General features: G+C 50.8%; 1 protein-coding gene across 2 annotated transcripts; it reads left to right on the top strand.

Moving 5' to 3' along the window:
- Window positions 1-480: 480 nt before the first annotated feature.
- On the top strand, window positions 481-102,315 carry LOC140403320 (adhesion G protein-coupled receptor E5-like). Of its 2 annotated transcripts, XM_072491169.1 has the most exons (16): window positions 481-588; window positions 7,204-7,284; window positions 14,035-14,151; window positions 19,557-19,615; window positions 36,952-37,068; window positions 46,219-46,393; window positions 47,232-47,336; window positions 54,379-54,563; window positions 57,348-57,512; window positions 58,474-58,665; window positions 61,222-61,442; window positions 71,097-71,163; window positions 75,492-75,583; window positions 80,957-81,125; window positions 100,176-100,280; window positions 100,879-102,315. In XM_072491169.1, the coding sequence occupies exons 1-16, from the start codon at window positions 558-560 to the stop codon at window positions 100,909-100,911; spliced, it is 1,914 nt and encodes a 637-aa protein (XP_072347270.1). In that variant the 5' UTR covers window positions 481-557; the 3' UTR covers window positions 100,912-102,315. The 2 variants fall into 2 exon arrangements, with proteins under 2 accessions (XP_072347270.1, XP_072347271.1); XM_072491170.1 differs by lacking the exon at window positions 58,474-58,665.
- Window positions 102,316-110,502: the final 8,187 nt, after the last annotated feature.

Here is a 110,502-nt window from a genome sequence, read left to right as displayed (position 1 = left end):
TCTCCCCGTGTCTGCATGGGTTTCCTCCGGGTGCTCCGGTTTCCTCCCACAGTCCCGAAAGATGTGCAGGTTAGGTGGATTGGCCATGATAAATTGCCCTTGGTGTCCAAAAAAAGGTTTGGTGGGGTTACTGGGTTACGGGGATAGGGTGGAGGTGTGGGCTTAAGTGGTGTGCTCTTTCCAAGGGCCGGTGCAGACTCGATGGGCCGAATGGCCTCCTTCTGCACTATAGATTCTATGATTCGCTGAAAAGGGGGAATGAAACAATCCGAAAATATCTGAATTGTGAATTCCTGTTTTTGCTACAATTTCATAGAACAACCAAGCATGTTACTCAATGGGTATCAGTTGCGATATTCTCCAGTCCTGACACGTATCAAATAGTAAAGAACATTCTGTGGTGAGGGTGCTGGTTACACATTCAGCTGTGTTTCCTTCCTGTGCTGCGATAACATCTGTTTACCAACCAGCTCGAGGGGACAAGATCGGTGACTGCAGCCGAGACAAAGTTGGTGCGCAAACCTTATTGAGCTCTGACTGATCCTGAGACCATCGAGATGAAGACGGCTCATCTCCCGCCCTTGCTGAGTAAGTCCCCACCGGTCAGAAGTGTTCTAAGCAAGTTGAAGCGCCTCTCCGCTGTTAGCTGGAGCCGGGGAGGGAGCAGGTGGGTTATCTGTACCATTTGGAACGCTACTGGGAGGAAGCAGCTGCCGGTGACGCAAAGCCACTTGGGGTTGAAAGAAAAGAGGGAGAAATCAGCAGGAGGGCTATGTTAAAGTAAACGTAAATTGGGGGGGAAAAAAATGGTGGCCGGGTCTGGGAGATCAGAACAATGGGGCATAGGAACCTGAGGGGCAGAGGGACAAAGAGAGCATTTAATTTAGCAAAACAACTCTCGGTAATTCAAAAGGGGGGCACATTCAGACCGAAGAGGAAACTTGAAACCAAGAATTTTGTCGAAGAGCTTGATCTTGGGCCTTGAGAGAGAGTCGCGGAGAGCTGGAGACATTTACGGAGGCAACTTCTGATTTGATTTGATTTGGTTTAATATTGTCACATGTATTAGTATACAGAGAAGAGTATTGTTTCTTGCATGCTGTACAAACAATGCATACCATACATAGGGAAGGAAGGAGAGACTGCAGAATATAATGTCACAGTTATAGCAAGGTGTAGAGAAAAGATCAACTTAATACGAGGTAGGTCCATTCAAAAGTCTGATGGCAGCAGGGAAGGAGCTGTTCTTGAGTCGGCAGGTACGTGACCTCAAACTTTGGGATCTTTTTCCTGACGGAAGAAGGTGGAAGAGAGTATGTCCGGGGTGCGTGGGGCCCTTAATTATGCTGCTTGCTTTCCGAGGCAGCGGGAATTATAGACAGAGTCAATGGATGGGAGGCTGGTTTGCGTGATGGACTGGGCTACATTCACGACCTTTTGTAGTTTCCTGCGGTCTTGGCAATCTTTGGCAATGGCTGGGGTAGATGAATGGGGCCGGAAGCGGAGTTGGTGGAGCTGACAGGGGTAAGAGGCTGGATTCACCGGTTCACTCAGCTGCGTGTTTCTCGGGCAGTTCACAGTTTAATCTATGGCCGCAGACACACAGGCATATCTAACAGTGCTAATAACCAGGAAAGAGATCAGGGAAAGAGCCATGGAAAGATATGGGTAGATAAGTACTCACGCTGCCTGGGTGCGCATCTGCAACTTGCTGAATGTAAACTTTGAACCAGACAATGCTCAAATGTACACAATTGCCTTTGCCTCCGTGATCTGAAGTGTATAAATGGTACTTCATTTCTTAGTCGGGTAGAGTCAGCTCTAGAGATCCTTCTCTGAGGTTGTGCTGTCCCAAAGCGTTGGCTAATAAGTAACAGTCCTGTGCCTGATTTTGCCCGATTATTTTGTCTGGCGGAAAATACTGCAACAGAAGCCATCGCAGGCAGTTCTCCAACTTTATTTTTATTCATTTACGGGATGTGGGCGTCGCTGGCTAGGCCGAGCATTTATTGCCCATCCCTAGTTGCCCTTCAGAAGGTGATGGTGATTAGCCTTCTTAAACCGCAGCAGTCCTTGAGGTGTAGGTACACCCACTGTGCTATTCGGGAGGGAGTTCCAGGATTTTGACCCAGCGACAGTGAAGGAGACGGCCGATATATTTCCAAGTCAGGATGGTGAGTGACTTGGAGGGGAACCTCCAGGTGGTGGGGTTCCCAGGTATCTGCTGCTCTTGTCATAGATCATAGATCATAGAATCATAGATCATAGATCATAGATCATAGAATTTACAGTGCAGAAGGAGGCCATTCGGCCCATCGAGTCTGCACCGGCTCTTGGAAAGAGCACCCTACCCAAGGTCCACATCTCCACCCTATCTCCATAACCCAGTAACCCCACCCAACACTAAGGGCAATTTTGGACACTAAGGGCAATTTATCATGGCCAATCCACCTAACCTGCACATCTTTGGACTGTGGGAGGAAACCGGAGCACCCGGAGGAAACCCACGCAGACACGGGGAGGATGTGCATACTCCGCACAGACAGTGACCCAAGCCGGAATCGAACCTGGGACCCTGGAGCTGTGAAGCAATTGTGCTATCCACAATGCTACCGTGCTGCCCATCTTGTCCTTCTAGATGGCAGTGGTCGTGGGTTTGGAAGGTGCTGTTTAAGGAACCTTGGTGAGTTACTGCACTGCATCTTGTAAATGGTACACACGGCTGTCACTGTTCGTCGGTGGTGGAGGGTTTGAATGTTTGTGGAAGGGGGAGCAATCAAGCGGGGCTGCTTTGCCCTGGATGGTGTTGAGCTTCTTGAGTGTTGTTGGAGCTGCGCTCATCCAGGCAAGTGGAGAGTATTCCATTGCACTCCTGACTTGTACCTTGTAGATGGTGGACAGACATTTGGCGGTCAGGAGGTGAGTTATTCACCACAGGATTCCAAGCCTTTGACCTGCCCTGGTAGCCACAGTATTAATATGGACAGTCCAGTTCAGTTTCTGACCAATGGTAACACCCCGCATGTTGATTGTGGGGGATTCAGCGATGGTAATGCCATTGAATGTCAAGGGGCGATAGTTAGATCCTCTCTTGTAGGAGATGGTCATTGCGTGGCACTTGTGTGGTGCGAATGTAACTTGCCACTTGTCAGCCCAAGCCTGAATATTGTCCAGGTCTTGCTACATTTAGACATGGACCTCTTCAGTATCTGAGGAGTCACGAATGATGCTGAACCTTGTGCAGTCATCCGCAAACATCCCCACTTCTGACCTTATGGTGGAAGGGAGGTCATTGATGAAGCAGCTGAAGATGGTTGGGGCCTAGCACACTACCCTGAGGAACTCCTGCAGTGATGTCCTGGAGCTGAGATGATTGACCTCCAACCACCACAACCATCTTCCTTTGTGCCGGGTATGACTCCAACCAGCGGAGAGTTTCCCCCCTGATTCCCATTGACTCCAGTTCAGCTAGGGTTCTTTGATGCCATACTCGGTCAAATCCTGCCTTGATATCACTCTCACCTCACCTCTGGCATTCAGTTCTTTTGTCTATGTTTGAATCAAGGCTGGAATGAGGTCAGGAGCTGAGTGACCTTGGAGGAACCCAAACTGAGCGTCCGTGAGCAGGTTAGTGCTGAGTTAGTGCCGCTTGATAGCTCTGTTGACGGCCCCTTCCATCACTTTGCTGATGGAGAGTAGACTGATAGGGCGGAAATTGGCCGGGTTGGATTTGTCCTGTTTCTTGTGTACAGGACACCTCTGGGCAATTTTCCACATTGCCGGGTAGATGCCAGTGTGGTAGCTGTACTGGAACAGCTCGGCTAGGGGTACGACAAGGTCTGGAGCACAGGTCTTCAGTACTATTGCCGGAATATTGTCAGGGCCCATCGCCTCTGGAATATCCAGTGCCTTCAGCCATTTCTTGATATCACGTTGGCTGACGACTGACATCTGTGATGCTGGAAACCTGCAGAGGAATAGGCAAGAATGGAGCCGTGCGAGCACAGTGCCACTCAGCTGGAGCACAGGGGGGAGGCACTGGAGGAGGACAGTATGATTGACACTGCAGATTGATCAGGAAGGGTGAGGTGGGACAATTTGAAATGGTTACAAGGACATAGCATGTAACTTGTGACTTTGGTTCAGACCATTTCCATGCTGTGGCCTGATTAAAGAAACTCAAACATTGGCTCGGGTTTTCCGGCACTGCATTGTCATGAAGGGCTGGTTTAGCTCAGTGGGCTAAACAGCTGGCTTATAATGCCAGCAGCGCGGGTTCAATTCCCATACCGGCCTCCCCGAACAGGCGGCGGAATGTGGCGACTAGGGGCTTTTCACAGTAACTTCATTGAAGCCTACTCGTGACAATAAGCGATTATTATTCTTAGAGTGGGACGGGAAAATTTGGACAGAGAGCGGTCAAAGGTCAAATCCGTCACTAGAGTTGTGGGTCAGCTGAATGTGGACTTATTAGGTGGCGGCATTTTCAAGGGCTTTGAAAATGAAAATCGCTTATTGTCACAAGCAGGCTTCAAATGAAGTTACTGTGAAAACCCCCTAGTCACCACATTACGGCGCCTGTTCGGGGAGGCTGGTACGGGAATTGAACCGTGCTGCTGGCCTGCCTTGTTCTGCTTTAAAAGCTAGCTCTTTAGCCCTGTATGGGGGCGGGGGGGGGGGGGGGGGGGGGGGTTAGAGAGAAGACTACATCTGAGCTGTTGTTCACTTTTAGTCACCACATCGCAGGGAAGATGTAGAGTTGTCGGAGAGAGTGAGGAGCTGGATCACAGCGCAGTGAGGAGCATTGAGTTACTGGGGAATATTGACTACTGTGGGATCTTACTCTGGTGGGAAGAACGATGAGAGACTGTTGGTGGCTAAGATCTCTACGGAAGGGAATATGGATCTAAGAATATTCCTCTGTCGGGTACATGATCCAAAGCTTAGGGATCGCATTCAACAACAGATCACCAAGATGGGTGGAGGAACAGAAAGCGATATCTAGTCTTAACAACGGAATGGATAAAATCCTGTTATTGAATGGGATTCCTGCCGGTAGCTCCAGCATCAGAGTAAGGAAGTTGGCGGGAGAGTTGGAAGAACAAGCTATATGAACTAAAAGTCTCCTGACAAAAAAGCTACGACATTCACGACACCCAATGTATCAGCCCACCTCGACCCATTTGTTTTCATCCCATTTCATTTTAACTGTCAACAATTTTATTGAGGCATTTTTGGCATAGTAAACAGCAACTGTACAAAACAGTGTGCAAAGAGCAATAAACTTAGTGCAAAAACCGGCTCCCATCCCACAAGGACCTACCTAATTAATCCCCTAAACTCCATTACCCTAACCCCTCTCCCGCCGCTGCTGACGATACATTTTCCGCGAAGAGGTCACTAAGTGGTTGCCACCTCGGGGCGAAGCCTAACAGTGACCCTCTCAGAGCGAACTTAATTTTCTCCAGACCGAGAAAGCTCGCCATGTCCGATAGCCAGGCCTCCGACTTCGGGGTCTTTGAGTCCCTCCACGCCAGCAGTAATCGTCGCCGATTTTAACTGTCTTTTACCATTTCTTTCTTTCTTGTCTTTCTTTATATATATTTACTCCCCCCGCCATCTTATCCACCTTTCTTTATCCTTTCTCCCCTCTGCTTCCCCCTTCCCCTCCCCCCCACGTCTACACCTGTCACAGTTTACCCTCTGATGTTAGTTTCTCTGCAGTTTGGCCTTTCACACCTTTTGTCCTCTCTGGGGACTGCCATTAGAACTCTTTCCCCTAGGTTTCTGTGGCCATTCGCGCCCCATTTCCCTGGGTTTCTGTGGCTATGACTCATCTTTCATTCTCACTCCACAGTATAAATAGTTCCCACTTTCTCTGTCTTTTAGCTTTGACAAAGGGTCGCCTGGACTCGAAACGTTAGCTCTGTTCTCTCCCTCCAGATGCTGCCAGACCTGCTGAGATTTTCCAGCATTTTCTCTTTGGTTTCAGATTCCAGCATCAGCAGTTATTTGCTTTTACTCAATGTATCACTCTTGGTCTGACGTTATATTAACACTCTCCTCACGAGCAACAAATTGCTCTGCACAGCCAGCTCCAGAGGTTGTATCGATGGCTTCAGTCGGACAGAAAGATAAGCAGCGTAGAACCTACGAGGCTTAATAAATTTGAGCTTCTGCCCGGGAACGGTTGACTTTAGGGTTTGTTAATGGAATGTGTTTAGATCCTGAAGAGAGTTCAGCAAAGTGAAGCAGGCAAACCCCTGACTCGGGTGATGCCATCTTGAAATGAGGAAGGTCAAATTGCGAACAGAATCTTTTTGGCGAGATGGGAGAGGAACTTCAGTGTTGGGTCTTCGAACGGATGGGTTCAAGACAAATGAAATGCGTTTCTGTTGAGAAAGGGGGTTGAGGGATATGGTGGGAGATGGCAGCGTGGAAGGACAATGTCTTTAGGATGGGTTTGGCGATGAGTTGCCTTTTGATAACCAGCTGGTCCTCTTTGTGGCCGGGCAGGCTGTGGTTACCATTAGCAACCAAAAGCCAGGGAGACCAGAGAGGAACAGGCTCCATCGTCGCTCCAGGCCGCATAGGTTGTCTGGTACCTCGTCAGCCCCCTTGGGTGTGGACTGGCTGGCTGACTGGGTCAGCATTTATTGTCAATCCCCCCGAGGGCATTTTCGAGCCACACGTAGGCCAGACCAGGTAAAGACCACCGATTTCCTTCCCGGAAGGGCATCAGTGAACCAGATGGGTTTTTACGACTTTAGACTTTTAATTCCATATTTTTATTTTTTAAATTGAATTCACGCCTGCCGTGGTGGGATTTGAACCCGGGTCCCTGGAGCATTACCCTGGGTCTCTGGATTACTAGTCCAACAGCAATACCACTACGCCACCCTGGCAGGTTGTTGCCCATGGGTCAGCCAGACTTAATCACTTCAGGGAGAGTGACGAAAAAAAACGCAAGGTAAAAGAAAATACGTGAATGAATCTCTTGCGGTTCAACAAGATAATTTCTGTGAGGGAGCAGCTTTAGCCCCTTGTTCACTGCCCCCACCCCCCTTCCCACCCAGTCATTAGATTAGTTTTCGCACTGTGTCCAACGAAGATGACAACAGATTTTCTTTCAAATGTGCAAAACGAATGATTAAACTGAACGTGACTAATGTTAAATTCTGTTTCTCCTCCGCCCACTGCCAGTCCTCAGCATTTGTATACATTGGAGCCACCTTCAACCTCCTGAAGGGAAAGGTGTGAATGGAAAGCCGAAGAACAAGACCAGTAAGTAACAAACAATAAACCATTGATTAAAAAGCGTGGTCTTCTTGTTATAATGTCGTGTTTCCATGTTAGAGGGCAGCACGGTGGCATAGTGGCTAGCACTGCAGCCTCACGGCGCCGAGGTCCCAGGTTCAATCCCGGCTCTGGGTCACTGTCCGTGTGGAGTTTGCACATTCTCCCCGTGTTTGCGTGGGTTTCGCCCCCACAACCCAAAGATGTGCAAGGTCGGTGGATTGAACACGCTAAATTGCCCCTTAATTGGAGAAAAAATGAATTGGGTACTCTAAATTTATAAACCAAAAAAAAGTGTTTCCATGTTAGACACAGTGAAAGAAAGTTCTCTTTCTGAACAGTTGTGTGTGAGGCCTTTCCTTGAGGCCTATATTTTCCAGTTTGTTACAAGACAGCGAAAACAGCACGAGAGGAGAGAGAGCCGGGACAGCGAAAACAGCGCGGGAGGGGAGAGCCGGGAGATTTAAAAAGCGCGGGAGGAGAGAGCCGGGACAGCGAAAACAGCGCGAGAGGAGAGAGCCGGGAGATTTAAAAAGCGCGGGAGGAGAGAGCCGGGACAGCGAAAACAGCGCGAGAGGGGAGAGAGCCAGGACAGCGAAAACAGCGCGGGAGGAGAGAGCCGGGAGATTTAAAAAGTGCGGGAGGAGAGAGCCGGGACAGCGAAAACAGCGTGGGAGGAGAGAGCCGGGAGATTTAAAAAGCGCGGGAGGAGAGAGCCGGGACAGCGAAAACAGCGCGAGAGGAGAGAGAGCCGGGACAGCGAAAACAGCGCGGGAGGAGAGAGCCGGGAGATTTAAAAAGTGCGGGAGGAGAGAGCCGGGACAGCGAAAACAGTGCGAGAGGAGAGAGCCGGGAGATTTAAAAAGCGCGGGAGGAGAGAGCCGGGACAGCGAAAACAGTGCGAGAGGAGAGAGCCGGGAGATTTAAAAAGCGCGGGACGAGACAGCCGGGACAGTGCTGGGAGAGGTGAGTGCACAAAAGGTGTGGCAGGAGTGCCTTTAGACACGGAGTGCTGATTAGAACAGAGTACATCTGAGCTTAGGTGAGTGACTGAGTTCGGGTGAGTGGCGAGAGAGGGCTGGGTTTTTGTTGGTGTTCGGGTTTATCCTTGACGTTCTATAAAAAAAAAATGTTGAAATTATTATTTAAATTAATTAACTAATTTAATATGGCTGGACAGGTGATGTGCTGTTGCTGTATGATGATGGAACTGGTGGATCCCATTGAGACCGTCAGTGACCACATCTGCAGCAAGTGTTGGCTGCTCGAGGAACTTCGGCTCAGAATTGATGAGCTGGAGACCGAGCTGCACACACTGCGGCACATCAGGGAGGGGGAACATTACCTGGACGCTTTGTTTCAGGAGGCAGTCACACCCGGTAGAATAGGTACTGTTAATTCGGACAGTGGTCAGGGACAGAGTGGTGTGACTGCAAGGGGGGCAGGTAGGGGGATCCTGAGTTTAGGAGTTGAGGAGCCTCTGCCCTTGACCTTGTCCAACAGGTATGAGGTACTTGCTCCCTGTGTGGATGAGGAAGAGGGCTGTAGGGAGGATGCGTTGACTGACCACTGCACCGTGGTACAGAAAGCCATTCAAGAGGGGGGAGCAAAAAGACAAGAGGTAGTTGTAGGGGATTCTATAATTAGGGGGATTGATGGCATCCTTTGTAAGCCAGATCGAGAGTCCCGCATGGTATGTTGCCTGCCCGGTGCCAGGGTGAGGGATATCTCTGATCGGCTTGAAAGGATTTTGGAGAGGGAGGGGGAGGATCCAGTTGTTGTGGTCCACGTTGGGACTAACAACATAGGTAAGACTAGGAAAGAGGACCTGTTTGGGGATTATCAAACACTAGGGACTAAATTAAAGAACAGGTCCTCCAGGGTTATAATCTCTGGATTACTACCCGAGCCACGTGCCAATTGGCATAGGGTTGAGAAAATTAGGGAAGTTAACACGTGGCTAAAGGAGTGGTGCGGGAAAGAGGGATTTCATTTCATGGGGCAGTGGCATCAGTACTGGGACAGGAGGGACCTGTACCGTTGGGACGGTCTTCACCTGAACCATTCTGGGACCAGTGTTCTAGCGAATAGGATAAATAGGTTGGTCACAAGGACTTTAAACTAGCAATTTGGCATGGCCAATCTACCTAACCCACATATCTTTGGACTGTGGGAGGAAACCGGAGCACCCGGAGGAAACCCACGCACACACGGGGAGAACGTGCAGACTCCACACAGGCAGTGACCCAAGCTGGGATTCGAACCTGGGACCCTGGAACTGTGAAGCAACATTGCGAACCACTGTGCTGCCGTACCCTCCGTGGGGTGCTCTGCCCAAATGGTCCTTTGGTCAGTTTCCTGATGTTTCATCCTTAGTGGTCTTCTTGGCAATTTTGCATCAGAGGTGGTTTGCCCCATTGCCTCCTACTCTGGGGGATGGGGCTGGGGGAGGGCGAATGGGTGAGGGGTAATTTGGGGAAGGGTGGGTTTACAGAGACAGGAGGCAGAACGGGAACTGAGCTTGAGGTGTTGCTGTCATTTCGAACCACACACGAACCAGCCCCGGTTTTATAGCCTACAGTGCGTTGAAAACATGATGTTTGCACACTTTTCCTGGTAACAGGACCCTTACTTATTGCCAAGGAGCCAGAGGGCAGAATTTTCCCATTTTTCAGCAGGAAAGCCGGCGTGGGAACTACTGGCTCCAATGGCGCTTTTTCCCTCCTGGTTTCTCAGCTGAGAGTCAAAAAAGCAACAAGAGTCGGTGCAGACTCGATGGGCCGAATGGCCTCCTTCTGCACTGTGAATCCTCTGATTCTACGAAGCGGAGATAAATCACGTTTGGGGCCTCTTGCGATTATTTGCACTCCTGTCGCCATCCACACCCGCTGTGAATAGGCCATGGAATCCTCATAAAATGAGGCCATGCGACTCATCATGGCCTTCCTAGGTCTTTTGGAGAACCATCCAAACCCTCCCACTCGCCCCAGCAGGTTTACGTCCAACTCCTTTTGTTGTCATTGAATCCGGTGCCACCTCCACCTGAGGTAACGCCTCCTCGGCCGCAACATCTCACCCTGTAAAAACGTTGCTCCTCTTTCCCAGTCGCCTGAGACCGGCGTCCACTGGTTCTTGCCCTTTCTGATCCCGAAAGAGTTCCCCGTTACCCAGTCCATCGGAACGTTTTGTAATTTCGCAAACCGTCGTGCAGTCTTCCCTTTCATAATTTAACCCGAGCGTTGTTGCTTCCGACATGATGAAAATCAGGCAGGTTCTGCATTCCGTCGATGCTGGGCTCTTCCAGGCTGTTGCCAGAGCAACAGATATTAAAGTTGCCCCACTGATTTCATCCAAATTTGGTGCGCTTGTTTGAAGGTTGCTCGTGGCTGTTTCTCAACTATTTCCTGCGTGTTGTGCAAGCACGTTGCGCAAGCTCCTCGCTTCGTCTCAGTGCGCTTCAAAGGCCTTGTTTTACCTCAGGTTTGGTAAAGAATTTCAGCCCTTGTATCATCCGATGTCGACATTCCCGTGGACGGCACGGTGATGCAGTGGTTAGCGCAGCTGCCTCACGGCGCCGAGGACCCGGGTTCGATCCCGGCCCCGGGTGACTGTCCATGTGGAGTTTGCACATTCTCCCCGTGTCTGTGTGGGTCACATCCTCACCACTTGAAAAGATATGCACGGTCGGTGGATTGGCCAGGTTAAATTGCTCCTTATTTGGGGAAAACAAAATCATTGGGTACTCTAAAAAAACATATCGACATTCCCACTGTGCAGTGGCTCCAGACAATGGCCGGGGTTCTCCGCTGGGGAGTCTATGTGCTCTCGCTATTGGAGAATCATGCGGCTGGGATTGGAGCTGAGGTACAAGTCTCACTCCATTATCACAGCATGGTAGCACAGTGGTTAGCACAGTTGCTTCACAGCTCCAGGGTCCCAGGTATGATTCCCGGCTTGGGTCACTGTGTGCGCGGAGTCTGCACGTTCTCCCCCGTGTCTGCGTGGGTTTCCTCCGGGTGCTCCGGTTTCCTCCCACAGTCCAAAGATGTGCGAGTTAGGTGGATTGGCCATGATAAATTGCCCTCAGTGTCTAAAAAAAAGGGTAGGTGGGGTTACTGGGTTAACGGGATGGGGTGTAAGTGTGGGCTTAAGTGGGGTACTCTTTCCAAGAGCTGGCGAAGACTCGATGGGCCGAATGGCCTCCTTCTGCACTGTAAATTCTATGATTTTATGCTCACACAAGCGTACGCATGGTGGAGAACTCACTGGATTCTACCGGAATCCTGGAATTGGGCCGCAATTGTGAGCAGGCAACCAAATCACAAAGTCCGCCAGGAGGACCCCCCTCCCACTTGCAATGCAAACCCTGCCCCTAACCCACTGCACCACAAGAACCCCCCAGAAGCACGGTAGCATAGTGGGTAGCACAATTGCTTCACAGCTCTAGCGGCCCAGGTTCGATTCTGGCTTGGGTCACTGTCTGTGCGAAGTCTGCACATCCTCCCCGTGTGTGCGTGGGTTTCCTCCAGGTGCTCCGGTTTCCTCCCGCAGTCCAAAGATGTGCAGGTTAGGTGGATTGGCCATGATAAATTGCCCTTCGTGTCCAAAATTGCCCTTAGTGTTGGGTGGGGTTACTGGGTTATGGGGATAGGGTGGAGGTGTTAACCTTGGGTAGGGTGCTCTTTCCAAGAGCCGGTGCAGACTCGACGGGCCGAATGGCCTCCTTCTGCACTGTAAACTCTATGATTAACCCCCTGCCCCCTCTGTCGGGGTGAGGGGCCCCCTGACTGGTGTGCCTCTTCCAGCCCTGGGCAACCTGAAGATTACCCTTGATGTAGCGATCTCAGGCAGCACTCCGCTCCTAGCATCCTCCTAGTCTGAGTCTTTTAAACTCTGATGTGGTTTCCTCACCCAGCTGAAGAGCAGTCCAGTAAAGAATCAATGCAGGAACATGTTGCCTTTCCCAACATCTCCTCCCTCAGACAAAATCCTTCAAAACAGCAGCTGGTACAAGTGTCAGAGGCTTCCTCCATCGCCCACTAACACGTGAAAAGGCTTCAAATCCCCTGATCCCCTTTGAAATGCAAAACTCCAAAGAGCAATACCTTTCATTCGCCTGTGACTTCCAGTTTAATGGTTGGTCGACTGTTTATTCATCTTTCCCTTCACGCTTGAATGCATCTCAAGTACCCTGCTTTGATTCTAACCACAATGTATATAAACACCCTTGCCATGATTGACAGCTCCTCACCACATCAAAAGAGCTGAGCGCTTTCTGCTGTCGACAAAGAGGAAATGAAGCCAGGTCCATCTGGTCCGCCCTCTACCAGCCTGATAATCTCATGATAAAATAATAATTCTGAACATTCAAATGGGTTGGACTAAGACAGGGCCTGCTCCTTTGAGGACTGTCCACTGCCAAATCAAACCACATTGGCCAAGGGAATCAAAATATTTCATCCGATTTAAACATACAAGCAAGGAGCTGGAAAAGCCCACTCACCCCCTCGAAACTGACCCGTCATTCAATAAGATCAAGGTTGATCTGATTGGAACCTCAACCCCACAATCCTATCTAACCCCCGATAACCTTTCACCCTCCCCTCGTTAATCAAGAATCTATCTCTCTCTGCCTTAAAAATATTCAAAGGCTCTGCTTCCACTGCCTCTTGAGTAAGAAAGTCCCAGAGACTGAGAGGAAACATTTCTCCTCATCCCTATCTTAAATGGGTGATCCCTTATTTTCTCCGACAAGAGGAAACATCCTGTCCACATCCACCCTGTCAATGCCCCGCAGGATCTTATATGTTTCCATCAATTTACCTCTTACTCTTCTCAACTCCCATGGACACAACCCTAGGCTCGGTAAACCGGGGGCCGGTTTAGCTCCTTTGGCTGGACAGCTGGTTCGTGATGCAGAGCGAGCCCAGCTGCGTGGGCTCGATTCCCGTCCCGGCTGAGGGTCTTCGTGAGTTTTCAATCCTGCCCCTCGCCTGAGGTGTGGTGACCCTCGCCACCAGTCACCTCCCACCGTCAAAGGGGAAAGCAGCTTACGATCACCTGGGACTCTGGCGACTTCGCCTTTCCTCTTTGACCAACACGCCCATTCCTGGTATTAGTCTAGAGGACCTTACCTGAGTTGTTTCTAACGTATTTACATCGTCCTTAAATAAAGAGATGAATACTGTGCACAGTATTCCAGATGTGGTCTCACAATGCCCTGAGAACTGGTGTATAACCTTCCTACTTTTATATTCAATTCCCCTCGCAATAAACAATAACCGTCCATAATTTTGCCAATTACTTGCTTCTCTTGCCTACTAACCTTCTGATATTCATGCACTCGAGCACCCAGGTCCGTCTGTACCTCAGAGCGCTTCAACCTCTCGCCATTTTGATAACGAGCTTCCTTTTTTTATTCTTCCTGGCAAAGTGGTCAAGGTCACATTTGTCCGCACGACATTTCACTTGCCCGCTCACCGTCACCTCCTCATGTGTTCTTTGCAACTCGCAGCTAGAGGTTGATGTCTTATCGACCTCCATTCGCTAGTTTGCAACGGGACCCAGGCACGAGACGGGAGAATCCTTCCCGGTGGTGGGGAATCGTAAGCCCAACGCCATCGGTTCCTGTGGAAAGGATGTTTCCTCTTGTGGGAGAATCTATGCGTTGCCTAGTTTGCATGTGTTAGGTTTATTGAATTAGCAATCATTTGTGTTCTCTGTTTTCTGCAATTGCAGATTTTTGTAAATTGGAAAAAGGCGCTTGTGGTGAAAATGGCATATGTTATCCAAAGGCCAACGACTTCGTCTGCATCTGCATTGATGGAAAGGAGAGCGGCAGTAAACCATGCATAAGTAATGGTTATTTTATTCTGGTTTATTAACACAGCATTAAATGGATTTACTTTTCAGATCAGAAGGTGAAAGGTGTTAATATTTAAGGGGGGAAATGCCAACAGCTAGATATTTGCACCTGGAGCAAGTGCACAGAGGAGGGAGGACAGCACGGTAGCATGGTGGATAGCACAATTGCTTCACAGCTCCAGGGTCCCAGGTTCGATTCCGGCTTGGGTCACTGTCTGTGCGGGATCTGCACATCCTCCCCGTGTGTGCGTGGGTTTCCTCCGGGTGCTCCGGTTTCCTCCCACAGTCCAAAGATGTGCCGGTTAGGTGGATTGGCCATTATAAATTGCCCTTAGTGTCCAAAATTGCCCTTAATGTTGGGTGGGGTTACTGGGTTATGGGGATAGGGTGGAGGTGTTGACCTTGGGTAGGGTGCGCTCTCCAAGAGCCGGTGCAGACTTGATGGGCCGAATGGCCTCCTTCTGCACTGTAAATTCTATGATATTAGACACCTTTCAAAATGGCTGTCCCCAAGTCTGATTTTACATCAGGTGCTGGATGGGGTGGAGGAAGAGGTAGGCTAGAATAGGAGCTGGGGGCACCTGACTAGAAAGATTGAGGAGTGTTCCGGCACCCTTCATATTTGCTGTCAGCAGCCTCCATGAATGTGCAGTCAATCCTAATCCCACAGGGCCCGGGGACCCAACATAAGTGAATTACCCAATAATACATATAAAGTTTCCGAGGTGTTTGGCTGTTGACTGCTCCAGCGACTTACAGGCATTCAGGTTTGTAAGTGGAGCACAAAAAACTGTTGAGTTGTAACATCAAGGAGATAAGACATGCAATGATTATCGTGGAATATTGGCCCGCTAATCTATTACTTCCCCCCTTCCCTTTTTCCCGCTCCACCCACTGCCCAAAGGCACACAAGATAGACACGCACAGCAGGAAGGAGAAGGGTAAAAAAAATGATGGGGATTGAAATGGAAGAAAGACAGATAAGTGTCTTTGTTGCTGCTATCGAGATCGTTGTAGCCAGCTATCGTCCCAGGACAGAGAGTGCTGAAACCATCAGTTGGTTTGGAACTTCTGGCTGGAACCTTCCTGCAGTACTCTCAGGCTGTGGGATCCCCTCTCGGGAGTCACTTTAACTTGTGTTGACCTGGGTCTTCACACGGAAGATGCGTGTCAGCTCTGTTCAATTTCTTATTTGTTGTCAGCATCAGCCGACTGACCAACAGTCTGCGTCAGATAAACAGAATATCAGAGCAGCAGCTTCCACGAGGCCTCAGAGTGATCTGGTAACCTCTGGAGACTGATAGAATCTACCTTTTAGTAAAGAACAAGTTAAAGGAATAAATGACCCAAGATTTAAAATGGCTTCTTGAAATGGATTGCTAAAATCAAACAAGGCAGTAAAAATGCTGTTTCCCATGAGGAACACCAAGATAAGGAGGCTAGACAGACCCCAAGTCAAAGTTTTTGGGCAACACTTACAGAAACTGTTGTCATGACAACGGATAGGATTCATAAGAGAGACGCATTTCATCACCTCATGTTAAAATTTTATGGACAGATGTTGATCGAATTGAATTAACTCTGTAATAACTTTAACCCAATCACAGCCAGAAAAGGGGGTACCATTAGTGACAGCAATAATGTTTAAGAAATACGTGCCAGTTTGAACAACTCATTCCAGAATCACCTATCTTAAATCTCTGAAGCTACTTTACTGTGCTATCGCTTTGAACAGTGTCATGTGAGAGTACCGTTAAGAAATGGGTGTTTAAGAAATGTACCTTGAAGAAATGGGTGGTTATCAGTGATGTCAGAGAGTACGTGGAGCTGGGCTATCTGTCAGCTTTTTACTTTCATTTTAGGCTGTTTGCTGCAGGGTGTGTTTTAGTTTCGTTTTCAGAGCTGGATAGCTGCAGTCACAGCCAGAAGGTGTATTAGAGTCTCTCTCTGTAATCTAAAGACTGTAAATAGATCCTTTGGTGATTTAAAACTAATAACTGCTTTCAGTAGTGACTAAACTGATGTGCTTCTGTTAAAAGTTCTTTTTAAAATCTTATGGATGTTAAAAGGACAGCTTAAGGATTACTTAAGGATTACTCTTTAAGTGGTGTATTTGAATTGATGGTTGCTAAGCTGTTCATTGTATGTTTTAAAAAGGTTAACTTGAGTCCATAGAATAAACATTGTTTTGCTTCAAAAAATACTTTTCCATTTCTGCTGTACCACACCTGTAGAGTGGGCCGTGTGCTCCCCATACCACAATCTATTAAAAGTTGTGGGTCAGGGGAACTCCATGATACACTTTGGGGTTCTCTAAACCCTGGCCCATAACAACAGCCATTTTGTTTCTATTTTCAACTTTTCTGTGTCGTGTATTCAATTAGAAAAAATATCAAGAGCTATAATTTGTATTGAATTCAACTCAGTACTCTGTATGTGCTTGGACAAAACAAACTTTTAAAAACTTTGTATCCGCAAGAAAACTGACCTTTGATAAGAGACATCAGCAAAGCTAAATGAATAAAGACAATTTACTTCATGTATGAAGCTTAGTTTCATAATCTGACGAGTAGTGTACGAGTGCGGCGACACATCAGATACACTAACCACAGTTCAGATCTAATAGAGACTAACCCAGAAAGTTCCTTCACAGCTCTGTCTTCAGGTTTTGAATGGCCATTAGCTGGATAGAAAGTAAACACTGGCTTCTCCGTTTACCTGGAGTGAGCCCATCTAAGATAGCTGAGAGATTGTAACAGATTGGATTGGATTTGTTTATTGTCACGTGTACCGAGGTACAGTGAAAAGTATTTTTCTGCGAGCAGCTCAACAGATCATTAAGTACATGAAAAGAAAAGGGAATAAAAGAAAATACATAATAGGGCAACACAACATATACAATATAACTACATAAGCACTGGCATCGGATGAAGCATACAGGGTGTAGTGTTAATGAAGTCAGTCCATAAGAGGGTCATTTAGGAGTCTGGTGACAGTGGGGAAGAAGCTGTTTTTGAGTCTGTTCGTGCGTGTTCTCAGACTTCTGTATCTCCTGCCCGATGGAAGAAGTTGGAAGAGTGAGTAAGCCGAGTGGGAGGGATCTTTGATTATGCTGCCTGCTTTCCCCAGGCAGCGGGAGGTGTAGATGGAGTCAATGGATGGGAGGCAGGTTCGTGTGATGGACTGGGCGGTGTTCACGACTCTCTGAAGTTTCTTGCGGTCCTGGGCCGAGCAGTTGCCATACCAGGCTGTGATGCAGCCTGATAGGATGCTTTCTATGGTGCATCTGTAAAAGTTGGTAAGAGTCAATGTGGACATGCCAAATTTCCTTTGTTTCCTGAGGAAGTATAGGTGCTGTTGTGCTTTCTTGGTGGTAGCTCTGTCCAAAACGAAAACTGAAAGCAAAGTGTCCCAAGGCAAGGGCATTTCGGAGCGCGCAGCACCAATCAGCACTGAAGATCTGTTGAGTCCCGGGAATTTAAAGTAACTGGTTGGCTGCCAGCCAAGTCCACCAAAATGTGTCATCACCGGACCAAACCAAGGTGCACAACTCACCTGAGGTCAAATCGAATAGCACAGCTTGCCGGCGGTGTCCTGTTTTTTTCAAATTAAAGGTCCAAGCCAACTGAAAGGCGGAAGTCCGAGCAACTGTCTGGGCACAAATGTTGTAAAAGCAAAGAAATAACAGAAGATAAAGGGTACACAGGGGAAACCAGGTTTAAACAGGAGGATCCTTACAGGAGGCCTGTCTCGGGGTTACGTCCTGTGTTCAAAAAATAAATATAAGGATTGAAATATAAAACACCTCTCAAGCCTTTGCCCGTCATTCCCCCCTTAGCCACCCTCCTCCACACTCCCCATGCTCCATAAATACAACCATGCCACTTACTCCCTGTACCTATCCCTCATGGTTCCTCAGAACCCCCATGCCAACTCACGCCCCTCTACCTACCCCATGGCCCTTTTGGTATTCCCTTTGCCAGCCTAATTCCAACCCATGCCACCCACTAACCACCTATGTTCTTACCATGCCAATTCGCCGAGTATCCCCCACGGGCAGGCAACAGGGCCCATGCCGAAAGAAATGAAATAAAGTTCCAAGTACCTGTTCCAGACTTCAGTATATTGAAAAAGAAACTATCATCCATAAAACAACATTAATATTCCTTCAATCAATAAAGCCTTACAACAACAAACACTTTTCAAGTACATAATCCCTGATAACAACAGGCATTGAAATTCATAGCCTAACTTCAAAGAGTCAATGGGCAATTGTAGCTGTCAATAAAACTGTGAAATGTCAGGCACCCCCCTCCATGATAATGGATGGTTGTGAAATCAGTGATGCAACACTAATTTAATAATGGAACCCAGGGGCTAATGTCATTAGACAGAGTGAAATAGCAAGTAATCATTTTTTTTGGCACTCCGGATACCTTTTTTCCAAAGATTTAACAGCCTTTTAGTGAAAGATTTTTTTAAATGTTAAATGCCTTGATACTGCCTTTGACTGGTGCCTTTGAAAGTTGTGATATTTGGTTTTGTCAGGTCTCAACAGATCTGGCAGCATCTGTGGAGAGAGAAACAGTCAATTATTTCAGTCCCATATGACTAGGCTACCGATATGCACCACCAAGGTGCACACAAAGGAAGTAGTCGCTCGGATGAGATAACTGGTGTCAATTGGTCAGTGTCTTTGGTTATTATCACATGACAAGATCGTACAGATGGAAAGAAGCCATTCAGTCCATCAGGCCTGTGCTGGCTCTTTGAAGGAACTAGCCAATCAGTCTCATTCCTTTTCCCTTTCACCATAGCCTGGAGGTTTCCGTCTTCCGACGGCAACGTGTCCAATCCCCTTCTGAAATGTGCTGTCTGGCCGACTTCCACCACCCCACCTGGCTGTGTAGCGAAAGAGACCCACCTCACCCCTCACCAGTCCTCTTGTCAACTCCCACCACGTCCCCTGGTTGTCAACCCAACCCGACGAAGCAGCGGATGGTGAGGGGGGATGTCAGAGGCAGGTTCTTTACCCAGAGAGTAGTGGGGGCATGGAATGCACTGCCTGTGGAAGTAGTTGAGTCGGAAACATTCGGGACCTTCAAGCGGCTATTGGATAGGTACATGGATTATGGTAGAATGATGGGGTGTAGATTAATTTGTTCTTAATCTAGGACAAAAGTTCGGCACAACATTGTGGGCCGAAGGGCCTGTTCTGTGCTGTATTTTTTCTATGTTCTATATAGTGACAGCTTTTGTGTCTCGGAAAATGGATTGGCATTTCCCGTGAAGGGGATTCGCTTTGGGGAGTGAAAATCTCAATTGTGTTCATTGCTTGTCAAAATCTACGGAATGAAGCTCAGCTGATTTACTGTTGGATTCTGTTTTCTTTTCAGAAGTAGACTGCCGTTCATTCGAGAAGGATATTGACTCTGGAAGGTGCAAGTCACATCCGGTATGTCACTGATTTGTCAATGTTCGACTCTGTGTCTAGATATATCTTGCGGTTTTATCCCGCCCTTTTGCTGAAGGTGCTGGTTCAACCCAGATTCAGTATCATGGCCAACACTTGACTAAGTATTTATCCCTCATGCCAATGGCAGATTCTGGTTATTTGACTGCACCTCCGACAGTGCAGCACTCTCTCAGAACTGCACAGGACATGCCAGTTGGGATGTAGTCAAGCCTCTGAATTGGGACTTGAACACACTACCTTTTGGCACATCGTATGTGTCCTTTACTGCTGCTTACAGGCTCTTGCCAACGTCATGCCGTTTCCTTCGTCCCGAGACTCCAAGAATACTCGGACTCACTTACCTCTTGCTACATCCAAATGCAGAACATTGGAGTCAGCGAACATTGGCAGTACAATCTGAACCTGTCTCTCTGCTTCTACATCCCATGATAAAAATAATAACAATGTTTACTAGTGTCACAAGGAGGCTTACATTGTCACTGCAATGAAGTTACTGTGAAAAGCCCCTAGTCGCCACACTCTGGCGCCTGTTCGGGTACACAGAGGGAGAATTCAGAATGTCCAATTCACCTAACAAGCACGTCTTTCGGGACTTGTGGGAGGTAACCGGAGCACCCGGAGGAAACCCACGCAAACACGGGAGAACGTGCAGACTCCGCACAGACAGTGGCCCAAGCCGGGAATCGAACCTGGGACCCTGGCGCTGCGAAGCAACAGTGCTAACCACTGTGCTACCATGCTGGATCTCTAAATTTGCCTATTCCAATGTACTCCTGGCTGGTCCCCCGCACTTTTTCCTCTGTAAACAATCAAAAACCCCTTGTCGTGTTGGGTGTTCCGATGCACAAATGATCCAACACGGCTGTAGATGGTACAACTCTGTTTTATTGTCTTAAACAACGTCAACTACTAACTGCTGGCTTGGCTGCGTGCTTCACCAGCTAACCTGTGGACCCAGCCCTAGCACTATCTTAGTGAGGCACTCAGCACATGGTCTATGTCTGAGTGGCACGCTGTGAGCTCTGTGCTCTGAGCTATCTCCTGGTAGAATGAGCAGGAACTGTGGTGTTCCCTGTTTTATAGTGTGTGTGCTCTCACTGGTGATTGGCTGCGATGTTATGTGCGTGCTGCTTGGTCCAACTACCTGCCCATCAGTGTGTGTGTGATTGCACCATGATATGCTGATGTGGATATCATGACACCCCTCGTTCCCATGTCTTGACTCACAACAAGTTCCGCTTCTCTATCACCCCCATGTGTTCACTGACCTCCACTGGCCAATGTCCTGACTATAAAATTCTCATCCTTCTTGTCAAATCCCTCCAGGTTCTCTGCCGTCCCTGACTCTGCGATCGACTCCAGCCCCACAGGCCTCTGAGTTACCTGCGGCCCTCCAATTCTGGCGTTGCGCACACCTGCAGATATAATCGCAAGCTGCGGAATTCCCTCCCAAGACCTCTCCCAACACTCTCCCCTCCAATAAGCCACTTCGTAAAATCTACTGCCTCGGCCTTCTGGCCGAATGTCCCGTCACATGGCTCGGTGTCATACTCTTGTGAAAGTCTCCATAGCCCCCAAGGAATATAGGCTGTTAGCCCCTTTTGAGGGGGGAGAGCTGACTGGTGGTGATTTAACCCGAGGATCGCCCCGCCTCAGGCGAGGGGCGAGGTTGGGAAGGCGGGGCCTTCATGAATGACCTCAGCCGGTGCAGGAATTGAACCCGCGCTGCTGGCCTCGCTCCGCATCGTGAACCAGTCGTCCAGCCAAACCGCTCCCCCACACCAGCGCACGGGTTTCCCAGTGACATGGCGTGCGGTCAATTGAAAATCCCGTTGACAACAGCTGGACCGGTAGATCCCGTTGGCAGGGCGCCTCCACCACCGAAAAACATGCGGTGGGATGATCGGTAAATCCCTCCCGAAATCTCAGTACTCTCAGCGGTGACCCCTGGGAGCACAGTGTGAGGCCATACAGCTTATTCTTTTGTGCGGCAGCTCATAAGGACGGATCCCCTTTGCCGTTCGGCCCCTTGCCTTAAACCTCCAGCTGCTTAGGCCCGAGGCTCCGTCATTCTGTCAGTGACCCTCTCATCTCTGTACCCACCCCACTCTCCCACCGCCTTCTAAACTTCCCCCTTTCCAGGCTTTAGGTGTCCTGATACCTCCTCCTGCAGTTCGATGTCCAATTGGGTTTGTTGATGTTCCTGAGATAAGTTCTTTGTGTTGTTGTGTCAAACCAATCTCCCACCCCCGACAACCGTCGGTGTGAAAATAAAGGGCCTACGAAGGAGAACAGAGAACTTGCATTCAAACAGTGCCCTTCACATCCTCGGGGAGGCCTTGTGGTGCAGTCGGCTAGTCCCACCCCAGGACGGGATGGTCAACGAATGTTCGTTCATAACCATGGAATCCCTACAGTGCCGGTGAAGGCCATTCGGCCCATCAAGTACAGACCGAAAGAGGAGGCTCACTACCCGTCCTTTCCCTGTAACCCCACCTAACGTCCACATCCCTGGACACTAAGGAGCAATTGATCATGACCACAGACAGTGGTCAGCACGGCTGTCTCACAGCGCCAGGGACCCGGGTTTGATTCCCGCCTCGGGCGACCGTGTGGCGTTTGCACGTCCTCGCCGTGTCTGCGTGGGTTTCCTCCGGGTGCTCCGGTTTCCTCCCACAGTCCAAAGATGCGCAGGTTAGGTGGATTTGCCATGCTAAATTGCCCCTTGGTGTCCAAAAAGGTTAGGTGAGGTGACAGGGATAGGGCGGGCGGAGGAGGTGCCGGGGGGGTGGGGGTGGGGGCCCTAGGTAGGGTGCTCCTTCGGAGGGTCGTTGCAGATTCGATGGGCCGAATGGCCTTCTTCTGCACCGCAGGGATTCTATGATTCTAAGTGCTGGCTAAGGGATAACTATCGGCTCAGGCACCAAGGATAAATCATCTTTGAAATAGTGCCGTGAGATCGAGGGGACCTTGCTTTTATATCTCATTGGACAGACAGCACCACCAACAGTGCAGCACACGCTCAGCACTGCACTAGTTATATCGATGTGGACCACGCGGTCAGGTCTCCAGAATGGGACAAGAACCAGAGGCAAGACCTCCCGTCACATGAGGCCTGGGTCATGAGTGGGGAATCAACCATCAACGAGTTAACAAATAGCACAGTGCAGGATCAGAAGAACTTGCAAAGAAAACCCCCAGCTTGTCCAGAACGTAAGAACGGAAGCCAAGTTGACACGGCAACCACAGTTAAGGCGGGGCGGGGTGGGGGGGGGGAACAGATGCGCAGGGAACCCACATAAAGAGGATTGGCAGTCTTGGTGAGCAAAACGAAAACACTGAACCTCTCAGAAATATGTCGCGTTGGATTTCTTCCACCATCTGTTTCAGTTTTAAGCAGATGAATGTACAAGCCAGAAGTCGCTGAAGACTTGCTGCACAGTCAGCGTCACTTGAGAGCTCTCAATTGGTGAAGGAATGTGTGTCAGAGTCTGAGATGGTCCTGGATTTAGTCAATGGGTCAGGCTTGTGCACGATATGCAGTGTTGGGAGGGCCACTGTATACTAACCTGCCTGCCCTGGATTTGGAGATGTGCCAACAGGGCATCTTTCCATATCCTAATCTAGTTGCCCTTCACGGAAGTGCAGGTTGAATTGAATTGAGCTTGGTCTCAAAATACCATCAGGGACAGTGCAACCGGTCCCAAGTTCCAGGAATACATTAGAAACCATTCTGCTGCTTCCAGCAGACAAGAGGCACCCCAGGATGTCACCGAGTCTGCTTGGGCAGCTTCCAAACCCACAACGGCTGCCATCTGGAAGGACAAGAGCAGCAGATACCTGGGAACACCACCACCTGGAAGTACCCCTCCAAGCCACTCACCGTCCTGACTTGGAAATTAAGGTAGAGGGTCCCTTTAAGGAATGGGAGGGAGTGGGGGCGATCGTTCGCGGGTCACCTGACCTGCCCGGGGCCAATCACGGTGGCAGCGTGCGAACCCTGGCCAATGGGAAGAAAGGGGCATGGTTAGTGTGGACCCAGGATTCACGGAGTAAAGACCTGTATTATATATCTCTGTGCCTGCCCATGGTTTAACCTCATTATGATTCCAATAAATCATTTGGTGACTCAAGTAGCCTCCGCGACGATACCTCGTGGCGTGATACCTTGGCGACGCGAGCAAATCGGACAACGCTTCAGAAAATTCGAGGGGGATAGGGTTGCATCAAAAATCTTCAACGATGTCTCTGCAGCAACACGGAGTGTGAAATAATGCCACTGATGGTTGTTTTGACCAGGGGGCTGAAGACTGGGGCCAATACATTGAGAGAATCTGGTACTTTTTTACTGTTAATTACATTACTGGGGAAGACAGGCAGAAGGTCATCTTGCTGAACGTACGTGGATCCCATACTCATTCGAAATTTAACGTCCCCAGAGGCCCCAGATACCATGTCATTTGGTCAGTTAATGATGTTAGTGAAAGAGCCTCACGACCCCAGACTGTCCATCATTCTGCAACGGTGCAAATTAAATTTAGCCATCAGGGACTCAGGGGAGGTCATTTCTGCACTTGTAGTCAGACTTCGTCAAATTTCTGAATGCTGCAAATTCGCCTCTTCCTTAAGTGTCGTGCTCCGTGATCGGCTGGTTTGCGGAATTAACAACCTCAATGTCCAAAGGAAATTATTAACCGAGACAAAAGTATCCCTGGACAAAGCGATAGAGCTAAGCTCAAGCCAACAAACCTGCCAAATAGGACACCTCTGAGCTACAGTGCGTGCGGGAAGGCGAGGCAGTTCAGCTCGGGAGGGGAACGGCTGCTATCCGGGGACCCCGAGCGGCGGGCGCAAAGGAGGCCGGACCAAGATGCCAGGAGCAAGGGAGAAAAACGGGCTGGCAGCCCAAGAAATTGTGTTGAGTGTTGCAGATGTGGCGGAGGCCACCCTCTGGGGACGTGCCATTTCAAAGATTTTGTTTGCCTCAATTGTAACTGGAAGGGTCACGTTCAAGCACGTTGCCGGGCCAGACTGGACGCACCCAGTTTTTTTCTTAAAAAGCACACGCACCTTGACTCCAGTGCATAAAGTAGAGAAGATTTTCTGAGGAAGAATGCGGGATTTATAAGTTGAACATGGTTAAAGTGAGCAAGGTGGCTCCCATTGAGATGGTCCTAATGGTAATGGGCGACCATTGAGTGTAGAGGTCAACACAGGAGCTTTGGCCACAGTAGTGGGTGAACAAACCTAAAAGTATCTAAAAACCTCTTAGGTTAAGCAGCATGGCTGCTAAGTTAACAACATATATGGGGAAACCCACGAGGTACCACAACTGCACCGGTTTCATATCAAATCCAATCTGTTCAATTACCCATGATTGTTGTGGAAGGTCAGGCGCCAAGTCTCATGAGATGGGACTCGCTGTGTCAGATAAAGCTCAACTGGCTAGAAACCTTTTAAAATATTAGATGACGCTTTTCAATTGATCCTATGCAAGATGCTTTTCAAAATGAACTGGACCGGACATAAGGGACCAACGTGAACACTGAATTGACACTAAAATTCTTCAGAGCCCGTCCCGTCCCATACACTACATCAGAAAATCCATGGCGAGTTGACAAGGTTGGAGGAACTCGGGATCATTAAACCGGCGCAGTTCTCCGACTGGGCAGCCCCTGTTGTTCCTGTTCTGAAACCTGACCACAGGATCTGCGGGATTGCAAACTCACCATAAACCAAGCGGCCCAACTCGACAAGTATCCGAACCCTAAGATAGAAGATCATTAAGCAGAGCTGCCAGGGGACCTCACATATACAAAGCTCAACTTGAGGCATGCTTACCTACAACTTGAACGAGACAAAGACTCCAGGAAATATGCAATGATGAACACACGTAAGGGATTTTCCAGTATGCAAGAGTGCCTTTCGGCATTTGGGCTGCATTCGCAAGCTTCCAACGGACGATGGAGGACTTGCTACGAGGAATTCCAAACGCTGTGGTGTACTTAGTCAACATCTTGGTGATGGGGACTTCACAGGCCAGCCTGGAGGAAGTCTTTAAGTGGTTTAGCAATGCAAGCATAAGACTGAAAAGGGAAAAATGCATCTTTCAGGTGAGTGTAGTTACTTATTTGTTAAGCTGAAGCCAAATGCCTACACCCCTTAGAAGATCAGGTGAACGCAATCAGAGAGGATCCTGCACAGAAATGCGTCACGGAATTAAAATTGTTTCTGGGAATGGTCGTAACTACGGCCAATTAACCCTGAACAAAGCAACAGCATCAGCACCATCTCCTGAAAGAAAAATCAGTGCTGACATTGGAAAAAGCAGTAAAACCCGGCCTTCGAACAGGCCAAGCCGGCTTTACAATCGGCCAACTTACTGGTTCACTTTGACCTGACAAACAGATCATCTTAACATGCGATGTTTCACTCTACGGGATAGAATCATAGAATCCCTACAGTGCAGAAGGAGACCATTTCGCCCATCGAGCCTGCACCGACCCTCCGAAAGAACATAGGCCCTCTCCTCATAACTCCATCTAACCTTTGGGCACTAAGGGGCAATTTATCACGGCCAATCCACCTAACCTTCACATCTTTGGACTGCGGGAGGAAACCGGAGCACCCGGAGGAAACCCACGCACACACGGGGAGAAGGTGCAGACTCCGCACAGACAGTGACCCAAGCCGGGAATCGAACCCTGGACCCTGGAGCTGTGAAGCAGCGGCGCTAACCACTGTGCCGCCACCGTGATCGGAGCCGTCCTATCACACAAGATGGATGACGTCACCGACCGAACCATCGCCTTTGCTTGCCGATGCACAACGAAGATAGTCGCACATTGAAAAAGAGGGCCTGTCAGTCATGTGCAGGGTGCAAAAACGTCATCAATATGTTTATGGTTGCCGTTTTACCATCATAACTAACCACAAACCGTTATCGGGTTCACTCGGCGAGGATAAGCCCATTCCGCCCATTACTCCGGCCAGGAGGGGGCTCTGCTTTGGGATGCCTATGGTTATGTCTTCCAACATCGGCCCGGGATTCAGAACCCCAATGCCAATGCTCTGAGTTGAATCCCGCTCCCTCAGAGTGCGGCTCCGCCCTCGGTGCCACAGCTTTTAACCTCCTGGACACCTTGCCCGTGTCATCGAATCACATTAAGAATTGGACTCCGAGGGAGACGGTGCTGGCTGAAGTGAAGCGGGTGGTTTTGGACGGGCGGTAAATCAGAGCAGCCCAGGCCCTGCCCACTGAGCAGAGACATACTCAGTTGCGGAGGCGGCGGGGGGTATTCCTTTGAGGGTCCCGGTTGGTGCTGCCACCTCCAGCAAGAAAGCCGCTACTGCAAGAACTGCTCAATGCGCACCCACGGCACAACCAAAACGAAGGTGTTGGCTAGTGGCTCCATCTGGTGGCCGGGTAGCGACATCGACATCACAAATTTGGTCCACCTTTGTGACTGCTGCCAGTCACAACAGACCCTGACACCGGCGGCACAACTGCATCCCTGTGTCATTGGACAGGATTGCACGTACATTTTACCGATCCCATCCCACGGAAAATGATCCTGGCACTTGTGGACGCCCACTCCAAGTGGTTAGAATGCCAAGGAATGTCGACAACGAATTTGGCAGCCACAGTTGAAACTTTGAGACAGATTTTCATGAAAAAGCAGCCAGAAGACCATAAGACATAGAGAATTAGGCCACTCGGCCCATCGAGTCTGCTCCGCCATTCAATCATGGCTGATATTTTCTCATCCCCATTCTCCTGCCTTCTCCCCATAACCCCTTATTCCCTTATTAATCAAGAACCTATCTATCTCTGACAGAGCGGAGGTTTGCCAGACTGGGCATCGCGACTCAAGCGAGCCAATTTCCTCCTTTATTCCAACATGGGCTTTATTTACGGGCAGCACGGTAGCCTTATGGTTAGCACAATTGCTTCACAGCTCCAGGGTCCCAGGTTCGATTCCGGCTTGGGTCACTGTCTGTGCGGAGTCTGCACATCCTCCCCGTGTGTGCGTGGGTTTCCTCCGGGTGCTCCGGTTTTCTCCCACAGTCCAAAGATGTGCAGGTTAGGTGGATTGGCCACGCTACATTGCTCTTCGTGTCCAAAATTGCCCTTAGTGTTGGGTGGGGTTGCTGGGTTATGGGGATGGGGTGGAGGTGTGGACCTTGGGTAGGGTGCTCTTTCCAAGAACCGGTGCAGACTCGATGGGCCGAATGGCCTCCTTCTGCACTGTAAATTTTATGATAACACCCCGCCCCCACATTGTTACCGGGGTAACACCATTGGAACTGTCGTCGTCTCCGATCGAGGCTGGACTTGGCGTTCCTCAATTTGACGAGGAGAGCGGAGGCGAGGCAGGCTCTGCAAAATGAAACACCCTGACACGACCAGAGGTGACCGATCTTTCAGAGCGGACTATCTCGTGTTCGGACCTGGACCAACATGGTTACCTTGGAGAATCATAGCAAAGGTCTGGGTCTGTGCCTTATTTGGTGGACCAACAAGGGAGGGAGGTGCAAAAGCGTGTGGACCACTTAAGAAGGAGAGAGGCTGCAGCTCGACAAGGAGGCAAGTGGATCGAGTGGTTACGACTAATGTTTTTTCATCAGGGCCGGAACTGAGGGAAACTTGCTGTTTCAGAAGAGGCCCCACTTGCTACTTCAGTGGGGAATGGAGCGGGTCCCTACACCAACATGCCTTCTGAGACCTTTGAACAACCATCTGCTACTAACAGCATCACTACCTGGATGGTGGAGAAACCTTTCAGGGAACTGAGGAGATCCACCTCATCCTCACCGACCTGCCTGCCGCAGATGCGTCTGTCCATGACAGTATCCGTTCCACCTGACCTCGGACGTTGCCTGACAGACTGACCTGTACCTTACCATACCCTCTTCTGAGGTTCTGCCCTCATTGTAAATAGTTACCCGTTATTATCTTATGATATGCAGAATATTGAGAGAGTTGAGGAGGGAGGTGGTAGCGTGGCCCCTTTAAGGATCAATCATTCATGGACCATGTGACCCGCCCGGAGCCAATAACGTGGGAGCGTCCGAACCCTGGCCCATGGGAAGAAAGTGTAGGTCTTCGGGAACAGGGGCCCGTTGAGTGTGGACCTGGGAGTCAAGGAATAAAGCTTATATTATATACCTCTATCCCTCTACATGGTACAAACTCATTCTTGTTCCAAGCGACCCAGGTTCAAATCCCGCCACTGCAGATGATGAAATTTGAATTCAATAAAAATCTGGAATTAAAAGTCTAATGATGACCATGAAGCCATTGTCAATTGTTGTAAAAAAACATCTGGTTCACTAATGCCCTTGAGGGAAGGAAATCTGCCCACCTTACCTGATCTGGCCTACATGTGACTCTAGAGCCGCAGCAATATGGTTGATTGGCGGCACAGCGGTTAGCACTGTTGCTTCACAGCTCCAGGGTCCCAGGTTCGATTCCCGTCTTGGGTCACTGTCTGTGTGGAGTCTGCACTGGATTGGCCGTGCTAAATTGCCCTTAGTGTCCATAAACGTTAGCTGGGGTTACTGGGTTACGGGGATAGATTGGAAGTGTGGGCTTAAGCGGGGTGCTCTTTCCAAGGGCCGGTGCAGACCCGGTGGGCCGAATGGCCTCCTTCTGCCCTGTAAATTCTATGATTCTATGATACTTAACTGCCCCCCCCCCCCAGGGAAATTAGGGATGGGCAATAAATGCTGGCACTGCCTGCGACGCCCATGTCCCATGAACGAATAAAAAAAAATCACTTTGCGATTCCTCCTTGTCGATATATCGTGCGATGACAGAAATATATCACCATTCCTTCACTGTCACTGGGTGAAAGTCCTGGAACTCCCTCCCTAACAGCACTATGGGTGTACCTACATCACATGGACTGCCACGGCTCAAAATGGCAGCTCGCCACCACGTTCAAAAGGGCAATTAGGGACGGACAATAAATGTTGGCCTAACCAGCGACGCCCACATCCTGTCAATTAATTTTTTAAAAAATCCATCTAACTTCCTCTCAGAGGGCTTGTGGGGCGGTGGGTCAGTTTCCCTGCCTCTGAGTCAGGGGCTCCAGGTTCAAGACCCACCACAGGATTTGACGGCCGAGGAAGGTGCGTTCGTAGCACGGCCAGACAGATTGATCAACCGTCCAAACACGCCAATGGCTGGCGGTAAGGGTGGGAGAGTCTCCTGGTCATCCACATTTAATGTGGAGTGACGTTGCCCCAAACTATAAGTCCCTGGTGACAGACGAGCGACTTGTTCCAGGAATTATTAGCTGTGCAAGCAGACAAAAGTCTAGTGACCGCGAGACGCGGGAAGAGAATTGACACCGGAACTTCCTTCTCCATTTTCTATCATGTTACACGCCCCTGACCATCTGCTTAGCTTAGGCCCATGATTCCCCTCCCCGAGTCTATGACTATCCCAACCCTGCATTGAGGGCTGAAGTTTGCTGAAGTCTTTTTGTCTTCAATAACGTTTTCACCGCATCCCCATTTTTGCTGTGTCTGCGATGCGCATTGAAGATCAGAAGAAGGAGAACCATTCGGCCCCTCGAGCCTGCGCGTCCATTCAGCGCCTGATCTTCAACTCCATTCCTCACTTTCACACTCGATTGCCAGAACCTTCAATTCCCTTTGAGGCCCAACCACTGGTCGACCCCGGCCTTGGCTATTCCCAGCGGCAGTCCCATGGCGTTGGGAACTCCAAAGCTTCTCAAGCCTCTGGAGTGAAGAACTCAATGGGGGACTCCAAGGTCCATCACTGAGAGTGGCTTGATACAACCACCTCAGACTGAGCTAGCCGGGTCCGAAAGTAAGAAGTCTTACAACACCAGGTTGAAGTCCAACAGGTTTGTTTCAAATCACTAGCTTTCGGAGCACTGCTCCTTCCTCAGGAGAATGGAGGGGTAGGTTCCAGAACATATATACAGACAAAGTCAAAGATGCATGACAATGCTTTGAATGCGAGCATTTAAAAGTAATTAAGTCTTTACAGATCCAGAGAGAGGGGCAATCCCAGGATAAAGAGGTGTGAATTGTCTCAAGCCAGGACAGTTGGTAGGATTTCGCAGGCCAGATGGTGGGGGGTGAATGTAATGCGACATGAATCCCAGGTCCCGGTTGAGGCCGCACTCATGTGCGCGGAACTTGGCTATAAGTTTCTGTTCGGCTGAAGTTTTCCCCGACTGGAAGGGAACATTCAGGTCACTGAAAGGGCAGCACAGGTGGAGAAGGTAGTCAAGAAGTCATACGGCATGCTTGCCTTCGTTGGCCGTGGCATTGAGTATAAGAATTGGCAAGTCATGTTGCAGCTGTGTAGAACCTTAGTTAGGCCACACTTGGAGTATAGTGTTCAATTCTGGTCGCCACACTACCAGAAGGATGTGGAGGCTTTAGAGAGGGTGCAGAAGAGATTTACCAGAATGTTGCCTGGTATGGAGGGCATGAGCTATGAGGATAGGTTGAATAAACTCGATTTGTTCTCACTGGAACGGCGGAGGTTGAGGGGCGATCTGATCGAGGTCTACAAAATTGTGAGGGGCATTGACAGAGTGGATAGTCAGAGGCTTTTTCCCAGGGTAGAGGGGTCAATTACTAGGGGGCATAGGTTTAATGTGCGAGGGGCAAGGTTTAGAGGAGATGTACGAGGCAAGTTTTTTACACAGAGGGTAGTGGGTGCCTGGAACTCGCTGCCGGAGGAGGTGGTGGAAGCAGGGACAATAGTGACATTTAAGGGGCATCTTGACAAATACATGAATAGGATGGAAATAGAGGGATACGGACCCAGGAAGTGTAGAAGATTTTAGTTTAGACGGGCAGCATGGTCGGCACAGGCTTGGAGGGCCGAAGGGCCTGTTCCTGTGCTGTAATTTTCTTTAGTCTTTGTTCTTTGTTCTATTCCTTGGTGCGTATCGCCAGGCAGGAATGTTCCCTTCCAGTCAGGGAACACTTCAGCAGTCAAGGGCATTCAGCCTCTGATCTCCGGGTAAGCGTTCTCCAAGGCGGCCTTCAGGACACGCGACGACGCAGAATCGCAGAACAGAAATTTATAGCCAAGTTGCGCACACATCAGTACGGCCCTGATAATGTCCCGGCAACAGTACTGAGGACATGTGCTCCGGAACTGATCGCACTCCTAGCCAAGCTGTTCCAGTACAGCAACATCACTGGCATCTACCCAGCAATTGCCCAGGTGTGTCCTGTACACAAGAAACAGGTCAAATCCAACCCAGCCAATTAGCGTCTACTCTCCATCATCAGTAAAGTGATGGAAGGAGTCATCAACAATGCTATCAAGCGGCACTTACTCAGCAATAACCTGCTTATGGATAGGGTTTGGGTTCCGCCAGGGTCACTCAGCTCCTGACCTCATTATAACCTTGGTTCAAACATAGACAAAAGAGCTGAATGTCAGAGGTGAGGTGAGAGTGACTGCCCTTGACTTCAAGGCAGCATTTGATCGAGTATGGCATCTAGGAGCCCTAGCTAAACTGGAGTCAATGGGAATCAGGGGGGAAACTCTCCGCTGGTTGGAGTCATACCTGGCACAAAGGAAGATGGTTGTGGGGGTTGGAGGGCAATCATCTCAGCTCCAGGACATCACTGCAGGATTTCCTCAGGGTCGTGTCCTGGGCCCCAACCATCTTCAGCTGCTTCATCAATGACCTCCCGTCCACCATAAGGTCAGAAGTGGGGATGTTTGCGGATGACTGCACAATGTTCAGCACCATTCGCGACTCCTCAGATACTGAAGCAGTCCCTGTCCAAATGCAGCAAGACCTGGACACTATCCAGGCTTGGGCTGACAAGTGGTAAGTTACATTTACGCCACACAAGTGCCAGGCAACAACCGTCTCCTCCAAGAGAGGATCTAACCACCGCACCTTGACATTCAATGGCATTACCATCGCTGAATCCTGGGGGTTGCTATTGGTCAGAAACTGAACTGGATTGGCCACATTAATACTGTGGCTACCAGGACAGGTCAAAGGCTAGGAATCCTACGGCAAGTAACTCACTTCCTGACTCCTCCCTCAAGCCTGCCCACCATCTACAAAGTATATGCCAGGAGTGTAATGGAATACTCTCCACTTGCCTGGATGAGTGCAGCTCGAACAACATTCTCAAGAAGCTTGACACCATCCAGGACAAAGCAGCCCCGCTTGATTGCTCCCCCTTCCACAAACACCCCCCCTCCACCGCCAACTAACAGCAGCAGCCATGCATACCATCTACAAGATGCACTGCAGTAACTCACCAAGGCTCCTTAGAGAGCACCTACCAAACCCACGACCGCTGCCATCTAGACGGACAAGAGCAGCAGATACCTGGGAACCCCACCACCTGGAGGCTCCCCTCCGAGTCACTCACCACCCCGACTTGAAAATATATTGGCCGCACCTTCACTGTCGACGGGGCAACAGCCTGGAACTCCCTCCCTAACAGCACAGTGGGTGTACCTACACCTCAAGGACTGCAGCGGGTTCATGAAGGCAACCACCTTCTGGAGGGCAACTAGGGATGGGCAAGAAAGGCTGACCTAACCAGCGACGCCCACATCCCGTAAATACATTTTAAAAAATAATTTCCTCTCATCAGGCACCATCTTAGTCACCAGTTTAGTCTCCCCTTGCTCCCCCGGCCACAGTGAGGTGTTAGTGGAATTAATTGAGGAGCCATTTCAAAGAGCTTGCACAGGCACCATGGCCTGCATGGCCTGTAGCTGCGCTGTGCCGATCATTTTATTCCATTTTGTCACAATATAATCCTGATCCGTCTCATTCAGATGAAAACAGGGGACCCCACTCCTGCCTGCCATTCTCTCAGCGATGAAAAGGATATAATAGTGTGGTGAGGAACTAACAGAAAGCAAAAATGGCCCAAACAGAGAGGCTAGAACTGTCCGGAAGGATCGGGCAAGCTGGAGCTCCTTTCTCGAGAAAAGGAGACCGGCTTGGAGAATGTGGTCGCTCGAGACACCACTCTGGGGGCTTCCAGGTGTAACAGCCCAGGTGGTTTGTCAACGACAGGTCTGTATACAGACACGGAACACACCGGATGGGTCTTGTCTGTTGAAGGTAACGTCGCCATAGTCCCAGATGGCCACAGGCTGCTTTCCCCATTGAGGGGGAGAGATGTGGAGATGCCGGCGTTGGACTGGGGTGGGCACAGGAAGAAGTCTTACCACACCAGCTTAAAGTCCAACAGGTTTGTTTCGAATCACGAGCTTTCGGATTCACCTGAGGAAGGAGCAGTGCTCCGAAAGCTAGTGATTTGAAACAAACCTGTTGGACCTTAACCCTTCGAGGGGGAGAGCTGACTGGCGGTTATTTAACCTGAGGATCATCACACCTCAGGCGAGGGGCAAGGTTGAGAAGGGGGGCCTTCAGGAATAACTTATCTAACGGCTCCAGGATCCACACTTCCCATGCCCCTGCCCCCAGGACTTCGCACTAATTCGCTATCAGCCGGGGGAGTGGTCATTTAACGGACACATTTAACGGACACATTATTCTATTATTAAGTGCTGCATACCTTGGGCGAAATTCTCCCCCAACGGCGGGATGCTCGCCGACTGGCGCCAAAGCCGGCGCCAATCAGACGGGCATCGCGCCGGCAAAAAGGTGCGGAAGTCTCCGCATCTTTGGCGGCCTAGCCCCAACATTGAGGGGCTAGGCCGGCGCCAGAGGGATTTCCGCCCCGCCAGCTGGCGGAAATGGCGTTTGTTGCCCCGCCAGCTGGCGCGGAAATGCGGCGCGTGCGCAGGAGCGTCAGCGGCCGCTGTCAGTTTCCCAGCGCATGCGCGGGAGCGTCAGCGGCCGCTGTCAGTTTCCCAGCGCATGCGCGGGAGCGTCAGCGGCCGCTGTCAGTTTCCCGCGCATGCGCAGTGGGGAGAGTCTCTTCCGCCTCCGCCATGGTGGAGGCCGTAGCGGAGGCGGAAGGGAAAGAGTGCCCCCACGGCACAGGCCCGCCCGCGGATCGGTGGGCCCCGATCGCGGGCCAGGCCACCGTGGGGGCACCCCCCGGGGTCAGATCGCCCCGCGCCCCCCCCCCAGGACCCGGAGCCCGCCCATGCCGCCTGGTCCCGCCGGTAAATACCAGGTTTGATTTACGTCGGCGGGACAGGCAATTCCTGGGTGGGACTTCGGCCCATCCGGGCCGGAGAATCCAGCGGGGGGTCCCGCCAACCGGCGCGGCCGGATTCCCGCCCCCGCCCAATCTCCGGGAGCGGAGACTTCGGCGGGGGCGGGGGCGGGATTCACGGCAGCCAACGGCCATTCTCCGACCCGGCGGGGGGTCGGAGAATGACGCCCCTTATCTCTATCTTTGTTATAAATAAACAATTGTGTTTCATTTTAAATCTAGTGCCTGTAAATCATTGGAGCAGTCAAAGATTTCAGAAACGTCATCATAATTATTGGTTAATTAATTTGTGTTGGGATTCCCGGGCCTGTGGGGCTGGATTTGACCGCGCACTAGACCAGGGTGTCATGACAGATATACTGGCTCCAAGCTACAGCCCATTGGAAAAATGGGTCTGGTTTATCGATATTAGACATTTTCACCCATGATTTGATGGTTCTCGACTCTATTTGGTCCTTCGTTCCCTTCCCAATTGCACCTTCCTTCCACCCTCGAATCACAAAGTACTGGAGTCTGCGATCGAACCTTTCACCTTGTCGCCAATCTGGTGGCTGGAGACAAGCCTCTGGGGCCTTCCAGTAGTAACAAAGGGGTTTATTAAAAAAAGCAAAGGCTGATAAATGAAGGCATGGCACACAATAGGATGGGTCTTGCCTAACGCCTCTGGGGTCCACCCTACTCAGGCCCCTGCTCCCTGCGCTAGTTCGCTATTGGCCAGGGTTCGTGTGCTCCCGGGCGATTGGCCCCGAACCGATCACGCGGGCTGCCAGGTCCGCCCCCTTAAAGGGCCCACATTACCACAATGATCTCATATTGATCTTTAAAATTATGAGGGATGATCGACAAAACTAAATAAATAAATAATCTTTTATGGTCACAAGTATGAAGTTGCTGTGAAAAGCCCCTAGCCGCCACATTCCGGCGCCTGTTTGGGTAAGCTGGTCCGGGAATTGAACCTGCGCTGCTGGCCTTGTTCTGCATTACAAACCAGCTGTGTAGCCCACTGAGCTAAACCAGCCCATAGGTCCGAAAGGTCTCTCCATTTGTGAGGGAGTTCAGAACTGTGCATCCAAATGTGTCAAGTGTTAACACACATTGCTATAGAGGAGCTGGTGCCATAATTGTCACTGGACTAGAGATCCAGAGATGTAGGTCATGCTTCAGGGACCTGGGTTCAAATCCCACGACAGCAGACTAATTCAGTAAAAATCATCAGAAATTAAACATCTAAAGAAGACCGTGGAACCATTGTCGATTGTTTTAAAAACCCGCCTGGTTCACTAATACCCCTTTCGGGAAGGAAATCTGCCGTCCTTACCCGATCTGGCCGACGTGATGACCCCGGACCCACACAGCATTGTGGTTGACTCTTAACGGCCCCTCTGAAAATGGCCCAGCCCAGCGGATCATTCAGTTCAAGGGCAATTAGGGATGGGGCAACAAATGCTGGCCCAACCAACAACGCCCACATCCCACAAATGAATATTAAAAAATCCAAAGCAAAGGCTTTACTCAAGTGAGCATTAATGATTATTGGTGGGGGCGGGGGGGGGTGGTTTGTCCTTCGTTCTTGGGATGTGGTCGTCGCTGGCTGGGCCAGGCATTTGTTGCCCTACCCTAATTGCCCGTCCATTTCAGAGGGGGGCAGTTAAGAGTCAGCCACGTGGGTCTGGAGTCACATGTAGGCCAGACCGGGTAAGGAGGGCAGATTTCCTTCCCAAAAGGACATTAATGAACCAGATGGGTTTTTACGACAATCAGCAGTGGTTTCATGGTCATCATTAGACTTTGAATTCCAGATATTTTATTGAATTCAAATTTCATCATCTGCCGTGGCGGGATTCGAACCCAAGTCCCCAGAGCACTAACCCTGGGTCTTCGGGATTATTGGTGAAGTGGCAATACCACTAGTCTACTGAGCTTTTCTGAAAACGTGCTCCTGTCAATGTTTATGCTCCATTTGAACCTCTCTTAATCTTTCCTTGACAAGAGTTTCTCGTAAATGAATGGGGGACTTAATCAAATGAGTTCCAGCTGCTGTCGCGGGGTGCCTGACCCACATTAACACAAGAGATTCTGTTGACTTGTAACCTCAGCTCGGGCTTTTTATATTGCTGTTTAATTGGCTTCTCCTCTATATTTAGCAACCTTCGAAAGGAGATGATTTCTTTTGTACAGTCGCCACTTGGTCCTCTGCCATCGACAAGCATTGTCAAGATTATAAGCACAATGACAGCAATATGTCTGAATTTTCACTGAAGGTGAGTCATCTCCATTTCTCCTTTAAGGGAGGTCTGTCATTAGAGGGTGCCCAGTCTCCTTCAGGGCACCAGGGTAAGCAATATTACATTGGCTCTTTACTAGAGGTACTGCAGAGTCAGGGAGACAAGCACTTCTTCGGAGCATGGAGGCTAGTAGAGGGGCCATTCAGCCCCCCGAGCTTGTTCTGTCATTCGCCACTGCTGCTCTGCGTCCTAATTTATGGAATCCCCGCAGTGCAGAAGGATGTCATTCGGCCCATCGAGTCTGCACCGACCCGTCGAAAGACCGCCCTGCCTGGGCCTTAGGCCCAATTCCCCGCCCTACCCCTGTAACCCCACCTATCCTTTGGACATTTAGGGGCAATTTAGCGCGGCTACTCCGCCTAACCTGCACATCTTTGGACTGTGGGAGGAAACCGGAGCACCCGGAGGAAACCCACGCAGACACGGGGAGAACGTGCAAACTCCGCACAGTCACCCGAGGCTGGAATCGAACCCGTGTCCCTGGCGCTGTGAGGCAGCAGTGCTAACCACTGTGACCTTGTGCCAGCCCTTCATGTACCTGACTAACCCCGTATTCCTTAACACCAGAAATCAGTCAATCTCAGGTTTCAGATGAAGGACTGATTTATCATCAATTGCCAATTGGCTGAAGCAAGTTTCAAATGTCTTTGATATTGCACTTGCAAAAGGGTTTCCTGCCTGAGAGCCCTGACTCGAATATCTAGGCCTAAGTCCACTAGTCCTTGGCTCCATCACCAGCTTCTCCCTATTTACCCTATCATTTAGGTTAGGTGGGTTTGCGGGTTTAGCGTGTTGGAGTGGTCTAGGTAGGGAGCTCTTTCAGAAGGTTGGTGCAGACTTGATGGGCCAATTGGCCTCCTGCACAGTAGAGATTCTATGTCTCCCTTTATGCCTTGAAAGCTTTGACCGCGTCACCCTTCCAGAAATTCCAGAAAATGCCACTGTAGTTTGTGTAATCTCCCGTTGTAGCTCAACCCTTGGCGTGCATGGCCAATCTACCCTACATTCCCTCAAAGGTCAATGTATTCTTCCTGAAGGGGTTTGGTGCCCAGAGCGACTCGTACTCTGGATGTGGCCTAACCACACCTTTGTACCTCAGAGGTCAAAGGGCTGCTGTGTGCTTCACAGACTGAGGGGGGGGGGGGGGGGGGGGGGGGGATGAACCAGGCCGAAAGCCTGCCCTCCCCGACTGAATGTCGGGGATGTCTCGAGGTACTTCGCCTACCTGTCAAAGCCAAGAGCAGCTCAGCCAGCTCAGAGGAAAAGGAGTAGTCTATTCAGTGTCTAGTCCAGACCCTAGATACAGGCCATGAGCTGTGTGCATCCTTGGCCTTTGCATTCTGTCATGACAATGTCGCTTTAAGAAATGGTTAGCTGCTCATGTGACTGCAGTGATGTCAGAGTGTGGCTGGAGCTGAGCTCTGGCTCTGCTTTTTAGTTTCACTTTGGGAAAAGCTTGGGTGCGTCTGTGTTTTTTTGGTTTCGTTTTCAGTGTTGGAGCTGAAGCCAGACAGAGCAGGTGTACTGTTGATCTCTCTGCCATGAAAAGACTATCTCTTGATCATTTGGTGAATTCAGAATTATAAATGTTCTCAGTAGTTTCTCAAAATGGAGAACTGTGACCAGTGGTGTTCCACAGGGATCCGTGCTGGGACCACTGTTGTTTGTGATATACATAAATGATCTGGAGGAAGGTATCGGTGGTCTGATTAGCAAGTTTGAAGATGACACTAAGATTGGTGGAGTAGCAGATAGTCAAGGGGACTGTCAGATAATACAGCAGAGTATAGATAGATTGGAGAGTTGGGCAGAGAAATGGCAGATGGAGTTCAATCCGAGCAAATGCGAGGTGATGCATTTTGGAAGATCCAATTCAAGAGCGGACTATACGGTAAATGAAAAAGCCCACGGGAAAATTGATGTACAGAGAGATCTGGGTGTTCAGGTGCATTGTACCCTGAAGGTGGCTGCGCAGATCGCTAGAGTGGTCAAGAAGGCATACGGCATGCTTTCCTTCATCGGAAGGGGTATTGAGTACAAGAGTCGGCAGGTCATGTTACAGTTGTATAGGACTTTGGTTCGGCCACATTTGGAACACTGCGTACAGTTCTGGTCGCCACATTACCAAAAGGATGTGGACGCTTTGGAGAAGGTTCAGAGGAGGTTCACCAGGATGTTGCCTGGTATGGAGGGCTCTAGCTATGAAGAAAGGTTGAGTAGATTAGGATTATTTTCATTAGAAAGATGGAGGTTGAGGGGGGATCTCATTGAGGTCTGCAAATCATGAGAAGTATAGACAGGGTGGATAGCAAGAAGCTTTTTCCCAGAGTGGGGGACTCAATTATTAAGGGTCACGAGTTCAAGGTGAGAGGGGAAAAGTTTAAGGGAGATATGCGTAGAAAGTTCTTTGAACGCATTGCCGGAGGAGGTGGTAGAGGCGGGCACGATAGCGTCATTTAAGAGGTATCTAGACAGATACATGAATGGGCAGGGACCAGAGGGATACAGATCCTTATAAAATAGGCAACAGTTTTAGATAGAGGATCTGGATCGGTGCAGGCTTGGAGGGCCGAAGGGCCTGTTCCTGTGCTGTAATTTTTCTTTGTTCTTCTTAGTGAATGTAAACCTGATGTGCTTCTGTTAAAAGGTGTTTCTTCTGTCTTCTGGATGTTGTTTGGGAAGTTATTAAGCATTACTTAGCGTTGTATTCTTTGGGGGTTGTATTTGAATTAATGGTTGCTAAGATGTTCACTGTACGTTTTAAAAAGGTTAATTGAGTTCATAGAATAAACATTGTTTTGCTTTAAAAAATACTTTCCCATTTCTGCTGTACCACACCTGTAGAGTGGGCCGCGTGCTCCCCACACCACAATCTATTAAAAGTTGCGGGTCGGGGAACTCCATGATACACTTTGGGGTTCTCTAAACCCTGGCCAATAACAAATCCCAAATCTTGAAATTGGTTTGATAAACCTGCCCAAATGTCAAGACGGTCCATCCTGGATTGACTATCCCCACCCTGTGCCAGCCTATACGGGCACGTGAACTCGGATCAGGAGTTGGCCACTCGGCCCCTCGAACCATTCAATAAGATCATGATTGTTCCGACTGTAACCATCCGCTCACCTCTAATAACCTTTCAGCCATTGGGCAAGGCCCAAAACCCTGAGCACAGGACACTGACCTGGTGCTGGGCGATGGCGGTCGCCGCCATCTTCCTCCTCCAGGGCCACGTGCGGCCCTCGGGCGCCACCATCTTGTCCCGCGGACGCATCGTTCGATGGATGGGTGCCGCCATTTTGTTCAACCCCAGCCATGTGCGACCAATGGGAGCTGCCATCTTGGATGGACTCCCAGGACCCCAGCTCGGCAGACCAGACACCGCCCGAAGAGAACACTCAACTGCTGCAACTAGCCTCGGTGACCCTGGGCCAGTCCCGGCCTCGAACACTCTCAACTGCTACAACAACAGTACTAATCAACGGGCACGAGACGTCCTGCTTAATCGACTCTGGGAGCACGGAGAGCTTCATACACCCCGACACGGTAAGGCGCTGTTCTCTCCTCGTCCACCCTGTTAATCAAAAAATCTCCCTGGCCTCCGGTTCCCACTCAGTAGAGATAAAGGGTTTTTGTGTAGCAAACCTCATAGTCCAGGGAGGAGAGTTTAAAAATTACCAGCTCTACGTCCTTCCCCACCTCTGCGCGGCCACACTCCAAGGTTTAGACTTCCAGTGTAATCTCCAAAGTCTAACTTTCAAATTCGGCGGCCCTATACCCCCCCTCACTGTCTGCGGCCTTGCGACCCTTAATGTCCATCCGCCTTCCCTGTTTGCGGACCTCACCCCGGATTGCAACCCCGTCGCCAACAGGAGCAGACGGTACAGTGCCCAGGATCGGATCTTTATTAGGTCAGAGGTCCAAAGGCTACTGAGGGAAGGAGCCATTGAAGCTCGCAACAGTCCCTGGAGAGCTCAAGTAGTGGTGGTAAAGACCGGGGAGAAGCATAGGATGGTCATCGACTACAGTCAGACCATCAACAGGTTTACACAGCTGGACGCGTACCCTCTCCCCCGCATATCCGACCTGGTAAACAGCATCGCGCATTACAAGGTCTGCTCCACGGTGGATCTCAAGTCCGCCTGCCACCAGCTCCCCATCCGCACTAGTGACCGCAAATACACTGCCTTCGAGGCAGATGGGCGGCTCTATCACTTCTTAAGGGTTCCCTTCGGTGTCACCAACGGTGTCTCGGTCTTCCAGCGCGAGATGGACCGAATGGTTGACCGGTACGGTTTACGGGCAACATTCCCGTTTCTCGATAATGTCACCATCTGCGGCCACGACCAGCAGGACCACGACACCAACCTCCGAAAATTCCTCCAGACCGCAAAGATCCTTAACCTTACGTAGAACAAGAATAAATGCGTGTTTAGCACTGACCGCCTAGCCATCCTCGGCTACGTGGTGCGAAATTGAGTTATAGGCCCCGACCCTGAACGCATGCGCCCCCTTATGGAGTTCCCCTCCCTCACTGCTCCAAGGCCCTGAAGCGCTGCCTAGAGTTTTTCTCTTACTATGCCCAGTGGGTCCCCAACTATGCGGTCAAGGCCCGTCCCCTAATCCAATCCACAGCTTTTCCCCTGTGGATAGAGGCCCGCCAGGCCTTCAGCCGCATCAAAGCAGACATTGCAAAGGCCACGATGCGCGCCATCGACGAGTCCCTCCCCTTCCAGGTCGAGAGCGATGCATCCGACGTAGCTCTGGCGGCCACCCTCAACCAAGCGGGCAGTCCCGTGGCCTTCTTCTCACGTACCCTCCATGCTTCCAAAATCTGCCACTCCTCAGTCGAAAAGGAGGCCCAGGCCAGAGCAGAAGCTGTGCGACATTGGAGGCATTACCTGGCCGGCAGGAGATTCACTCTCCTCACTGACCAACGGTCGGTTGCTTTCATGTTCGATAATGCACGGTGGGGCAAGATAAAAACGATAAGATCTTGCGGTGGAGCATCGAACTCTCCACCTACAACTACAAGACCTTGTTACGTCCCGGGAAGCTAAAAGAGCCTCCTGATGCCCTGTCCTGCGGCACATGTGCCACCGCACAAGTGGACCGCCTCCGAGTCCTCCACGAGGACCTCTGCCACCCGGGGGTCACTCGCTTTTTCCACTTTATCAACCTGCCCTACTCCACCGAGGAGGTCAGGACAGCCACCAGGGACTGCGGAGTGCAAACCGCACTTCTAACGGCCAGAGGAGCGCACCTGATAAAGGCTTCCCGGCCCTTTGAACGCATCAGCATGGACTTCAAAGGCCCCCTCCCCTCCACCGACCGCAGCACGTACTTCCTGAACGTGATTGACGAGTACTCCCGGTTTACATTCGCCATCCCCTGCCCCGACATGACCGCAACCACCGTCATCAAGGCCCTCCATAGCATCTTTGCACTGTTCGGGTTCCCCGCTTACATACATAGCGATAGGGTGTCCTCCTATATGAGTGACGAACTGCGTCAATTCCTGCTCAGCAAGGGCATCGCCTCGAGCAGGACGACCAGTTACAAACCCCGGGGTAACGGACAGGTTGAGAGGGAGAACGGCACGGTCTGGAAGACCGTCCTACTGGCCCTACGGCCCAGGAATCTCCCAGACTCCCACTGGCAGGAAGTCCTCCCGGATGCCCTCCACTCCATCCGGTCACTGCTTTGTACCACAACCAACCAAACACCTCACGAACATCTCCTTATCTTCCCCAGGAAGTCCTCCTCTGGGACCTCTCTCCCGACCTGGCTGGCAGCACCCGGGCCCATCCTGCTCCAAAAACACATGTGGGCGCACAAGTTGGACCCGTTGGTCGAGAGGGTCCATCTTCTCCACGCTAACCCCCAGTGCGCCTACGTGGCGTACCCCGACGGCCGACAAGATACGGTCTCCCTACGAGACCTGGCACCCGCCGGAGCCCCACGCACACCCCAATCACCAGTCCCTCCCTCCCTCCCTCCAGTTCACCTCACAGGAGAATTGGTCCTTCCGCCGGCCCCGTCGAGGCCCCCCCACCCACCGACGCACCCCGCAGACGCTCCCTTCCCAGATCAACCGTTTTCCCCACCAGCGCCGTCTAGGGGTGTCGAAGCTGCCACAGAGATCGAGGCCACGCTCCCGGAGTCACAGACGCCCGAGCCTCCTCCAGAGTCACCACCGAAGCTTCGACGATCACAGAAGACGACCAGAGCCCCCGATCGACTGATTGCTTCATTGTAAAGTGTATAGTTAATTATGAATCATAAATTGTAAATAGTAAATAGAACATAGAACATTACAGCGCAGTACAGGCCCTTCGGCCCTCGATGTTGCGCCGACCTGTGAAACCACTCTAAAGCCCATCTGCACTATTCCCTTATAGTCCATATGTCTATCCAATGACCATTTGAATGCCCTTAGTGTTGGCGAGTCCACTACTGTTGCAGGCAGGTCATTCCACGCCCTTACTACTCTCTGAATAAAGAACCTACCTCTGACACTGTCCTATATCTATCTCCCCTCAATTTAAAGCTATGTCCCCTCGTGCTAGACATCACCATCCGAGGAAAAAGGCTCTCACTGTCCACCCTATCCAATCCTCTGATCATCTTGTATGTCTCAATTAAGTCACCTCTTAACCTTCTTGTCTCTAACAAAAACAGCCTCAAGTCCCTCAGCCTTTCCTCATAAGATCTTCCCTCCATACCAGGCAACATTCTGGTAAATCTCCTCTGCACCCTTTCCAATGCTTCCACATCCTTCCTATAATGCGGCGACCAGAATTGCACGCAATACTCCAAATGTGGCAGCACCAAAGTTTTGTACAGCTCCAACATGACTCCGAAACCCAATCCCTCCACCAATAAAAGCTAACACACCGTACGCCTTCTTAACAACCCTCCTAACCTGGGTGGCAACTTTCAGGGATCTATGTACATGGACACCGCAATCTCTCTGCCCATCCACACTGCCAAGAATCTTACCATTAGCCCAGTACTCTGTCTTCCTGCTATTCCTTCCAAAATGAATCAACTCACACTTTTCTGCATTAAACTCCATTTGCCACCTCTCAGCCCAGCGCTGCAGCTTATCTATGTCTCTCTGTAACTTGTAACATCCTTCCGCACTGTCCACAACTCCACCGACTTTAGTGTCATCTGCAAATTTACTCACCCATCCTTCTACGCCCTCCTCCAGGTCATTTATAAAAATGACAAACAGCAGTGGCCCCAAAACAGATCCTTGTGGTACACCACTAGTAACTGGACTCCAGTCTGAACATTTCCCATCAACCACCACCCTTTGTCTTCTTCCAGCTAGCCAATTTCTGATCCAAACTGCTAAATCACCCTGAACCCCAGGCCTCCGCATTTTCTGCAGTAGCCTACCGTGGGGAACCTTATCAAACGCTTTACTGAAATCCATATACACCACATCAACTGCTTTACCCTCATCCACCTATTTGGTCACCTGGTCAAAGAACTCAATAAGTTTTGTGAGGCACGACCTGCCCTTCACAAAACCGTGTTGCCTATCTCTAATCAAATTATTCCTTTCCAGATGATTATACAGCCTATCTCTCATAAACCTTTCCAAGATTTTGCCCACAACAGAAGTAAGGCTCACTGGTCTACAGTTACCGGGGTTGTCTCTACTCCCCTTCTTGGACAAGGGGACAACATTTGCTATCCTCCAGTCTTCTGGCACTATTCCTGTAGACAAAGATGACTTAAAGATCAAAGCCAAAGGCTCAGCAATCTCCTCCCTAGCTTCCCAGAGAATCCTAGGATAAATCCCATCCGGCCCAGGGGACTTATCTATTTTCACACTTTCCAGAATTGCTAATACCTCCGCCTTATGAACCTCAAGCCCTTCTAGTCTAGTAGCCTGTATCTCAGTATTCTCCTCGACAACATTGTCTTTTTCCTGTGGGAATACTGACAAAAAATATTCATTTAGCTCCTCTCCTATCTCCTCGGACTCCAAGCACAACTTCCCACTACTGTCCTTGACTGGTCCTACTCTTACCCTAGTCATTCTTTTATTCCTGACATATCGATAGAAAGCTTTAGGGTTATCCTTGATCCTACCTGCCAAAGACTTCTCATGTCCCCTCCTGGCTCTTCTTAGCTCTCTCTTTAGGTCCTTCCTAGCTAATTTATAACTCTCGAGCGTCCTAACTGAACCTTCATGTCTCATCTTTACATAAGCCTCCTTCTTCCTCTTGACAAGTGTTTCGACTGCTTTAGTAAACCACGGTTCCCTTGCTCGACCACATCCTCCCTACCTGACAGGTACATACTTATCAAGGACACGCAGTAGCTGTTCCTTGAACAAGCTCCACATTTCCATTGTGCCCATCCCCTGCAGTTTTCCTCTCCACCCGATGCAAATAGAATTGTAAATCGTTACAAAACGCTGTACGGAGGTATTACGGTACCTCCATAGCTATAATTTCCACCACGTTACCATGTTGTAATTTCAGGCCACCACCCACGCCGGACTCTTTTTTAACAGGGGGTGAATGTGGTAGTCTGTGTAGAGGTATTACGGTACCTGGTAATGCTGCAACACCATTGGTAGATATTGTATGTTTCCTATTGGTCAAGCTGTATGGTCGCTCCGCACTGCAAGGTGGGGTATAAGAGCCCGTGCCGCCCCATAAGCCTTCATTCTGTACCTGAGCGGCTGGGGGGAACCTCTAGCTTATTAAAGCCTTCAGTTGGACTACAACCTCGCTTTAGTGGTCATTGATCGTGCATCAGTTACTAAGGGTGACCTATAGAGTACTGTATCTTTTTGGGGGGTTATCAGGGTTGGTAGTTGATAAACTGTTTACTGTGAGTTTATAAAATGTTAACTGGATTCATAGAATAAACATCGTTTTTGTTTAAACATACTTTAGCTCTCTGTTGCATCACACCTGTAGAGTGGGCCCTTGTGCTCCCCATAACCAAAATCTATTAAAAGTTGTGGGTCAGGTGAACTCCATGATATACTTTGGGGTTCTCTAAACCCTGGCCCATAACACAGTAAAATGCCCCCCCCCCCACCTCCCACAAACCTGAACCGACAGCTACCCTTTGAGGTTTTTACTTCCCCCCCAGGACGTCGCAGCCGCCGCTGTCAGAATTATCAATCAAAAGTCTGAATGGCAGAAAATGCGCAAAGATGAGAGGCACAAAGGGGTCACGTTGCTGCTGAATTCGATGGAGAGCACCGTTATGATGGCAGCAGCCACCATGAACGCCACGGAGTGCAATGTGACAACAGCCGACATGGGTAAGATTCTGCCGCAGCATCTATGGAAAGCGCAGTTCGTAATGGCGGGGGTGCAGCCCAGTCGGTTCCAGGCTGGATTCCTTCCCTGCACTCTGACAGCAGGGGTATAGAGAGTTCAGCAATTATCTTCCATACCTCTTGGCTAACAGAGAAGCTACTCCCCACCCCCTCTCCCCGATTACCATGTCTTGTTAACTGAAGACTAGGAATCCTGTGGCAAGTAACTCTCCAAAGCCTGTCCACCGACGACAAGGCACAAGTCAGGAGTGTGATGGAACACTCCCCACTTGCCTGGATGAGCGCAGCTCCAACAACACTCAAGAAGCTCGACACCATCCAGGAAAAAGCAGCCCCGCTTGATTGGCACCCCGTCCGCAAACATTCAATTCCTGAACCATCAGTGGCAGCCGTGCGCGCCATCTACAAGATGCACTGCAGCAACTCGCCAATGTTCCTTGGGCAGCACCTCCCAAACCCACGACCAGTCTCGCTCTATATGGGGTCACCGACCTGGGGGCAGGAGATTTAAGGTGAGGGGCAGGAGATTTCGAGGGGATTTGAGGAAACGTTTCTTCACCAAGAAGGTGCTGGGTATCTGGAGCTCGCTGCCCGAAAGGGGTCGCAGACGCGCGAACCCTCACAACATTGAAGAAGTATTTAGATGAGCACTCGAAACATCAAAGCAGACAAGGTTACGGGCCAAGTGCTGGAAAATGGGATTACAGTAGAGATGTGCTTGACGGCCGGTGCATAATGGGCCGAATGCATTAAACTCTATTGGTCCATATAAATGGGATAAAAAGATAGGTATCAACTAATATTTCTTATTGAATTTCAGATGTCCAAATTCAAACCCTTGAAGGCACCAAAGGAACTACGGTCTTATTGGCCAAAGAAAATCAGGTGGACTTCTACTGGGAAAAAGACAAATCAAAGTCAAATGGTATCATTTTATTTTCTCTGTGAGGAGTAAAGTCGTGAGTGGTAACTCATACAAAGGGACGGATTTCCCAGCGCTTCCACCGGCAGGATCATCCGGTCCTGCCAAAAGTGGCCCCCACCTGCCCCCCCCCCCAGCGGGTTCCCCGTTGATGTGATGGGCGAGCCACGCGAAGCGGAAACCCTACTGACAGTGGGCAGGATTCTCCGCCGGCGGGGTTCTCCGTTACGCCGGCGCCCGGGGGTTTCCCGACGGCGCGGGGTTGCCCCACAATGGGAAACCCCATTGACCGGCCAGCGTAACGTAGAATCCCGCCTGCGGGTCGGGGCAGAAATGTGCCGCGGCGGGGCAGGGAATCCCACCCAAATGTCTTTACTCGCACCCTGTCCTGCTCACCGATCAACATTGAATCTTGGTCAACCATCGTATTAAAATCCTCATCCACGTTTTCAAATTCCTCCATGCCTTCATCCCTCCCGATCTACTAATAATAATCTTTCTTAGTGTCACAAGTAGGATTACATTAACACTGCAATGAAGTTACCGTGAAAAGCCCCTAGTTGCCACATTCCGGCGCCTGTTCGGGTACACTGAAGGCGAATTCAGAGTGACCAAATTCCCCAATAGCACGTCTTTCGGGACTTGTGGGAGGAAACCGGAGCGCCCGGAGGAAACCCAAGCAGCCACGGGAAGAACGTGTAGACTCCACACAGAGAGTGACCCAAGCCGGGAACCGAAACTGGAACCCTGGTGCTGTGAAACAACAGTGCTAATCACTGTACCTCTGTGAACTCCTCGAGCTTCACAAATCTCCTCAGACTCTGCTCGCTTGGGCATCCCCGATTCTGGTCTGAAACCCTAGAATTAAAGTCTTGAATATCCCTGCCTCTCTACCTCTCCATTTTTTCCTTGCACTCTTTCAACCGCATGTCTTTTACTGAGCTTAAGGTCATTGTGCAGGTATGTTGCCTGACAAGACCATAAGACGGAGGAACAGAAGTAGGCCATTCGGCCCATCGAGTCTGCTCCACCATTCCATGAGATCATGACGGATCTGATGTGATAACTCTTGACCCCACTTTTCCGCCTTATCCCCCTGATTAACAATCTCTCTATCTCAGCCGTGAACATACTTAACGACCCGGTCTCTACAGCTCTCTGCGGTAAAGAATTCCACAGATTCACTCCCCTCTGGGAGAAGAAATTCCTCCTCATCTCGGTCTGAAATGGGCGACCCCCTGACTCTGAGATTCTGCCCTCTGGTCCTAGACTCTCCCGCAAGGGGAAACAACCTCTCAGCATCGACCCTGTCAAACCCCCTGAGAATCCGATATGTCTCAATAAGGTCGCCTCTCATTCTTCGAAACTCCAATGAGCACAGGCCCAACTTACTCAAAGTCTCTCCATAAGAAAACCCCGCCAAACCCCGGATTAACCTGATGGACCTACTCTGGCCTGCCTCCAGCGCATCTGGGGCGTGGGAAGACCGACCGGCAATAAACCATTGGGAGAATTGCGATGTGGTTTTAAACTAGCAGGTTTCCGACTTTTTGGCTCCCGGCCGACACACTGTGCCTGCCCGGCGCCAAACCAGCCGCGATGCTGCTTGCCACCCTTGTTTTATTTTTCCATTGAGGCGATATGGGCATCGCTGGCGAGGCCCAGCATTTGTTGCCCATCCCTAATTGCCGCTTGAGGAGGTGGCAGTGAGCGTACGTTAGCGTAGGTACACCCAGATTGCTGTGAGGGAGGGAGTTCCAGGATTCTGGCCCTATCCTGGGCTATCAGGGTGATTGTTGTGTGGGCCCTTCTGTGGGATACCATACGGTACACTCTGTACTTCATGGGGGGGGGCCACCTGACCAAGGGGTCGAGGATCAGATAGCACGTGCAAATAAATGTATATGCAACCAGGCCGCACAGGCCTGCAATTGTGTTCATATTCCGTTGGGAATAAAGTTAGCTAACCCTTATGATATTGGTCATCGTGCCCCGAACAGAGATATTTGAATCATCGGCAGCCACAGGTGAGGTGCCTGAAGATTGGAGAGTGGCGAATGTTGTGCCCTTGTTTAAGAAGGGCAGCAGGGAAAAGCCTGGGAACTACAGACCGGTGAGCCTAACGTCTGTAGTAGGTAAGTTGCTAGAAGGTATTCTGAGAGACAGGATCTACAAGCATTTGGAGAGACAAGGACTGATTCAGGGCAGTCAGCATGGCTTTGTGCGTGGAAAATCATGTCTCACAAATTTGATTGAGTTTTTTGAGGGGGTGACCAAGAAGGTAGATGAGGGCAGTGCAGTAGACGTTGTCTACATGGACTTTAGCAAAGCCTTTGACAAGGTACCGCATGGTAGGTTGTTGCAGAAGGTTAAAGCTCACGGGATCCAGGGTGAGGTTGCCCATTGGATTCAAAATTGGCTGGACGACAGAAGACAGAGGGTGGTTGTAGAGGGTTGTTTTTCAAACTGGAGGCCTGTGACCAGTGGTGTGCCTCAGGGATCGGTGCTGGGTCCACTGTTATTTGTGATTTATATTAATGATTTGGATGAGAATTTAGGAGGCATGGTTAGTAAGTTTGCAGATGACACCAAGATTGGTGGCACAGTGGATAGTGAAGAAGGTTATCTAGGATTGCAACAGGATCTTGATCAATTAGGCCAGTGGGCCGACGAATGGCAGATGGAGTTTAATTTAGATAAATGTGAGGTGATGCATTTTGGCAGATCGAATCAGGCCAGGACCTACTCAGTTAATGGTATGGCGTTGGGGAGAGTTATAGAACAAAAAGATCTAGGAGTACAGGTTCATAGCTCCTTGAAGGTGGAGTCGCAGGTGGACAGGGTGGTGAAGAAGGCATTCAGCATGCTTGGTTTCATTGGTCAGAACATTGAATACAGGAGTTGGGACGTCTTGTTGAAGTTGTACAAGACATTGGTACGGCCACACTTGGAATACTGTGTGCAGTTCTGGTCACCCTATTATAGGAAGGATATTATTAAACTGGAAAGAGTGCAGAAAAGATTTACTAGGATGTTGCCGGGACTTGATGGTTTGAGTTATAAGGAGAGGCTGGATAGACTGGGACTTTTTTCCCTGGAGCGTAGGAGGCTTAGGGGTGATCTTATAGAGGTCTATAAAATAATGAGGAGCATAGATAAGGTAGATAGTCAACATTTTTTCCCAAAGGTAGGGGAGTCTAAAACTAGAGGGCATAGGTTTAAGGTGAGAGGGGAGAGTTTCAGAAGGGCCCAGAGGGGCAATTTCTTCACTGAGAGGGTAGTGAGTGTCTGGAATGGGCTGCCAGAGGTAGTAGTAGAGGCGGGTACAATTGTGTCTTTTAAAAAGCATTTAGATAATTACATGGGTAAGATGGGTATAGAGGGTTATGGGCCAAGTGCGGGCAACTGGGACTAGCTTAATGGTAAAAACTGGACGGCATGGACTGGTTGGGCCGAAGGGCCTGTTTCCATGCTGTAAACTTCTATGATTCTATGATTCTAAGATGTGGGAGCCAGACCACAAGAGGGCAGCAGAGGTTCTTCCCTGGGTGACATGAGTGAACCAGATGGGTTTTGAAAACAATCCAACAGTTCCATCATCATCTGAGCCAGACATTTTATTCCAATTCTTTGACTTCATTGAATTTAACTCCCCCCAGCTTCCATAGCACTGTACTAATTAGCTATGTGGAGAGGCTGAATAGACTCGGACTGTTTTCATTAGAACGACGGAGTTTGAGAGGCGACCTGATAGAGGCCTACAAGATTATGAGGGGCATGGATAGAGTGGATGGGCAGGCACTCTTTCCCAGGGTGGAGGGGTCAGTCATTAGGGGGCATAGGTTTAGGGTCCGTGGGGTAAAGTTTAGAGGAGATTTGAGAGGCAAGTTTGTTATACAGAGGATGGTGAGTGCCTGGAACACGTTGCCAGGGGAGGTTGTGGGAGCAGATACATTATCGGTGTTCAAAAGGCATCTTGACAAACACATGGATAGGATGGGTACAGAGGGATACGGCACAAGGAAGTGCTGAGGGTTTTAGCAAAGGTTGGTATCCTGACCCGTACAGGCTTGGAGGGCCGAAGGGCCTGTTCCTGTGCTGTATTGATCTTTGTTCTTGTGCAATTAGTTCTTTAGGTTTAGGCCTCTGGTTATCACCAAAATAAGCATGTGATGAGTGACGCCCTGTCCCCAAACAGTTCCCACCCCATCATCTTCTCATCCTTCACAAAACATCGCCTGGAGGATTTCACTCATTGGGCGCGATCTAACGGTCACGCCACGCTTGGCCCGGGGTATGACACGGGCAGTAAACCTGGCGGGAGGCCGCTCGCGAGGTCGAACAGGGTCTTGCGAGACGTTGCGATCTGGGGCGGAATTGGTGAATCTGCATGTTTATAGCGGGCAGCTAGTCTCACTTTAATATGCACTGGCCAGATCTACCCAAGGCTTTGGGACTGCATGCCTTCAACCTGGAGATCACAGGTGAGCGTTGTTTAGAACATAGAACATAGAAAATAGAAAAATACAGCACAGAACAGGCCCTTCGGTCCACGATGTTGTGCCGAACTTTTGTCCTAGATTAAGAATAAATTAATCTATACCCCAACATTCTACCGTAATCCATGTACCTATCCAATAGCCGCTTGAAGGTCCCTAATGTTTCCGACTCAACTACTTCCACAGGCAGTGCATTCCATGCCCCCACTACTCTCTGGGTAAAGAACCTACCTCTGACATCCCCCCTACATCTTCCACCCTTCACCTTAAATTTATGTCCCCTTGTAATGGTATGTTCCACCCGGGGAAAAAGTCTCTGACTGTCTACTCTATCTATTCCCCTGATCATCTTATAAACCTCTATCAAGTCGCCCCTCATCCTTCTCCGTTCTAATGAGAAAAGCACTGGTCCTCAGGTGCAACGGCACTTGGGGGAGAGGCCCCTGGGTGGCTAACCTCTTAGCAGGTTGGCACTCTGGCTCTGACTATGCCTTGGCACCTTGGCACTGTCAGTGTGGCGAAAGCGTTGCCAGGATGGCAGGCTGGTGGTACCAGGCCGGCGTTTTGCCCGTACTGTGGATTGGGCCCGGGGGGCTGGATGACCAAACGTGGCCTTGGTGGGCCTTCCGTGCTGAGGCCCAACAATAGATGCCGTCAGTTAACGGGGTCATTCCCAGTGCTGCAAGTGACCCCTCTAATCCCGCCCAGAACGGACTCTGTTTTATTAGATCGTGCCCGTTGTATCCTGATACCACAAACAATGAGATGTATTCCAATACATGGTTTAGCGTGAACTCACATTTCTATGCCACAGTTGGCCGAATGCAGCCATCAAAGGGCAGTCACTCCCACCTCCCCTCTGCAACTCAACTCTTTGTCCATGTTTGGACCAATGCTGTCACCAGATTTGGAGCGGGTCGGCCTGAGCCCCGGTGAGTGGTTCGTTTGGTGAGTGTCTGCCGCCTGATCGCATTGCGGGAGAGAGCTTCTGCCGCCCCGTTTGATGGTCGAGTGTAGACTGGTGTGGCAGTAATTGGCTGGCTTGGACATGTCCGGCTCTCTGCGCACAGGACATGGCAGGTTAGGTTGCCAATACATTCAGTGCCTTCGATGTCCTCAGTGCCTCTTCTAAGTGTGTCTCTTTCTGTGACAAATCATTCTCCTGCACTCGAGTTGTGAACCGTCCAGGATCGGCATAGAGTCTCCAGGGGCGGCAGGGCGGCACAGAGGTTAGCACTGCCCGCCTCACAGCGCCGGCGCCTAGGTGGATTGACCATGATAAATTGGCCCTTGGTGTCCAAAAGGGGTTACTGGGTTACGGGGATAGGGTGGAGTTGTGGGCTTAAGTAGGGTGCGCTTTCCAAGGGCCGGTGCAGACCCGACGGGCTGAATGGCCTCCTTCTGCACTGTACATTCTATGATTCTATGTGGCTGTCGCTGGCTGGGGAGCATTTATTGCCCGACCCTAATGGCCCTTGAACTGAATGGCTTGGCCAGCCATTTCAGAGGGCAATCGAGGGTCAGCCACACAGAGTGGGCCTGGGGTCACAGATAGGCCAGGCCAGGTAAGGAGGGGACATTTCCTACCCTGAAGGGGCAATCAATGATGGTCTTTGTGATCACCATGGACTGAGGCTAGCTTTCAATTCCAGGGGCGGGATTCTCTGAGCCACCATGCTGAAATCGCACTCGGCGTGGGGGCGTGGAATGGGTCCGACGCTGCTCCCGCAATTCTCCGGTCCCAGGAGAATCGTCGCCAATCAGGCGCGCACGGTCGACGCGGTGCCGGTCAGGGGCCGGTGAAAGTGGCCCTGCGGCGGTTCTCCGCAGGCAACTGCCCGGGTTCCCGCCGACGTGGGTCTCTCATGGTCCCACCCAGCGGGAATGTTGGCTGGTGGGGGCGGGATCCTTCGCCGGGGTGGAGGGGGAGGCCTCCCCAGGACGGCCAGGGTTCCGATCGGGGGACACCGATCCGCGGGCGTGGGCGGTGTTGTCGGTGCCGGTCCGCGGTGTGGGTCGACCATGTCGCGCCGCGCGGCCGGCTGAGGCCGCCGTTCTGCGCATGCGCGGATCCCCGACCAGAAGTGCAGGGCCCCATATCGGCAGCCGGAGCTGCGAGGAGCAATCCGGGGCCCTGCTAGCCCCCTGCCAATCGCTGGGCGGTCTCCAGGTGAGCCCAGAGTGATTCCCGTGGGTTTATACGCGGGCGTGGGGACATAGCCCCATTATTGGAGAATCCCGCCCCAGATTTATGAATGGAGTTCAGCTGCCGTGATGAGATTTGATCCCACGTTCCTCCGCCATCCCCAAAGAATCAGCCTGGGCTACCTAACCACAACATCACCCCATTACCCCCACAGTGAATTCAATGGAGTGGGACTTCAAACCACAATACTCCGAATCAGCGAGGAACCAAGCGGCTGGGACTTGGGGTCACTTACAGAAATGCTCCAACGTTTAGGAGCTCCATAGCTGCGTTTAGCCTTCTCTCCAAATACAAGACGTTCTGGGCTGGAAGTAACGTTGTGGCCTTTGCCTCCTGACAGGTTTTGCGGCGGCCTCCTTGATCGTCAGCAGCCGAATGGGATCTATCATGGAAGACTGCGATTTGGAAATGGAGAATAAGAAGTATGGAAGACAATATTTGGAGCTGCACTCACAGCTTCTGACAGCGACAATGGTCAGCTACAAAATCTACCAAAACACAACCTTTATCATCAGGAACAAAGAGGTTTGTAAAACTGGGGAAATTGTCACTGCCATGAGAGGGTTCAAGCACTCGGCGCGTAAGAGCCTCATTGTTATAGCTGCCAACTAGAATAATCCCTAAGAAAGGGCCATGTCATACATCAGAGTGTCACAGTGAGGGGTGTGGGGTATATCAGAGAGTGTTACAGTGAGGGGTGTGGGGTATATCAGAGAGTGTTATAGTGAGGGGTGTGGGTATATCAGAGAGTGTTACAGTGAGGGGTGTGGGGTATATCAGAGAGTGTTATAGTGAGGGGTGTGGGTATATCAGAGAGTGTCACAGTGAGGGGTGTGGGGTATATCAGAGAGTGTTACAGTGAGGGGTGTGGGGTATATCAGAGAGTGTTACAGTGAGGGGTGTGGGGTATATCAGAGAGTGTTACAGTGAGGGGTGTGGGGTATATCAGAGACTGTTACAGTAAGGGGTGTGGGGTATATCAGTGAGTGTAACAGTGAGGGGTGTGGGGTATATCAGAGTGTCACAGTGAGGGGTGTGGGGTATATCAGTGTTACAGTGAGAGGTGTGGGGTATATCAGAGAGTGTTACAGTGAGGGGTGTGGGGTATATCAGAGAGTGTTACAGTGAGGGGTGTGGGGTATATCAGTGAGTGTAACAGTGAGGGGTGTGGGTATATCAGAGAGTGTCACAGTGAGGGGTGTGGGGTATATCAGTGAGTGTAACAGTGAGGGGTGTGGGTATATCAGAGAGTGTCACAGTGAGGGGTGTGGGGTATATCAGAGAGTGTCACAGTGAGGGGTGTGGGGTATGTCAGAGAGTGTTACAGTGAGGGGTGTGGAGTATACCAGAGAGTGTTACAGTGAGGGGTGTGGGGTATATCAGAGAGTGTCACAGTGAGGGGTGTGGGGTATATCAGAGAGTGTTACAGTGAGGGGTGTGGGGTATATCAGAGAGTGTCACAGTGAGGGGTGTGGGGTATATCAGAGAGTGTAACAGTGATGGGTGTGGGTATATCAGAGAGTGTCACAGTGAGGGGTGTGGGTATATCAGAGAGTGTTACAGTGAGGGATGTGGGGTATGTCAGAGAGTGTTACAGTGAGGGGTGTGGGGTATATCAGAGAGTGTTACAGTGAGGGGTGTGGGGTGTATCAGAGAGTGTTATAGTGAGCGGTGTGGGTGTATCAGAGAGTGTTACAGCGGGGGGGTGGGTATATCAGAGAGTGTTACAGTGAGGGGTGTGGGTATATCAGAGAGTGTTACAGCGGGGGGTATGGGGTATATCAGAGAGTGTTACAGTGAGGGGTGTGGGGTATATCAGTGAGTGTAACAGTGAGGGGTGTGGGTATATCAGAGAGTGTCACAGTGAGGGGTGTGGGGTATATCAGTGAGTGTAACAGTGAGGGGTGTGGGTATATCAGAGAGTGTCACAGTGAGGGGTGTGGGGTATATCAGAGAGTGTCACAGTGAGGGGTGTGGGTATATCAGAGAGTGTCACAGTGAGGGGTGTGGGGTATATCAGAGAGTGTCACAGTGAGGGGTGTGGGGTATGTCAGAGAGTGTTACAGTGAGGGGTGTGGAGTATACCAGAGAGTGTTACAGTGAGGGGTGTGGGGTATATCAGAGAGTGTCACAGTGAGGGGTGTGGGGTATATCAGAGAGTGTTACAGTGAGGGGTGTGGGGTATATCAGAGAGTGTCACAGTGAGGGGTGTGGGGTATATCAGAGAGTGTAACAGTGATGGGTGTGGGTATATCAGAGAGTGTCACAGTGAGGGGTGTGGGTATATCAGAGAGTGTCACAGTGAGGGGTGTGGGGTATATCAGAGAGTGTTACAGTGAGGGATGTGGGGTATGTCAGAGAGTGTTACAGTGAGGGGTGTGGGGTATATCAGAGAGTGTTACAGTGAGGGGTGTGGGGTGTATCAGAGAGTGTTATAGTGAGCGGTGTGGGTGTATCAGAGAGTGTTACAGCGGGGGGGTGGGTATATCAGAGAGTGTTACAGTGAGGGGTGTGGGTATATCAGAGAGTGTTACAGCGGGGGGTATGGGGTATATCAGAGAGTGTATCAGTGAGGGATGTGGGGTATATCAGAAAGTGTTACAGTGAGGGGGTGGGGTATATCAGAGAGTGTTACAGTGAGGGGGTGGGATATATCAGAGAGTGTTACAGTGAGGGGTGTGGGGTATATCAGACAGTGTTACAGTGAGGGGTGTGGGGTATATCAGACAGTGTTACAGTGAGGGGTGTGGCGTATATCAGAGAGTGTTACAGCGAAGGGTGTGGGGTATATCAGAGAGTGTTACAGTGAGGGGTGTGGGGTATATTAGGGAGTGTTACAGTGAGCGGGTGGGGTATATCAGAGTGTTAGTGAGGGGTGTGGGGCATATCAGAGAGTGTTACAGTGAGTGGTGTGGGGTATATCAGAGAGTGATACAGTGAGGGGTGTGGGGTATATCAGAGAGTGTTACAGTGAGGGGTGTGGGGTATATCAGAGAGTGATACAGTGAGGGGTGTGGGGTATATCAGAGAGTGTTACAGTGAGGGGTGTGGGGTATATCAGACAGTGTTACAGTGAGGGGTGTGGGGTATATCAGAGAGTGTTACAGTGAGGGGTGTGGGGTGTATCAGAGAGTGTTACAGTGAGGGGTGTGGGGTATATCAGAGTGTTACAGTGAGGGGTGTGGGGTATATCAGAGAGTGTTTCAGTGAGGGGTGTGGGGTATATCAGAGAGTGTTACAGTGAGGTATGTGGGGTATATTAGGGAGTACTGTTAGAAAATGAGCTTTCTTCTCTCCTGTTGTTCACAGGAGAATGATGTTGAAGACTACACAATCTGCGTGTATTGGGATAAGAAGAAGTTTATCTGGTCGACCAGTGGGTGTACTAAGGTGTCCTCCAATCACACCCACACCACCTGCCGGTCCACGCACCTCACTAGCTTTGCTGTGCTAGTTGCTCTGTACAAAGTGGAGGTAAGAACCTGTGTGAATTGGGAAGGCCTGTTCAAAACAGGACTAGGCCCCTGTTTGGTGATAGCAGCTCAAAGGGTGGGGGTCGTTTATCCTATGCATTTTATTCAGGAGTGTGGGTGAAGGTGCAATGAACGGCCTCATTAGCAATGTAAACGGCAGCAAGCAGAAAGGGATCATGAAAATAAATGCAAATTACCGCGGGAGCTAGAATCCTAAACAAAAACAGAAAATAGTGGACAATCTCAGCAGGTCTGACAGATATAACAGACAGATATAACCTTTATTATAGTCACAAGTAGGCTGACATTAACACTGCAATGAAGTTACTGTGAAAATCCCCTAGTCGCCACATTCCGGCGCCTGTTCGGGGACACAGAGGGAGAATTCAGAATGTCCAATTCACCTAACAAACACGTCTTTCGTGACTTGTGGGAGGAAACCGGAGCACCCGGAGGAAACCCACGCAGACACGGGGAGAACGTGCAGACTCCGCACAGACAGTGACCCAAGCCGGGAATCGAACCTGAGTCCCTGGCGTTGTGAAGCAACAGTGCTAACCACTGTGCTACCGTGCCGCCCATAGCTTGTCCAGCTGGTATCTCTCTTCCTGCATCCAGCGGGGTGCGAGAGTTTCATCTGCCCCCGGAACAGGCCACTCTCTGTCGCTGGGGGCTTATAGCTCGAGGGGGGGCGTAGTTGACCAAGAGCCTCTCCCTTTCTTATCGTCTGCCATTGGTCAGCGCTGGAAGGATTTTGAAGGTAGGTGTTCAACCTGTTTTGCCTCGGCCTACACATTCCGGGATTGGGAGTCGAACACGGAGCTTCCGGCTCGGAGTCAGGGGTGCTAACCACTGCGCCACGAGACCTCCCTTTGCTGCTATCGTACTGTCACCTTACTCGTAACAGAAGTGAAATCTCAGCATGCTTGTGGCTAAGGTTTGCTCATTCTTTCACTGTGCAGGGCCCAGGCCTGACCACCATTACTTACATCGGAATCATTATCTCCCTGCTGAGTCTCCTCACTGCGATCCTCACCTTCATCAAGTGCCGAGCCATTCAAAACCCGCGGACCACCATCCACACCCACCTGTGCCTGTGTCTGTTTGTGGCGGAGCTACTCTTTCTTATTGGCCTCTCAGCAACCGGAAACCAGGTAAGGGCCGGGGCAGAGCCTGCCGGAGTGAGCAAAGAGGAGCCTCTTATCCCCAAAGCCAAGCTGGGAAGCGATTGAGGAAAGTCGGAGTAGGAGGAGGACATTCAACTCTGCTTTCCCATTGAATCAGGCTTCAAGACGAACGTACAAACATATGGAATAAGGTCAAAAGTAGGCCGTTCGGCCCCTCGAGTGCTGCTCCTCATTCGACAAGATCATGGCTGATCTGTTTGCTTTGAGCTCCATATTCCCATCGACCCCCCCAGTAAATGTTTAATTCCCTTGCCTACCAGGAGTGTATTTGCCTTGTACAACTGTAGTTAGACATCCCCACTTCTGAACTCAGATCCTTTTACAATGAAGGCCAACACACCATTTGCCACTGACTGGTCCACAAGGACATCCCAAATCCCTTTGTATATCCAGCGCCATTTGAATAATACTGTCCCTTTCTGTTTTTCACACCAAATTGGATAACTTCACATTTGGCCGCATCGCATTGCATCCGCCATGTGTTTGCCCACTCACTCAACTTGTCTAAATGGCCGTGAAGCTAGTTTATAACCCACTAATATTCTGCGCTAATATTCTGTGTTCAGACGAACACAGGCGACCCCCGGACTTGTTGCGCGATTGGTTCCTGAGGACCGCGTCGTAAGTCGAAACGTACCGGGTCGGAACAGATTTTCCCGTCGGGACAGCATCGTAAGTGGGGTATTGGTTCCTGAACCAAGGACCGATACCATTATTTTCACCAAAATAACCCACTGTTTGGTACCAAATTCAGAAATATAGCAATAAATGAATATTATAAAATAGAAATTTGAGGAAAAGGGGTTTGGGGGGGAAAAAAAGATTCAGCGAGTGAAAATTCATGGGAGCAGTAACCGAGTGTCTTGAGATGGGTGGTGCCGGACATCGATGAACACGTGTGAACGAGGCCGGGGGGGGGGGGGGCGCAAATTTCCTTCCTTAAAATGGGTGGGCTTTTTCGTTGATGGGACGAGCTTTATAATTCCAGATTTATTCGTTGAATTGAAATCTTCACCAGCTGCCACAGTGTGAATTGGACCCATGCTGTCCCAGGACATCAGTCCCGGCCTCTGGATTACTACTTGCCACATTTACATTACATTCCTACTTTACCAGAAGACCACCACCCCGTCAGGAGCAAGTTATGATGGGTAATGTGTTCCTATTGAGCTACAGGCCATTTGCCTTGTTGCACTATCCCTCGAGTGGGCTCGAGATCGCGGGAGGAAACCGGAGCACCCGGAGGAAACCCACGTAGTTACGGGGAGAATGTGCAAAGTCCACACGGGCAGTCACCCGAGGCCGGAATTGAACCCGACTCCATGGCGCTGTGAGGCAGCGGTGCTAACCACTGTGCCACCCTGTCGCCCTGGGTGTCCCTCTCAATCCACCCTTGTACATGAGGAGCAGAAAATGGAATACATTGTGCAGTTGGATGGATGCCACCGAGTGCCCTTCAGCCTTCTATAAGACTAGCCCTCCAGGCCAGTGTCGTGTTATTCACCCTGGGGTAACACGGACTGCAACACGATGCAGTTAAATGATAAAGTATACACCAAACGTAGGCGTTGGTTCAATAAGATTTATTGAACTTCAGTAACAATGCACACAGCTGGCTGTGGGTTGACACTCTACTACTCTGAGTGTACTAACTCTAACTAACTAGACCAGGCTAGCTCTGATCCACGTGTAGAAGGTGCTGACTGATATATACAGCCTGACTGTCACTACAGTTGTCACCAGTGGAAAGAGGCGGAGTGCTGATGCCTCGTGTGTTTTATAGTTGGAAGCCCCCCCGCGCTCATCTGTTGGTCATTCCACCACCCCCCCCCCCCCCCGCCCCCCCCCACTCCCAACCACCTCTGAGACGTTAACCTGAGGGCCGGCGAGCTTCATAGCTCCGGACCGATAGAGGATGGTTGACCGCGCGAGCCATCAACATCACGGCACAACCCCAGTCCTGTCCTCAACTAGACACCACATGCACTTTGCAGTAAAGGTTGCGCCGATGGGGATCCGAATCCTTCCATTCCTTCACCTCCGACCGGAGAGATGTTGACACAATCGCCGGCCAGGACTTTCCGGAAAGCCAACCAAAACGTCCATTGACTTTGGTGGCACCGGTACATCCCGGAGGGCCAGACAATTCTGGCATTAGAATCTAAAGCTGACCCTTCCCGCCTGCCGCACCACACCGGCTGGCACCTTCCCACAGCGTGCCACCGAGGAGACTCTCCCGACAAATTGGACCCACAACATTGAGGAACACTGCGGGGGTTCAATAGGTTTACTGGTTCCATCTTGAGGTTCCAACACCAAAACAAGGTGACACAAAATGGAGCCCATCCCCGTAGGAAAGAAAACCCCAGTTCGGATCAGTTTTGCCATTTCCCCGTTTTCCTGGCGTTCCATTTTACAGTATACAAGAACAGTTCAGGCCAGTTTTACTGTTTTCTTCCCTCTGGGGAATGCCTGGGACAATTTAACAAGGCTATTGATGTTTGGCACTGTTTCTCCCTCCAGGCTGTGTGTGGCGCCATTGCTGGAATCCTTCATTACCTCTTCCTGGCGTGCTTCATGTGGATGCTTCTGGAAGGAATCCAGCTTTACCTGATGGTGGTCAAGGTCTTCTTGTCCCAGAGCCTCAGAGGGAAGTACACCTACCCAGTCGCGTACGGCATTCCAGCGATCATCGTCATTATCTGTGCGGCCTCAAACCCATCCGGATACGGCACCAGGGAATAGTGAGTGAGCCCAACACCAATTTACACCACCCTTCTCTGCCCTTCCTTGCCCTGGGTCCAACCCTGATGGGCGCTTCCCTTCCTGGGAACCTGGCATCATTCACGTTCCAGTCTGTGTCGCGTTTTGCTTGCCGTACTTTGCAAGCCAGTGCATTATGGGATTGCAGAATCCATGTTGTTCGCTGGTCCAACTGTTGAAGTAAAATAAATGGAAGAGTCGAAGAGTCGTAGAGGGTTACAGCTGCTCAGCCCATCGAGTCTGTTCCGGCCATCAAACACCTCTCGATTCCAATCCCATGTTCCAGCACTCGGCCCGCAGCCTTGTCTGCTTTGGCTTTTCAAGTGCGCATCGAAATGCTTCTTAAATGCTTTGAGGGTTCCCACATCCACCACCCTTTCGGGCACGAGTTCCAGATTCCCACCACCCTCCGGGTGAAAAGAATTTTCCTTAAATCCCCTCGAAATCCCCTGCCTCTCACCTTAAATCTATGCCCCCTGATTAATGACCCCTCTACAAAGGGGAGACGTTCTTTCCTGCCCACCCTATCCATGCCCCTTCATTTTACAAATTTCATAGAATTGACAGTGCAGAAGGAGGCCATTCGGCCCATTGAGTCTACGCCGGCTCTTGGAAAGAGCACCCTACCTAAGCCCACACCTCCACCCTATCCCCATAACCCAGTAACCTCACCCAACACTAAGGGCAATTTTGGACACTAAGGGCAATTTATCATGGCCATTCTACCTAACCTGCACATCTTTGGACTGTGGGAGGAAACCGGAGCACCCGCAGGAAACACACGCACACACGGGGAGGACTTGCAGACTCCGCACAGACAGTGACCCAAGCCGGGAATCGAACCTGGGACCCTGGAGCTGTGAAGCAATTGTGCTAACCACTATGCTACCGTGCTGCCCACTAAATTTTGGACACCTCGATCAGGTCCCCCCCTCAGCCTTCTCTGCTCCAGGGAAAACAACCCCAGCCTCCCCAGCCTCTCTTCAAAGCTGAAACGCTCCAGCCCAGACAGCATCCTGGTGAATCTCCTCTGCACCCTCTCCAGTGCAATCACAAGCTGCATAGTTGAACCCCCTCTGTGCCCACCTACGTACTCATTGACCATTGAGAAGTGGTCAACAGGGCGGCACGACGGTTTGCACCGCTGCCGCTCAGCGCCAAGGGCCCGGGTTCAATACCGGCCTCGGGTCACAGTCTGTGTGGAGTTTGCACGTCTGTGTGGGTTCCCACCGGGAGCTCCGGTTTCCTCCCATAGTCCAAAAATGAGCAGGTTTGTTAGATTGGCCACGCTAAATTGCCCCTTAGTGTCCAAAGGTTAGGCGGGGTTACGGGTTTAGGGTAAGGGAGTGAGCCTAGGTGGGATGCTCTTTCAGAGCGTCGGTACCAACTCGATGGGCTGAATGGCCTCCTTCTGCACTGCAGGAATTCTATGAAAACAGAATACCCAAAACAAAACAGTCGCAAGACGGCATTTGGACCGGGAGTATCACTGAGGTCTGCACCGTGCACCACTTTCTGACCTGGAGCTACTATTTTGAACAGTACGATACCACAAACAACTTTTTGTCTGGGGTGTACTTTGTGTTGCTAAATTCAGGATGGTTGGCGTAGTGTTCACAAAGATCACAAAATAGCTTTAACTTCAACAAAGTTATAAGTTTATTGACACTACTAATTTGGATTCAACACGTACTCCTAAATAATACACAGTTGATAATGAACATATAATCTACACTCACCTACAACTAATCACTGCACTGTTAAAAACTATGACTTGCTCCCACTCACACTGTCTTTCCTTCAGTCTGTCTCTCGCTAACTCCTTCACTTCTCTCCCCACAAGACTTAGCATCAATGACTTATAAACATACAAAGTAGCAAAGATCAGTGGGAGACTAGAGGACTGGGAAATCTTTAGGGGGGCAACAGAAAGCTACTAAAAAAGCTATAAAGAAGAGTAAGATAGATTATGAGAGTAAACTTGCTCAGAATATAAAAACAGATCGTAAAAGTTTCTACAAATACATAAAACAAAAAAGAGTGGCTAAGGTAAATATTGGTCCTTTAGAGGATGAGAAGGGAGATTTAATAATGGGAGATGAGGAAATGGCTGAGGAACTGAACAGGTTTTTTGGGTCGGTCTTCACAGTGGAAGACACAAATAACATGCCAGTGACTGATGGAAATGAGGCTATGACAGCTTAGGACCTTGAGAGGATTGATGTCACCAAGGAGGTAGTGATGGGCAAGCTAATGGGGCTAAAGGTAGACAAGTCTCCTGGACCGGATGGAATGCATCCCAGAGTGCTAAAAGAGATGGCTAGGGAAATTGCAAATTCACTAGTGATAATTTAACAAACTTCACTAGACTCTGGGGTGGTCCCGGCGGATTGGAAATTAGCAAACGTGACACCACTGTTTAAAAAAGGAGGTAGGCAGAAAGCGGGTAATTATAGGCCAGTGAGCTTAACTTCGGTAGTAGGGAAGATGCTGGAATCTATCATCAAGGAAGAAATAGCGAGGCACCTGGATGGAAATTGTCCCATTGGACAGGCGCAGCATGGGTTCATAAAGGGCAGGTCGTGCCTAACTAATTTAGTGGAATTTTTTGAGGACATTAACAGTGCGGTAGATAACGGGGAGCCAATGGATGTGGTATATCTGGATTTCCAGAAAGCCTTTGACAAGGTGCCACACAAAAGTTTGTTGCATAAGATAAAGATGCATGGCATTAAGGAGAAAGTAGTAGCATGGATAGAGGATTGGTTAATTAATAGAAAGCAAAGAGTGGGGATTAATGGGTGTTTCTCTGGTTGGCAATCAGTAGCTAGTGGTGTCCCTCAGGGATCAGTGTTGGGCCCACAACTGTTCACAATTTACATAGATGATTTGGAGTTGGGGACCAAGGGCAATATGTCCAAGTTTGCAGACGACACTAAGATAAGTGGTGAAGCAAAAAGTGCAGAGGATACTGGAAGTCTGCAGAGGGATTTGGATAGGCTAAGTGAATGGGCTAAGGTCTGGCAGATGGAATACAATGTTGACAAATGTGAGGTTATCCATTTTGGTAGGAATAACAGCAAAAGGGATTATTATTTAAATGATAAAATATTAAAACATGCTGCTGTGCAGAGAGACCTGGGTGTGCTAGTGCATGAGTCGCAGAAAGTTGGTTTTCAGGTGCAACAGGTGATTAAGAAGGCAAATGGAATTGTGTCCTTCATTGCTAGAGGGATAGAGTTTAAGACTAGGGAGGTTCTGCTGCAATTGTATAAGGTGTTAGTGAGGCCACACCTGGAGTATTGTGTTCAGTTTTGGTCTCCTTACTTGAGAAAGGACGTACTGACACTGGAGGGTGTGCAGAGGAGATTCACTAGGTTAATCCCAGAGCTGAAGGGGTTGGATTACGAGGAGAGGTTGAGTAGACTGGGACTGTACTCGTTGGAATTTAGAAGGATGAGGGGGGATCTTATAGAAACATATAAGATTATGAAGGGAATAGATAGGATAGATGCGGGCAGGTTGTTTCCACTGGCGGGTGAAAGCAGAACTAGGGGGCATAGCCTCAAAATAAGGGGAGTAGATTTAGGACTGAGTTTAGGAAGAACTTCTTCACCAAAGGGTTGTGAATCTATGGAATTCCTTGCCCAGTGAAGCAGTAGAGGCTCCTTCATTAAATGTTTTTAAGATAAAGATAGATAGTTTTTTGAAGAATAAAGGGATTAAGGGTTATGGTGTTCGGGCCGGAAAGTGGAGCTGAGTCCACAAAAGATCAGCCATGGTCTCATTGAATGGTGGAGCAGGCTCGAGGGGCCAGATGGCCTACTCCTGCTCCTAGTTCTTATGTTCTTATACTTGTAACTCTAGCTCCCTCTAGTGGCTGATCTCGACATTTCATTCACCCCTGCAGTTCTTACAAGTATGATAATACCACAGCGTCAATTCCAGATTGATCTTTTTTTATCGTGCACTATTATTGAGGCGAGGCAGATATACTGGCCGAGCATCAGGGAACTTTCCCCTGTGCATCTTCAAAGCCAGGACCATGTGTTCTGTTACATCCACTTGAGAGGACAGACGGACGGACCCCTGGGTTTAACACCTTAATCTGAAAGAAGGCGCCTCAGATACTGTGGCACTCCCCCAGTGCTGCACTGGGAGCAGCAGCCTGGATTTTATGCTGAGGCCACTGCCGTGGGACTTGAACCCACAACCTTCCTGCCTCGGAGCACCAGTAAGGACTTTACGCACACACTCTATCCCCCGTTGCCCATTAACGTTTGCAGTCGAAATCCTGGAGTTTCAAAGCTGAATGTCCACAACCACTGCGGGGGCCGTTCTGCTGGGAGACAGCTCCATTCACTCGCCTCACCTCCTGTGTTACTGCCACTTTAGCAGCTGGCCGGCCAACTCTGGTCGGTCACAATCCCGGAGGTCTGGTCATGGGCCTGCTTTAGCACAGTGGGCTAAGACAGCTGGCTTGTAATGCAGAACAAGGCCAGCAGCCGCGTGTTCAATTCCTGTACCAGCCTCCCCGAACAGGCGCCGGAATGTGGCGACTAGGGGCTTTTCACAGTAAATTCCTTGAAGCCTACTTGTGACAATAGATGATCATTAATTATTATTATCAGCTGACCTCCTGCCATTCGCCACTCAGTCCACCTTGACACATGCCGATTGGATAGAGAGCTGAGTCTTCTTTACCCGCCTGAATGAAGCCTACCTGTCCAATCAAGTTGCCTTTTTCCCGATCGCCAATATTGTAAAATAACGAGTGAAGTGTCCAAATGGAAGAAAGGTGGCGCTGTTTTCCTTTCTGATGTAAAAAAAAAATTACAATCAATTATTGTTGTTCATTATTCCTCTGATTAAGGCTTAATTCTTGGAGAGGCCAGGCCAGCTGTGGATGACCCGCGGCCCGGTTGAGGGGAGGGGGGGAGCCACTTGCGGCCCCACCTGGGTTCTGAGTGCGGCCCCCCCACGAGACATTTTGTTGACTGTTGCCCATGGGCACAGTCGCCACATTCCGCTGATTTCCGCCCGTGTAGTTTTTTTTCCTATCGGTCTGGCTGAAGCGATTCCCACGTAGGGCGAGTGAAGTGAGGTGAGCGCTGATCGCTGACAACGCTGACTGTCAGAGCCGTGCGCTCCCTCTGCGTCCACAGTGTAAATATTCCTGTTGCTTTTACCGCTTCATGTTCTATTAATTCTATTAATTCTATTCTATTAGTTCTATTAATATATAAATAATTGAACATTTTCTACAACTCGTCATGAAATATTCGGCCTGCATTAAATGTATTTAATCTTATTCATGGGGCCAAGGTTAGTGAACAAGCCGCGATTTCAATCTTCCAGCCCACTGAGATAGAGGAGGGTCACTCATGCGGCTCACTCACTATCCAAGGGTGCCCATCACTGCTCCAGGCTGATCTTTAGATGGTTGGCAACCTTGGCCCTGGGAGGGTGGAAAGAGATTTGTGGGAGGGTAGAAATGGAGGGAGTAAAAGGATTTACAGTGCAGAACGAGGTCATTCGGCCCATCTAGTGTACATCAGCCCTTGAAAGAGCATCTTACGTAAGCCCAAGCTCTACCCTATCCCCGTAACCCAGTTACCTCACCTAACCTTTGGACACTAAGGGGCAATTTAGTACGGCCTGTCCACCTAACCTGCACATCGTTGTACTGCGGGAAGAAACTGGAGCACCCAGAGGAAACCCACGCAGACACGGGGAGAGCGTGCCGACTCCGCACAGACTGTGACCCGAGGCCGGAATTGAACCCGCCTCCCTGGAGCTGCGAGGCAGCAGTGCTCACCACCGTGCCGCCGTTCGGGGGGAAGTGTTGTCTGGTCCGATGGCTGTTAACATAGAACATAGAACATAGAACAATACAGCGCAGTACAGGCCCTTCGGCCCACGATGTTGCACCGAAACAAAAGCCATCCAACCTACACTATGCCATTATCATCCATATGTTTATCCAATAAACTTTTAAATGCCCTCAATGTTGGCGAGTTCACCACTGTAGCAGGTAGGGCATTCCACGGCCTCACTACTCTTTGCGTAAAGAACCTACCTCTGACCTCTGTCCTATATCTATTACCCCTCAGTTTAAAGTTATGTCCCCTCGTGCCAGCCATATCCATCCGCGGGAGAAGGCTCTCACTGTCCACCCTATCCAACCCCCTGATCATTTTGTATGCCTCTATTAAGTCTCCTCTTAACCTTCTTCTCTCCAACGAAAACAACCTCAAGTCCATCAGAGTTTCCTCATAAGATTTTCCCTCCATACCAGGCAACATCCTGGTAAATCTCCTCTGCACCCGCTCCAAAGCCTCCACGTCCTTCCTATAATGCGGTGACCAGAACTGTACGCAATACTCCAAATGCGGCCGTACCAGAGTTCTGTACAGCTGCAACATGACCTCCCGACTCCGGAACTCAATCCCTCTACCAATAAAGGCCAACACTCCATAGGCCTTCTTCACAACCCTATCAACCTGGGTGGCAACTTTCAGGGATCTATGTACATGGACACCTAGATCCCTCTGCTCATCCACACTTTCAAGAACTTTACCATGAGCCAAATATTCCGCATTCCTGTTATTCCTTCCAAAGTGAATCACCTCACACTTCTCTACATTAAACTCCATTTGCCACCTCTCAGCCCAGCTCTGCAGCTTATCTATATCCCTCTGTAACCTGCTACATCCTTCCACACCATCGACACCACCGACTTTAGTATCGTCTGCAAATTTACTCACCCACCCTTCTGCGCCTTCCTCTAGGTCATTGATAAAAATGACAAACAGCAACGGCCCCAGAACAGATCCTTGTGGTACTCCACTTGTGACTACTCCATTCTGAACATTTCCCATCAACCACCACCCTCTGTCTTCTTTCAGCTAGCCAATTTCTGATCCACATCTCTAAATCACCCTCAATCCCCAGCCTCCGTATTTTTTGCAATAGCCTACCGTGGGGAACCTTATCAAACGCTTTGCTGAAATCCATATACACCACATCAACTGCTCTACCCTCGTCTACCTGTTCAGTCACCTTCTCAAAGAACTCAATAACGTTTGTGAGGCATGACCTACCCTTCACAAAGCCATGCTGACTATCCCTGATCATATTATTCCTATCTAGATGATTATAAATCTTGTCTCTTATAATCCCCTCCAAGACTTTACCCACTACAGACGTGAGGCTCACCGGCCTATAGTTGCCGGGGTTGTCTCTGCTCCCCTTTTTGAACAAAGGGACCACATTTGCTGTCCTCCAGTCCTCTGGCACTATTCCTGTAGCCAATGATGACATAAAAATCAAAGCCAAAGGTCCAGCAATCTCTTCCCTGGCCTCCCAGAGAATCCTAGGATAAATCCCATCAGGTCCCGGGGACTTATCTATTTTCAGCCTGTCCAGAATTGCCAACACCTCTTCCCTACGTACCTCAATGCCATCTATTCTATTAGCCTGGGGCTCAGCATTCTCCTCCACAACATTATCTTTTTCCTGAGTGAATACTGACGAAAAATATTCATTTAGTATCTCGCCTATCTCTTCAGACTCCACACACAATTTCCCATCCCTGTCCTTGACTGGTCCTACTCTTTCCCGAGTCATTCGCTTATTCCTGACATACCTATAGAAAGCTTTTGGGTTTTCCTTGATCCTTCCTGCCAAATACTTCTCATGTCCCCTCCTTGCTCGTCTTAGCTCTCTCTTTAGATCCTTCCTCGCTACCTTGTAACTATCCATCGCCCCAACTGAAACTTCACACTTCATCTTCACATAGGCCTCCTTCTTCCTCTTAACAAGAGATTCCACTTCCTTGGTAAACCACGGTTCCCTCGCTCGACGCCTTCCTCCCTGTCTGACCGGTACATACTTATCAAGAACACGCAGTAGCTGATCCTTGAACAAGCCCCACTTATCCAGTGTGCCCAACACTTGCAGCCTACTTCTCCACCTTATCCCCCCCAAGTCACGTCTAATGGCATCATAATTGCCCTTCCCCAGCTATAACTCTTGCCCTGCGGTGTATACTTATCCCTTTCCATCATTAACGTAAACGTCACCGAATTGTGGTCACTGTCCCCAAAGTGCTCTCCTACCTCCAAATCCAACACCTGGCCTGGTTCATTACCCAAAACCAAATCCAACGTGGCCTCGCCTCTTGTTGGCCTGTCAACATATTGTTTCAGGAAACCCTCCTGCACACACTGTACAAAAAACGACCCATCTATTGTACTCGAACTATATCTTTTCCAGTCAATATTTGGAAAGTTAAAATCTCCCATAATAACTACCCTGTTACTTTCGCTCATATCCAGAATCATCTTCGCCATCCTTTCCTCTACATCCCTAGAACTATTAGGAGGCCTATAAAAAACTCCCAACAGGGTGACCTCTCCTTTCCTGTTTCTAACTTCAGCCCATACTACCTCGGCAGAAGAGTCCCCATCTAGCATCCTCTCCGCCACCGTAATACTGCTCTTGACTAGCAGCGCCACACCTCCCCCTCTTTTGCCTCCTTCTCTGAGCTTACTAAAACACCTCAACCCCGGAACCTGCAACATCCATTCCTGTCCCTGCTCTATCCATGTCTCCGAAATGGCCACAACATCGAAGTCCCAGGTACCAACCCACGCTGCCAGTTCCCCTACCTTGTTTCGTATACTCCTGGCATTGAAGTAGACACACTTCAAACCACCTACCTGAACACTGGCCCCCTCCTGCGATGTCAAATCTGTGCTCCTGACCTCTATACTCTCATTCTCCCTTACCCTAAAACTACAATCCAGGTTCCCATGCCCCTGCTGCATTAGTTTAAACCCCCCCAAAGAGCACTAACAAATCTCCCCCCCAGGATATTTGTGCCCCTCAGGTTCAGATGTAGACCATCCTGTCTGTAGAGGTCCCACCTTCCCCAGAAAGAGCCCCAGTTATCCAAAAATCTGAATCCCTCCCGCCTGCACCATCCCTGTAGCCACGTGTTTAAATGCTCTCTCTCCTTATTCCTCATCTCACTATCACGTGGCACGGGCAACAACCCAGAGATAACAACTCTGTTTGTTCTAGTTCTGAGCTTCCATCCTAGCTCCCTGAAAGCCTGCCTGACATCCTTGTCCCCTTTCCTACCTATGTCGTTGGTGCCAATGTGGACCACGACTTGGGGCTGCTCCCCCTCCCCCCTAAGGACCCGGAAAACACGATCCGAGACATCACGTACCCTTGCACCTGGGAGGCAACATACCAAACGTGAGTCTCTCACGCTCCCACAAAATCTCCTATCTGTGCCCCTGACTATAGAGTCCCCAATTACTAATGCTCTGCTCCTCTCCCCCCTTCCCTTCTGAGCAACAGGGACAGACTCCGTGCCAGAGGCCCGTACCCCATGGCTTACCCCTGGTAAGTCGTCCCCCCCACAAGTATCCAAAGCGGTATACTTGTTTCTCAGGGGTACGACCGCAGGGGATCCCTGCACTGACTGTTTTTTCCCAGTCCCTCTTACAGTTACCCACCTATCTCCAATCTTTGGTGTAACTAATTCCCTGAAGCTGCTATCTATGACCCCTTCTGCCTCCCGAATGATCCGACGTTGACGGAGGTTGCCTTGTCTCTTGCAGTTGCTGGCTGTCGATGGTGAAGGGCTTTCGCTGGAGCTTTGTGGGCCCGCTGTGCGCCATCTGCCTGGTAAGTCATGTTGGACGCCCTCAGCAACAGCAGTTTGCATTTACATAGCGCCTTCTGAAGGTGGTGAATGGAACCAGTCACAATCAAACCATTGATAATATCGCTATAATATAATCAAAATACTGCAGATGTTGGAAATCCGAAATGAAGCAGAAATTTGCTGGATAAACTCAGCCGGTCTGGCAGTCTCCGGGATAGAGAAACAGAGTTCTGAGTCCCTATGACCCTTCCATAGACTGAAAAGGGGTAGATGGGTTAGGATAGTTGGGGGGGGTGGAGGGAGGTGTTGGGACAAAATGGAGGTCAGGGATAGGTGGGAGGTGTCATGGATATAAGTCACATGTGGTGCTAATGGTAGCAGTAAGGACTGAAGAGTGTTAAAAGTGGCATAAGGGTGAGATAAGAGAACCCATCTGGTTCACCTCAGATAAGGAAATCTGCCGCCCTTACCCGGTCTGGCCTACATCTGACTCCAGATTCGACAGCAATGTGGTCGACTCTTAGCTGCCCCTCTGAAATTGCCCAGCGAGACACACAGTTGAAGGGCAATTAGGTATGGGCAACACATGCCAGCCTTGCCAGTGACGCTCACATCCTATGAATGAATAGTGGCACAGTGGTTCGCACTGCTGCCTCACAGCTCCAGGTTCGATTCCCCGCTGGGTCACTGTCTGTGTGGTGTTTGCACGTTCTCCCCCGTGTCTGCGTGGGTTTCCTCAGGGTGCTCCAGTTTCCTCCCGCAGTCCAAAGACGTGCAGGTTAGGGTGGATTGGCCACGCTAAATTGCCCCCTTAGTGTTCAAAGGCTAGGTGGGGCTACGGGGGTTGCGGGGGAGTGGGCTCAGAGGGTGGGTGCAGCCTTGATGGGTCGAATGGCCTCCGTCTGCGCATCTAGGGATTCTGTGAATAAATAAATTGTAAAAAAAAAAAAGGGGCTGGGTGTGGGGTTTGCAGGACCTCTCCTCCCCTTTCCGTGGATTATGTGAGGAAATGCTGCGGAGTCTCTCTATTCCCCGGATTCTGGGACATCTTTCTTCCTTGAGATATCCACCCGCCTCTCTGACCCATTTTTACTGTGGTTAGGAGGTCAGGCCCTGCGTGTCATCACTATAGACTATAGGGACAGAAAGAGGCCATTCAGCCCCTTGGAGCCCATTCCATCCCCCATTGAGGTCGGGACTGGTCAGGATCTCAATCCCATCCACTGGACTTGGCTCCATATTCCCTGATCCAGCCAAATCTCAGGTTTTAAATGGAGCTGGCACCTGCTGCTTTTAGTCGGAGAGATTCGCCCTTTGCATGAAGAATTATTGCCTAACTTACAGAGTCCATTGAAACTCTACAGTGCAGAAGGAGGCCATTCAGCCTCTCTGGCTGCACCGATCCTCCGAAAGAGCACCCTCCCGAGGTCCACTCCCCCGTAACCACCCTTGTGGACACACTACTGCCCAATTTATCATGGCCAATCCACCTAACCTGCACATCTTTGGACTGTGGGAAGAAACCGGAGCACCCGGAGGAAACCCCACGCACACACGGGGAGGACGTGCAGACTCCGCACAGACAGTGACCCAAGCCGGCAATCGAACCTGGGACCCTGGAGCTGTGAGGCAGCAGAGCTAACCGCTGTGCACCCAAATGCCAGCCCAACCCCCTCATGCCCCATCACACACATAGGCCCGAATGATATTTAGAGAATGCTGTCTGAATGCAGAATGACAATGCTCCCCACTCAAGGAGGAGGGGCGTCATTCTCCGACCCACCGCCGGGTCGGAGAATGGCCGTTGGCCGCCGTGGATCCCGCCCCGGCCGGTTGCCGAAGCCTCCGGTACCGGATATTCGGCGGGGGCGGGAATCGGGCCGCGCCGGTTGGCGGGTCCCCCCGCTGGATTCTCCGGCCCGGATGGGCCGAAGTCCCGCCGAGAAATTGCCTGTCCCGCCGGCGTAAATTAGAGTACCTATTTACCGGCGGGACAAGGCGGCGCGGGCGGGCTCCGGGGTCCTGGGGGGGCGCGGGGCGATCTGGCCCCGGGGGATGCCCCCACGGTGGCCTGGCCCGCGATCGGGGCCCACCGATCCGCGGGCGGGCCTGTGCCATGGGGGCACTCTTTCCCTTCCGCCTCCGCCACGGTCTCCACCATGGCGGAGGCGGAAGAGACTCTCCGCACTGCGCATGCGTGGGAAACTGTCAGCGGCCGCTGACGCTCCCGCGCATGCGCCGCCCCGACATGTCATTTCCGCGCCAGCTGGCGGGGCAACAAAGGCCGTTTCCGCCAGCTGGCGGGGCGGAAATCCCTCCGCCGCCGGCCTAGCCCCTCAATGTTGGGGCTTGGCCCCCAAAGATGCGGAGCATTCCACACCTTTGGGGCGGCGTGATGCCCGTCTGATTGGCGCCGTTTTGGGCGCCAGTCGGCAGACATCGCGCCGTTTGGGGAGAATTTCGCCCCAGATGTCTCAAATCGAGCGAGATGCTGCAGTAGCTGCTCCCTGCCACCAGATGGAACTTGCTGGTTCAGTGGCTCGCTGGGGTCATCTTGTGGCAGGAAGCTGGAAATGCACTCAAATACGAGCGTCCGCAACAGCAAAGGAGGGGAGGCCAGGCACTGACCAGAGAGTAGGCCCAGAGGGTGATGGGGAGATGATGGCGTACTGGTCATGCCACTGGACTACTAATTCCAAAGTCCAGGATAATTGGGGAGGGGGGGGGGGGGACACAGTTGCTTCACAGCTCCAGGGTCTCAGGTTCGATTCCCGGCTTGGGTCACTGTCTGTGCGGAGTCTGCACATCCTCCCCGTGTGTGCGTGGGCTTCCCTCCGGGTGCTCCGGTTTCCTCCCACAGTCCAAAGATGTGCAGGTTAGGTGGACTCGCCCTTTAGTGTCCAAAAAAAAAAGGTTAGGTGGGGTTACTGGGTTCCGGGGATAGGGTGGGGGTATGGGCTTAGGTCGGGGCCTTCGGTAGGGTGCTCGTTCCAAGAGCCGGTGCAGACTCGATGAGCTGAATGGCCTCCTTCTGCACTGTAAATTCTGTGATAATGCTCTGGGGACACGGATTCAATTCCCACCGAGGATGAATTCCAATTCAATGAATCGATCTAGCATTCAAAGCTCGTATTAACGATGTCAGCTATCATTGATTGTTGGAAAAACTGATTGAGTAAGGCTCCTCTCCTGTCCTAATCCCGGTCCGGCCTACATCTGACTCCAGACCCACAGAAATGTGGTTGGCCCTTAACTGCCCCTTGGAAAGAGCAGAACAAGACACTCAGTTCAGGGGTGGTCACGGATGGGCAGCAAATACTGGCCCAGCCAGCGATTTCCCCCCCCCCCCCCCATCCCATTCACTATATATTTTTTAATTCCTCTGTCTCATGTTCAAAATGTCCCTTCGCAATTTGCGACTGATGAAGCCAGCCTTGGCTGCCAGACCGAGGGCTGTACTGAGGGAGTGATGCACTGTCAAGCGGGCAGGCTGTTGGCTGAGACATTCGGCCTAGGCCCCAACTCCCCTCCCAGCTGGAAGTAAATGATCCCACTGGAAAAAAACGCCCAAAGGCCCTGGGCCAATATTTTACCCTCATCCAACGGCCCTGCGCTGTTTGCGGGGTGAGTCATGTCTGCTCCATTTCCCACGTTAAACAACAAATAGCTTTCATAACTTCATAAGATAAAGGAACAGAATTGGCCATTTGGCCCACCATGTCTGCTCCGTCATTCGATCATGGCTGATCTCATCCTGGCCTCATCCACTCAACCTGCCCGTTCTCCATGACCTTTCAACCCATTACCAATAAAAAAAATCTGTCGAACTCGTCCTTAAATTTACTCAATGTCCCAGCATGCCCCGCACTCTGGGCAAGCGAGTTCCACACATTCACAACCCTTTTGGGAGAAGTAGGTTCTCGTTAACTCCATTTTAAATTTGGGAACTCTGATCCTAAGTCTATGAAATACTTTCGGAAACATTTCACAGGGACAGCGCGGTGGTTAGCACTGCTGCCTCACGCCGCCGAGGACCCGGGTTCGATCCCGGCTCCGGGTCACTGCCCACGTGGAGTCTGCGCATTCTCCCCGCGCCTGCGTGGGTCTCACCCCTCACCAAAAGATGCGCAGGGTAGGTGGATTGCACACACTAAATTGGAAAAAGAAAGAGAACGGGGTACCCTAGTTTTTTTTTAATGTGAAAAAGAAATACTTCACTGGCCTGTGACGTGTCTTAAGATGGCCGAGGGTGTGAAAAACACTATTAGAAATGGCAGATGGGACTGTGCCCTGGGATAGCGACACTCCGTACAACACAGCTTTAACAATGCCTCTTCATAACTTACAGGTCAACCTGATTTTCCTCATCTTGACGATATGGAAACTGGTGCAGAAGTTCAACACCGTCAATCCAGAACTGCCGTACTTAAAAAAAATCAGGTACAAGGTTCATTCAACCTCGCTCTTTCTGTAGATAGAAGCAGCAGACATCATGGGTGTGATGAATGATAACTGTATAACTGTACCTTTAATGTGATGATCCCTTTAAGACCGGGTTTGGAACCCTGGGGGACTCCGCCTCCGCCCCCCGCAGGGAACTGTATATTAGGTAATGTTCAGTGGGCAGCGTGCAGTCAGCACACTTCCCGGCAGCTGTCTGGTTCTCTGGTAATTAAAGCCTTTGAATTATCAATCTTCTCTCTCGAGTCGTAATTGAGGGTATCTCAATGGGGAAATTCAGCACCTTGTAGTTTAGGTGATATCATTCTGACTCACCTCGATTACCGACCCAGTTAGTCCAAACGCGGCGGAACTCCAATGTAACTCAAGGACTCGAGCAGCCTTGTTTGCCTCAAGCGGTCACTTCAATAAGTCAATATCGGGAATTCCACTAAAACATTGATTGCGTTGTGGGATGTGATGATGTTGGCTGAAGGGGTTGCTTCACAGAACAATTAAGTGACTTTGATGGCTCAAGATCCCACACAGCAAGACAAGATGGAGGGCACAAAGCTCTATTTGGATTTGGATAAAAGCTACTAAGCGCCCGTCATGGCACTTAGCCGTTCCTTCGAGCGTGTTGTGCCCTGTTAATGCCACCTCCCAACGATTTCCTGATGTTCTCCACCATTCTGGGTAGAGGAAATGGAGTTAAGGTTGGGTCCGGTGGTTTAGTCATGTCCGGCTACCTGCAAAGAAAACTACTGGACATGTCTCCTCGAAGAAACATTTTGTCACTGTTCAATTCAGCTCGGTGCTTTCATTTTAATCGATTGGTTTTAATCTCAAGAAACCAATGAGATTTGGATACATGACAAAGTAACAAGGTAGACATTTCACCAATTATCCATCAAATATACTCTAGCCTGTTTCACACCCTCACACACACACTGTACCCCATCCCACTCCCCACCCTCACACACACTGTACCCCATCCCACTCCCCACCCTCACACACACTGTACCCCATCCCACTCCCCACCCTCACACACACTGTACCCCATCCCACTCCCCACCCTCACACACACTGTACCCCATCCCACTCCCCACCCTCACACACACTGTACCCCATCCCACTCCCCACCCTCACACACACTGTACCCCATCCCACTCCCCACCCTCACACACACTGTACCCCATCCCACTCCCCACCCTCACACACACTGTACCCCATCCCACTCCCCGCCCTCACACACACTGTACCCCATCCCACTCCCCGCCCTCACACACACTGTACCCCATCCCACTCCCCACCCTCACACACACTGTACCCCATCCCACTCCCCACCCTCACACACACTGTACCCCATCCCACTCCCCGCCCTCACACACACTGTACCCCATCCCACTCCCCGCCCTCACACACACTGTACCCCATCCCACTCCCCACACTCACACACACTGTACCCCATCCCACTCCCCACCCTCACACACACACAGTACCCCATCCCACTCCCCACACTCACACACACTGTACCCCAACCCACTCCCCACCCTCTCACACACACACTGTACCCCATCCCACTCCCCACCCTCACACACACACTGTACCCCATCCCACTCCCCACCCTCACACACACTGTACCCCATCCCACTCCCCACCCTCACACACACACTGTACCCCATCCCACTCCCCACCCTCACACACACTGTACCCCATCCCACTCCCCACCCTCACACACACACTGTACCCCATCCCACTCCCCACCCCCACACACACAGTACCCCATCCCACTCCCCACCCCCACACACACAGTACCCCATTCCACTCCCCACCCTCACACACACACTGTACCCCATCCCACTCCCCACCCTCACACACACAGTACCCCATCCCACTCCCCACCCCCACACACACTGTACCCCATCCCTCTCCCCACCCTCACACACACACTGTACCCCATCCCACTCCCCAACTCCACACACACACTGTACCCCATCCCACTCCCCACCCTCACACACACTGTACCCCATCCCACTCCCCACCCTCACACACACTGTACCCCATCCCACTCCCCACCCTCACACACACTGTACCCCATCCCACTCCCCACCCTCACACACACTGTACCCCATCCCACTCCCAACCCTCACACACACTGTACCCCATCCCCCTCCCCACTCTCACACACACACTGTACCCCATCCCACTCCCCACCCGCACACACACACTGTACCCCATCCCACTCCCCACCCTCACACACACTGTACCCCTTCCCACTCCCCACCCCCACACACACACTGTACCCCATCCCACTCCCCACCCTCACACACACTGTACCCCATCTCACTCCCCACCCTCACACACACTGTACCCCATCCCACTCCCCACCCTCACACACACTGTACCCCATCCCACTCCCCACCCCCACACACACTGTACCCCATCCCACTCCCCACCCTCACACACACTGTGCCCAATCCCACTCCCCACCCTCACACACTGTACCCCATCCCACTCCCCACCCCCACACACACTGTACCCCATCCCACTCCCCACCCTCACGCACACTGTATCCCATCCCACTCCCCACCCTCACGCACACACTGTACCCCATCCCACTCCCAACCCTCACACACACTGTACCCCATCCCACTCCCCACCCTCACACACACTGTACCCTATCCCACTCCCCACCCTCACGCACACACTGTACCCCATCCCACTCCCAACCCTCACACACACTGTACCCCATCCCCCTCCCCACCCTCACACACACACTGTACCCCATCCCACTCCCCACCCCCACACACACACTGTACCCCATCCCACTCCCCACCCTCACACACACTGTACCCCTTCCCACTCCCCACCCCCACACACACACTGTACCCCATCCCACTCCCCACCCTCACACACACTGTACCCCATCTCACTCCCCACCCTCACACACACTGTACCCCATCCCGCTCCCCATCCTCACACACACACTGTACCCCATCCCACTCCCCACCCACACACACACACACACTGTACCCCATCCCACTCCCCACCCTCACACACACACACTGTGCCCAATCCCACTCCCCACCCTCACACACTGTACCCCATCCCACTCCCCACCCTCACACACTGTACCCCACCCCACTCCCCACCCTCACACACACACTGTACCCCGTCCCACTCCCCATCCTCACACACACACTGTACCCCATCCCACTCCCCACCCTCACACAGACACTGCACCCCATCAATTCCCCACCCTCACATACACACTGCAGCCCATCCAACTCCCCACCCTCACACAGACACTGCGCCCCATCAACTCCCCACCCTCACACACACACTGTACCCCATCCCACTCCCCACCCTCACACACACACTGTACCCCATCCCACTCCCCACCCTCACACACACACTGTACCCCATCCCACTCCCCACCCCCACACACACACTGTACCCCATCCCACTCTCCATCCTCACACACACACTGTACCCCATCCCACTCCCCACCCTCACACAGACACTGCACCCCATCAATTCCCCACCCTCACATACACACTTCAGCCCATCCAACTCCCCACCCTCACACAGACACTGCGCCCCATCAACTCCCCACCCTCACACACACACTGTACCCCATCCCACTCCCCACCCTCACACACACACTGTACCCCATCCCACTCCCCACCTGCACACACACACTGTACCCCATCCCACTCCCCACCCCCACACACACTGTACCCCATCCCACTCCCCACCCTCACACACACACTGTACCCCATCCCACTCCCCACCCCCACACACACACTGTACCCCATCCCACTCCCCACCCTCACACACACACTGTACCCCATCCCACTCCCCACCCTCACACACACACTGTACCCCATCCCACTCCCCACCCTCACACACACACTGTACCCCATCCCACTCCCCACCCTCACACACACACTGTACCCCATCCCACTCCCCACCCTCACACACACACTGCACCCCATCCAACTCCCCACCCTCACACACACACACATACATAACACACACACTGTACCACATCACAAAGATAAGCAGAGGGACCGGTAGTATTGAGGAAGCAAGGGGGCTTCAGAAGGACTTGGACATGCTAGGAGAGTGGGCAAAGAAGTGGCAGATGCAATACAATGTGGAAAAGTGTGAGGTTATGCACTCTGGATGGAGGAATGGAGACAGACTATTTTCTAAATGGGGAAATGCTTCGGAAATCAGAAGCACAAAGGGACTTGGGAGTCCTTGTTCAAGAATCTCTTAAGGTTAACGTGCAGGTTCAGTCGGCAGTTAGGAAGGCAAATGCAATGCTAGCATTCATGTCAACGGGGTTAGAATACAAGATCAGGGGTGTACTTCTGAAGCTTTATAAGGCTCTGGTAAGACCCCATTTGGAGCATTGTGAGCAATCTGGGGCCCCGTATCTAAGGAAGGATGTGCTGGCCTTGGAAAGGGTCCAGAGGAGGTCCACAAGAATGAGCGAGATTGTCATGATGAGGAGTGGTTGAGGACACTGGTTCTGTACTCGTTGGGAGTTTAGAAGGATGAGGGGGGATCTGATTGAAACTTACAGGATACTGCGACTCCTGGATAGAGTGGACATGGAACAGATGTTCCCACTTGCAGGAAAAACTAGAACCCGAGGAAACAATCTCAGACTAAAGGGACGATCCTTCAAACAGGGATGAGGAGGAATTTCTTCAGCCAGAGGGTGGTGAATCTGTGGAACTCTTTGCCGCAGAAGGCTGTGGAGGCCAAAGCTCTGAGTGTCTTTAAGACTGGTTCTTGATTAATTTGCTTTATTTAAATGTAAAGTACCCAATTTCCAATTAAGGGGCAATTTAGCGTGGCCAATCCACCTACCCTGCACATCTTTCGGTTGTGGGGGTGAGACCTACACAGACACGGGAAGAATGCGTAATCCTGACACGGACAGTGACCCGGGGCCGGGATTGAACCCTGGACCTCGGCACCATGAGGCAGCAGTGCTAACCAGTGCACCACCGTGCCGCCCATGTTCGTGATTAATAAGGGGATCAGGAATGATGGGGAGAAGGCAGGAGAATGGGGTGAGAAACATATCAGGCAAAATTGAATGGCGGAGCAGTCTCGATGGGCCTAATTCTGCTGCTATGTCTTATGGTCTTATAGTCTTATCAAACTCCCCACCCTCGCAGACAGACACTGTATCCCATCCAAGTCCCTGCTGGCTCGTCTCTCCCAGTTTATGCTTTCCAAGGTTCTGTTAGTCTCTACATGATATGCTCGCACAATTTGCAAATGCTGCCATCTTGTCAGGTGCTACTCATCACCTCGTCCTTGATTTGGGTTTCTGTTTGCTTCATACAGGATTTTCATTGTCACTGCCTTTGCTCAATTGTTCCTACTGGGCTGTACCTGGATATTAGGCGTTTTACATTTTCAGAAGCGGACGATTGCACTGGCTTACATATTCACCATCATTAACAGCTTCCAGGGAATGTTCATTTTCATCCTTCACTGTGTCAATAACAAGCAGGTAACGGACAATGTGCCATCGATGGAACATGTGTGTGTGTGTGTAACAGGACTGAGTGTCCCAGCACTGACTGTGTGTGTGTGTAACAGGACTGAGTGTCCCAGCACTGACTGTGTGTGTGAGTGTGTGTAACAGGACTGAGTGTCCCAGCACTGACTGTGTGTGTGTGTAACAGGACTGTGTGTCCCAGCACTGACTGTGTGTGTCTGTGAGTGTGTGTAACAGGACTGAGTGTCCCAGCACTGACTGTGTGTGTCTGTGAGTGTGTGTAACAGGACTGAGTGTCCCAGCACTGACTGTGTGTGTCTGTGAGTGTGTGTAACAGGACTGAGTGTCCCAGCACTGACTGTGTGTGTCTGTGAGTGTGTGTAACAGGACTGTGTGTCCCAGCACTGACTGTGTGTGTGTGTGTAACAGGACTGAGTGTCCCAGCACTGACTGTGTGTGTGAGTGTGTGTAACAGGACTGAGTGTCCCAGCACTGACTGTGTGTGTGTGTAACAGGACTGTGTGTCCCAGCACTGACTGTGTGTGTCTGTGAGTGTGTGTAACAGGGCTGAGTGTCCCAGCACTGACTGTGTGTGTCTGTGAGTGTGTGTAACAGGACTGAGTGTCCCAGCACTGACTGTGTGTGTCTGTGAGTGTGTGTAACAGGACTGAGTGTCCCAGCACTGACTGTGTGTGTCTGTGAGTGTGTGTAACAGGACTGAGTGTCCCAGCACTGACTGTGTGTGTGTGTGTAACAGGACTGTGTGTCCCAGCACTGACTGTGTGTGTGTGTGTAACAGGACTGAGTGTCCCAGCACTGACTGTGTGTGTGTGTAACAGGACTGTGTGTCCCAGCACTGACTGTGTGTGTGAGTGTGTGTAACAGGACTGAGTGTCCCAGCACTGACTGTGTGTGTGTGTAACAGGACTGTGTGTCCCAGCACTGACTGTGTGTGTCTGTGAGTGTGTGTAACAGGACTGAGTGTCCCAGCACTGACTGTGTGTGTCTGTGAGTGTGTGTAACAGGACTGAGTGTCCCAGCACTGACTGTGTGTGTCTGTGAGTGTGTGTAACAGGACTGAGTGTCCCAGCACTGACTGTGTGTGTCTGTGAGTGTGTGTAACAGGACTGAGTGTCCCAGCACTGACTGTGTGTGTGTGTAACAGGACTGTGTGTCCCAGCACTGACTGTGTGTGTGTGTGTGTGTGTGTGTGTCTGTGTGTGTAACAGGACTGAGTGTCCCAGCACTGACTGTGTGTGTGTGTAACAGGACTGTGTGTCCCAGCACTGACTGTGTGTGTGTGTGTGTGCGTGTAACAGGACTGTGTGTCCCAGCACTGGCTGTGTGTGTGTGTGTAACAGGACTGGGTGTCCCAGCACTGACTGTGTGTGTGTGTGTAACAGGACTGGGTGTCCCAGCACTGACTGTGTGTGTGTGTGTGTGTAACAGGACTGTGTGTCCCAGCACTGACTGTGTGTGTGTGTGTAACAGGACTGGGTGTCCCAGCACTGGCTGTGTGTGTGTGTGTAACAGGACTGGGTGTCCCAGCACTGACTGTGTGTGTGTGTGTGTGTAACAGGACTGTGTGTCCCAGCACTGACTGTGTGTGTGTGTGTAACAGGACTGTGTGTCCCAGCACTGACTGTGTGTGTGTGTGTGTAACAGGACTGAGTGTCCCAGCACTGACTGTGTGTGTGTGTGTAACAGGACTGTGTGTCCAAGCACTGACTGTGTGTGTGTGTGTGTGTGTGTGTGTGTGTAACAGGACTGTGTGTCCCAGCACTGAATGTGTGTGTGTGTGTAACAGGACTGTGTGTCCCAGCACTGACTGTGTGTGTGTGTGTGTGTGTGTGTAACAGGACTGTGTGTCCCAGCACTGACTGTGTGTGTGTGTGTAACAGGACTGTGTGTCCCAGCACTGACTGTGTGTGTGTGTAACAGGACTGAGTGTCCCAGCACTGACTGTGTGTGTGTGTAACAGGACTGTGTGTCCCAGCACTGACTGTGTGTGTGTGTGTGTGTGTGTGTAACAGGACTGTGTGTCCCAGCACTGACTGTGTGTGTGTGTGTGTGTGTGTGAAACAGGACTGGGTGTCCCAGCACTGACTGTGTGTGTGTAACAGGACTGTGTGTCCCAGCACTGACTGTGTGTGTGTGTGTGTGTCTGTGTGTGTGTGTGTAACAGGACTGTGTGTCCCAGCACTGACTGTGTGCGTGTGTGTGTGTGTGTGTAACAGGACTGTGTGTCCCAGCACTGACTGGGTGTGTGTGTGTGTAACAGGACTGTGTGTCCCAGCACTGACTGTGTGTGTGTGTGTGTGTAACAGGACTGTGTGGCCCAGCACTGACTGTGTGTGTTTAACAGGACTGTGTGTCCCAGCGCTGACTATGTGTCTGTGTGTGTATAACAGGACTGAGTGTCTCAGCACTGACTGTGTGTGTGTGTATAACAGGACTGAGTGTCTCAGCACTGACTGTGTGTGTGTGTGTGTGTGTAACAGGACAGTGTGTCCCAGCACTGACTGTGTGTGTGTGTGTGTGTGTGTGTGTAACAGGACTGTGTGTCCCAGCACTGACTGTGTGTGTGTGTGTGTGTGTACAACAGGACTGAGTGTCTCAGCACTGACTGAGTGTGTGTGTGTGTGTGTAACAGGACTGGGTGTCCCAGCACTGACTGTGTGTGTGTGTGTGTGTGTGTGTGTAACAGGACTGTGTGTCCCAGCACTGACTGTGTGTGTGTGTAACAGGACGGTGTGTCCCAGCACTGACTGTGTGTGTGTGTGTGTAACAGGACTGTGTGTCCCAGCACTGACTGTGTGTGTGTGTAACAGGACTGTGTGTCCCAGCACTGACTGTGTGTGTGTGTGTGTGTAACAGGACTGTGTGTCCCAGCACTGACCGTGTGTGTCTGTGTGTGTGTGTCCCAGCACTGACTGTGTGTGTGTAACAGGACTGTGTGTCCCAGCACTGACTGTGTGTGTGTGTGTAACAGGACTATGTGTCCCAGCACTGACTGTGTATGTGTGTGTAACAGGACTGTGTGTCCCAGCACTGACTGTGTGTGTGTGTGTAACAGGACTGTGTGTCCCAGCACTGACTGTGTGTGTCTGTGTGTGTGTGTGTAACAGGACTGTGTGTCCGAGCACTGACTGTGTGTGTCTGTGTGTGTGTGTCTGTAATAGGACTGTGTGTCCCAGCACTGACTGTGAGTGTGTGTGTGTGTAACAGGACTGTGAGTCCCAGCACTGACTGTGTGTGTCTGTCTGTGTGTGTGTGTAACAGGACTGTGTGTCCGAGCACTGACTGTGTGTGTGTGTAACAGGACGGTGTGTCCCAGCACTGACTGTGTGTGTGTGTGTGTGTGTGTGTGTGTAACAGGACAAACAAACAAAGAACAAAGAACAAAGAAATGTACAGCACAGGAACAGGCCCTTCGGCCCTCCAAGCCCGTGCCGACCATACTGCCCGACTAAACTACAATCTTGTACACTTCCTGGGTCCGTATCCTTCTATTCCCATCCTATTCATATATTTGTCAAGATGCCCCTTAAATGTCCCTATCGTCCCTGCCTCCACTACCTCCTCCGGTAGTGAGTTCCAGGCACCCACTACCCTCTGCGTAAAAAACTTGCCTCGTACATCTACTCTAAACTTTGCCCCTCTCACCTTAAACCTATGCCCCCTAGTAATTGACCCCTCTACCCTGGGGAAAAGCCTCTGACTATCCACTCTGTCTATGCCCCTCATAATTTTGTATACCTCTATCAGGTCGCCCCTCAACCTCCTTCGTTCCAGTGAGAACAAACCGAGTTTATTCAATCACTCCTCATAGCTTATGCCCTCCATACCAGGCAACATTCTGGTAAATCTCTTCTGCACCCTCTCTAAAGCCTCCACATCCTTCTGGTAGTGTGGCGACCAGAATTGAACACTATACTCCAAGTGTGGCCTAACTAAGGTTCTATACAGCTGCAACATGACTTGCCAATTCTTATACTCAATGCCCCGGCCAATGAAGGCAAGCATGCCGTATGCCTTCTTGACTACCTTCTCCACCTGTGTAGCCCCTTTCAGTGATCTGTGGACCTGTACTCCTAGATCTCTTTGACTTTCAATACTCTTGAGGGTTCTACCATTCACTGTATATTCCCTACCTGCATTAGCCCTTCCAAAATGCATTACCTCACATTTGTCCAGGTTAAACTCCATCTGCCATCTCTCCGCCCAAGTCTCCAGACAATCTAAATCCTGCTGTATCCTCAGACAGTCCTCATCGCTATCCGCAATTCCACCAACCTTTGTGTCGTCTGCAAACTTACTAATCAGACCAGTTACATTTTCCTCCAAATCATTTATATATACTACAAAGAGCAAAGGTCCCAGCACTGATCCCTGTGGAACACCACTGGTCACAGCCCTCCAATTAGAAAAGCATCCCTCCATTGCTACCCTCTGCCTTCTATGGCCTAGCCAGTTCTGTATCCACCTTGCCAGTTCACCCCTGATCCCGTGTGACTTCACCTTTTGTACTAGTCTACCATGAGGGACCTTGTCAAAGGCCTTACTGAAGTCCATATAGACAACATCTACTGCCCTACCTGCATCAATCATCTTAGTGACCTCCTCGAAAAACTCGATCAAGTTAGTGAGACACGACCTCCCCTTCACAAAACCGTGCTGCCTCTCACTAATACGTCCATTTGCTTCCAAATGGGAGTAGATCCTGTCTCGAAGAATTCTCTCCAGTAATTTCCCTACCACTGAAGTAAGGCTCACCGGCCTGTAGTTCCCGGGATTATCCCTGCCACCCTTCTTAAACAGAGGAACAACATTGGCTATTCTCCAGTCCTCCGGGACATCCCCTGAAGACAGCGAGGATCCAAAGATTTCTGTCAAGGCCTCAGCAATTTCCTCTCCAGCCTCCTTCAGTATTCTGGGGTAGATCCCATCCGGCCCTGGGGACTTATCTACCTTAATATTTTTTAAGACACCCAACACCTCGTCTTTTTGGATCACAATGTGACCCAGGCTATCTACACCCCCTTCTCCAGACTCAACATCTACCAATTCCTTCTCTTTGGTGAATACTGATGCAAAGTATTCATTTAGTACCTCGCCCATTTCCTCTGGCTCCACACATAGATTCCCTTGCCTATCCTTCAGTGGGCCAACCCTTTCCCTGGCTACCCTCTTGCTTTTTATGTAAGTGTAAAAAGCCTTGGGATTTTCCTTAACCCTATTTGCCAATGACTTTTCATGACCCCTTCTAGCCCTCCTGACTCCCTGCTTAAGTTCCTTCCTACTTTCCTTATATGCCACACAGGCTTCGTCTGTTCCCAGCCTTTTAGCCCTGACAAATGCCTCCTTTTTCTTTTTGACGAGGCCTACAATATCATTCGTCATCCAAGGTTCCCGAAAATTGCCGTATTTGTCTTTCTTCCTCACAGGAACATGCCTGTCCTGTATTCCTATCAACTGACACTTGAAAGCCTCCCACATGTCAGATGTTGATTTGCCCTCAAACATCCGCCCCCAATCTATGCTCTTCAGTTCCCGCCTAATATTGTTATAATTAGCCTTCCCCCAATTTAGCACATTCATCCTCGGACCACTCTTATCCTTGTCCACCAGTACTTTAAAACTTACTGAATTGTGGTCACTGTTACCGAAATGCTCCCCTACTGAAACATCTACCACCTGGCCGGGCTCATTCCCCAATACCAGGTCCAGTACCGCCTCTTCCCTAGTTGGACTGTTTACATATTGTTTTAAGAAGCCCTCCTGGATGCTCCTTACAAACTCTGCCCCGTCTAAGCCCCTGGCACTAAGTGAGTCCCAGTCAATATTGGGGAAGTTGAAGTCTCCCATCACCACAACCCTGTTGTTTTTACTCTTTTCCAAAATCTGTCTACCTATCTGCTCCTCTATCTCCCGCTGGCTGTTGGGAGGCCTGTAGTATACCCCCAACATTGTGACTGCACCCTTCTTATTCCTGATCTCTACCCATATAGCCTCACTGCCCTCTGAGGTGTCCTCTCGCTGTATAGCTGTGATACTCTCCTGAACAAGTAGCGCAACTCCGCCTCCCCTTTTACATCCCCCTCTATCCCGCCTGAAACATCTAAATCCTGGAACGTTTAGCTGCCAATCCTGCCCTTCCCTCAACCAGGTCTCTGTAATGGCAACAACATCATAGTTCCAAGTACTAATCCAAGCTCTAAGTTCATCTGCCTTACCCGTAATGCTCCTTGCATTAAAACATATGCACTTCAGGCCACCAGACCCGCTGTGTTCAGCAACTTCTCCCCGTCTGCTCTGCCTCAGAGCCACACTGTCCATATTCCCTAGTTCTCCCTCAACGCTCTCACCTTCTGACCTATTGCTCCCGTGCCCACCCCCCTGCCATACTAGTTTAAACCCTCCCGTGTGACACTAGCAAATCTCGCGGCCAGGATATTTATGCCTCTCCGGTTTAGATGCAACCCGTCCATCTTATACAGGTCACACCTGCCCCGGAAGAGCTCCCAGTGGTCCAGATAACCGAAACCCTCCCTCCTACACCAGCTGTTTAGCCACGTGTTTGTCTGCTCTATCTTCCTATTTCTAGCCTCACTGGCACGTGGCACAGGGAGTAATCCCGAGATTACAACCCTCGAGGTCCTGTCTTTTAACTTTCTGCCTAGCTCCCTGAACTCCTGCTGCAGGACCTCATGCCTCTTCCTGCCTATGTCGTTAGTACCAATATGTACAACGACCTCTACCTGTTTGCCCTCCCCCTTCAGGATTCCCTCTACCCGTTCGGAGACATCCTGGACCCTGGCACCAGGGAGGCAACATACCATCCTGGAGTCTCTTTCACGTCCACAGAAGCGCCTATCTGTTCCCCTGACTATAGAGTCCCCTATAACTATTACTCTTCTGCGCTTTGACCCTCCCTTCTGAACATCAGAGCCAGCCGTGGTGCCACTGCACTGACTGTGTGTGTGTGTGTGTGTAACAGGACTGTGTGTCCCAGCACTGACCGTGTGTGTGTGTGTGTGTGTAACAGGACTGTGTGTCCCAGCACTGACTGTGTGTGTGTGTGTGTGTAACAGGACTGTGTGTCCCAGCACTGACTGTGTGTGTGTGTGTGTGTGTGTGTAAAACAGGACTGTGTGTCCCAGCACTGACTCTGTGTGTGTGTGTGTGTGACAGGACTGTGTGTCCCAGCACTGACCGTGTGTGTCTGTGTGTGTGACAGGACTGTGTGTCCCAGCACTGACTCTGTGTGTGTGTGTCTGTGTGTGTAACAGGACTGTGTGTCCCAGCACTGACTGTGTGTGTCTGTGTGTGCAACAGGACTGAGTGTCTCAGCACTGACTGTGTGTGTGTGTAACAGGACTGTGTGTCCCAGCACTGACTATGTGTGTGTGTGTGTGTGCAACAGGACTGAGTGTCTCAGCACTGACTGCGTGTGTGTGTGTGTGTGTAACAGGACTGTGTGTCCCAGCACTGACTGTGTGTGTCTGTGTGTGTGTGTCTGTAACTGGACTGTGTGTCACAGCACTGACTGTGAGTGTGTGTGTAACAGGACTGTGTGTCCGAGTACTGACTGTGTGTGTGTGTGTAACAGGACTGTGTGTCCGAGCACTGACTGTGTGTGGCTGTGTGTGTGTGTCTGTAACAGGACTGTGTGTCCCAGCACTGACTGTGTGTGTGTGTGTGTGTGTGTGTGTGTAACAGGACTGGGTGTCCCAGCACTGACTCTGTATGTGTGTGTGTGTGTAACAGGACTGTGTGTCCGAGCACTGACTCTGTGTGTGTGTGTAACAGGACTGTGTGTCCCAGCACTGACTGTGTGTGTGTGTCTGTGTAACAGGACTGTGTGTCCCAGCACTGACTGTGTGTGTGTGTGTGTAACAGGACTGAGTGCCTCAGCATTGAATGTGTGTGTGTAACAGGACTGTGTGTCCCAGCAGTGACTGTGTGTGTCTATGTGTGTGTGTCTGTAACAGGACTGTGTGTCCCAGCACTGACTGTGTGTCGGTGTGTGTGTGTGTGTGTGTAACAGGACTGAGTGTCTCAGCACTGACTCTGTGTGTGTGTAACAGGACTGTGTGTCCCAGCACTGACTGTGTGTCTGTGTGTGTGTGTAACAGGACTGTGTGTCCCAGCACTGACTGTGTGTCTGTGTGTGTGTGTGTAACAGGACTGAGTGTCTCAGCACTGACTGTGTGTGTGTAACAGGACTGTGTGTCCCAGCACTGACTGTGTGTCTGTGTGTGTGTGTAACAGGACTGTGTGTCCCAGCACTGACCGTGTGTGTGTAACAGGACTGTGTGTCCCAGCACTGACTGTGTGTCTGTGTGTGTGTGTGTGTGTGTGTAACAGGACTGGGTGTCCCAGCACTGACTGTGTGTGTGTAACAGGACTGTGTGCCCCAGCACTGACTGTGTGTCTGTGTGTGTGTGTAACAGGACTGTGTGTCCCAGCACTGACTGTGTGTCTGTGTGTGTGTGTGTAACAGGACTGAGTGTCTCAGCACTGACCGTGTGTGTGTAACAGGACTGTGTGTCCCAGCACTGACTGTGTGTGTGTGTGTGTGTATGTGTAACAGGACTGTGTGTCCCAGCACTGACTGTGTGTGTGTGTAACAGGACTGTGTGTCCCAGCACTGACTGTGTGTGTGTGTAACAGGACTGTGTGTCCCAGCACTGACTGTGTGTGTGTGTGTAACAGGACTGTGTGTCCCAGCACTGACTCTGTGTGTGTGTGTGTGTGTGTGTAACAGGACTGTGTGTCCCAGCACTGACTGTGTGTGTGTGTGTGTGTGTGTAACAGGACTGAGTGTCTCAGCACTGACTGTGTGTCTGTGTGTGTGTGTAACAGGACTGTGTGTGTGTGTGTGTGTGTGTGTGTAACAGGACAGTGTGTCCCAGCACTGACTGTGTGTGTGTGTGTGTGTGTGTGTGTAACAGGACTGTGTGTCCCAGCACTGACTGTGTTTGTGTGTGTGTGTGTGTGTAACAGGACTGTGTGTCCCAGCACTGACTGTGTGTGTGTGTGTGTAACAGGACTGAGTGTCTCAGCACTGTCTGTGTGTGTGTGTGTGTGTAACAGGACTGTGTATCCCAGCACTGACTGTGTGTCTGTGTGTGTGTGCGTGTAACAGGACTGTGTGTCCCAGCACTGACTCTGTGTGTGTGTGTAACAGGACTGTGTGTCCCAGCACTGACTGTGTGTGTGTGTGCGTAACAGGACTGTGTGTCCCAGCACTAACTGTGCGTGTCTGTGTGTGTTTGTGTGTAACAGGACTGTGTATCCCAGCACTGACTGTGTGTCTGTGTGTGTGTGTGTGTGTGTAACAGGACTGAGTGTCCCAGCACTGACTGTGTGTGTCTGTGAGTGTGTGTTTGTGTGTGTAAAACAGGTCTGAGTGTCCCAGCACTGACTGTGTGTGTCTGTGAGTGTGTGTTTGTGTGTGTAAAACAGGACTGAGTGTCCCAGCACTGACTGTGTGTCCGTGAGTGTGTGTAACAGGACTGAGTGTCTCAGCACTGACTGTGTGTGTCTGTGTGTGTGTAAAACATAACTGAGTGTCCCAGCACTGACTGTGTGTGTGTGTGTGTGTGTGTAACAGGACTGTGTGTCCCAGCACTGACTCTGTGTGTGTGTGTGTGTGTAACAGGACTGTGTGTCCCAGCACTGACTGTGTGTGTGTGTAACAGGACTGAGTGTCTCAGCACTGACTGTGTGTCTGTGTGTGTGTGTGTGTGTGTGTAACAGGACTGGGTGTCCCAGCACTGACTGTGTGTGTGTGTGTGTGTGTGTGTGTGTAACAGGACTGGGTGTCCCAGCACTGACTGTGTGTGTGTAACAGGACTGTGTGCCCCAGCACTGACTCTGTGTGTGTGTGTAACAGGACTGTGTGTCCCAGCACTGACTGTGTGTCTGTGTGTGTGTGTGTGTGTAACAGGACTGAGTGTCTCAGCACTGACTGTGTGTGTGTAACAGGACTGTGTGTCCCAGCACTGACTGTGTGTGTGTGTGTGTGTATGTGTAACAGGACTGTGTGTCCCAGCACTGACTGTGAGTGTGTGTGTGTGTAACAGGACTGTGTGTCCCAGCACTGACTGTGTGTGTGTGTAACAGGACTGTGTGTCCCAGCACTGACTGTGTGTGTGTGTAACAGGACTGTGTGTCCCAGCACTGACTGTGTGTGTGTGTGTGTGTGTGTGTGTGTAACAGGACTGTGTGTCCCAGCACTGACTCTGTGTGTGTGTGTGTGTAACAGGACTGTGTGTCCCAGCACTGACTGTGTGTGTGTGTGTGTGTGTAACAGGACTGAGTGTCTCAGCACTGACTGTGTGTCTGTGTGTGTGTGTAACAGGACTGTGTGTGTGTGTGTGTGTGTGTGTGTAACAGGACTGTGTGTCCCAGCACTGACTGTGTGTCTGTGTGTGTGTGTAACAGGACTGTGTGTGTGTGTGTGTGTGTGTGTGTAACAGGACTGTGTGTCCCAGCACTGACTGTGTGTGTGTGTGTGTGTGTGTAACAGGACTGTGTGTCCCAGCACTGACTGTGTGTGTGTGTGTAACAGGACTGTGTGTCCCAGCACTGACTGTGTGTGTGTGTGTGTAACAGGACTGAGTGTCTCAGCACTGTCTGTGTGTGTGTGTGTGTAACAGGACTGTGTATCCCAGCACTGACTGTGTGTCTGTGTGTGTGTGCGTGTAACAGGACTGTGTGTCCCAGCACTGACTCTGTGTGTGTGTGTAACAGGACTGTGTGTCCCAGCACTGACTGTGTGTGTGTGTGCGTAACAGGACTGTGTGTCCCAGCACTGACTGTGCGTGTCTGTGTGTGTTTGTGTGTAACAGGACTGTGTATCCCAGCACTGACTGTGTGTCTGTGTGTGTGTGTGTGTGTAACAGGACTGAGTGTCCCAGCACTGACTGTGTGTGTCTGTGAGTGTGTGTTTGTGTGTGTAAAACAGGACTGAGTGTCCCAGCACTGACTGTGTGTGTCTGTGAGTGTGTGTTTGTGTGTGTAAAACAGGACTGAGTGTCCCAGCACTGACTGTGTGTCCGTGAGTGTGTGTAACAGGACTGAGTGTCTCAGCACTGACTGTGTGTGTCTGTGTGTGTGTAAAACATAACTGAGTGTCCCAGCACTGACTGTGTGTGTGTGTGTGTGTGTAACAGGACTGTGTGTCCCAGCACTGACTGTGTGTGTGTGTAACAGGACTGAGTGTCTCAGCACTGACTGTGTGTCTGTGTGTGTAACAGGACTGTGTGTCCCAGCACTGACTGTGTGTGTGTGTAACAGGACTGAGTGTCCCTGCACTGACTGTGTGTGTGTGTAACAGGACTGTGTGTCCCTGCACTGACTGTGTGTGTGTGTGTGTGTGTGTGTAACAGGACTGTGTGTCCCAGCACTGACTCTGTGTGTGTGTGTGTGTGTGTGTGTGTGTGTAACAGGACTGTGTGTCCCAGCACTGACTGTGTGTGTGTGTAACAGGACTGAGTGTCTCAGCACTGACTGTGTGTCTGTGTGTGTGTGTGTAACAGGACTGTGTGTCCCAGCACTGACTGTGTGTGTGTGTGTGTGTGTGTGTGTAACAGGACTGAGTGTCCCAGCACTGACTATGTGTGTCTGTGAGTGTGTGTAACAGGACTGAGTGTCCCAGCACTGACTGTGTGTCTGTGTGTGTGTGTGTGTAACAGGACTGTGTGTCCCAGCACTGACTGTGTGTGTGTGTGTGTGTGTGTGTGTAACAGGACTGTGTATCCCAGCACTGACTCTGTGTGTGTGTGTAACAGGACTGTGTGTCCCAGCACTGACTGTGTGTGTGTGTGCGTAACAGGACTGTGTGTCCCAGCACTAACTGTGCGTGTCTGTGTGTGTTTGTGTGTAACAGGACTGTGTATCCCAGCACTGACTGTGTGTCTGTGTGTGTGTGTGTGTGTAACAGGACTGAGTGTCCCAGCACTGACTGTGTGTGTCTGTGAGTGTGTGTTTGTGTGTGTAAAACAGGTCTGAGTGTCCCAGCACTGACTGTGTGTGTCTGTGAGTGTGTGTTTGTGTGTGTAAAACAGGACTGAGTGTCCCAGCACTGACTGTGTGTCCGTGAGTGTGTGTAACAGGACTGAGTGTCTCAGCACTGACTGTGTGTGTCTGTGTGTGTGTAAAACATAACTGAGTGTCCCAGCACTGACTGTGTGTGTGTGTGTGTGTGTGTAACAGGACTGTGTGTCCCAGCACTGACTCTGTGTGTGTGTGTGTGTGTAACAGGACTGTGTGTCCCAGCACTGACTGTGTGTGTGTGTAACAGGACTGAGTGTCTCAGCACTGACTGTGTGTCTGTGTGTGTGTGTGTGTGTGTGTAACAGGACTGGGTGTCCCAGCACTGACTGTGTGTGTGTGTGTGTGTGTGTGTGTGTAACAGGACTGGTTGTCCCAGCACTGACTGTGTGTGTGTAACAGGACTGTGTGCCCCAGCACTGACTCTGTGTGTGTGTGTAACAGGACTGTGTGTCCCAGCACTGACTGTGTGTCTGTGTGTGTGTGTGTGTGTAACAGGACTGAGTGTCTCAGCACTGACTGTGTGTGTGTAACAGGACTGTGTGTCCCAGCACTGACTGTGTGTGTGTGTGTGTGTATGTGTAACAGGACTGTGTGTCCCAGCACTGACTGTGAGTGTGTGTGTGTGTAACAGGACTGTGTGTCCCAGCACTGACTGTGTGTGTGTGTAACAGGACTGTGTGTCCCAGCACTGACTGTGTGTGTGTGTAACAGGACTGTGTGTCCCAGCACTGACTGTGTGTGTGTGTGTGTGTGTGTGTGTGTAACAGGACTGTGTGTCCCAGCACTGACTCTGTGTGTGTGTGTGTGTAACAGGACTGTGTGTCCCAGCACTGACTGTGTGTGTGTGTGTGTGTGTAACAGGACTGAGTGTCTCAGCACTGACTGTGTGTCTGTGTGTGTGTGTAACAGGACTGTGTGTGTGTGTGTGTGTGTGTGTGTAACAGGACTGTGTGTCCCAGCACTGACTGTGTGTCTGTGTGTGTGTGTAACAGGACTGTGTGTGTGTGTGTGTGTGTGTGTGTAACAGGACTGTGTGTCCCAGCACTGACTGTGTGTGTGTGTGTGTGTAACAGGACTGTGTGTCCCAGCACTGACTGTGTGTGTGTGTGTAACAGGACTGTGTGTCCCAGCACTGACTGTGTGTGTGTGTGTGTAACAGGACTGAGTGTCTCAGCACTGTCTGTGTGTGTGTGTGTGTAACAGGACTGTGTATCCCAGCACTGACTGTGTGTCTGTGTGTGTGTGCGTGTAACAGGACTGTGTGTCCCAGCACTGACTCTGTGTGTGTGTGTAACAGGACTGTGTGTCCTAGCACTGACTGTGTGTGTGTGTGCGTAACAGGACTGTGTGTCCCAGCACTGACTGTGCGTGTCTGTGTGTGTTTGTGTGTAACAGGACTGTGTATCCCAGCACTGACTGTGTGTCTGTGTGTGTGTGTGTGTGTAACAGGACTGAGTGTCCCAGCACTGACTGTGTGTGTCTGTGAGTGTGTGTTTGTGTGTGTAAAACAGGACTGAGTGTCCCAGCACTGACTGTGTGTGTCTGTGAGTGTGTGTTTGTGTGTGTAAAACAGGACTGAGTGTCCCAGCACTGACTGTGTGTCCGTGAGTGTGTGTAACAGGACTGAGTGTCTCAGCACTGACTGTGTGTGTCTGTGTGTGTGTAAAACATAACTGAGTGTCCCAGCACTGACTGTGTGTGTGTGTGTGTGTGTAACAGGACTGTGTGTCCCAGCACTGACTGTGTGTGTGTGTAACAGGACTGAGTGTCTCAGCACTGACTGTGTGTCTGTGTGTGTAACAGGACTGTGTGTCCCAGCACTGACTGTGTGTGTGTGTAACAGGACTGAGTGTCCCTGCACTGACTGTGTGTGTGTGTAACAGGACTGTGTGTCCCTGCACTGACTGTGTGTGTGTGTGTGTGTGTGTGTAACAGGACTGTGTGTCCCAGCACTGACTCTGTGTGTGTGTGTGTGTGTGTGTGTGTGTGTAACAGGACTGTGTGTCCCAGCACTGACTGTGTGTGTGTGTAACAGGACTGAGTGTCTCAGCACTGACTGTGTGTCTGTGTGTGTGTGTGTAACAGGACTGTGTGTCCCAGCACTGACTGTGTGTGTGTGTGTGTGTGTGTGTGTAACAGGACTGAGTGTCCCAGCACTGACTATGTGTGTCTGTGAGTGTGTGTAACAGGACTGTGTATCCCAGCACTGACTGTGTGTCTGTGTGTGTGTGTGTGTGTAACAGGACTGAGTGTCCCAGCACTGACTGTGTGTGTCTGTGAGTGTGTGTTTGTGTGTGTAAAACAGGACTGAGTGTCCCAGCACTGACTGTGTGTGTCTGTGAGTGTGTGTTTGTGTGTGTAAAACAGGACTGAGTGTCCCAGCACTGACTGTGTGTCCGTGAGTGTGTGTAACAGGACTGAGTGTCTCAGCACTGACTGTGTGTGTCTGTGTGTGTGTAAAACATAACTGAGTGTCCCAGCACTGACTGTGTGTGTGTGTGTGTGTGTAACAGGACTGTGTGTCCCAGCACTGACTGTGTGTGTGTGTAACAGGACTGAGTGTCTCAGCACTGACTGTGTGTCTGTGTGTGTAACAGGACTGTGTGTCCCAGCACTGACTGTGTGTGTGTGTAACAGGACTGAGTGTCCCTGCACTGACTGTGTGTGTGTGTAACAGGACTGTGTGTCCCTGCACTGACTGTGTGTGTGTGTGTGTGTGTGTGTAACAGGACTGTGTGTCCCAGCACTGACTCTGTGTGTGTGTGTGTGTGTGTGTGTGTGTGTAACAGGACTGTGTGTCCCAGCACTGACTGTGTGTGTGTGTAACAGGACTGAGTGTCTCAGCACTGACTGTGTGTCTGTGTGTGTGTGTGTAACAGGACTGTGTGTCCCAGCACTGACTGTGTGTGTGTGTGTGTGTGTGTGTGTAACAGGACTGAGTGTCCCAGCACTGACTATGTGTGTCTGTGAGTGTGTGTAACAGGACTGAGTGTCCCAGCACTGACTGTGTGTCTGTGTGTGTGTGTGTGTAACAGGACTGTGTGTCCCAGCACTGACTGTGTGTGTGTGTGTGTGTGTGTGTGTAACAGGACTGTGTATCCCAGCACTGACTCTGTGTGTGTGTGTAACAGGACTGTGTGTCCCAGCACTGACTGTGTGTGTGTGTGCGTAACAGGACTGTGTGTCCCAGCACTAACTGTGCGTGTCTGTGTGTGTTTGTGTGTAACAGGACTGTGTATCCCAGCACTGACTGTGTGTCTGTGTGTGTGTGTGTGTGTAACAGGACTGAGTGTCCCAGCACTGACTGTGTGTGTCTGTGAGTGTGTGTTTGTGTGTGTAAAACAGGTCTGAGTGTCCCAGCACTGACTGTGTGTGTCTGTGAGTGTGTGTTTGTGTGTGTAAAACAGGACTGAGTGTCCCAGCACTGACTGTGTGTCCGTGAGTGTGTGTAACAGGACTGAGTGTCTCAGCACTGACTGTGTGTGTCTGTGTGTGTGTAAAACATAACTGAGTGTCCCAGCACTGACTGTGTGTGTGTGTGTGTGTGTGTAACAGGACTGTGTGTCCCAGCACTGACTCTGTGTGTGTGTGTGTGTGTAACAGGACTGTGTGTCCCAGCACTGACTGTGTGTGTGTGTAACAGGACTGAGTGTCTCAGCACTGACTGTGTGTCTGTGTGTGTGTGTGTGTGTGTGTAACAGGACTGGGTGTCCCAGCACTGACTGTGTGTGTGTGTGTGTGTGTGTGTGTGTAACAGGACTGGTTGTCCCAGCACTGACTGTGTGTGTGTAACAGGACTGTGTGCCCCAGCACTGACTCTGTGTGTGTGTGTAACAGGACTGTGTGTCCCAGCACTGACTGTGTGTCTGTGTGTGTGTGTGTGTGTAACAGGACTGAGTGTCTCAGCACTGACTGTGTGTGTGTAACAGGACTGTGTGTCCCAGCACTGACTGTGTGTGTGTGTGTGTGTATGTGTAACAGGACTGTGTGTCCCAGCACTGACTGTGAGTGTGTGTGTGTGTAACAGGACTGTGTGTCCCAGCACTGACTGTGTGTGTGTGTAACAGGACTGTGTGTCCCAGCACTGACTGTGTGTGTGTGTAACAGGACTGTGTGTCCCAGCACTGACTGTGTGTGTGTGTGTGTGTGTGTGTGTGTAACAGGACTGTGTGTCCCAGCACTGACTCTGTGTGTGTGTGTGTGTAACAGGACTGTGTGTCCCAGCACTGACTGTGTGTGTGTGTGTGTGTGTAACAGGACTGAGTGTCTCAGCACTGACTGTGTGTCTGTGTGTGTGTGTAACAGGACTGTGTGTGTGTGTGTGTGTGTGTGTGTAACAGGACTGTGTGTCCCAGCACTGACTGTGTGTCTGTGTGTGTGTGTAACAGGACTGTGTGTGTGTGTGTGTGTGTGTGTGTAACAGGACTGTGTGTCCCAGCACTGACTGTGTGTGTGTGTGTGTGTAACAGGACTGTGTGTCCCAGCACTGACTGTGTGTGTGTGTGTAACAGGACTGTGTGTCCCAGCACTGACTGTGTGTGTGTGTGTGTAACAGGACTGAGTGTCTCAGCACTGTCTGTGTGTGTGTGTGTGTAACAGGACTGTGTATCCCAGCACTGACTGTGTGTCTGTGTGTGTGTGCGTGTAACAGGACTGTGTGTCCCAGCACTGACTCTGTGTGTGTGTGTAACAGGACTGTGTGTCCTAGCACTGACTGTGTGTGTGTGTGCGTAACAGGACTGTGTGTCCCAGCACTGACTGTGCGTGTCTGTGTGTGTTTGTGTGTAACAGGACTGTGTATCCCAGCACTGACTGTGTGTCTGTGTGTGTGTGTGTGTGTAACAGGACTGAGTGTCCCAGCACTGACTGTGTGTGTCTGTGAGTGTGTGTTTGTGTGTGTAAAACAGGACTGAGTGTCCCAGCACTGACTGTGTGTGTCTGTGAGTGTGTGTTTGTGTGTGTAAAACAGGACTGAGTGTCCCAGCACTGACTGTGTGTCCGTGAGTGTGTGTAACAGGACTGAGTGTCTCAGCACTGACTGTGTGTGTCTGTGTGTGTGTAAAACATAACTGAGTGTCCCAGCACTGACTGTGTGTGTGTGTGTGTGTGTAACAGGACTGTGTGTCCCAGCACTGACTGTGTGTGTGTGTAACAGGACTGAGTGTCTCAGCACTGACTGTGTGTCTGTGTGTGTAACAGGACTGTGTGTCCCAGCACTGACTGTGTGTGTGTGTAACAGGACTGAGTGTCCCTGCACTGACTGTGTGTGTGTGTAACAGGACTGTGTGTCCCTGCACTGACTGTGTGTGTGTGTGTGTGTGTGTGTAACAGGACTGTGTGTCCCAGCACTGACTCTGTGTGTGTGTGTGTGTGTGTGTGTGTGTGTAACAGGACTGTGTGTCCCAGCACTGACTGTGTGTGTGTGTAACAGGACTGAGTGTCTCAGCACTGACTGTGTGTCTGTGTGTGTGTGTGTAACAGGACTGAGTGTCCCAGCACTGACTATGTGTGTCTGTGAGTGTGTGTAACAGGACTGAGTGTCCCAGCACTGACTGTGTGTCTGTGTGTGTGTGTGTGTAACAGGACTGTGTGTCCCAGCACTGACTGTGTGTGTGTGTGTGTGTGTAACAGGACTGTGTGTCCCAGCACTGACTGTGTGTGTGTGTGTGAAACAGGACTGGGTGTCCCAGCACTGACTGTGTGTGTGTGTGTGTAACAGGACTGAGTGTCTCAGCACTGACTGTGTGTCTGTGTGTGTGTGTGTAACAGGACTGTGTGTCCCAGCACTGACTGTGTGTGTGTGTGTGTGTGTGTGTGTAACAGGACTGTGTGTCCCAGCAGTGACTGTGTGTGTCTGTGAGTGTGTGTAACAGGACTGAGTGTCCCAGCACTGACTGTGTGTGTGTGTGTGTGTGTGTGTGTAACAGGACTGTGTATCCCAGCACTGACTGTGTGTGTGTGTGTGTGTGTAACAGGACTGAGTGTCTCAGCACTGACTCTGTGTGTGTGTGTGTGTGTAACAGGACTGTGTATCCCAGCACTGACTGTGTGTCTGTGTGTGTGTGTAACAGGACTGTGTGTCCCAGCAGTGACTGTGTGTGTGTGTGTGTGTGTGTAACAGGACTGTGTGTCCCAGCACTGACTGTGTGTGTGTGTGTAACAGGACTGAGTGTCTCAGCACTGACTGTGTGTGTGTGTGTGTGTGTAACAGGACTGTGTATCCCAGCACTGACTGTGTGTCTGTGTGTGTGTGTGCGTGTAACAGGACTGTGTGTCCCAGCACTGACCTTGTGTGTCTGTGTAACAGGACTGTGTGTCCCAGCACTGACTGTGTCTGTGTGTGTGTGTGTGTAACAGGACTGTGTGCCCCAGCACTGACTGTGCGTGTCTGTGTGTGTGTGTGTGTGTAACAGGACTGTGTGCCCCAGCACTGACTGTGCGTGTCTGTGTGTGTTTGTGTGTAACAGGACTGTGTATCCCAGCACTGACTGTGTGTCTGTGTGTGTATGTGTGTAACAGGACTGAGTGTCCCAGCACTGACTGTGTGTGTCTGTGAGTGTGTGTTTGTGTGTGTAAAACAGGACTGAGTGTCCCAGCACTGACTGTGTGTCTGTGAGTGTGCGTAACAGGACTGAGTGTCTCAGCACTGACTGTGTGTGTCTGTGTGTGTGTAAAACAGGACTGAGTGTCCCAGCACTGACTGTGTGTGTGTGTGAGTGTGTGTAACAGGACTGAGTGTCCCAGCACTGACTGTGTGTGTCTGTGAGTGTGTGTAACAGGACTGAGTGTCCCAGCACTGACTGTGTGTGTCTGTGAGTGTGTGTAACAGGACTGAGTGTCCCAGCACTGACTGTGTGTGTCTGTGAGTGTGTGTAACAGGACTGAGTGTCCCTGCACTGACTGTGTATGAGCGGGAAGCAGAGGTTAATTTGTTTCCGTGCTGCTGCCGAGATGCACTGTTGATTTGCTGTGCCTGCTCCCTCTTGTGTATGACAGGTGCGCGAGGAATACCGCCGATGGATTACCAGATTCAGCAGTGCAATTAAAGTCTCAAAATACACCACGTTTACTGATTCCTCTCATCCCACTTCTTCAACTCAAGTAAGTGTCTCCACTGTCTCCATGTTTAACAATGAAGCAAAATAATTGTCAAGGGGTGACTAAAGAAACGATCCACGAACAAATGCTTCCTATTATCAAACCCATTGGGGTACATTTGCCTCCCTTCTACTCTGGAATATTCTGATCGAGGGTTCATTAGAAATAAGCTCCTTTATTGTTTTATTCATTCTTCGACGGGCTCAGCCCAAATTGTTGCCCACCCCCTAATTGCCCACGGGCCAATGGCGGTGAAGTGCCCTTTTGAGCCGCGGCAGTCTGCGTGGAGTAGGTACACCCACAGCGCTGTTAGGGCGGGGTTTTGACCCAGCGGCAGTGACGCAACGCTGGTATGTTTCCAAGTCGGGGTGGTGTGTGACTTGGAGGGGAGCCTCCCAGCTGCCCTTGTCCTTCAAGGTGGTGGATGCCGCGGGTTCGGCGGGGAGGGGGTGCGGTCGAAGGAGCGTCGGCGAATTGCTGCCTTGCCCCCGAGGCCGCTTCTCGCATAAAATTCTTATCGCATCCCGAGTGCGTTTGTTATATGATGTTCGCTGTACCTCCCGGTTTGTTGATTTCCGTTTTTGCTATTTAACCCTTTCAGGCACCAATGAAACAATCGGAGTCAATTCTGTGAGAATGTCTGGTCAATGCCTCGCTGCGATTCACCTCCATGCCACAAGGTGGAGCCGCAGTGCACGGCAGCCGGACAACCAATCGCCAGGAGAGGAAACATTTGCCTCCCCGGTAGGGCATGCCAACCCTCCAGGATTGGCCTGGGGGCCCCAGGAATTGAACGTCAATCTTCTGGACACTGCTGCGTGCGACCCTGGAGAAGGATATCGTCGGGACATTAATTTTCCTTTTTTTTTGCAACTCTCTTTGAACGTTTCGCTTTGTCAGATATATTGGAACCTGCTTGGCTGACAATCGAGCGTCATCCGATCGGGCAGTGAGTCTTTGTTTGCTTTCCGATTGAGGTGGGAAGGCCCTGCGTCACGTGGATGGACGTGTTGGCCGACTAATGGCTGCAGGGGGGGCGAGGGGCGGGGGGGGTCAAGTCATGTGATGGCACCTCCAGGAATACATTTCATCCCAGTTGGCTCCTTGCCCTTTGCCCTCGACGGAGTACCTTGAACATTCCGGTGCAAAGGGGATATTGCAATGGACTGCAGCTTGAGCAATATTTTTGGTTGGGTTGACACCTCCGGGAGGGATTCAGCCACCTTACGGAGGCCCCCGAAGTGATTGAATCACAGAATCGCTGAATAGTACAGCACTGATGCACGAAAAACACCCAACCTGCCCACCTCATCCCATTTGCCACCACTTGAATGGCCTTGAATGTCATCACATGCCCAAGTGCTCATCCATGAAAGGATGTGAGGCAACCCGCCTCGACCACCCTCCCAGGCAGTGCATTCCAGACCATCACCACCCTCTGGATAAAAACTGTTTCCTCAAATCCCCCCTAAACCTCCCACCCCTCACCTTGAACTTGCGTCCCCCCTCGTGACTGACCCTTCAATGAAGGGGAACAGCTGCTCCCTATCCGCCCAGTTTGGCCAACCTGGCACCATGGCGGTCCCCCTGCCAGCTGGCAGTGCTACCCGGGCACCTTGGCAGTGCCAGGCCAGCACCCAGGTGGCACTGCCAGGGTGGCAGGCTGGTAGTTCCAGGGCACCCAGGTGGCACCAGCGGGGCCCGGGCACCACCCTGCCCAAGGGGCGTGAAGCCGGTGGCCTTCGATCCCCTTGGAAACCCCCAATGAAGATCAGTGGTCCCGGGGCCCTTGTAGTGGCGAAAGAGATTTGAATGGAGACTCAGTTCATGGACGAGATTTACCGGCTAACCACCTCGGCGCACGGGGTTCCCGCCTGACAACGGCCGGCAGGACCGGTGTTCGATAAATCCCGCCCCATGTTCCAGCACCCGCATCGATTCTCATACCTCCATCACTGAGTATTTGAACTGCTATTTACTGTGTATCGCAAACCATATATAACCAATTTCCTGTATAAAACATTGTCCGATACAATTACCACAACGCTGGATTCTCATTCAAGAAGTTTGTAAAATGTGGCTGGGGAAAATGTCATCACTTTGTTATGTTTCTGCCCTGATTTATATTCTCCTCCAGCCCCCGCCCCCCCCCCCCCCCCCACGACCATTTATTTGGTGTTGACTGTTGCAATCGTCAGATTCCTTATTCCGTTCTATGTTTGCATTTCAAAAGGAGGAGAACATTGGATAAATCTATCCTTCATCAATGTCTACACACACCCGCGCACAAAATCGCGTTGCTGCACACATGCTCTCCCACACACTGTCACACAGACACACCCGCTCACACTGACACACACTCACAAACAATGATACACCCCACACCCCCACACACACGCACAAAAGCACACACTCAAAACTCACACACACACACACTCCGCGCACGCACGCACACACTCATTCACACCGACACACACAAAATTGTACTGGTGCACACATACTCTCTCACACACACTCACAGGCACATTTACCCCTGCCCACATGCACACACGCAAACAAACGCACACTCACACACACATACCCCACTCACACGCTCGCAGCTCATGCACACATACCTGCTCACACATGCACTCACACCCACACACACACTCACACAAACAAACACACACTCGCACACATACGCCACACACACTCACACCTCACACCCGCTCACATACTCATACTCACACACACACATGCCCCACTCACACACCGACACCCCCATTCACATCTCCCCACACGCACACACACACACCCCATAGACACACATACTCACACCCCAACACATTCACACAGACACCCCACTCATTCACACACGCACACTCACAGCCCCCACACACATGCTCACAAACAAACACACTCGCTTATACACATACAACTACACTCACTCCACACACACGCATACACACACGTACCCCACTCACACACACTGCACATGCACACACACACAACGTTACAACACCCTGGGCTAGTGCGCGGTCAATACCAGCCTCAGATGTGTGGGTGTGTGTGAGAGAGATGAGTGGGGGTGGGGGGGGGGGGGGGTTGAGAGAGAGAAGGTGTGTGTGTGTGTGTGTGTGAGAAAGAGATGAGTGAGGGGGGGGGGGGTGTTTGAGAGAGAGAGGAAGGTGGGTGTGTGTGAGAGAGAGATGTGTGTGTGTGTTTTAGGGAGAGATGTGTGTGTGTGAGTGAGAGACAGATGGGTGGCTGTGTGTGAGAGAGAGAGAGAGGAAGGTGGGTGTGTATGAGAGAGAGATGGGTGTGTGTGTGTGTCTTAGGGAGAGATGTGTGTGTGTGTGTGTGTGTGTGAGAGACAGATGGGTGGGTGTGTGAGAGAGGGAACCGGAACCATCCTGAGATTTTGGCTCCCACCTGGGCCACCGTTTATCTCGGGGAATTAACGAGCTGTTCTTGGACCTCTGCCCCTCACAGGGGAGCCCGTGTTCCACGAGCCCTATGGGGAGATCAATCGATTCGTTCGCACGGGTCCCCTAGGGGGTTATAACAGAGCAAAGCAAAGGCCCACATCCTACTCGGGCGTCCCGTACACTAGCGACCGATTGGCTGAGCAGGTCACATGATCACACGACAAAGAAAGTAGACAGCCTTGCCAGAGAAAACCATCTTCAAGCTTAGAAGGAAGAAGCATCAAAGTGAAATACTGAACTCCTGTAGGACTTTGGCTGGAAACCGTCATAATTCATCGGGAACTTATATCCTTTCTATTTTATCATAAACTCTCTTCCCATTGCGCCCTCCTTTCCCTCTGTGTTGTCTGTGTGTGTGCATGTGTGTGTGTGCATGTACATATGTGCCTGTGTATGTGTATACAATGGGGCGAGTTGCAAAGAGGGTGTGGAAAAGGGTGTAGGTAGTCCGTTCCATTTTTGTCAGTTTAATTGTGTTGCTATAAAGGTTATTTGTGTTAAATTTACAAACTTGTTAACGTCAGTTGATTGGGCTCAGCCAAGGTCAGCAGATATTTTAAAATGACATTGAATTTCCCTTGTGTTGTGATTCTGGGTCAGGTGGGGTTGGAACTAACCGTGCACCAGCCCAGAGGTCGTGGCACCATCCCCCCGGAATGATTTAAGCATCCGGGACATTTCAAGAGGGAGGTGCCCCCTTTTATGCCCTTACTTCGCCCTCTATAGGGTGTAATGCCTGGGCAGCCACACAGTATCCGAGGTATGTGTGGTAATGCCAGGTATTGCAGTACCTGAGAGGTGGATGCTCATTGGCTAGACCCAGGAGTCTACCATTGGCTAACGTACATAGCTCCGCCCTGAGAGGCGGGGTATAAGAACCCATGCCGTCCCAGCAGCCTTCACTTTCTGTATCAAAGCTGCTGGGTACAGTCCTAGCTGATTAAAGCCGATTAGTATGACTCTCCTTGTCTCACGAGTAATTGATTGTGCATCAGTATGCTGCTTCACTGGCCTGGAAAGTGCATTTTTCCCCTTTTCGGTGAACTCCCGCCTCCTGAAACCTCCTCAGTACTTCTCCGAGATTCGCCAAGTGTTCTCCTTTGGTTGCACCAGTAGTCGATATGTCATCCAAATAGACAATGGGACGGGTACCCCACTCACACGCTCGCAGCTGATGCACACACACCTGCTCACACACTCACACGCACTCACACCCACACACACACTCACTCACACCCACACACGCACTCACATACACAAACACACACACATATGGCACTCACACACTCATACTCACACACTCACACCTCCCCCACACACACACACATGCCCCACTCACATACCTACACCCCCACACACAATCACATCCACTCACACCTCCACACACACACACACACACATACCCCACACCCCCAACACATTCACACACATGCCCCACTCACACACCTACACCCCCCACACAATCACATCCACTCACACCTCCACACACACACACACACACATACCCCACACACACATACTCACACCCCAACACATTCACACACACGCGCCACTCACACACCTACACCCCCCACACAATCACATCCACTCGCACACTCACACCTCGCCCCCCCCCACACACACACACACACATACCCCACAGACACACATACTCACACCCCAACACATTCACACAGACACCCCACTCATGCACACTCTCACACGCACACTCACAGCCCACACACGCATGCTCACAAACAACCACATTCACTTACACACATACAAACACACTCACTCCACACACACGCATTAAAAAACACATATCCCACTCACACACCCTGCACATGCACACACATAAACAAACACACACATGCACACACACACAACGTTACAACACCCTGGGCTAGTGCGCGGTCAATACCAGCCCCAGATGTGTGGGTGCACATGGGACGGGGCTAAGCTGTAGAAAACTTTCCGTGGTTCTTTGAAATATGGCGCAATTTGTTAACATGCCAAAGGGCAAGTGAGTACACTGATATCATCCTTTATGGATGTTAACAAAGAACAAGGAAATGTACAGCACAGGAACAGGCCCTTCGGCCCTCCAAGCCCGTGCCGACCATGATGCCCTAACTAAAACAAAAACCTTCTGCCCGTACCCGGTCCGTATCTCTCTATTTCCTCCCTATTCCTGTACCCATCCAGGTGCCTCTTCAATGTTGCTAATATGCCTGCTTTCACCACATCCTCTGGCGGCGCGTTCCAGGTGCCCACCCCTCTCTGCGTGTAAAGCTTACCCCACACAGCTCCCTAAAACTATAACCCCCCTCACCTTGACTCTGTGCCCCCTTGTAATTGACACTTCCACCCTTAGAAAAAGCCTCTGATTATCCACCCTGTCCATGCCTCTCATCATTTTGTAGACCTCTAAATAAATAAATAATCTTTATTGTCACAAGTAGGCTTACATTAGCACTGCAATGAAGTTCCTGTGAAAAGCCCCTCGTCGCCACATTCTGGCGCCTGTTCGGGTAGACGGAGGGAGAATTCAGAATTCTCAGCTGGTACGGGGATCGAACCCGCACTGCTGGCCTTGTCTGCATCACAAACCCAGCTGTCTGGCCCACTGAGCTAAACCAGTCCCTATCAGGTCTCCCCTCAGCCTCCGTCTTTCCAGTGAAAACAATCCTAGTTTATTCAACCTCTCCTCATAGCCAACACCCTCGAGGCCAGGCAACATCCTGGTGAACCTTCTTTGCACTCTCTCCAAAGCTACCATGTCCTTCTGAGAATGTGGTGACCAGAACTGCTCGCAATGCTCCAAATGCAGCCTAACCAAGGTTTCGTAGCTACAACTCCTGTACTCAATGGCCCGGCTAATGAAGGCAAGAATTCCATAGGCCTTCTTGCTGGTTAATACATACGGAGCCTCTGGATGCATCATCTAACCCCAACTGTAGATATACGTGGCTCATATCCAATTTTGTATCTGAGTACCCTCCAGTCTTGCATATAAATCCAGTTTTATTGCTTGGTTTATTGTTCATTTGTAGTCTCCGCAGATGCGAACTGTTTTATCTGGGCATGACATTATAGGTTCTCCGATGCTTTTGGGTGGTCATTATAGGTTCCGCAGCCCGAAAAGTTTGGGTATAGGGTCTTTAACATTCACCCCTGAGGGGGTAAAACACCTTACCTGAATGACGACACCTGCAACAATGCAGCACCCCATCAGCCTAATGCACTAATGCAGAATCGCTATCTCTATTTCGGCGAGTGTTTTTTCTTTGTTGTTTGAATTTCTCCTCGCCGCTCGCCTTCGAAACCACAGAAAAAGGGTTAAGTATAGCGATTGCATGGCTTGCATCTGAAGTGGGAACTTGAAAAAAATACACTTTGTGCAGAATGAGCTGTAGCACCTCTGTGGGTGACCTTGCTTTGATCTGGACCAGTTTCGGTAGCAAACAACAGAGCCAGACGGCAGGCGAGCGGTCGTGGCTCTCGGTGTGCTGGTGCTCAAATGGAAGGAGTCATTAAAGAACAAGCTATCATTTCAGACTGTGCATCTGTGGTTAGTGTGAGGGAAGGATACACGCTGGTGTCCCCACTGTCTTAGCTACTTTCACGTAGTCCTCGAGACGAGAAGGGTCCCGGCCTTCTGGGGAGTGTGGCACTAAATGGCCACCACAGGGTGCTTCGCTGCATTTGCTCTTTCACGCGGGCCTGCCGAGCAGCGCTATTCGTGGTTTGGGGCCTTGATATCTCTGTGGGGCAAAGGGAAGAATGCACGGTAGCATTGCGGATAGCACAATTGCTTCACAGCTCCAGTGTCCCAGGTTCGATTCCGGCTTGGGTCGCTGTCTGTGCGGAGTCGCACGTTCTCCCCGTGTGAGCGTGGGTTTCCTCCGGGTGCTCCGGTTTCCTCCCACATCCGAAGATGTGCAGGTTAGGTGAATTGGCCACGATAAATTGCCCTTCGTGTCCAAAATTGCCCTTAGTGTACGATGGAGGTGTTGACCTTGGGTTGGGTGCTCCTTCCAAGAGCCGGTGCAGACTCGATGGGCCGAATGGCCTCCTTCTGCGCTGTAAATTCTATGATAATCTATGATAATCAGCTTCAAGCTCTGCCTCAGGCTTCACAACAATCTAACCCACATCGTTCGCGTCATTCCACGCCAGGAGCTGTTTAGCACAGGGCTAAATTGCTGGCTTTGAAAGCAGACCAAGGCAGGCCAGCAGCACGGTTCAATTCCCGTACCGGCCTCCCCGAACAGGCGCCGCAATGTGGTGACTAGGGGCTTTCCACAGTAACTTCATTTGAAGCCTACTCGTGACAATAAGCGCTTTTCATTCATTTCATTTCACCCTCAGTGAACTGGACCCCCTTTGCCAACGGGGGAACAGAGAGAAAGACCCTGCAGGAAAATCACCCACGCCCCCTGATCCACAGCAGCACAGTTGCACTGTTGCCTCACAGCGGCAGGGACCCGGGTTCGATTCCCGGCTTGGGTCACTGTCTGCGCGGAGTCTGCACGTTCTCCCCGTGTCCGCGTGGGGTTCCTCCGGCTGCTCCGGTTTCCTCCCACAAGTCCCGAAAGACGTGCTTGTTAGGTGAATTAGACATTCTGAATTCTCCCTCCGTGTACCCGAACAGGCGCCGGAGTGTGGCGACTAGGGGATTTTCTCAGTAACGCCATTGCAGTGTTAATGCAAGCCCACTTGTGGCACTGATAAAGATTATTATTATTCCCGACCCTCTCATTCCTACCCACCTCATCTTAACTCCGAGACCTGTTTAGGGGGAGATTGACCTCCAACCCAGGCTAAAGGCTCTGTTTGGAAGAGTGTCTCCACAGCCCGCCAGGAAAGCTGGTATTTTATAAAACCATAAACTGCAAGCACTTTCCCCGTGCATGCTGGGCTGCATAATTGCTTACTCTGTTCAAAGTTTGAGCGTTGTAAGGTCTGCTGATTTTGTTGAAAGTCTGTGGTGCTGTTGGGTCGGAGGTATGTCTTGTGGCCCTGCATGTGGTGACGTGAGGGAAACGGCTGATGGCTCCCGGGTTTTGCAGGCCAGCAGGCAACTATCTCAGACTCTGATCTTGAGAGTGAAGCTCAGCAGGCCTGACAGCATCTGTGGGGAGAGAGAGAGAGAGAGAGAGAGAAGAGAGGGCTCACGTTTGCAGTCTGGATGACCCTGTGTCAGAGCTTTGTCAAAGCTCTCCACAGATGCTGTCAGGCCTGCTGAGATGGTCGGGCGTTTTCTGTGTTTGTTTCAGATTCCAGGCCCAGCTGGAAGTTGCTGTCGTGTTAATCACCCTGGGGTAACACGGACTGCAACTGGATGCAGTTGTACTTGAAAGTAGACTCCAAACTTTGATGTTATTTCATTACGCTTTATTGAACTTGCTGAGCAGGGCACACAGTTTGCTGTGGGTTTGACTCTCTACTAATCTAAGCGTGCTAACTAGAACTAACTAGACCAGACTAGCTCTGAGCCACGTGTAGAAGGTGCTAACTGGTATATACACGCTGACTGTCGCTACAGTTGTCACCAGTGGAAAGAGGCAGAGTGCTGAAGCCTCGTGTGTTTTATAGTGGGAGACCCCCCTCTAGTGTTCTGCCTGGTGATTGGTTGTGTTCTGTCCTGTGTGTTGATTGGCTGTACAGGGTGCCTGTCACTGCCTGTCTGTATCTCATTATGTGCATGAGTGCATACCATGACAGTTGCTTTTATTGTGAGAGTTAAGTTGCTCCCCCCCCCCCCCCCCCCCGCCCCACCCCCAGAGAGGAAGGACTTTAGAGAAAGACTCTCTCCGTCAGGCCACCCACGGAGAGAGGGAATCTCTCCATCAGGGCCCAAATGACAGGAGCTGGCCTGCTTAACATGCAGACTCCTAATTACAGAGGAGCTAGATCCAAACTCCCAATTACAGTGGGGTCTCTCCACTCAGAGCATTAACAAGATACGTGGAGATTCAGTCAATACAGTCTCTCTGTCTATCTCTCTTTCTCTCTCTGTCTATCTATCTTTCCCTCTCTCTGTGTCTAGAGTAGGATTTCTGAGACCGATGACATGATTGATCAACATCGATCGAGTCAAAGTCCGGAACAGTGGGTAGTTTACCGATTGGCTACATTTTGTGGTGTTCTTTGTGATTCTGTTATCAGGATGGATGTCATAGTGTTCACAAAGACCACAGAAGCTAAGTTCATTAACAAAGCTAACTTTTATTTACACTACTTATTAAAGCTCGATCACTTCCTCCTCGAGTGAACAATAATCTAGTAATCTACATTCTCCTAACACTAGCTCTACACTCTATCTATAACAGTACTCTGATCTCTCTCACTGCTCCTCTGCACTCTCTCCAGCCCTCTCCCAGAAGCCTGAGAGTCAGTGCTTTATATAGTTCTGCACCTAGCTCCATCTAGTGGTTGATTATGACATGACATTAACCCTTTGTGTTCTGAACATTTCACATAATGTCACACGTTTGACTGGGCCATTCTAATTCACCTTCTCTTCACTGACACCTCTCGGAACCTGTCGAGCTCACAACATCCTGCATTGTTCGCACTGCCGTCAGCAAGCTGTGTGTCACTCAGACCCATTGCAAAGCCTGGACTGGAAGCAGAGCCCAGGGGATTGTGAGCACGACCTGGTGGTGTTTTCCGATATTTGTGAATGGGTCATTTCAGGGGTTCTCTGGCCCCTGGATCAGGGTACTGTTCTCTCCAGTCACACAGTCCGGATAGCTCATGACTTTCCAAGGATG

Source organism: Scyliorhinus torazame, chromosome 27 (genome assembly GCF_047496885.1).
Source record: "Scyliorhinus torazame isolate Kashiwa2021f chromosome 27, sScyTor2.1, whole genome shotgun sequence".
Lineage (NCBI taxonomy): Eukaryota > Metazoa > Chordata > Chondrichthyes > Carcharhiniformes > Scyliorhinidae > Scyliorhinus > Scyliorhinus torazame.
This window is presented reverse-complemented; position numbering and strand designations above follow the sequence as displayed.

Bases quoted from the DNA above. Each gene is read 5' to 3' on its own strand.
- LOC140403320 (XM_072491169.1), top strand. From the start codon at position 558: ATGAAGACGGCTCATCTCCCGCCCTTGCTGA. The intron at 7,285-14,034 runs GTAAGTAACAAA...CTGCAATTGCAG, and splicing joins AAAGCCGAAGAACAAGACCA to ATTTTTGTAAATTGGAAAAA. The intron at 75,584-80,956 runs GTACAAGGTTCA...TGCTTCATACAG, and splicing joins CCGTACTTAAAAAAAATCAG to GATTTTCATTGTCACTGCCT.